General features: G+C 38.5%; 1 protein-coding gene across 6 annotated transcripts; it reads right to left on the reverse strand.

Moving 5' to 3' along the window:
* Positions 1-22,688: 22,688 nt before the first annotated feature.
* UGT8 (UDP glycosyltransferase 8) lies at positions 22,689-117,069 on the reverse strand. 6 transcript variants are annotated; one of them, XM_079920182.1, is made up of 9 exons: positions 116,713-117,069; positions 100,772-100,934; positions 94,631-94,765; positions 85,496-85,524; positions 83,477-84,300; positions 34,570-34,712; positions 32,814-32,890; positions 30,076-30,295; positions 22,689-25,565 (listed from the first exon to the last, which is right to left on the reverse strand). In XM_079920182.1, exons 5-9 carry the CDS (start codon positions 84,296-84,298, stop codon positions 25,202-25,204), a joined length of 1,626 nt encoding a protein of 541 aa, XP_079776308.1. In that variant the 5' UTR covers positions 84,299-84,300; positions 85,496-85,524; positions 94,631-94,765; positions 100,772-100,934; positions 116,713-117,069; the 3' UTR covers positions 22,689-25,201. The 6 variants fall into 6 exon arrangements, with proteins under 6 accessions (XP_079776308.1, XP_079776306.1, XP_079776307.1 ...); XM_079920180.1 differs by lacking the exon at positions 94,631-94,765; XM_079920181.1 differs by lacking the exons at positions 94,631-94,765; positions 116,713-117,069 and adding an exon at positions 101,139-101,240.
* Positions 117,070-144,179: the final 27,110 nt, after the last annotated feature.

Consider the following 144,179-nt stretch of genomic DNA (forward strand, 5'->3'; position numbering starts at 1 on the left):
TTATAGGACATTCCATCCAAAAACAACAAAATACACATTTTTCTCAAGTGCTCATGGAACATTCTCCAGGATAGATCATATCTTGGGTCACAAATCAAGCCTTGATAAATTTAAGAAAATTGAAATTGTATCAAGTATCTTTTCTGACCACAACGCTATGAGACTAGATATCAAGTACAGGAAAAGATCTGTAAAAAATACAAACACATGGAGGCTAAACAATACACTACTTAATAACGAAGTCATCACTGAAGACATCAAAGAGGAAATAAAAATATACCTAGAAACAAATGACAGTGCAGACACGACAACCCAAAACCTATGGGTTGCAGCAAAAGCATTTCTAAGAGGGAAGTTTATAGGAATACAATCCTACCTTAAGAAACAGGAAACATCTCGAATAAACAACCTAACCTCACAGCTAAAGCAATTAGAGAAAGAAAAAGAAAAAAAACCTCAAAGTTAGCAGAAAGAAAGAAGTCATAAAAATCAGATCAGAAATAAATGAAAAAGAAATGAAGGAAACGATAGCAAAGATCAATAAAACTAAAAGCTGGTTCTTTGAGAAGATAAACAAAATTGATAAACCATTAGCCAGACTCATCAATAAAAAAATGAGAGAAGACTCAAATCAATAGAATTAGAAATGAAAAAGGAGAAGTAACAACTGACACTGCAGAAATACAAAAGATCATGAGAGATTACTACAAGCAACTCTATGCCAATAAAATGGACAACCTGGAAGAAATGGACACATTTTTAGAAATGCACAACCTGCCAAGACTGAATCAGGAAGAAATACAAAATATGAACAGACCAATCACAAGCACTGAAATTGAAACTGTGATTAAAAATCTTCCAACAAACAAAAGTCCAGGACCAGATGGCTTCACAGGCGAATTCTATCAAACATTTAGAGAAGAGCTAACACCTATCCTTCTCAAACTCTTCCAAAATATAGCAGAGGGAGGAACACTCCCAACCTCATTCTATGAGGCCACCATCACCCTGATACCAAAACCAGGCAAGGATGTCACAAAGAAAGAAAACTAGAGGCCAATATCACTGATGAACATAGATGCAAAAATCCTCAACAAAATACTAGCAAACAGAATCCAACAGCACATTAAACGGATCATACACCATGATCAAGTGGGGTTTATTCCAGAAATGCAAGGATTCTTCAATATATGCAAATCAATCAACGTGATACACCCTATTAACAAATTGAAGTAGAAAAACCATATGATCATCTCAATAGATGCAGAGAAAGCTTTCAACAAAATTCAACACCCATTTATGATAAAAACCCTGCAGAATGTAGGCATAGAGGGAACTTTCCTCAACATAATAAAGGCCATATATGACAAACCCACAGCCAACATCGTCCTCAATGGTGAAAAACTGAAAGCATTTCCACTAAGATCAGGAAAAAGACAAGGTTGCCCACTCTCACCACTCTTATTCAACATAGTTTTGGAAGTTTTAGCCACAGCAATCAGAGAAGAAAAAGAAATAAAAGGAATCCAAATCGGAAAAGAAGAAGTAAAGCTGTCACTGTTTGCAGATGACATGATACTATACATAGAGAGTCCTAAAGATGCTACCAGAAAACTGCTAGAGCTAATCAATGAATTTGGTAAAGTAGCAGGATAGAAAATTAATGCACAGAAATCTCTGGCATTCCTATACACTAATGATGAAAAATCTGAAAGTGAAATCAAGAAAACACTCTCATTTACCATTGCAACAAAAAGACTAAAATATCTAGGAATAAACGTATCTAAGGAGACAAACTATTTTGATTGAGCCTTTTTTATCTTCCTTTAAACACTCACTAAAAAGACCTGTATGCAGAAAATTATAAGACACTGATGAAAGAAATTAAAGATGATACAAATAGATGGAGAGATATACCATGTTCTTGAATTGGAAGAATCAACATTGTGAAAATGACTCTACTACCCAAGGCAATCTACAGATTCAATGCAATCCCTATCAAACTACCACTGGCATTTTTCACAGAACTAGAACAAAAAATTTCACAATTTGTATGGAAACACAAAAGACCCCGAATAGCCAAAGCAATCTTGAGAAAGAAAAACGGAGCTGGAGGAATCAGGCTCCCTGACTTCAGACTATATTAGAAAGCTACAGTAATCAAGACAGTATGGTACTGGCACCAAAACAGAAACATAGATCAATGGAAAAGGATAGAAAGCCCAGAGATAAACCCATGCACATATGGGCACCTTATCTTAGATAAAGGAGGCAGGAATGTACAGTGGAGAAAGGACAGCCTCTTCAATAAGTGGTGCTGGGAAAAGTGGACAGCTACATGTAAAAGTATGAGATTAGATCACTCCCTAACATCATACACAAAAATAAGCTCAATATGGATTAAAGACCTAAATGTAAGGCTGGAAACTATGAAACTCTTAGAGGAAAATATAGGCAGAACACTCTATGACATAAATCACAGCAAGATCCTTTTTGACCCACCTCCTAGAGAAATGGAAATAAAAACAAAAATAAACAAATGGGACCTAATGAAACTTCAAAGCTTTTGCACAGCAACGGAAACCATAAATAATACCAAAAGACAGCCCTCAGAATGGGAGAAAATATTTGCAAGTGAAGCAACTGACAAAGGAGTAATCTCCAAAATGTATATGCAGCTCATGCAGCTCAATAACAAAAAAAAACCCAATCCAAAAATGGGCAGAAGGCCTAAATAGACATTTCTGCAAAGAAGATATACAGACTGCCAACAAACACATGAAAGAATGCTCAACATCATTAATCATTAGAGAAATGCAAATCAAAACTACAATGAGATATCATCTCACACCAGTCAGAATGACCATCATTAAAAAATCTAGAAACAGTAAATGCTGGAGAGGGTGTGGATAAAAGGGAATCCTCCGGCACTGTCGGTGGGAATGTAAATTGATACAGCCATTGTGGAGAACAGTGTGGAGGTTCCTTAAAAAACTACAAATAGAACTACCATATGACCCAGGAATCCCACTACTGGGCATATACCCTGAGAAAACCATAATTCAAAAAGAGTCATGTACCAAAATGTTCACTGCAGCTCTATTTACAATAGCCCAGAGTTGGAAACAACCTAAGTGTCCATCATCGGATGAATGGATAAAGAAGATGTGGCACATATATACAATGGAATATTACTCAGCCATAAAAAGAAACGAAATTGAGCTATTTGTAATGAGGTGGGTGGACCTAGAGTCTGTCATACAGAGTGAAGTAGGTGAGAAAGAGAAAAACAAATACCGCATGCTAACACATATATATGGAATTTAAGAAAAAAAATGTCATGAAGAACCTAGGGGTAAGACAGGAATAAAGACACAGACCTACTAGAGAATGGACTTGAGGATATGGGGAGGGGGAAGGGTAAGCTGTGACAAAGCGAGAGAGAGGCATGGACATTTATACACTATCAAACGTAAGGTAGATAGCTAGTGGGAAGCAGCTGCATAGCACAGGGAGATCAGCTCGGTGCTTTGTGACCACCTGGAGGGGTGGGATAGGGAGAGTGGGAGGGAGGGAGATGCAAGAGGGAAAAGATATGGGAACATATGTATATGTATAACTGATTCACTTTGTTATAAAGCAGAAACTAACACACCATTGTAAAGCAATTATACTCCAATAAAGATGTAAAAAAAAAATATATATATATATATATATATAGAGAGAGAGAGAGAGAGAGATCATTTTGTACCTTAAAGTCAAATAAAAATCTAACACTTCATTGTTTGGCAAGTTATTTTGCTTAAATAACATATAAATTAGAAACCTAGGTCAACAAAATTTGCTGCCACCAATTATAAGGACATCTTTACCCCATCATCCTAAAAATATAATGGTTATAAAATATGATGAATAAGGGCAGGTTATGGAAAATAGAAAATATATACACAGGTCCCATCTGAATTCTCGTAGAATTCCACATTTTTGTAATTTGCCTAGTCAGAGTAAGTAAGTGTGGTTCTTCTGCTCAGAAGTGGAGCACATCTACATCAGGGAAACATAACTTCAGAAAAAAATATATTTATAATATAAGCTCGTGATCAAATTGTTTTAAATTTTATTCTCCACATAAATTTCTCACAATAAAATGTAAAAATCTTTAGTAAAAGTTGCTTTTTCTCTTTCATGATTCTCCCTTTGTTCTTAACCAGTTTTATGGTATTTTTTCTAAAGAAAATAACTTTGCTAAATTTCTCCATTTTATTCCAATCTCCAAATCTCAGCATCTTAAGATTGTATTCAATACTGACATCTTAGATTAGAAAAAAGTGAATAGATAAATCTACATTTTACCACTAGATGTCACTAAAGGATTGTTTATCATAACACTACCTACCCAGCATTTAGCCTTTGGATCCCCAGCTCCTGTCAGAAAAGTATTTCTTCTATTTCTCAACACAACCAGGAAACTAATTTTAGTAAAATGTTCTTCACTATATTTAATACCTCAACGCTTAAATAATGTGTTTCTACATGCTACACAAAATAACTCAAGTACATATTAATAGAGAGGTCACTGTTTACCATTTTTAATAGACCCAGCTGACAGGCATTGCCATCTTGACAGTTATTTTGTAGTGAATACTTATATATTAACATAGTCATAATAAATATATACAAATATACATATTCATGTATATTTTCTCTCCAGTTTTCTTTAGAAAATAAGTGAAAGTTGGCCTCTTTCACCCATCAGAGACCTCACTGATGTGGGGAATTATAAGACTATTTGTAATTGAAACTGTTCATATCATTATGAGCATTACTATGAGCCCCAGATGGAAATTTGACAATTAATTTTACATGTTTAATTGCCTTAAGTATTTGAATATATATTTTTCATTTATGGGGTTTATTTCCTCAAGAAATAGTAATGGAATTATTTGCTACATAAGGTTTTATGGTAGAATTCCTTCACAAAGCAAACTTCCATGCTACATGTGCAATTTTGTTCCATAAATCTAACCTAACCATCTCTTTTGTTTGTTTCAGGTGAGTAAGGTAAGATTTACCTGATGGGCAAACTTTTAAACCTAAATGGGTCAAGAAGGAAAAATTGATAATAATATAATATAAATAATGAATAAGTTATCTTAAATATGGAAGTTTTTCTTTATAATGTACTATCAGAAACCACCTTTGAGTATTAAGTGTTTTCCCTAGATGTGCTTTGTACAATAGCATCTCTTTTTTTTTCTGGACATAATGCAATGTAATTGAAACTATTTTGATTGAGCATTTTTTATCTTCCTTTAAACACTCACTAATTATAATTTGCTTTCTAGGACATGGATGGTGTTTTTTTGGGCAGCTTTCCCAACTTAAAGACAATCTCTGTGTTATGGAGGGTACATTGAATATCACCAGGATGGAATATTTAAATTTATATACATTACCAGCTCAACCCTTCCAAGAAAAAGAAAAGAAATTTTATACTACAGGACTCTCATATGTAATGTCTAGTTAAAATTATTATATCTCTGGTATGTTGATCATTGGTTATATTGATAATTTGCATTAGTATGATATTGAGAAAAGGGTGGGCACAGTACATGTTTAATAACTCATTGTCTATCCTCAGACGTATTTCCTGGCACATATTAGGCATTCTGTATGTATTTGTTGAAGGAATGAATAAACGCATGAATGATACACGGCAATAATCATGAGAAGAGAGACTTTGGATTTTTCCACACCAATCCCTGTTTCTGTAAATAATCTAAATGCCACATATAATATTAATGGCAGCAACATACTGACAAAGCATTTTACCTGGGAAATATTTTATTTGCATAACTTACACTTGAAAAAAGGCAGAGATTATTACCGATAATGCATGAATGGAGAAAATTAGGAGATTGTCCAACTTGTCACAGCAGCTTGAGATAAATTAATTGAGAAATTGAGTCACTGTATTTAACAGACTTTTCTTTGAAACTTTAGTATGGGTATTCCATATTCTTTGCAACTCAATATTTTTGGTGTTCAAGTCCATGCTGACCAGGGGTAGAGTTTGGAGGGGGTTGTTATGCTCTCAGGAATGTATTGTTTACTTATATTTAAGGAAAGGACATCTATAAGATATAGTGCTACCAACAGAGAGAATATATGGCTTGTCCTTGATTATTCCCACATTTTATTAGAAACATCCCCTCTTGAACCTGCACTTATTCAACACTATTTATTTAAAAAGTAACAGGTGCCAGGCATAGCCCTGCTCACTGAGGACTGAACGTTGGAGAAGATCCCTGCTCTTGTAGAGACTGCATTCTTATTGAGAGAAATAAACATAAACAAGGAAGAAAGAAATGCATAAATAAGGTGATTTTAGATAATGATAAGTGCTATGAAGATATTAAGAAAGAGTGATTAGATAAGAAACCGCCAGAAAAGGGTAGTTTAAATTGAGTGATCAGGAAAGTCTTCTCTGAGTAGAAGGCATTTGGACAGAGGCCTGCATGAAAAGAAAGGGCATCAGATAAAGATCTGAAGGAGGGGCCTTCTAGGGGCGGAACAGCAGTGCAAAGCCCTTAGGGGAGACATGAGAAACACAGAAAGTCCAGTAAGGCTGAAGTTCACTGAGAAAGTGGAAAGTGTAGTATAGCTGGTTGAAAGCACAGGTCATGGCGAGAACAGTAGGATCAGGTGGGCCACAGTAAGATGTTTAGGAAGATATTTAAGTAAGATATTTAGAAGCTTTCAATAGGGTAGTGACATGGCAGGATAGATGTTTTTTAAAGAGGTCTCTGGTTGTTGAGTAGAAACTAGATATTAGAAATCCAAGCATGGAAGATGAGAGACCTTTTAGGAGCCTTGTGCAATAAGCTAGAGGTCATCACGGCTGAGGCGGAGAGAAATGAAAGGTTTCAGAAAACTCCCAGTGGTAGAGCAACAGGACCTCACTGTTTGATTGGCGAATGAGAAAAATATAGCCATCGAGGTGTTTAAGTAACTGGACAAGTATTAGTACTGTATACAGAATGGGAAAATCGCAGGGGAAACTAAAAATTCTGTTTCTGACATTTTAAATTCGAAGTGCTATCAGACTGAAAAGTGAAGATGCCAAGTAGACAGTTAAGTTGAGAATTGTAGGGACAGGTAAGATCTGACGATATACATTTTGGACATCAACGTATGTATGATAATCAAAGGCATGATGTTCTGTGGGATCCTAGAGAGAGTTCTGATAGAGAAAAGGGCCCAGGACTCCAGTTCTGGGGCGCTCCCACATCTGGAGGTCTCACAGCAGAGGAGTAGCAGAAATCAAACCTAGAAAGGGTCACTGAGCTAGGAGGGGAAACAGGATAGCACATCTTAGGAAACAATAGTAGCTTTCATTTATTGAGAAATACCATATGCCAGGCACCATTCTAAATTCTGTTCCTGTGTTAACTCATTTAGCCTCCACAACAACCATGACACAGGTTAAACATAGTACTATGTTCTCCTTTATAGAAAATGAGATGGAGACAGAAAAATTAAGAAAATTAATTATTTCAAGGCAGAGGGAATTATGTCAAATATTCTGAGAGATTGAGTTTGAATAAGATAAAGACAAAAAGTGATCCTTGAGTCTGACGAGATGGAGGTCATTGGAGGTCTTGGAAAAAACAGTTTAATAGAATAATGAGGGAGGAAGTCCAACAAAAGTGGGTTACATAAAGAATAGGGAGACCTTTCTGAGAAGTTCTGCATTGAAAGATAAAGCGGAAAACAAATTAATTGGAGGGAAACACAGTATTAAGATTTTTTTTAAAAGACAGGAGATGCCAAGAAATATTTTTATTCTGCTGGGGATATATATGGAGAGAAATCAATGCACAGGAAACATGATGGGTAATTGCAGTAGTAAAATCCTGAAAAATCAGACTGGGATCCAAACTGCAAGTAGAGAGAAACTGACTTCTGATGGGAACCGGGTGCGTTTTAACAATTACTAAGGCAAAAAGAATGCAGATACAGAGGCAGGGAAGACTGGTAGATTTGATGTAGAGTACGTGAGGAAGTTCATGACTACTTCTATTTCCTGAAAGAAGTATGATGTAAAATCATCACCTGAACCTGAGGGAGAAGAGGGACTGTAGAAGGATTAATAAAAGAGAATGTAAAAATAGCAAATCTACCAAGATAGCATAGAGGGAAGGGTGGGCAGTGTTACCGGCCCATTAAGATTGGGGTCAGGAGGCTGACCAGCTCTGTGGTTTCTCCAGCAATATTCAGCTGTTCTGGAGCAGGTGTGGGGCTGGGAAATGAGTTTTCCCAGGTGAGTAAGTAGACGGGGTTGGTTTTTCCCAGGAGAGTTTGATGAAGATCCACATCTGGAAGTTAGTGCAGTGTAATGTCCATCAATGCGCCTTTGCTGGACTGAAGTGAGAATTTCTGCTGTCTTCACGCCCTGCCTCCCTCTCTGAGTAGGAGAGCTTCCACTTCGTTTGTAAGATGCTCTTGGAGCTATCACTCTCACGAAGTCCAGTGTTGAAGTAGTATTGTGTTTGTTTGAAAAATTGGGGATGTTAACTCATATCATATGAGCATTTATATGGGTTCATATACATTCATTCACAAAGTGAATCTCAGCAAGTTGTCCTTTCCTATTCTCTAGGACCCCCAAAACCCTTGGGGATCTTCCATTCTTGCAGCAGAGTGGAGTCTTTCAAATCATGCCATCTGATGTTTTATCAATATACTTAGTCAAAATTTCTCTTTACAGTTCTCGAATGGGTAGCTGTTGCTTGGTTTCTTGAACTACTTGGAGTTATTCTTTTTATGTCTGTCATTGTCACCATGGCTATCTGTTAAGAGAGTTGGTTGAAACTACATTTAAGAATACTAATTATACTAGAATTCTCAACCTGGGCACCTTCTACAACATCACACTTCGAAAAAACCTCTTTCCGTCAAACTTATCGTTAGACAGTAGAGTCTTTGTGCGAAAGACAATGTCTTATTCAACCTGGTATCCACACACACAGTCCTGTGCCTAGCACAGAGTGGGAGCTCAATAAATGTGTCTTTGAAAAAACAAAGAAGTGGATTATCCTGCTGAGGAGTCTGAATAACACACACAGAAAAGCACGAAGCCAAGAGGGGAGAAGGAAAGGAAACATTAACTTGTGAGAACACGTATAACTGAAAAGAGCGTGGAATTAAACATTCTGTTCCAGATCACTTGGTGAGATGATTATAGCGTGATAAGTTAGACCCACATTTTGTTTGCCTAGATACCCTACACCAAATATGTAACTATTCCGTTTCCCACTTCTCTTAGACCAAGGTCACTGATTGTTTTTCTCTCTTTAAAAAGCTGTTCCAGAACCAGCGTCACGAGATCCTAAAGATGTAGTAGATTCTGAAATATTGGAAGAGAAACACAAGACAGTCGTTTCATTCATAAAGAATCCCAACAGGTAAGTCTTACAATTTGATGTAAGGCTGAGTGCCCATGCGTATCACCTGGAAAAGGTTCAACAAGTAAGAAGTAGTTTGTCTCCAAATCACCTGCCTTATTTTTAGTAATATCTATCCTATAAATATTAAATGTCCAAATTTTAATTATACGTACATATACTTTTTCTTTTGCTGAAACATTCAATATATTTTTGTATATTTAACTCTAAAATAACTCTAAGGCTAGGGATAACTGAAAAGTGTAATTTCTTCATTTTGTCCTGCATCCCTACTCTATATAGTTTATTCTATAAAATGAAAGCAAAAATTACGTGAACTTAAATGATTAGTATCCAAGTTTTAGAAGCATAAAATGAAGCCACACTAAGACTACGAGTGAAACTTGTCCAATTATAAAAACTTTTGATGAATTTATATTATCTGGATATACATGAGTAACCTGTTAATATCAGTTCATCAAAAGATAACAAAGCCTTCCAACATGGGGGAAATAGTGATTAAAGAACTTAAGAAAGTGACTGTAGGTTGCCTGCCTTTGACATGGCTAAAATTGTTATTATTTTAAGCTTTCCATTTGCATTAAAACGATATATTTGCATGGGTTTATTTTTTAATAACATCTTTATTGAGATACAATATATACGCCACATATTATAACACGTAATTATACACACAGTGTATAAAATCGTGGCAAATACAATATATTCGATTCATGTTTTCCACTAAACATGGAAAGCCAGTGTGTTTCTACCTTAATTTGTAACATCTATAAGTTAATCAGGGCAACAAGGGAGAAAGGTAACTACTACACAAACGGAAAGTGTCAAAGAAAAAAAAGTTTATCTTTAGAAAATCAAGAACAATGTGGACTCAAGAAAGAAACAGAGGCTCTCCCACTCTTCCCCTAGACTTTCCCCTGAAGCGAATTAACTAATTAGTTACTTCTACAGCCTCTGTTGAGAACCTATCCTGTGTCAGACACCAACTATACATCAGTGAATAAGACAGATGTAGTTCCTTCGATGGAGGAACTCAAAGCTCAGTAGGAGAGAGGAAAACATATGCTTAGTGCTAGGAGAAAGCTAGGAAGGAGATCTTACTTGAGACAGAGTGCTCGAAAGGTGACAGTTATGTTGTCTCGTCAAACATAAGTTTAGCCCTATCCCCACCCCAAATTCTTATCCCAGCTCCTAGCACACTGATCTGGAGGCAGTAGGACCAAAAAGAATTAGAATGCTCTTTCATTCATTCAATACACACTTTATGTGTGCTTCCTAGGTCTCAGGTCTGTTATGAGTACTGGAAATACAGATATAAAAGTCTCTAATACAATGTCTGTGGTGGAGAAACTAATATGTGAACAATTACGATCAGCAGCCATGAGTACAGAAAACCAGAAGAGAAATTGGGGGCCAGGGGCATAACTCAGACTGAGAAGTCTTTACCTAAAAGGTAATTTCTGAGCTGAGATTTGAAGAGGTTAAGAGTTAGCCAAGGAAAAGGTCAGGACAGAATTGGGAAGAGGGGAAAGAAATACTAACGCTTATATTTACTAGAGAGAGTATAATACATCTGAGAAGTTACAAGTAGTTCCATTTGGCTGAAGAGATGGTATAGTAAGTGGCAAGAAATAAGTTTAGGGATGGTGTCAAGCACCAATCAATGAAAGGTCTAATGTGCCAGTCTAGGTTTTATCTTATTATAAATAGGGAGCTATTGAAAGCCTTCGAGTAATAAGAAGTAACATGATCAACTGTGCATGTTTAGATAGATCATTCTTTAAGTAGGAGAAAGATAGGTTGTAAAGAAAGAAATCTGGAAGCAGGAAGAACAATTAGGGAGGTGTGGCTAATAAATCAGGTAAGAGATAACCCTCCAAAGTAAGACGATGGCGAAAGAGTAAAGACTCAAGAGATGCTAGGGAGGCAGAACTAGCAAGACATTCTTGTTGGAAGGGAGGTGATGAGTAAGGAAGGAATCTAAGATGATCCAGCTTTCATGGCTTGGGTGATTTACTAATGCTAATGTCAATAATTGAGAGAGGCAACAAGGAAGAGAAAGTGATTAGGGGACTAGGGACAAGAAGCAGCTGATATTGAGTGCGTTCTATGTGCCAAGGACTTTTCTTCTGCCATGATTTAATACCACTGTTATTTGTTGCTGAATCCTAAGGAGGTCTCTCCAGCCAGGTTTTCTTTCCCGAGTTTATTCAAATGCCTCCTAGATATTTTCATTCACATATTTTGATGGCATGACAAAACTGAAGAATTCCAAAGTGGAGTCTAGATAATGAAATTAAATTTAGACACTAAGAGGGCATGTGTGTGAGTTTTGTTATTGTTTGTTTTGTTACATTGTTATTTTTTCACTGAAAACTATAGAAAGGAAGAAAAAGGTAGGTATGGATAGAACAAGTTAGGAGAAATGGCAGGATGTGAAGGAACACTTCCTTGTGGACATCTTTTTTCTCAGTAAAGCAAAAGCAAGTTCATCCACTGGAACCAATGTGGGTAAATTGGCAAGTTAAAAGACCTGAGGGGAAAATGATGAAGGTTTGAAATAGCTATGGAGAATCAGAGAGCTGAAATGGAACAAATCAAATGATGAGTAGGTATCATTGGTAGTCCAACTAAAATGAAGAGCTTGATTTTTCAGTAGCATCAACCTATGCGGCTATTTGATTTTTGCCAGCATTGCTTACCAATCCAGGTACAGGAGGGAAGAACACAGGTGGTTGGGTTGATCCAGGATTGGACTTTGCTATATGGATGCAGCAGGATAGTAAAGGCAAGAGTTTGTCAGTATAGACAACAGAATTTTTAAGTTAGGGATCAAAGGCTCAGACTTAGTATCAAAGAAAATACTTCCAGGAAGAAACTTTTAGATTGAGAGGGAAAAAAATGGAACTGTCCAGTTATGGAACTGGACACCAATAAATTGTAGAAATGGGTACTGGAATAACAGGAAGCTAAGCCAAAGAGTGAGATACTGGCGTAGAATATTTCAGAAATGGAGAGTCTCCATGATAAAAAGCCCAGATTTGGCTGGAGGTGATGATTGAAGAGGAGGGAAGAAAACGTCAGTGGCTTTGACAACACCAAGCAAATATGATACTCATTTGTCAGGTGGTCCACCCAATATTTGGAAAAACCTTGAAGGGCACTAATCCAGCTTCCTTAAACAGAAACTTATATTAAGGCATAACCTTCAATAAATCTTGGCCAAGTAGCTATCATCCTAATCATAACGTAGTGGCCCAAAATAGAACATTCTCTAGGAATGATTTGACTCACGTTCTTTAAAGCGAGTGTAAAATAAAATCAGTGATACTTTTTGTTTGTTTGAAATTAATGATGATTTGCATACAGTGGTTTGTATCTTTTATTTTATTTTCAGAAGAAGTCGTTGACATAATGTGGAGAGAGGGAACTTTTGATTCACTCTGGGTCAAAACCACTTAAACAAAACTTCTAGTGGGAGAAGCAGTGAAGAATGTAACTAAGGTTCTCTTCGAGTGGACATTTAAATTACTTTTCGTGCACAGGCATGAAGCCAGCCTCCGTTTTCCCAGCCCAGCTACTCTTGTTCAGCCAGCTCTATTACCTTAAATACCCAGGTTTGGCAACATATCAGAGAGCTAAATCCTATTTTTTTTTAACCTTTATATAAATGCATCCCTGGACTTCATATGGAACCAAACATGATCCAAAACATCAATACCTAACCTTGGAGCTTTGAATCTATCAGAAGGTTCTACCATTATCGGCCTCTATCGAAAGAAAACTTAAAGCTGCTTGCTTCCCCAGCCTCTTTCTTTCACTTTCTCTCCAAAAATGAGTCAAGATCAAGGAAAAAAAGTTTCATTTCCCCTCCTCCCTGAGAAGGAGTGTCGCTCATTGCCAGCTGCAAGACAAGCATAGGCCTGTTGAGCGTGAACAAGTTAATCGAACCCTAGTTAAAAAGCATTAGAAGATACATGCACACGCTTCTTAAAATTTTCCTGAACCTTTAACTTTATAGCCTAACTATCTTCACCCACTGGCAGAGAAAAGTGAATCTGAGAAGAGAGCTAACTATTAAGAGTCAGATGCCACGATTGCTTCATTTACCACACGCAGTTCCTTCAACGGTCCTGCAGTTGAGTTTGCCTATCCTTTCCTTCTGCACTTTCGGGAAGCTCTAGGAGCCACAGCTGATCTGATTCTGGGACCTGAGTTTGGTGTCTGGAATACAAGCTTTTGTGACATGGAGATTAATAAAAATAGTAATAACTGCTAAAACAAAGCCCCGAACAAAACTCCAAAAAACCAAGTGTTAATTGGATAATATGCATGGCTACCTTTAAAAGCTCTAAAAATTGTAATATAGAACATTTAGTTATATTTCTTGTACATTACTGCTGTTGCTATAGTAATTTCTCTTTCGCTGTTGTGGACAACATTAGGTCATAACTGCTGTACTCACATTTAACCCATGACTGCCTAGATAATCGTAAAGCTTACTCTGCCACTGTCTTTCTCGAGCACTCTGTCAGTCAATATTCCTAGACATTTAGTTTTCTTTACCATGTTAAGCAAAACATAAATTATAAACATAATTTATAAATTTATTTGTAACTGTAATTGCAGGATTTTGCTGAATCCTTTCATTACCAGAAAAGAACTCATTTTCCTTCAAACTAGCTAAGAAGTTGGACTTATTACAACTATTTTGCAGATTTCCTAAGTCAAGCGCAAGTAAACTTAAGAGTGTCAGAATCTGGTCTTTTTCTACAATTTAGCAGGATAGAAGGGCCTTTACATCATGTCAAATAATGTGTAACACAAGAAGCTTGACACCAACAGTGGTGAAAGCTGGGCCATAAGACCAGGTGTTCGGCACTCAGGCACAGACGCAGGCCTGGGGTGGGTGGGGGGGAGTTACTGCCTAGCTAATGCAATGCAGGTTACATTTGAGGGTGATTAACTGAAGATCCAAAGGGAAGACAGTTTTCAGAAAATATTTGTCCTCAGTATGGTGGCCATCCCGTCTTCAACACGTACCGTCTTGTCAGAACAAACTACTTGCCGTTTCTGACTGTGCCGCACTGCTGCATAACTCACGATCCACCGTAGGATCATGCCTTCCCCAAATTACCTCTACATCACTTCTCTGCCTGGTGAACTTCTATTCATTCTTTATAATTCAACTAAAACAAGCCCCAGGTGGAACGTTCCCTCATTCTTCTCTATGCCTCAACAGCATATTGTCTATACCTAATTACAATATAAATTCCCCTGTTGACTGAAGCTGCTTACTTGCGGGTTTTGTCTCCTTCAAGTCAGGGACTGTGGCTTCTTCATCCTTGTATTCCCAGTGGCACGTACAGTGAGTGCCTGGCACTTTAGAAACACAGAAAACAATGTTGGATTGTGTTTTAATAAAGGCAGTACTGAGATCAGTGAGATGGAGAGGATAAAAAGAATACTGACAAAGGAATGTTATTTAGTGGTGCTATAAATGAAGAAACAACCTTTGATTATGTGTAAATTAAATGTTATAGATCACATCCAACTTAGCATAGGAGATGTCGGTATGTTCAGAATTGGTAGCAAAAAGAGTAGGCTACTTTTGATGTAACATTAAGAAGCGTTAGAAAAATAGGAGGGAGAAAGTGAATATAAGCAAATGATTCAAGGGCTTGGGATAAAAAGATTACAATGTAGTCAGATGGATATTTTTGGTAACAGTTTGGTAACAGTTTTAGTAGAGAATAAAGATCCAATAGATACATAAAAAACTGTAGTATGCATGAAAAAGAATCATTTCATTAAAATGCTTATATTAATGAATGAAGCAAATAGAAACCAATAAAACCACTGAGTTTATGGTTTAACTATAAAAACACCTTGAGAACACAGATAACAGAAGGATAAGTATTAAAGTAAATGATCAGATAATTCAGAGTAGAATAAAGAGAAGTGATAAGCTGGTGTTAAAAGGAAGGTAAGGAACAATTGACTTGTTAAAGAAATGTACAGCAAAAGCCCAGGTGGGGAGTAAAAATGACCTAGGTATATCTTTGGAACAGAAGCACCAATCCAATGAGGACAAAGCACTGTTCTGATGGGTGGTAGATGCTTGAGTTGACACCAAAAATCAAGTCTTTCATTTCCATAGATCTTCAAATCTTTTTCTACTGTGCTGACAACGATGCCAATGGATGTTTGACTTACAATGAAATAGAAAGTCTACTAGGAGAAGAGACACCAGAACAAGAGTTACTGGAGCTATTTGATGCTGATAACAATAAGATGTTCTCCTATGTTGAACTAATAAGAGCATTTGGACTGACTGTTAAGGGGCTTCAGGGGCTGGGACATGGGTGAAGGCCAGGGGACAGGTAGCCTTGAACAGCATTCTGTATTACAGCCCCAAACTAAGTAACCCAAAACTTATAATTTTTAGTTTAAAATTAAATCCAAAAGTAAAGGTTATAAGAAAACCTCTAAAGTAACAAATAAACATGGCATCCCATGCCAAATGCAATGATAAATAGAGTAACAAATCAGTTTAACTGCATGAGTAGAGGGTTTATGTCTTCTGGAGGTTAAGGAAAGACATAGTAATTAGTGTTCCTCTGTACTTGCTTAAAGGATTTTAGGATGACACTCTTAAGACTGAAACTTTAAAGCTTGACTAGTAGAAAGCAATGAGGTAAAAACAAAACTAGAAGGCTACTTACTATTCATTGATAGAATAAAAAGTTAAAGCAATGTAAGTGAAATGAAATCATACAGAATCTAAAGCACCTTTTAAAATTATACTATTTCCCTCATCTGCTTCTTTTCTATTTAGTTTTCATAGACTCCATGGTGTAAGGAATTTGAAAACACTTACATTAAATATCTAGGGGTAGTTTCTTAACCAGTGATGTGAAGAACAGCAGAAGGAAATATGGTGGCTATGGAAAGGAAGTGTTCAGTCAATTAAATGAGAAAATTCTGATGTGAAAAAAAAGGAGACGTTTTTAGGTCTAAATTTTTTGAAGACATTAGAGCTGACATCCGAAGCTGGGAGATTAATAGAACACACTTGGCCATAAAACAAAATTCCATGTAATCAAATGCTAAATTCAATCTATTTACTTTTAAAACTGGAGAATAATAAATTATTAAATTGCTGTCATTTCCCTCTCATTTGAGAAAATATACAATAGTCAGCAGAGAGTTGTTTTGAACCGTCCCATCTTGGCATGGAAACACATGAGCTGACCCTACCTGCCCGTCCAGTGCTGTAGCTACATTCTCAGGGATCACATCTGCTGCATGGTGAAAACATCTATGACATAGGAGGACCCACATGGCTGTAGACGCCTGGATACCACCAAGGTCTTGCATTTGCCAAATCCCATTGACTTCCCTGGGTCCTGTATTCAAGACTTTAAAGGTCTTTGCTTGATTTTGTCCCGTCCCACCTTTATTTCGGCGAAGAAGAAGAAGAAGAAAAAAAAAAAGATGGGCTAGCATTCCAAAATACAAATTGCATGGCTGGAGGAACCATTCATCCAAAGCATCCTTTCTGAGGTAGTCATGGATCTGAAACTTCTGCCTCCTTCCCAGGACATCCTTGCTTTGTTCCCCACACCTGTTTACTGCTACAGGGAAGATGAACATGCTGCCATCCTAGGCTAAGCTCTTGAATGGCTGCCACCTATCAGGCCTGGGCCTATCTCTGGCTCTACGTGACAACTGACTGCATTCCAGCATCTTCTTTTAATATCAGGGACAATGAGTGATGCTAAATAAATGAGAGTTAGAGAATCAGAGATAAAACGCATCCTGGTGCAGAAGATCCTTTTAGAAGCTCCAGTAAAGATTATGAGGCAGGCTCCCATGGGGGAAAGTTCAGGTCTCTATTTGTACAAATCAGTTATATAAAAACTTTGATTGACCAAGTGGGAGGTAAGAAGGGGTATACATGGCTTGACAGTTTAAAGATCCCTAAGCTACACCCCAAACCAGTTTACAGGGTCCCCCAGCCAGAGGTCTACACAGTGCCCTAGTCAGTGCAGCATTCTTCCCAAACCTATGAAGAAGCACCATCTGTGTATTCATTGTTTTTAATGGAACTTCCATCCTAAATGACATTCAGCTAGTTCAAAATATTTTTTTTGAATTTTATTTTTTTTATACAGCAGGTTATTATTAGTTATCTATTTTATACATATTAGTGTATATATGTCAATCCCAATCTCCCAGTTCATCCCACCATCACTACCCCCCGCCACTTTCCCCGCTTGGTGCCCATACGTTTGTTCTCTATATCTGTGACAGACAAAATATTTTTTAACACAGTTGAACATGTTCTCAGTTTGGCCTTTGGTAATTTGGAATGCTTGAACTTCCAATTGGGTTTCCATACTCTGTTAAAAAACAAAGGCATCATTATATACATAAGCACAATCTATGCACCATAAACCTGGAAATGCTAGGGCAACTTAGAAAACATCGAACAGTAGACAACCCAAGAGAGGAAACTGAAAGCTTGGAAGCAAGAAGATGGTAAGCAAGGAAGGGAAGAAGGCAGCTTATGCAGTAAGTAGTATGAAATCTGGAACCGGAAGCCAACACACTCAACTCAAAAGTTAATTGCGACTGGGCCCGTGAGCCATGGCCACTGAGCCTGCGCATCTGGAGCCTGTGCTCCGCAACGGGAGGGGCCACGGCAGTGAGAGGCCCGCGTACGGGGCGGGGGGGGGGGGGGGGGGGGGGCGGCGGGGGGAGTTAATTGCACTTTCACAAACAGCAACGCTGGCTTATCCATTCTCTTGGATCTGTGAAATAGATTCAGAGGTACATAAGTGAATTTCTTCCTTTTCTAATCTCCTTGAGACCCTAAATGAAAAATTGTGTGTCAGTTGAATTCACTGTAAGAGAAAATATTATTCATAACTAGGATCTAGTTTAAACTTTTAAATCTCAAAATATTTTTTACTCTAGAATAAATAAGAAGATGGAAGTTCCAGAAAGAAGACTATATATTCAGAGCAGTAGCTTGATTTTATTTTATAACAATTTCATCCTGGTTTCCACAATATTTGAGCAAGAAGTGTTACAGAGGTGCATCTGAGTTAGATGCTAAAACTGGCTAGTTCTTTTGAATATCATTCAGTTTCAAAGAAGTTTTTCTTTTGAAACAAACTTTAAGTTTATAATACCACCATTATTTAAAAAATAGGTGAAGAAATTTTGGTTTGAGTTAATTTTTATAATCTAATTCTAAAGAATTGTTTAGTATAATTTAAATGTTAACTACACATACGCATACTTAGTATTAACATTATATATTTATATAATGCATATATATATATATATATATATATATATATACACATTTGTACTTGTTTTTTTTTTCTATTGGCCAAGGTTTTAACCAGTTGTTCACAGTGGCATATTTAAGCACCTAGAAGCACCTTCTTATTCATAAGGTGAACTTGTCATATACAGAGGGCAGAATCAGGATTGGAAGCAGAATTGATGATTTTTATATGTTAGCCTTGGGCTTTTCTAAATGCCTGATCTCTATCAGTTCTTCCGATTTGAGAACAAAATGCCTAGACATCACTCAGAAATATAACACCACACATCATCGTTAACTTGAAATTTAATGTTACATGCTAGTTACCTAATATGTTTATACTCGAAGTTACCATTTTCTGCTAAAAGTAAGGAATACTCATGGACTTCAGCTACAGTTTCATGAGGGTAGCTAAAGCAGAATTAGCATAAATATATAAAAGTCTTCCTAACATATTAGTTTTTTGGTTTTTTTTGTTTTTTTTTTCACTTTATTATTTTTTTTTAACATCTTTATTGGGGTATAATTGCTTTACAATGGTGTGTTAGTTTCTGCCTTACAACAAAGTGAATCAGTCATACATAAACACATGTTCCCATATGTCTTCCCTCTTGTGTCTCCCTCCCTCCCACCCTCCCTATCCCACCCCTCCAGGCTGTCACAAAGCACCGAGCCAATATCCCTGTGCCATGCGGCTGCTTCCCACTAGCTATCTACCTTACTACGTTTGTTAGTGTGTATATGCCCATGACTCTCTCTCGCCCTGTCACAGCTCACCCTTCCCCCCCCCATAACCTCAAGTCCGTTCTCTAGGAGGTCTGCGTCTTTATTCCTGCTTTACCCCTAAGTTCTTCATGACATTTTTTTTCTCATATTAGTTTTTGACATTCTAATGCAGTGCTGTGCTAAGAGTAATAGATCCTTCAACAGCAAAATTGTTTGTAACTAGGCTCTCAATAAGAAACTATTTTTTGTTACATTGTCTTTTACTTATATCTGACCTGGATGGAAAATTGACCTTAATATTAGGACTAAGGATTTAACGGCTTAGTAGAAATTACCTTTTAAAAGTGTAGATCTTATATTAAATTCAAGCTAACTCTGCCTTTGTAATAAGAAACAATCGCTTACTGCATAAAATACATTACTGAAAGAGTCAAAACTAACTGTAGATAGAAACTAACACAGCAATGAAATATTTTTAGTTGTATAAAATTCAGTGAGGGGGCTTCCCTGGTGGTGCAGTGGTTGAGAGTCCGCCTAATGATGCAGGGGACACGGGTTCGTGCCCCGGTCCGGGAAGATCCCACATGTTGCGGAGCGGCTGGGCCCGTGAGCCATGGCCACTGAGCCTGCGCATCCGGAGCCTGTGCTCCGCAATGAGAGAGGCCACAGCAGTGAGAGGCCCGCGTACCGTTAAAAAAAAAAAAAAAAAAAAAAAAAAATTCAGTGAGGACTTCAGGTTTTATTATTTAATAAATGAAAATGCTTTGTAATACCTGAGATATTTAATGTTGGTGTTAGACTTCTTTGAGTAGATTTACACTATAACTGTTTTATTTGAATAACATAGTATAATTTTACATGTAGTTTTGATTTTTCAACGTGACCTTGGATTATATCAATATTTTGCTTGCTGGAAAAAATCTGCTGGTTTTATCACACTAACTAGGCATATTATCAGTAATCTTGTGGGTTATACGAATTAATTCTTTCTTAAATTATGTCTTGTTTACCCAAAAGTAAAGAGTGCAAATTACATAATTATAGTGTGCCTTTTGGTTTCCATATCTTGAAAAATAAGACCATTCATGCCATTCCCCACCCTGGCCCCAAGTCAGAAGCCCAAATACCCAAGTGATTAGGAACTTGTAACATCTTGCAGAATTTGTAGAAAAATAACAATATGTCATTTTGACATATGTCTTAATTGTATAGATTTCTAAGACACCACTAGCTAAAATTTGTTAGAAAAATGTTTTTGCTCTCTGCAAAAACTTTCACTAGCATTTCTGCATGAAACATACGCCTTTAAAAGCTGGCTAAAAATTATACTGTCTCAGAAGTAAGAAGGATAAGATTAACAGCATTCACATAATTCTTAAACTTTGTCATATAAGATTTAAAAGTTTTCTATTTCAAATTGTTTTTGATAACACCAATTGCAAATAAGCGTTCTCTAATGTGATTTTATATTTATAAACCAGCTGAATTACTTAGAAACAAGAATGAAAATAATTATACTTCCAATAATAAAACAGATCACTGTATTATCCCTTGAAGTCGTTTTTGTCACCTTATACTGGTTCTCTCATTTTTAAACCTTTTCAAAGTGGAGTCATTCCATTTTGGCAGCATTTTGGGATCTGGTGAATAGCTGAGCTATGAAGAGAGAGGACAAGTTATAACTGTGAGAGCCAAGTGCACCACTGACACCTAAAATACCACCAGGTGAATAGAAGCCTTAATAAATAGTTGAATAAATGAATAAAACACATTTTTCTAAACAACTTTCAAAAACTGAAAGCACGATGATGTGAAAGAAGTTAGTCTATTCAGTATATCCATGACTAATACCACAGGTTTGAGGGCTCATCCTGTGCGGGCCATTATGCTAAATGCTTTAAACACATGCACGCACACACACAGTGTATTAAACATTCAGTATAATGGCCAGCACAGTGTATGTGTGCGTGTGTGTGTGTGTGTGTGTGTGTGTGTATGTGTGTGTGGTGTGTGTATATGTATTCAAGAAAAGCCCATGAGGTGACCATCATCATACAAATAAGAAATTCAAAAGCTAAAGATTAGTAAATGTTGGGGTAAGCCTTCAAAGTCATGACCCTCAGACAATCAGAGCTTGAATTCAATACCTGATTCAAAAAATAAATTCATGAGGATGTTCCTGAGGAAGCAATTAACGGCATGGACATTGTGTTACAAGACAAGCCAGTAGTGAGTGTGGATTCTCTGGTGCACACAGAGAGGCTTCTATGACATGTATTCTTGCCTCCCAAGTGTTCCCACAGTACCCTGCACATACATCTGCCATGGGCCCCAGCACTTTACATTATAGTTACTTCGGTGTCCATGTCTCCCACTAGATCACAAGCTCCTTGAAGGAGAGACTGTCCTTATCATCTGTAAACTCCCCTGGTATCCAGCATACTGTCTGCAATGGGACAGGCATCCACTGAACGTCAAGTCACTTCCACTCCCCACCCCTCCATGGCAGTTCCTGAGTTCTTATAAATAAATATTCTCTCTTCAATTCACTACAGTTGTGTATTTCAAAGAAGGTTCTTACCGTTTATAAATAACAATGGTCCACAAAATGTTTCACAACAACAAACTGAACTTCTTTCATGTTAATTTCATCACAAGTTTTATGCCCCACAGTGTCCAATTATAATGTCTAATCTGCCTAATTACAAGGCAAAGCTGGGAGCATGACACTGAGACAGGTCATCTGAGCATAAATATTCTTGTAGTTTTGGTGGAAACAGGAAATGGGTGGGAAAAAAACAGGATGCTACGGCTTGTCTCAGCAGTGCCTCACCACTACTGGTTCCTAGAAGGGAAGGAGGGCAGGGGCAGATAGCAGATCACCTGAATAGGTTTTTCTGAATTGGAGTCCTCTGTGGATCTAGCGTGGTGGATTTCAGCAGTTGGAGAGGGGTGTTGTGTATCACAATCTAGCAGGAGATGTGGTCAATAAGTTGTTGGATAGGTAAGGTTCAGAGGCGATTCATTAAGGACAGTACTCCCAAACCTAAGTTGATAACCACCACCAGAGACTTTGCCAGAAGGTATCAATGTTGTATTTGGGAGTCTGAGAATGTCCCCAGATTGTAATACAAAGTGTCTACATCCTCAAGAGAGAATCTCTAGCTTTCTCCAATTTCAATCATAAACCACCACTTTAACCTAAACACCACTCCCCTTCAATCCCGGACATTCAAATTCTGCCTCTACGTCTATGTGGAGGGATATTAAAAGTTATGGCTCTAGAGGAAAAACGATTGATGTCTTAATTCTCATTTGCATTTGATATGATGACCAGCGACAGAAATACTTGCAGAGGTTCTTTTTAAAAAATAAATGAATAAATACCTTCTTGAAAACTTTACTTTATTAGAGAATCTAGCCCAAGCGTGGAAAATTTAAAATCACTCTATTTACCAAAACTGGCTAACAATAAGCTTACTAAAAAAAAACAAAAAACAAAAAAAAACAACAATGATCAGTAAATACCTACACTTAACATTCTTAATTATGGGACAATTTTAAGATCCATGTTGATGTACTTGTAAGGTAAATACCTCTGTTTAATAATAATTTAAAAAAATTCTCACATGTAACACTGTTTTCACACTCATATACACATATAAAGGTTGGGAGACCTGTCTCAGAAACATGTTTATAATGGATTTACATAATATTGTGAAATAAAATCTGAATAAAAATTTTATTCCAACAACATTTCTCTATTTTTAAATAATGTTTATTGTTTAAGTTTTTATCACAGTGGAGATTAATTTATGCTTAATCATCCAGTGAATGCCTACTGTCACCTTTATCCAATTCCAAAAAAGCAAAATCAACTCATTCATACACTCTAAGTCCTGTTGCCATCCCACCATTCATTGCCTGTGTCTTTTTTCCCTTTTAACGGCAATACTATAAGATTGTGAAAAGGTATAACTAATAGGCTTATATGTGTAATACCATTTCTTCAAGTATTCAGACAGCAATATATTTGCCTGCATTGTACACTAGAAAACTACTTGTGACATTATTTCTAAGTACAGGAGAGTGGCTCCTGGTGGGAGTGTGATGAAGTTGTATGTCATAGTGTATGATAAGGATTTAAGCATTCTAGAATTTTCACAACTCTTCCCATGTTAGCGAACGTCATTAGGTAGATGCTGTATTTTTCTACTGTCAGCTGTCAGACATAAGATGTCAAACTACAAATAAATAAAGCATACACTCAACATGTGTAGTGCAAATGCTAAGTAAACAGAATGACAGGGAATAAACTCGTAGTTGCCAGCAAGTGAACGGTTCAGTTGGGAGGTCCTGATTTTGTGATGTCTGTGACTTGTACCCCTATCCTCAAATGAATACTATTCCTGTCCCATGTCAGCCACAATGGATTGAAGTGAGGGTGAAGGCAGTGAGGAGGGGAGTGGGAACTCATTTTCACAAACAAGTAGTACAATTTCTCTGTCACTTCTGTATAACATGTAAAGTTTGACTTGGTAACCAGATCTCAAACCTCTCAGACAAAGCAGGTACCAATATGGAGAAAAGCAAATGTTCCAATGAAAAGAATTAAATGTTGGCACCTATGTAACAGACTGTGTGGCCCAGACAACAAAATAGGATGAAGGAGGTGGTTTTTTAAAGTTAAAACTTTGGAAATACCACACCTGAACATTCAAAAATTACATTACAGAAAAGCCATCAAACAGTTACAAAACATTCAAATAACAACCCTGTTTAAAGATGCCATAGAAGCAGTAATCTTCAGTACTCTGAACAAAAGTCAGAGCTTTGTTGCTTTGTTTTAATTATACATTTAACATACTGTTATTCATTAAAATGAAATAGAAAAAAAACTATAAAATTCTCCCAGAGGCAAATTATTGGTAGGGAGAAAATAGAAGTAAAATGTGACAACCAATTTATACATTTACTTAATTGTATGTTTTTTCCCCCAGAAGTATCCACAGTCTGTAAGAAAAGTAAAACTAAAACAAAACAAAAAACCTAAAATGAATAAACAAAAAAACCCTAAAAGTACAAAAACCGGTGTCATCTACCTTTTCATTTTCTTCCTCTGCATTCAGTTTTGAGGGAAAAGTGTTCTTTCATGGTAGTGTTCTGAGCCCCCATATATGAAATTCTAGAAGAGAAACGTTTGGATCCTAACCGTCCTTCTATTTCATTCTTGAACGTGTTGTACCGTTAACAAATGTAACAAGCAGCTGGCTGAAATAATCTTAATTAGGAAACATACACACACACATACATATACAAACAAATCTTTTTTAAGAGAAAAGAAACCATTCCTTATCTGGGACACACATATATCAAGACTTAAAACTAAAGTCTGACACGGTCACTTAATTGATTTAAATAATTAAGGCTTCTAAAAGGTTCAGTGCCAAAACTCTCTGCATCAGTATTCGCATAAAATACATTTTTGCATTTTAGGTCTGTGCTTTTTACAGCCATCTTAATTCCACAGAATTTCATTAGTAAGATCAGATAAGGGAGTGTTAGAATTGTTTACTGATGTTTTCCTTTTAGTAGTTGTTAGACTAAATTATAGCAATAAAAATTCAATGACTGAACAGATTTGTTACTATCAGGTGGGGCTGTTGGCTCATTTCACCTTCTTTTCATGTTTAATGTGGCCATTTCTTTTATACTTGCCATTGGGGATTCCATTATGGTAATGTCCATTAACTGTGCTATGCTTATTTCTAGACCACAAACTTTTGATTTTACTGTAGATAAATTTTGTGACCCAGGACAAGAGGAAGTAAAACAAGGCAGCACCAAGCAAAAGCACAAAGGCAACATCCAGTAAAAAATACTGACAGAAAGAGATTTGATGGACAGCGGCACGTAGGTGATGGGCTCCATTGTGACGCAGAATGTAATCGATCCAATAGACAGTCCGATTGACAGGGTGCCCAGGTTGATCCTTGTGGATTTCTGAAAGCTTCTGAGCCCTCTGACGGTAGCTATGAGGTGGAGGTAAGACACAGAATGATCATGTAGCTACAAGGCTCAGGATCATAACTCCCTAAAGTTAAAAATGGGGAAAATAATAAAAATAGCTATCCTGTATTAGGTACCTAGTATGTGCCAGGCACTGTGATAAGTGCTTTCAACACATTACCTTATACTAACACAGTAAAATAAATTTTACACAGATAAGGAAAATGAAAATCAGAGAGACCAAGTGACCTGACCATGATTACAAATTTGAGATTCAAATTCAAGTTTTTCTGACTCCAAATCCCATGCTCCTTCTACACTAGACCATGCCTCTTATATACACGTAATCCTTCTCTTCATATGCTTTTAAATACTATTAATCAATGAGTCTCAACCAGGAAGAGGAGTGAATTTATTAGATTCTAAAACAGAGGGACGGTGGGAAAAAATGCAGAATTTTGTCCCAACACCATTTCCTTTTAGTAGTGACATTTAATTCTGTTCTGATTTAAAATAGCACTAGCTGACAGAGTGAGATTATTATATTTAGTAAACAGATGAAAAGGAATTGACAAACACTATGAAGCCATATGTGAGTGACATTATATGCAGTAGAGATACATACATGTATATGTATGTACATACATATAAAGAGAACACTCTTAAATGATTGATAAAAATCAGCTAAAGAGGATCAAAAATATTTAACTGTACATTTCTATGCCAATCTTTGGCACAAAGCCCCTTTGAGCATGGATCTCTGGTTAGAGTTTGCATTGTTCAAACGTAAGAAATAATTTCCACATGGAAGGATTACAAAACACATCATGGAGGGTGTGGCCCTCGAGCTGTGCCTTATACAGGAACAAAAGTTTGGACATGTGAAAACTTGCTAGGCCAAGAGAAGAGTGTGAACTAAGTAATAAAGGTGGGAGGGCAAGAGTATGCCCAGAACAAACTTATTTGGAAAGAGTATGTAGCACAGGGGTGTTTGGCTGGAAATTAGACTGGAACGTGAGTCTCCTTCACGTGTGTTCAGAATGACAAGATATGCAGCCCTGTTCTTAGAATCAAAGACCATTAAATCAGAGAGACTGGCTTTAAACCAGAGCTTCAGGGATAGGATTAAAGAAAGGAAGAGACTGATGGTGGGAAGATCATCCAAAAGACTGCCCTCGGGCTTCCCTGGTGGCGCAGTGGTTAAGAGTCCGCCTGCCGATCCAGGGGACACGGGTTCGTGCCCCGGTCCGGGAAGATCCCACATGCCGCGGAGCGGCTGGGCCCATGAGCCATGGCCGCTGAGCCTGTGTGTCCGGAGCCTGTGCTCCGCAACGGGAGAGGCCACAGCAGTGAGAGGCCCGCGTACCACAAAAAAACAAATACAAAAACAAAAGACTGCCCTCATGGCCATAATTTCCTGCCTCCCAGGGTCCATGATCTTTCTCCTAAGCCATACTGTCTACCCTGTGTTGAAAAGTTTGTGAAAAAACTATAGAACACTGTAAACTGTTGTTAATTGTTTTCTTGTATTTTGAATACTTATATAAGTAAATTTTTTTAAAGAAAAAGCCCATTTTCTGTGTCATCCTAGCCTTACAACAAAATTACTGTTATATAATAAACCCAGTTGGTTTAAAAGTGTAAAACCTCACCCAAATATTAAGAGGCCATCCCTGTAATATTCCTTGTACTACTAAGAGGCCTTGCTTTGTAATCTATCATCATTTCTAATCAATGGCAAAAGGTAAATTAGAAACTTTTGATTACTCTGTTTTGTGAGAAAATTCTTACAGGACAAAAGGGCATCTTTAAAATACGGAAGTGAAACATGGTATCTTAGAAAATGAAATTCAACCTTCTATTTTAACATAGAAGGAGGATTAAAAACAATCTTGGTCCTCAGGTACCTTAATGTCATGAGACTATGGCCCATTCTCTAGAGATAATTAAACAGACTGCATGTGACAAAGATCCTTCTGCAGGGACTCTGGCTTCATTGCCACCTATGAAATTCCAATAGGCTCACTGGTCCAGAACCAGTCCTTACCTGCCTCAGCTTACGTGAGTATGGAGTAGGGCCTCATCGCTCAGACCTTTACTTCTCCCCAAGAGCAGACTCATAAAGTCACTGCCCGGCCCCATTTTCCAAGATTCCCCCTTTCAGAGGTAGCAAGTGGCATTGTCCTTTCAGCATAGTTTGCTTGACAACCCAAAATTTCTACCAGTAGGAATATAAAGTTTGTGGGAAAAAAAAAAAAGAACAGTGTGATTAAAATGGTCACTTAAGGCCACTTCTAAACTCTCCTTTCGAATGTCTTGGATAAAATTACTTTTAATAAAACAAATTACCTTGTAAGGGGCTCATGTGACTTGCACATTTTATTTTACAAAAGGGAAAGTGTCTCCTATCAAAAGTAATAACTGGGCTTTCCCTGCTGGCGCAGTGGTTGAGAGTCCGCCTGCCGATGCAGGGGATGCGGGTTCGTGCCCTGGTCCGGGAAGATCCCACATGCCACGGAGCGGCTGGGCCCGTGAGCCATGGCCGCTGAGCCTGCACGTCTGGAGCCTGTGCTCCGCAACGGGAGAGGCCACAACAGTGAGAGGCCCGCGTACCACAAAAAAAAAAAAAAAAAAAAAAAGTAATAACCAAGGGCTGGATATGTGTTAAGTTCATAAGGATTAACTACCCATCTTTCTCTACAACTTGCTTTAATAAAATCTCCAGATTCAAAAGAACTCCTTCCAAAGAACAAAAGCAATAGCTTTCAGTAAATAAACCCAAACAACTAGTATGGGAAGAAGGAAGACATGGTTCAAGTTGAGTAAAAAAGAAATAAGTGATACTTCTTTAGCACTATTGGTTTAAACTAGACTATCTTAGACACAATATTAGTGAATCAAATCAGCCTTTTCAAGACTTATGGCATGTTAAATATGGAACATTATCATGTATTTGAAACAAAAAAGATAAATGCCTTAAGTTTACATATAATTACTTTTAGCAAAGAACATACTACCTGAATCATTGTCATTTTTACAATGAATAAAGACATCTTCCTACCCTGAATGTGCAAAAGGCTTTAGTTAAATATTTAAACTTTTCAAGGGTTATATGCAAATAACTAATTATTTATCTTATATGGATACTTTGTGGAAGAATATAAATTTATTCACTAAACAAAATAAAACCTAGTTTGAAATCAAGCACATATGTATACTTGAAGATGGCATAGCTGGGATTTAATCGCAGTGTGAACTAAGACTCTGATTTGGTCTCTGATTTGGCCCCTTTTACACCTCACAGAACACAGCCAGACTGATTTTGTGTGGATGATCCAGACTTTTGCTTTTTCTGCATAACCGACCCAATCTTGGCAGCTCTGCCACTATCTCTCTACAAACTCTACTTGAGGGCTGCATTGTACAAATCTTCCTTTAAAAGCCTGTATGATACATATCATCTTCCATAAGAACATCACATTTTGAAAAACACTAGACTTTTAAAAGAAAGGCTACAGAACACAGATGAAGGGATCTCACAGTCAGGTACCTCAGATCAGCAAACATACTGATCCAAGTGCCAAGAGCTGTGACCGAGACACTGGATCCTCTAAGGGGTCAGCACACGAAGGCCACCTCCAAGCCCACATAAGACAGCATAATGAACTGCAGTGCACTTGAACCCAGCCTTTTACCTAAAAGCTACATCGCTTTATAGGAAAGAATTGTTCTTATTGTTGGTTGTTTCTTAGAATATGGCAGTGTTTCTCAGTCTACTGTTATGCCATCTACCCTGGGTATAAACAGAAGAAGCTCACACTCTTCAGACATTAATGCCATTTGAAAGGCAAGATCAATTAAATGTCACGTAAAAATGGGAAATAGTGTTGCTTTGTTTTAAAACTACACAGGCCAACTCTCTACTCTTTCAGGCTCAGTTGTGAACTGGGTTAACTCAAGACACATCAAGAATTTAAGAAAAAAAATAAAATAAAGATTCTGACTAGTCATTCACCTGAGTAAAAAAATCTCGGCATTTCATTGACGCCCCGCACTAGGGAAACCCAGCACCAGGCAGTATCAAGAGCACCAGCTTTGGAATCAGACAGTCCTGGTTCAAATTCCTACTCTAATAGCTTTGTAACTATGGGCAAATTACATAAGCTCTCTGAGTTTCAAGTGCCTCATCTCTATAATATGAATAAGGAGAACGGTGATATATAGTTTTATGAGCATCAAAATGAGATAAAGGACACAAAAATGGACACACAGTAGGGATCCAATGGTTCCCATGGTAGTTTTTCCTTAGTTTGTCGAACCTTGGTAGAATATTATTCAAGGTCATACAAGGCTGGCCAAATGATTGCTATTTCTATTTTCCAAATGACAGAAACAGGCACAAGGCATTATACACAGGAATCTAAAGGATATTTCTATAATTGGTTTATTGACAACCTACTGGCAATAATCAGCTATTGACAATGTGCTGTGGTATATATATTTCATCTGCTTTAATATTAATTGAAACCTTACCTGGGATTATTGATAACTTTCACTAGTGCTTCATACAGCTCTCCTTCAGTAACTGTCTTCCATTCTAGCAGTATCCCCATACCTTTTGCCTGTACCCGGGTCATAGTATCATAATGGTCTCCAAAGAGTGGGATTCCCACTACAGGAACACCATGATACATAGTTTCAAAAATACTATTCAAACCACCATGGCTCAGGAAGGCTTTAATATTTGAATGCCCTAAAGAAGGATTAAAAAAGAAAACAACTTAGAATATTGTGTATTGTTCTAGGAAGAGATTTTCCAGAAATTTCTTAAAAGCTGATATTATAATAAACATACATTTCAGATATAGGATTTTTAAAGGCACAGTTTCACAGATTACTGCTCTATACCAATTACGATGCTTGTTATATACATAATTATCTGATTTACATATATCAGTTAAAAGCCATTTTTAAGCTAATATTTATAACTTTAAGAATTATATCATAATATCTTCTCCCAAAACACAAATATCAACTGCATTCAAACGGCCAATAATTAACAGGATATCAATGAAAGCAAGAAATGACAAAAAGTACCAGGGGGCAATCACATTCTAGTAAACACACTCACTTTCTGGCTACTCAAGCATTTATCTATATTAAAAAAAAATATGTAAAAATGTGGGGCTGGATTCCAGATGTCCATGAAGAGTTTCTGTGCTTACCCAAAGAGGAACATTGTATGGTGCTTAGCATTTACAACATTCAAGTCATATCAGCACCTGTGCTACACAATCTTAGGGTCTGATTTTACATTTTAGGTATAAAAACATGTAGGGACAGACAGTTACAAAAGTTAGTTGTAAGAGATGGGACATCACGTAACATCTAGCTGTCATGGAGATAAAAGAGATAATTCATCAAAATTAATGAGGTATTTAAAAATCCAGATCTCCTTCTGAGCAGAAAGTTTTGCATAAAAAGTGTAAGACAAAGAAACACTGCACTCAGGATAGGTGCTCTATGGCCAGAAAGGAATTATAGCTTGCAAAAACACAAACATTTAAGATAAACATACATCAAGTAAAAAAACGAACTCTGTGTGTGAACCTGGGTCTCAATGGGGCTCCAGGACTCTCCCACCTCAACATCTAGCAGGCTGGTCACTCAGTGTCTCTTGCTCTGACCCACAAGCGGCTTCTCAACTCAGCCCAACTAAGGGATCTACCCTCGCAGTGGATTTCAAACTTTCTTTTCAGTAGTAGAACCAACCCTTTTTCTTTAAACAAAACTTTATTATCACCAAGCCCAGCAGTGAAAAATAATGCAGAGCTGGTGTATGGAGAGCAGGGGGGAGTGTCATGAGAGGAGGGGAGGGGAGAGACACTGACTTGGTTCCTGCTTTTCATCCTGGAGGAATCTTCTGAGCATAGTTAGAAACGAACAGAGGACCCACAAAGGTCATGGCTAGAGTTAAAAAGGATGCTAATGTCAGAAAACGCAGAGAGCTGAGATTCTGAGGAACCCAGAAGAGATGTGAACTTGAGGAGGGCCTCTGGGTGTAGCTACACCTCGCTGTAGAGCCTCGCAGAAAAAAACCCATAAGACCAATTTAGATGCTCCCAGACGGCTGTGCCCCTGCTGAAATGAGATGGCTGATGGTCAAGATATCTTATTTAAATTTACTGCTTCCTTCCTACCTTCTATGGAATCTGAAGTCATAATAGTAAAGACATAAAAAAGAAAAAAAATACAAACATCAAAAAAGGTAAACTGTCTTGTTATTTTTTTCTCAGTTTTACCATTTACAGAATAACATAATAAACTAAACAAAAGGAATTATTTATCTATATACTTACTGTTTTTTAGTTACAAAATTCAATTTGCAGGTTTTTAGGGGGTCAATTTAGCTTCTAAAAGATATTCTTTAAAAGTCTATTTTTAAGAATATAACTTAAAGCTACTTTTACATAATCTGTTAGATTAGTATTATTGAACAAATGATGGTCGATACTGCCAAAATCAGTAACATTTTTATAATTTCCTTAATAAGTAATATCTTAAAGAATAATATGGCCTTATATTTTCCTAGAGATTTAATGAATAAAACAATTTACATTTTACTATCTGTGCTTATTAAACAGAATTAGATTCAGATTCAGATATCTTAAAAGATATGCATATAATTGGTATTTTAATTTTGAGTTGAGGATCAGAACCCCAAGAAATAAATAAATCAAAAGAAATAATGTGTTCAAAAGTGCCCAGTGATTTAGGGTAAAATCTAGGCAGATAATCCAAGTAAAGTTAAAGTAAGTTGACTGTTATTTTGGCTTTCTGCTTCTCTGTGGTTTCAAACAAATGAATAATTTCAAATTTCTCTGGGTTCTTGGATACATCTGTAGTAAAACTATAACATAAATCTAAGTTTTCACTGTTTTAATTTTACTACTTTTAGCTGATCGACATAACTAGGTATAACTTTACTCACCACTAGCTTATATAGTATTAAGTATATTTTTCAGAAAATTAAAATTTGTGACTGGTCTAAAAATTTTAATTTATAGGCCTACATGATTATACTTTAAAATTATTTGCCAATAACTAAAGGTTTGACTTGTTGGTCTGAAATCCAGGACTTAACGCACTAGATAACATAATGATTCTATCATACACCATACATGTATTGTATAAGCCACTCGAGTGTAAAACTCACATTTACACAATTAAAATCTAAAAGCCAAGTAAGCACCCACATGTCACTGACTTACCAAGCAGGTCATTTTGTGGTAACCATTCTATGAGCTTGGTGTTGTTTCCCAGATTCTTTGGTTTGGTTCCAGAAAACCTGAAATTTACAACAGACTGTGAATCTTCCAAAAAATCACACTTTACTCCTTGTGTGAACTCTCTGGTTAAATTTTTGGATTTAAAATAAATGTTACATGATCTTTCGTTGACATTCTTAAGAGGGAAGAAATGTTTTAGTAACAACAAAAATTTCAGTTTCTTTTTCACATTTTCATTGACTGAGGGATAAATAAGAAACACTCTGATTATACTGAGATCTATTTTCCTTCAGCTCTCCTCCCCTATCCACAGAGATGGGGGACATAGCAACCAAATGACCCTATGCTAGAAAGTGATTTTCTACCAGCTAGAAGGTGAAACAGGAACGACCAGCAAGGGCCACCACTGGGCAGTCAATAGCTCCCATCTGGACACCCCGAAACTGAGGGAAGGCTTGAGAATTGGAAGAAAGCAGGAAGTACTCTTCTCTAGCTGGGCCCCAGAGACAGTTCTGTGGGGCAAAGGACATAATTAGGCTGTTTCCTGCCTTGATCTTTGAAAGATAAACCATACAGTGCTTATCAACTGAGAGAATGGCAAGAGTTTGAAATAAGCAGATACAAAACTGTTCCAAATAAAGTAGAAGGGGCACTTTCTGGATTAAGCCTAATAGAAGAAATCCAATAGGACTGGAATCCAAAGGGAGAAGACTTAAACCATTGGAATAAAATATGTATCCATTTCATAGCTTAGCCAGGATAAGGAGGAGCTAATCCTCCCACAGTTGTTACAAAGGAAAAACCCCTATTACTCAGAGCCTACTTGTAATGGCTTGACACTGGGGCTGACCTTGATCACTGCTGTATCCCTAGAGCCCAATGGTGGGGACAGGTACTAAGTAAATACACAATAAGTGTCCAGATCCAAGTTTAGACACTGCGTTAGAAACTCCAGAGACAGACACATGTTGGCAGTGCCTCCAGGAAGAAGTGGGGTCTGTTTTGACTAGCATTAACTGGCAAGTTACTGTATTTATTTATTTATTTATTTTTTTTTTTTGCGGTACGCAGGGCTCTCAATTCTGTGGCCTCTTCCGTTGCGGAGCACAGGCTCCGGACGCACAGGCTCAGCGGCCATGGCTCACGGGCCCGGCCGCTCCGCAGCATGTGGGATCTTCCCGGACCGGGGCACGAACCCGTGTCCCCTGCATCAGCAGGTGGACTCTCAATCACTGCGCCACCAGGGAAGCCCAAGTTACTGTATTTTTAAAGGCCTGGTCTCTTGGATAAAGGAAATCGGAAGTATTTATAGACAAAGTGGGAGCCCAAAAGGTTCCATGAAATATTTTACCAATTTAATCATTCATCCATCATTTTTTCCTCATTCCAACACTGACTTGAAGGAGTATACAGAAATGCATGCAATTACACATTTTTAAGTGATAATAAATAATAGAAGGGTAAATGAGGGTAACATAAAAATGCACCCATCACAAGAATACATCATTGTGCATCAGATCTTCTTTTTATGCTATGGGCTAGATGTCTTTTTAACCATCACAGAGTATTATATAAGTTAATCCCTAGATTTCGATACACTAAGAAACAAAATGAAAAGTCAAAGGCATCCTGCTAATATTGCCAGGGAATCAATGGGCTGTGCTTTACTCAGACCTGCGGGCTAAGTAAGAGGATATGGAAATCAAGAGTGAAGAAACAACCTATATTATTACCTTACCTCCAAATCACTTTTTGGGGCAGTCTCCCCAGAGCTCCTGCCAGTTTGTTAGCAATGTCTTCTGACAGATACTTGACACCAGCTCCGAAAGATACCAGGACAAAGCCATGTTGATTAGCACCATTGACCCACCTTTGGAGATCCTGCAAATCAAAATGTGGCAGTTAATTTTATGAAGGAGTAACACAGCTCAGAATCAGTGTCATCACAGCTCAGTTTTTAAAAAGCCTTCAGATAATTTTCTTAAACAATTAAATAGTGAAGATAATATAATATTTTCCTTTAGATAACTGCTTTTTTAAAAAAATATTTCACTGAATAATGCTAACTAAAATAAGGAGGGCAGGTAGTTAATTTGGTTAAGATCAAAAAACAACAACAAAAAATCAGTAATTAATGACCTAAGAGCTCAGACAGAAGTAAAAAACAAAAAATTGAAACTCATGTTTAAAATACGGTCAGAGATAAATTTGTATGAGGACATAAGTGAAAGATTAGACACATGACAAAGACATTAACTACCACCCCCCCACACCCACCCAGGGAGACTTTTATTTTAGGAGTGGGCTGATTTTATCTTGGTCTAAGTTTGATAATTTTCATTTCTGAAGAGCATACTGTATTAATGACTGAGAAAGAGAAGGAATTAGCTAATAATTCCAAACATCCATAGGCCTAACAAGTTTTACTATTTCTCTAATTATCTCTTCAACTCACACAGAATAGAAATCATGCATATTTCTATGAGGCATCTAGAATTTGCTCAACTTATAGTGAAGACTTTGGAACCAGAACTTCACAAAAAGTGTGCTTAGGTCTCCAAAGGGCTGGAAGGCCAGGTGGCATCTCAACTCTATATATATGTACCGTATTTTCTAGTGAGGCATCCAGGGGTTCTGGAAATCTCTGAGCAGAAGCTTTCTCTCATTTTGTGGGAAAATGCTAAATTCTCAAACATGTCCATCTACAGCTAATAGATAAGGGGCCATGGCATATCTGATGTTAAATAGGGACAACTGTCAAATTTCAGGAATACTCATTTCAGAGGAAGACACATTAACACATTTCTACCAGTATTATTGATTTAACTGAAGGTGAAAGAAGTTCGTTTTAAGGGATGCCACCCTTGCTTTATTTTATTCTGTAGGCACCAGCTTTTTTTATGGTAAGTTATCCCTTTGAATAAGTCTTTGTCAAAGACACTGAGCTTCAGTTTCCCATATAAAAATGAATAAAGCCACAGCACTTTGAAGAATACATAATTCTGTTGTAAGGAAAACAAACATGCTGTCTACTGGCAACACCTATGCCATAATATAGTCATGGAAACGGGACAAACGCACTGTGTATTCATAATGTGCAGAGTGAGCTGTCACTGTTATATCTCGCAGACCCGGTAGGTCTCTTGTTCAGGATGAAGTTACCAAGATGACTGTGTCGCCCGTGCTCTTTGCATTTCACACCACTTTCTGGCATAATCTGATTTGCAGCTGGGAGGTAAGAAGTACAGTAAGGGGCTTCCCTGGTGGTGCAATAGTTGAGAGTCCGCCTGCCAATGCAGGGGACACGGGTTCATGCCCCGGTCCGGGAAGATCCCACATGTTGCGGAGCGGCTGGGCCCGTGAGCCATGGCCGCTGAGCCTGCGCGTCCGGAGCCTGTGCTCCGCAACGGGAGAGGCCACAACAGTGAGAGGCCCACGTACCGCAAAAAAAAAAAAAAAAAAAAAAAAAAAAAGCAGTACAGTAAGTAGTATCATCGCAATAGCATCACCACATAGCTCAATACTAAGTATTTATATGGAATGTTAGCCCTCTTTATGTCTTTATTTTCTTTGCTTTCTTTCCCTTTTCTTTTCCTTTTCTCACTTAATGAGATCTGTGTTAACTGGCTCTATCACACTTATATTCTTAGCAGGAAAGAGGGGACCACATTTTATGCCTCAAATGAATTAGTGAATAGTGTCATTATATGACCAAGAGTGATGATGGAAAGGAGGTACATCCTTCCAGCTACTGAGTGAGTAAAATAGGCTATAATTATTTGGGAGGGAAGAAAACCTTATCAAAACACCTCATTTTCCAGGAAACTCTATTTGTTTATGAACATATAAAAGAAATCGAGAATATATCAACTGTGGATTAAAGCTTTTAACTTATATTCTACCACATTTACCAAGACTATCACGTGCTGAAAATTTAACAGCGTAACTTGTAGATTCAAAGTAAGAAACAAAACAAAACAATTTAGAATTTTCAATTTATGTATAGTCTTAAGCCAGATATACTTAGAACAAATATAAATGCTGCACAGTAGAATAATCTGAATTCATATGGTGTTTTCTCCCTATGGTTTGTCTTCAAATAATTTATCACCTACTATCCAATTCTCTAAAGAGAAAAATTTCAGGGTCGATGGCATTTGCAAAATGTTTACATTCAGAAATACTAAGCGTTATGGGAATAACATTTAAATTTTGTTTCCCGAGGACTTAAAAGGTCTTTGAGTTTCAACTGACTCTTTGTATACATGTTTGTTCTTTGTTTTGCATGATATAAAATGAAATCCATAAACCTATTTTTCCAGCTTTTTTCCTACCATAGTCATTAGCCGTAACAAGAATACATTCAAGTATATAATCTTTATTTGTATGGAAGGGAATAGAGAAAATTTTATTCATCATGGTTCCCTCCAGGGAAAGTACTCAACATTTTTAGAAGATAACACTGCACTTGGCTTAGAGGGGAGAGTGAGGCCCCAAGGTGATATCCCCACTGCCATGTCCTTAGCTGGAGATGGAACAGGGGAGTGAGAGGTCGGAGTAGAGAGAGTGAGGGGCAGGGGCCACTGGGCTGCTTGGGGATGTAACCCCTCCCCGTGATCTGTGATCGCCAATCTGCAGCCTCAACTCAGAAAATGTCTGGTGTGACTCATGTTTTATGAGAACGTAGAAGGGGCTGGGTTTGGGGTTTGGCTGATACAGTGACCTTCTGGTAGCATAGAGCCAGAGGCCGAAGGGATCTAGAATTTGCTCAACTTATAGTGAAGACTTTGGAACCAGAACTTCACAAAAAGTGTGCTTAGGTCTCCAAAGGGCTGGAAGGCCAGGTGGCATCTCAACTCTATATATATGTACTGTATTTTCTGGAATTTAAGACCCCATCAGTTATAAAATATAAACTGATTTAATAACAACTCTTCACTAAACCGCCCCCTTCATAATAAATGTAATTAATGTTAAAAAAAAAATCCCAATTCCAGAAACTTACCACTGTTAAAAATATAGGTACTTTAGAAACCCCCTGTCCTGGGGCAAATACCAACTTAAAAAATTGGACTGAAAAAAAAAAACCCTCACAATATCAACAAAAATAATACATATTTAAGACTAGAGTAAACCTAAGGATGCACATAAAGAAAACAAGACAATTTTACCGAAGGACAAAAAAGAAAATCTATTCAAATGGAGAGATGTAACGTGGGCTGGGAAGGAAACATCAAAGTTATGAAGATGCTGATTTTTTATAAAATTAAGTTCAATGCAACCTCAGCCTACATTCCAAAAGGATTGTTATGGAACTTGAAAAGCTGAGCCTAAAATTCATTTAGAAAAGAAAATGTACAAGAGAGGCCAAGAAATTTTTGAAAAAGAACAGAGTTTACCCTTCAAGATATTAAAATGTACTCTAGAATCTAGAACCATCACAATGCATGTCTTCATTATTAGGAGAAGGAAGATAGGAAGTCAGCATTTTCATCAGCGGAGAAAGGAGGCCTCCAGCTACTGATTCAGAAAAAATAGTGAGTTAGATCCCTCCACTAACACAAATTACAGAAGGATTAAAAAGTTAAATTGAATTAAAATATATGAAGTACTTGAAGAAAACCCCCAAAGATAATGTTCGTGTATTTGGGTGGGGAAGGTCTTCCTGGGCCAGTCACAGACTCCAGAAGTCATAAGGAAAAGACTGACAGATCTGACTGTAGAACAACAAAAATCTTCTAGAGTATGAAAGACATTTTACAAAGCAAAAGAATAATAAATAGATGCAGAAGTATTTGTAACACACAAAACAAAGAATTACTACCTAAAACAAAATAATGAGGGAAAAAAACCCCGCAAACAACATGAGAAAACACCTCTTTCACAGAAGGAGAGCATACGGCATAAAACATGGAAAGATGCTTAGCCTCAGACGGATAATCAGAGAAACGTAAATTCAAATTGTTTTCATCTCTTGTTCTCTCGGTCGTCTGTATAGTACTCTATTAGATGCTGTCAATATACTATTACTTAATTGATTTTAACTTAAGAATTGACTGTAGTATTTCCCTTTAAGTATTACTGTTTTATAATTTTCTGTCAACTATTTTGTTTTGCTAGAAGGATAAAATGCCTTTTCCTAAGTGAACTCTGGGTTTATTTTCCAATTATTTAGCAAACTTTTCCCACTTTAAGATTATCTTTTAAATAGCTCTACCTTTTTTTTTTTAGTAATTTTACATAGTTTCATTTCTTTAAGTTTTAACCTTTCCTCACCAGACTTTTTTTGGAGTAAAGAATGAAACTGGGATCCATCTTTATTTTTAACCAAACAGCCAGCCTTCTCAACACTACAGAGTATTATTTCATCTTGTCCTCATTTATTTGAAATGCCACCCTCTCAGTCAATTTCTAAATTCTATTCTCTTCCACTGATCTATCCATCCATTCCTGTGTCCGTGTCAAAGAGTTTTACTTACTGCTCTTTTATAATACATTTTAATATTTGCAGTGATAGATTTCTCAATACTTTTCATTTAAGGACTTTGTTTTTTAAAACACATCAACTGCCATTTGTTAGTAGTACCACTTTTTCTTATGGATACTCGTGCATATATGTACAGAATACACACCTCACATCATGTACCGCACGAGTTTAGTAATTGCGTTCAGTCCTTTATACTTAATTGGCCAGCACTGCACGCTCGCTGCTCCACTAGATGGCAGGGCAGGAACAGAGCATGGAGGTCCGGGCTCTGCTGAGTTTCCCAGGCTCTCAGCCATCATCACAGGCCCAAACCCAGAGCCTGTCTGTACGGTTTTTCCTGCTCATTCTCCAGGGGAAAAACTCTGTCATTTCCACAATGTAAGTAAAAGCAAAATCGTCACAGGAATAGAACAAATACTGAGCAGGAAAGCAGCAATAGTCATAGGTGCTTCTCTCACTTTATTACCATGACTACTTCCATTTCTATGCAATTAAAGTAACCAATTTAGATACTTACCTACACTTTGCTATAATTTTATATACATAGCTTTTGAAAAGACAACCTTGCAATAAGAATAATCATTTTATCTTCTTGTAGAGTTAAATAGGGAAGGCGTCTTATGCCGTTTGTGGAAAAAAGTAGCATAATAAGGAAATATGGATAACATATTTATCATAAGCAAATACTATACATTAACATATTTGCTTTTTTTTTTTTAACAATTGTAACCTGGTCCACATGATGCGTTTCCTGGTATGGCCAGATTCCTTTCCCTATAGTAATTATACACCAAATGCCTTGACTTGGTTGTTGGAAGAATAAGGCAATGAAAAGTACATCATCTTCCCCCTCCCCACTTCCCTCCCTGGAGCGCGGTTCAGGATGAGCGGGTAATGTAACCTGGCCCTGTGAGACAGCAGATGGGGGTGGAACAGGACCCAAGAGATGTACCAGAGCTAGACTGGGGCAGCAAACGCCCCCAGAGTTTAAAACTTCCAATAACTTCAGGTAATATTTTGACATGGTGAATGTCGAGACACGGAGGATAGTGAAAAAATATTCTAAGAAGGAGAAGAGAGCAGATTCTGAGACTTTCAGAGAAGACAATCATTGGGCGACTCCTTTCTCCTTTTTTATACACTTAAGCCTCCTATCCAAAAACAAAACTTCCTCTTAATTGTACAAATGTAAAACACATCCCAATTCCAGAAATGTAAACGTAGACTTTTAAAAGATCATCACTTCAGAATCAATGAAAGAATATCTAATGAAAACGTGGATGGTACAGGCCCCCCTCTATCCTGTCTAGGCTTAATTCTGAGGACATCAGGATGTGGACAGACCCCTAAGGATATCTTTAACAGCTCAGAGCCTGGGGACAGACTGCGCTGCGGAGGTTAGCACCAGATCTGTCCTGACGGCAGCCTGTGACCCAAACCTACTCCTTTCTCCCCACAAAATAGAGCCTTGAGAGGGGGCCAGTGCAGTGGAGACACCAATAACACTGCATCCTTTGTCAGCCCCATCCATTCTGAGGCAAAGAATGCCTGGACTGTGAGAGAATCCTACACAGAGATGGTGATGGGAGAAGGGGGGTGGGTGTTGGGACCTCTGTTCTTGTTCCCAACACCAATATCAATAGGCCTCTTTTCCCATTTTAAAGGGCCTGATACAAAGAATGCTCCAATTTGGTCAGGTGGGCTGCACAGAGCTGAAATATTCATTCTGCAAAATCTAGTAGATAAGATAATAATGAACATTTTTGATATAAAATGTTTTAAAAACACCACGGGACATCAAACGTGATCTTTTGACTACTGCTAAGATAGTTAACCAAGACTTGGTAAACAAACAATAATTAAAAATACCATTGAAAATATAAAAGTTACCATTCAAAACGAAAACGGACCAACTATTGTTTTGACTGAGTTAATTGGCAAAGAATTTGGTTTAAACCCCAATTCTACAGATTGCTGTGCAATCCCCATCAAGTGCCTATTCTCTCTGAGGCCCAGCTTTCTCTTCTTAAAAGATGCTGATAATACTTCACAGGGGCACTGTGAAGATTAAATGGGATCAAATATATAAAAGTGCTTTGAAACATAAAAATTATGGTGCTATTTTCCCAGGGCAGGAAGTCTGAGAAGCAGCACACAGATGATGGACTGAAATGATAGCCACACTGAGAAAAGGAAAAAAATAAAGTTATTCTGCACCAAGACATTTTCTCTGAATTATACATACTCTCTTCGCCATGTTTTTGATCCTTCAGAATAAAGCCAGTTAAAACAAATACATAAATGAGAAAAAGTATAAAAAATGTTTTATATGCAGTATCAAATATAGTTGTCAGTTTTTCAGAACAGTCAAGTAATTTCTAAGATTATCCAAAGGAGTTAAGCCACAACTAACCTGAAGAAGCAATAGAGTGATCAATGTCAAGGTGATGGTTCTTTTAAAAAAAAAAATCTCAGAAGATGCCTTCATTAACACAGCGAACATTTTCAGGAGGATGTAATAAGTACCTAGAAGGGTGTATTCATTTCCACTGAGATTCTGCAGTATCTTTTTTCTTTCTCATAAGGCTTTTAATTGTTGCCATTACAGTTACAATTAAAAGAAGTAAGCAAAATTTGAAACCCTGATTTGACTTTGAAGACAGTTAAATTTTCAAGGCTCTTAAGACCTTCAAGAAACTGCACACAGTCAGGATGTCCCAAGGATATGATCATGGCAAGGTACCCAGGCACTATGGAAAGTAACCACTGGGTGTAAAAAGATGAAAATCTCACCAGGAAAAAAAAAAATCAATGCAAACAGTGACAGCTAAATCTTTCTTATGTTACAAAAGGAAATTAAGAATCCAGAGGTTTGGGGAGGATGAGAGAGATCTGAGCATGAGGATTTGTAACAGACAAGGAGGACAGGGGTATGAAAGGGAGGGATAAAGATGCAGAAACAGTAGGCGTATGTTGTCTTGGCACATGTGAGTGTAGTATACAGATCTGTGATCCTGGAACATTCCAAAACAATCTGCTGTCAACTCTAAACGTTCACATTCCTGCAGGAAAAAAAAAGACCATGGGGCTTCCCTGGTGGCGCAGTGGTTGAGAGTCCGCCTGCCGATGCAGGGGACACGGGTTTGTGCCCCGGTCCGGGAAGATCCCACATGCCGCAGAGCGGCTGGGCCCGTGAGCCGTGGCCGCTGAGCCTGCGCTTCCGGAGCCTGTGCCCCGCAACGGGAGAGGCCACAACAGTGAGAGGCCCGCATACTGCAAAAGAAAAAAAAAGACCATGGCTAACAAATACTTCTTTATCAAATAGTGCCTCGGCAAGTGAGGAGTCCATTCATTAATTCAGCAAATACTATTGACTACCTGCCGTGTACCATACCTGGCATTCTTCTAAGCACTTGAGACATACCAAAGAAGAAATTTATCACCAAAAATTCCTGTCCCCAGAGAGTTTACATTCTTAACAATGTAGCCACAACCTAACTTTCTACCCCCACCTCCCATCAGGTTTCCACCCCTCATCTACTCTTCCTTCTTCAAATATAGCCTGCCCCTCGGTGCCTGGCATATCCTCTTCACCTCATAGTTATTTATCAAAGTTCTCACAAAGGATACTAACTCTCTGTGAGATGTGCTCTCTCAGAGGACACACATCACATACCTTGTGGTGTGTGAGTTTAGGCACAGGATTTTCTCTCTTCCTGGGTTGTGAGAAATCGTAGGTGCTCACTACTTATTTCTTTTCATAAATCAAGAAAGGCAGTAGTAATCTACATCCTTAAAAAATAAACAATAAATGCATTGTTTTATTTTTTCCATCCAGTTTCTTAGATAAGTAACACCGTCTCTTCCCTAGAATTTGAACTAACGAAGAGAACGTTGGGCATTTTAAAATTAGAGTTTAACTACATGGCCTGCCTGGAGAAAATAAAGGTAGGTTTGCCAGCCAGTCCACCCGTCTGCCTTCTTTCCTTCCAGGAAAAGCAAAATGAAAGTTTCTTTGTGATAATCACAATATTATGCCAGAAAGACACGATGAAGGAGGCAAAATTCATGTCTAGTGTGAAGGTGGACAAGGGAAATGGCTGTAGTAGAGTGAGACGGGTGCAGGAGGAGACCAGGGGAGATAAGGTGAGGCTCTAAGGCTGAGAAGAGGAAGGAGTGGGTGCAGGTGGGTGTTTGTTAGAACCAAAGACAGTGAGGGGTTGGGAGAGGATGGGGCTACCATGATTTTCAGGTTTCTGGCTTGGAATAATTCTGTAATTAACCAAGAGAAGAACCCTATAAGGAGAAGCACGTCTGAGGAGGGGGAAGAAGAAGAGTTTATATTTGAACGTAATGAATTGAGATTTCTGTGTAATATCCAAGTGGAACTACTTAGAAAGCAGTGGGAACCAGAAAACTTGGGAGGGAAAATTGGGCTGCAGATACAGGTTTTTAGAGCTCTCAAATACATCAAGGGGAAACACATGAGTGTTATGGACAACCGGCGACACAGTGGACTCTTTAAGGAGAAGTGAGAAAAAGAGATTCTGGGTCTAGAATACCTAACAGAATAAATTAGTTACATTTCTGCTCAGAGCACTAGTTAGAACGTGGTCCCCTAGTTCAGTAAGTAGGAGTGCAGAGGACCCATGGCACCCGCCTGCAGCTGTAGCCCAGTTGAGTGGGCCCTATACTCAATCCAGTTCCTTCAGGGAGGACCCCAAAGCAAATCAAAACCACGAAATGACCATCAGTTACTCTGATTCCAGAAAGACTCCTACTTAATCTGATGGCTTTAATTCCGTGGAGTCCCCTGCTGGGCTCTCCAGACACCCTTCAAGCTGAGAGAAGCTGAGCTTTTCTCTGGAGTCTAACTCGCTGAATTCAGTGCTATTCAGGCAGAAAAGACAATGACTTCCTGACCAGCAAAACTAGCACCTGGCCGAAAAGAAGGTGATATAAAACACAATAAGCAAGTTTGAGAAAGGGAGTCCATACCAATTTTTATTTTTCTTAGAACTATTTTCCACTGAGAAATTCCTGTATAAGATATCTGTATAACTCCCTGTCCTATCACAAAATATAGCTTAGTAACATAAAGAATGGACATGGTAGTTCACTGACAAGTACGTCTTTGCTATATGTCTGAATTAAGATGCCTTTGATTAAAATTAAAGGCAAGAGAAGAGCGAAAGAGCACACAGCAAAAAGAAACTGGAAAAAATTACCGAGAAGGTGAGTATTCATTATTTACTTGTGCAAAAGAAGGATGAAGTCATTTTATTCCTTTTACAATCTAATTGGATTATAAATCCTAACTATTTGCTCTCCAAAGTATTAACAAACCTATAATTGCCTCACTGGGAAATACAAATCAAAAATTCTAGATAATCTATTAATTTTTATTTTTTAATTTAAACTTCCCTCCATCAATTTCAGCATGTGATCAACACATTTAACAGCAAGTTATTAAAAAAACAAACAAACAAACAACTAGATACAGGGAATCGGTAAGTAGGCTGTTAGGTAAAAACAACCTCGAAAGATGCAAATTATTAATCATATGTGAAAATTACAGCAAAAGACGTGGGAAGTATATTGTGTGGCAGGCTGTATTTTCCCAGCAATAATTCAAGCATTAGTTCCAGTCTTGCACATGCTTTCAGAACCTTGCTGCTCCCTCCCACAATGGGGCTGTGTCCACACCCCTTGAACCTGGGAAAGCCTGTGACTTTCCTGATCAATTGATATAGTAGAAGTAACGTTACGTGACATTCAAGGCGAGGTCATAAAAAAGGCTACAGATGCCAACTGCTTCTCTCTCTTGGAACATGCACTGTTGATGCCCAATCACCATACTATGTGCAAATCCAAACCACACGTGGAGAGGCCACAAGTAGGTGTTCTAACTAACAGCCAAAACCAAAGTCTCAGCCACCAGCCAATATCAACAGCCAAACATGTGACTGAATGAACCTACAGATGATTCCAGCTTCTAGTTCTCAAGTTGTCCAGCTAAGGCTGCAGATAAATGGGAAACACGAGAAAGCCCTTCCCACTGAGTCCTGCCTGAATTCCTCAGCTACAGACTCTGAGGGCCAGAGAAATGGTTGTTTAAATGCCACTGAAGTTGTCCTTACACCTCTAGTAACTGGAATATCTCAATAGATCTTCATTTGGTTAGTTTCTCAAGAGTCACAGCTGGACTCTAAAAACAGGGCTAAGAGATCCACATGAAGTCCCTAGCATAGCATTTTTTTTCTCAGAAAAGACTGGGAGAATAGGAAGTAACTGACAGTCACTGAATACCTATTCTGTGATTTTCAACCTATCTAAATTATTTCTTCTAAGAAAATAAGATGATGAATAAAGGTGAGGCCCAATAATACAAAATAACCTAATTCTGAGCCATGGACCTGTGGCCCTCATCAATACTTCAATAGAGAAAAATGTAATATTTACCTGGTATTTTTCCAAAATAATTCTTATAGCCACATTCCCTTTTGATGTGTACTGATATTAGCAACAGGGACTGGGTACAGTGCCCTTAATTAATCTGCAGTCATATTCATGTCACCAATAATTCAGCAACAGTTAAACTGTACTGGTCACTTTCTTTGCTCCAGGTAACAGGGGCCAGGAATACAAAAGAGCAAGACATGGTTCCCTGCCCAGAATGTCACAGTCCAGGTCAGATGCACAAGTTTCACTATCAGCATCGCATAAATACTGCCTTTGCCCCATTTCTTCCCTCTATGCTGGGGAAATGGGAGACTCTAGGAATAAATAATTTCAAAATACGCATTTACATTAAATTTCTGTAAATTCATTCTTTGTTTGTTTGTTTTGTTTTTGCGGTATGCGGGCCTCTCACCACTGTGGCCTCTCCTGTTGCGGAGCACAGGCTCCGGAGGCGCAGGCTCAGCAGCCATGGCTCACGGGCCCAGCCGCTCCGCGGCATGTGGGATCTTCCCGGACCGGGGCACGAACCCGTGTCCCCTGCATCGGCAGGCGGACTCTCAACCACTGCGCCACCAGGGAAGCCCTGTAAATTCATTCTTGATTTCAGAGTTGAATTTCCAATGGAAGAGTGTGGCAACAAGCAATGAAAATTTGTATGCTAACAGTTCCAAAACCAATTGGAAACACATTGATAGTTCAATTAAATAAAATGTCAAAAAAAATTTCCTTGGCAACTAAAGAATCCCTTCATAAATCAAAGAAAATCTCCCTTTTTCTGATATTATAATACAGATATTGCTCTTTCTAGATTCTAAACCTATAAAAAAAATAGTAAATGCAAAAACTGGCAAAAACTAGTCTAGTTCATATCACTTCCGGGGTAAATCATTCAATTAGATCCTTGCAGGTCAATGACAGCATCAAAGTGCACCTGAGTCAGCTTCTCCCAAATGCCGAAATACATACATAAGAAGCTAGACAAATACCAAAATATGCAATGAGACTGAATCCTAGGACCTAATGGATATTTCCATTAAGTCTTGTGTCTTTCCATGTTGAACATGAGTGGTGCACATGGCTGTGAAGAAGGCAGAAGTCTTTGGTTTCCTCTGGCTGTCAGCTTGGGGTAAAAGGCTATACAGACTAGAAAACTAGGAACTGACCCACCTCTTCCCCTCCATCTCACTCCGCCTTTACATAATCTATTTCTACAACTCTTCAGGAAGTACGACTCCTCCTATGCAACAAAGCCAATGACCCAGGGCTTCCCTGGTGGCGCAGTGGTTGAGAGTCCGCCTGCCGATGCAGGGGACATGGGTTCGTGCCCCGGTCTGGGAAGATCCCACATGCTGCGGGGCGGCTGGGCCCGTGAGCCATGGCCGCTGAGCCTGCGCGTCCTGAGCCTGCGCATCCGGAGCCTGTGCTCTGCAACGGGAGAGGCCACAACAGTGAGAGGCCCACGTATGGCAAAAAAAGAAAGAAAAAAAAAAAGCCAATGACCCAGAAGGGTCTGGGCAATGGCTCATTGATCCTGGGATGAGTAGGTGAGTCATCTCAGGGAAAGCATTTCTCCCTGGGGCAGAAACATGCAGAGCCACGGTAACAGTGCCAGCTAGACTGTGTAACCTTCCATGCACTCACCCTACGTATTACGAAACAAATCTCACTCTCTGCTTGGATAGAGAAAGGGAAGCTCAGAATAAGATGAAAATCCTAGCTGGGCCCAGCAAAGGCTATACCAATGGAGGATAATCATCAGAAGACTGTGTGGGTTGTTACACTTCCTGGTCTCTCTCCAGGCATGCTCTGCCAGGAGCACTCCCTCAGCATCTTCATACTCTCAAGTCAATTCTGTGGAACTACAACTTGGATTGATCTGTTCTCCTAGTTCACCATTATCATGACTTCCTTCCATCAACACAATTAACCACTGTGCTCCTAGAGAAGCTTGCAGTAGAAGTCTATCTTTGAACAAGAAACCCCAAATTTCCTTTCTCACCTATCTGCTTTTTGTCCTAATGCCTGGGCCCTCTCAAAAGTTTACTGCCCAACCTGAACCAGTGTATTTTAAAAGTCTTATTCAAGTACTCTCCACTCAGTGCTTGAGTACCCAATTTCTCTTAACTTTATCCATGAGAAAAATCTTAAAATTGTCATTGACAGTGCAAGGTCAGTCTGTTTCTCACTTCTGACCCTGAACCACACCAGATCATTCCACATTCTCTTAGCCTATCCCATCCTGCTCTCACTGGTAACTGGGTTCTCTGCTTCCCCTGCATCATGGTACTCCTAGCTACCCAAATTCAACAGGCCCCTCAAGGTCAGAACAAACACCACCTTCTACATCAATCTCTGCTCTTGCCAAGTTTAAGAATCTATTCTATATTTCTCTTGATAGTACTTTACATCTCCATTAGGTACTGTCCACATCTGAACTTGTTATAAAATTATTTGCATACATATATCATCTCCTTTAGCAGACTATAACTTCCTTGAATACCATAGCACCTAAAGGAGTGTACGGCCCATGACTCATCTACACTCAATAAATATTCATTGGATATATATCTATCCGATGGGTTACATTAAGTTTTCATTATTGTTTTACTAAACCAAACCCATGCAAACAGCCATCAACCTATAAACAGGTTTATTCTTAAGGTTCATTTGTAAATCTTTTTCTGAAATCTATGTGCATTTTCACAAAATGTTATTGTTATACGTGGTAACTCAGGATAACTGATGTTGACTTCAGTACTTCAAAGATATTATGGATAAATAATTAACTTAAAGGTCATGTAGGAGATGCCGTAAGAACCTAGCTGTGATGGATAACATTGTACCAATGGGAACTTTGGGACAACAAATTCACCTTCTCTACTCCTATTCCTGGGCATTAGTGATGGATGGACTTGCTGCATCTGTTAAAAATAAAACATCTCTCTGCATATCTTTAAATGTAAGCAACTTAAAGAGTTTATGAATCTGAAATATGTTTGTAAAAGAGGAGACATGAAGGAAGCCCCTAACAGAGCATTACAGCAAGAGAGCAGAAGTGATGTATGTATGGAAAACCAGCCAGTATTTGTTTGTAGTCTTGAAATTGTCTTAAATTTCACATAAAATTAAAAGATGTGAGAATTTTATCTTATAAAAGAGAAACATGGCTAAAGAAAAGGGCTTAAGTAATACTTCTCTTAGAAGAGGAGTCTTCAAGTATTCTCAATTGAGGAAAAATGGAAAGAATAAAGACTTGCCAAATCTTAAGTCCAATTGTTCACATATTTTCCTGATATACGTGATTTATTTCACTATGTGGCTCCAAAGGAAAATTTCTATGATGATCATCCACTAAAATGAAAATTGGAAAAATGGGGAAACCAATTTTCCCTCTGAATTAACAGCTACGAGGAAGTTTGCGGGCAAAAATCTCAACTATCTCACCTAGTTCTAAAAATATGTCTGAGACTAGGCAAACTGAGAACAAAAGTACAGAAGAAATACTGCGAAGAACAGAGATCAGATGTTTCAAGGATCGATCAAGTAAAGAGTTTTTGAAGAGAGGTGAGTTTGCACATCTACAGCAGAAAAAGCCTTTCTATGGAAAAGCAAGAAATGAACATGGTCAGTTAAAGAACATGTGCCAGAGGGCTCAAAGGTTAAAAAAACAAACAAACCGCCCCCCCACCCCAATTTTGTGAGTTCATCTTGGATTCCTGTTACCTGACAGTTGATTCTGACAAACTGAATAATCCTCAAAGTAGATGAAAAACCAACAACCAAAAGTCAAAAACAACACCAAGAAAGAAATTATTTTCATGGAATTAGAAATCATAGTCACAATATTAGACTAAGTATTGCAAAAAAATGTAAGAATGTACATATATTTAAAGTAAAAATGGACAAATTAGCTTTAATATATTTGTAAGTAATAGCTGTACACAGATGGCTTCTAAGCATACAATCCTTAAAAAAAATAGCTCATACATAAGAGAAATGTGAATGTGGGAAAATTACTCTACAAGTGCTATTTGTAATACTGTAATCTGCTCCAAGAGGAGAACGTGCAGATAAAGTGATATGAAAAAGGGTTCCAAGGCTGGTCAATTGCCAGTCATTTTGAAATAATGCAACTCAAAAGGCAACGAATGTGACCACACAGCTGGAATCACAGTAAAGAATTTAGCACCTGGGAAAAGAGGAACCAGTGATCCCTACGCACAACTGGTCCTCAGGGCAAATGCAGAATCTCCAGCTCAGCTTGGGAAAAACCTCTGCATACCAATCCAGCGTGGTAAAAACAACAACAACAACACAAAACTCAAAATCCACTGGTCCAAAACACTGCTGCTTTTAATTAACAGTTCACATACCATTTTAGTCAGTGTTTACTGAATTTAAACAATCACATATAAATCTGTACTTCTCAAAGTGAGGAAACACCCAGGTGTAGGAGGGAATGCCCACACCACAAAGCCATAAAATAAATACATCCTGGAATGTTAATTTTAATCTACAAATAATGTTAAAGTCCTTTTTTTTAAAATAATAAAACGAAGGTATAAGATTGTAGGAGAGAGTGCTAGTTGCCTAGCAATATCTATTTTCTCTACTTCCTTAGTAACAACTCCCAGCTTTTAGCTAGGCTCATTGCAGCCCAGGCAAAGAGGACATTTTCCTGCCTTAGCTGAAGCTGAGCATGAAAAGGTGAGCAGCCAATGTTCTGGACAATGAGATGTTAAGAGGAAGTAATTGGGCCTGCCAATGGCTGGAACACAGCAGCCATCTTGGCTATGAGGACCAGAGCTGCACTCCAGGATGGCAGAACAGAGAGCTGGTTCCCTGCTGACGTCTCAAAGTTGCCATACCACCCTGGACTGCCAACCTTAGAAATTCCTTTTTTTTTTTTTTGCGGTACGCGGGCCTCTCACTGTTGTGGCCTCTCCCGTTGCGGAGCACAGGCTCCGGACGTGCAGGCTCAGCAGCCATGGCTCACGGGCCCAGCCGCTCCGCGGCATGTGGGATCTTCCCGGACCGGGGAACGAACCCGTGTCCCCTGCATCGGCAGGCGGACTCTCAACCACTGCGCCACCAGGGAAGCCCAGAAATTCCTTTTTGTGACACAAAAATACACTTCCATTGTGCACAACTATTTATTTGTTTTCTGTTTTTTGTGTTAAACATAATTCCTAAGTAATGCAATTATGAAGAAGAATGCAAAATAGGAGACTTCAAATAAGTGTCCATGTTTATGGCTGACTGCATATGGTTTTCCCGGTATCACCCAGGTGAACAAATTCATTACTCTGTGGTGTAGGTTTAAGAAGTACCGCATTGCAAATTATTAATAAGAATGCTAATTTCTGGATCATTTGGGTTGATTTAAAGCTAGAATACTCTACCCATACTATATCATCAATCTCTAATACCCTGGTGACTAGGAGTTGCACCTGAAAATCCAACCTCACGCCAGCATCACAAAGTCTGAAGAGCTAAAACTCATGACAGTCCTACTAATTTATTTTACAATTGAAGAAACTGAAGAAAGACATAAACTGAAACCAGGAAATCAGAAGTGGAGCTAGAACTGAGTTCCAGTCCTAAGTTCTAGTGCCCTCTATTATGAAATGGTGGTATGGCCATATAGTCTATGAGACAGTTCAGACTATTTTAAATTCCTCAGAAGAATAATGTTATGTAAATTGAAGATATTAATCCAAGTAATCCACAAAGAATTTTTTTTACTTCATCAATGAAAAGATACTATGTTGCGTTATATCCTCCAAGCCTACATTTTACCTTCCCCTTTGCAGTGCACTGGAAGGCAGTGAAAAACAGTGATATTCATGGGAAAAAAAACTTAACTTATTTTGTTACTGGTAAACACTGTGTTTCTTATTTTCTCTTTTTTTTTTTTTTGCTTTAGTGCATATGTATTAATCCACCTGAAGCACAGCCAATGGAGTTTTTAAAAATGTGCCAACTGCTTCTTCTTCATAAATGTATTTTTATTTCATTATGATACATGACAAAATTGGACTAAAAGTACACCTATGTCAAATCTCATTCTTGTGTCATAATGGAAGGATTTTTTTAAAAGGCCTTTCTCCAAAACCGTGACATACAGCCTAAATAGTACCCTGGATTTGATTTGACTGAAAAAATATAAAGAATACAAAATAGGTCATCTGTGTGTCTGAAGACACATATAAGTGATGCTACTGAGCATACATGTTCATGACACAATCCTCCTTCCTCACCACAGGTAAGAAGTGCATACTCTTCATATGCTTCCGAATGTTAGTAAAGCACATAAGCGTCACCACGTACTGATCTGCTGAGAGTGAGCTCAATACGCTGGAGTGACATTCCATCTTACATAATGAAGATAAATAAAGGGAATCAAACCAAGAAGTGTTCTGTTCTATATGCCCAGGTACTGAATAGGCAAAGGACTTTGGAAGAAAAGCTAAATTCATTACAGTTTAGATTCTTTATGGTAGAAAACTTCCCCAGTTGGCAAACAAATGACACTGAATTGACATAACTATAATAATAAGCAAGAATACTATGCTATACATGAGCTGGGATATCTGCTTGTGTTCACAGGTCTTCCACAGATTTGTCCTGTAATAAGCAGGAGGATGAAATGAAACGGTGCCTGTAAATCACTCAACGTCATGCCTCTTCATGGTGAGCCCACACCAAAGGACATCCACCAGTATTATTTTCAACGACCCTTGGTAGTGAAATTCTTGATGCTTATTCCCATTCAAGGAATTCTACAATGGCTTTCCTAACAATTCTGACCAATTCTTAGACTTGTTAATTGCTCATTAAATTTTTTCTTCTATAAATACAGTCTGAATTCCTTCCACAAAGCATCCTTATTTACTTTCAGTTCTTGATGATGGTTAGGAAGTCTGTATCTCTGAGCCTTGTATGTAGTAGGTGTTTTATGAATAGTTAATTATAGTAGAAGCTGACGTGACTTTAATGAGCTAAGAGCACGTTAGCAATATTAAGACCCAAATAAATAACTAGCGATGTGATGAGCCCCAGTAAAGGGGCACATCAAATTGTTAATGGAAGAGGCAAGCACACTGCTTTCAGCTATAGAGGGACCAGGCAGAGAGGCATGTTCACCACTGCATACTCAGTACCCAGTAGAGTATCTTGCAGATACTTAACACTCAGTAAGCTTTAACTGAACAAAGGAAAGAAGGAGATAGGGGATTTTAATAGGCATAAAGCAAGGACAGGACATCTTAGGCAGGGAAAGATTTAAAAATGCATAGACCACAAATTATAAGTTGCATTAACTCGTTCTTTTGGTGCATGTTTATGAAAGGCCTATAATATTCCAACTCCAAGGACACCAAAATGATGAAACAAGATGTCTACCTCAGGACACTCGTAGTCCAGTGAGGGAAAGATGAGTAAATAATTCCTTGCAAATTCAATATGATGTGCTAACACAGACTATGGAATTCTGATAAAAGTATCTAAGGGTTCAGGAAGTCTTTCAAATGAAGTGATGTTAAAAATGGGGACCAGATCAGTTGTGAGTGAATTGTGAGAAATAAAATTAGAAAGGTAAGCAGGTAGTCCTGACTCCAAGTATCAGGTTTTTGAACTTAATCATTTATGTATGGGAACCACACAGAATTTATCAAGAGAGAAATACCAGTGCTGTACTGTTTGAAGATTAATTAGTCATTGTTTTTAGGGTAGATTAGGTTCAGGGAAGAAGGACACTGTGACTGAAGGGTGAGTCTGGGAAAAAGGTGAGCAGCCTTTGTAATTGTCACACATGAGGTCATTACAATTTGCAGAAAATGGGAATGGAAAAATAAAATGGAACAGAAAGGGACAGAAAACATATCCAAGGAAGAACCACCAGTATTTGCTGAAACCAGGAAGAAAGATGCATTGAAGTAGTTTAAGAAATATGTTATTTCACTTTTGATGTGTCATGGCTTTCAACAGAATATTAAAAAGGAATGCATGTGGTTGGTTGGCTATTGTGCAAGATTTAGTTTGGTGTATATTTCTAATACAACATCTGGTTGAAAACCAAAAAAAAGAAAAAAAAAAACAAAGAAAAAGAATGCCTAAGTTAGCCAAAGTGATTCCCTTTCTATAACTCCATATGTACTATACTTAAAGTCTTTGTTTCCACCTAAGCAACTAACATAAAAGTTACAAGTGCGTTCATGCATCCAACAGAGATCCACTGAGGACCTACTGTGTATATGCCAAACACCGAGCTCAGCACTGTCAGAAGGAAATAAATTTGAATGATTTATCTGTGAAATAGTACCTTACTCTACAGTAATGGCAGGAAGAAGCTATTTAAAAGTCAAGTAATACTAACCTCACTCGGGAATACGTGATAACGTTTATTCTAAGCCCCACAAGGGCCTTTTTATCAGTACCAAATGGAATACCACAAAATACATAACTACTTCTACGTGTTATTTTATGGTTCAGGACTTTTTTTGCCCCCAAGGATTTTCCCAACTAATTGTCTCAACTGTAGTTAGGTGTCATCCACCATATTTAGGTGCTTTATCATTCACCAATACTGTGTAATTATTAAAATTTAAACTTAACGGTTATAGTATTTCTTTCCATCCTTCTGAACGTAAGTGCCTAATGGCCTAGAAGCTGCTTTCAATGCCACTGCCATCATCTTGCATCCAGAATTGGTTTTATAACTTAATGTTTAAACAAAAAAGTCAGAGAGAATGTGACTGTGCATCTTAAGTACTGGGCCCCGCCATTTCACAGCTTTTACCTTGGACCTTAAGCCACAATTTCACAAACTAAAACACCATTAAAATAACAAGAACAAAAAGCAAGCTTCTTTGTTTTTCTTTTAGGCCCCCCAAAAATGATTTCCCATTTTGGAGAACAACAACCTTTTAAAGGGTCAGCTCTTTCTAATTTTGTTCTGATTAAAGTGTGATACATATCAGAGATCCCATCTTATCTCAGAGGGCCACCGGTAATATACACAAAAGACAACACCATATTCTGCATTAAAAAGAATTTTTTGGACTTCCCTGGTGGCGCAGAGGTTAAGAATCCGCCTGCCAATGCAGGGGACACGGGTTTGATCCCTGGTCCGGGAAGATCCCACGTGCCATGGAGCAATTAAGCCCGTGCACCACAACTACGGAGCCTGCGCTCTAGAGCCCGCCGTGCCACAACCACTGAAGCCCGTGCACCACAACTACTGAAGCCCACGCGCTTAGAGCCTGTGTTCCGCAACAAGAGAAGCCACCACAATGAGAAACCCATGCACCACAACGAAGAATAGCCCCCGCTTGCCGCAACTAGAGAAAGCCCATGCGCAGCAACAACGACCCAACGCAGCCAAAAATAAATTAATTAAAAAAATTTTTTAAAGAAAAGGAATTTCTCTAAATGCAAGAGGAAAATAGTGTCTTTAGACAATTCCACCCTATTAAGTTTTCTATAAGTTATCTTTTTATGGGACTTTAAAACAACATTTTTAAAATAAATACATTTTTCTCTTATACCAACAGAAAGTCAAACAGCAAACTTAAATCCTGTTGCTTACAAACTAAAGCAGATGAGAGAGAAAAGAGAAAAAAAATAAAATGATGTTTTATTTACTGAATTGTTGAGTGCTAGTTTATTCAGCTGTCCATACTGGGTGATTCATTACAGCTGCTCATTCAAGTGAAAATGGAGAAGTGAATTCAGGAAGCAAAATATTCATAGCCCAATAAGTTGGTAAAAAGAACAGGTTTAGCTAAAGAATCTCATATTGAAAAGTATACATCAATAAAATTTGAACTAAAATATTATAACAGTATGTTTTTCTTGCTTTAAGCTAATTGCTATTGATTACTGCATGCCTAGTATATGCTGGGCATAGCATGAAACAATGTGCTTTACTTACTCTACTATCCTATTTAAACTGCAAAATACCACTATAAGGTAGCTAGTTTCCCCTTAATACAGATGAAAAACCTGCAGGCTCCAAGTGCCAGTATCTCAAAGATATAAATGGCTTAAAAAAGTTCCACCAAGGGCTTCCCTGGTGGCCCAGTGGTTGAGAGTCCTCCTGCCGATGCAGGGGACACGGGTTCGTGCCCCGGTCCGGGAAGATCCCACATGCCTTGGAGCGGCTGGGCCCGTGAGCCATGGCCGCTGAGCCTGCACATCTGGAGCCTGTGCTCCGCAACGGGAGAGGCCACAACAGTGAGAGGCCCGCGTACTGCAAAAAAAAAAAAAAGTTCCACCAAGGTTAATGTAAGTTGGAAAAGCTCGTGAGCTTTCTGCCAGCCATTAGTGCATCTGACCTCACAATTCTGTTAAATACCTGGGGGTCAAGTTACCAATTTTGACAAGAGGAGGCTGTTACTCAGCTTGATGGTAGCACTAACTCCCATGTATACTCCCTTATAAAACATAATGAGCCCATTTCCTCCTCTTATTGATGTTTATCTCTTTCCCTTTAAAAGAAATTTCCACATGCTTAAAAACTATTAAATTTCATCTTGTAACATTTCAAATTAACTTTTTAAACTATCCATCATGTTGTAATATGCACAGATGGATGGAAAAATAATGACTGTCAATTTTTCCTTTTTCTGTCAAATTGCAAATGAAGATGAGAAGATTAATTCAGGCAATGGAGAAATCTAGACCCTGTAATTTCTTCAAGTTTAATTGCATCTAGTTTAGGTTCTAAAAATCTAATAAAATCCCAGCCATGCCAGGCTGGTTTAACATTCAAAAATAAATTAATCTATCACATCAACAGGCTAAAACAGCAAAAAATCACATGATCATAACAATATATACAGTAAAAGCATTTGACAAAATCTAACACCCATTCATGATAAGAACTGCTAGTAAATTAGAAATAGAGAAGTACCTTCTCAACTGGATAAAGAACATCTACAAAAAACTGTAGAGCTAACACCATACTTAAATGAAATAAACTAGAAGCGTTCCAACTAAGATCAGGAACAAAGGAAGGATGTCCCCTCTCACCACTCCTTTTTGACACTGTATGGGGATGCAATACATTAAGATAAGAAAAGGAAATAAAAATTATATCGATTGGGAAGGAAGAAATAAAACTGTCTTTGTTCACAGATGACATGATGATTAGAAAGGCCAAAAGAATCTCCTGGAACTAATAAGTGACTATATCAAGGTTTCAGGATACAAGGTTAATATACAAAAGTCAATCACTTTCCCATACACATACCAGCAATGAACAAACGGAATTTGAAATTAAACAATATTATTTAAATTAGCATCTCCAAAAATGAAATGTTTTGGTATAAATTTAACAAAATATGTATGAAGTCTATGTGAGAAAAAGTATACAACTCTGATGAATGAAATCAAAGAACTAAATAAATAGGAGATATTGCATGTTCACAGACAGGAAGACTCAATATTGCCAAGATGTTAGCTCTTCCCAACTTAATCTATAGATTCAATGCAATTCCATCAAAATTCCAGCAAGTTATCTTGTGGATATCAACTGATTCTAAAGTTTATATAAAGAGGTAAGAGACCCAGAATAGCCAACATAATATTAAGAAGAGGAACAAAATTGGAAACCTGATGCTTCCCAACTTCAAGACTTACTTTACAGCTATAGTAATCAAGACACTATGGCATTATCAAAAGAATAGACCAATAGGTCAATGTGACAGAACAGACAACCCAGAAATAGACACACAAACTGCTCTTTGACAAAGGAGCAAAGGCATACAATGCAGCAAAGACAGTCTCTTCAACAAATGGTGCTGGAGCAGCTGGATATCCACATACAAAAAAAAAGAATCTAGACACAGACCTCACACCATTCACAAAAATTAATTCAAAATGGATCACAAATGTAAACGTAAAAGACAAAAATATAAAACCCCTAGAAGATTACATAGGAGAAAACCTAGATGACCTTGGGTATATCAATGACTGTTTATAGATAAAATGACAAAGGTATGATCCATGAAAGAAAGAACTGATAAGCTGGACTTGATTAAAATTAATATCTTACTGCTCTATAAAAAATAATTTCAAGAGAATGAGAAGACAAGCTGCAAACTAAGAGAAAATGCAAAAGACACATCTGATAAAGGACTGTTATCCAAAATATACAAAGAACTCTTAAAACTCAATAATAAAATGAACCTGATTTTAAAATGGGACAAAGACCTGAACAGATACCTCACTAAAGAAGATATATAGATGGCAAAGAAGCATATGAAAAGATGCTCCACATTCTATATTGTCAAGGAAACACAAATTAAAACAATGTGATACCACCACACACCTATCAGAATGGCCAAAATCCAAACACTTGACAATACCAAGTACTGACGAGGATGTGGAACAATAGGAACTCTCATTCATCGCTGGTGAGAATGCAAATATAATACAGCCACTTTCGAAGACAGTTTGGCAGTTTCTTACAAAACTAAAAATATTCTTACTATCTGATCCAGCAATTACTCTTGGTATTTACCCAAAAGAGTCGAAAACTTATAACCATACAAAAACCTACATATAAGTACTTATAGCTTAATCATAATTCCCAAACTTGGAAGCAGCCAAGTTGTCCTTCAGTAGGTAAGTGGATAAACAAACTGTGGTCCATCCAGACATTGGAACATTATTCAGTACTAAAAAGAAACGAGCTGTCAAGCCATGAAAAGACATAAAGGAACCTTAAATGCATATTCTCAAGTGAAAGAAGCCAATCTGAAAAGGCTACATACTACATGATTCCAACTATATGCCATTCTGGAAAAGGCAAAATTATAGAGACAGCAAAAAAAAAATCAGTGGTGGCTAGGAGTTGGGGGGGGGGGATGAATAGGTGGAGTTCATAGCACTTTAGGGCAGTGAAACTATTCTGTATGACACTATAATGATGAATACATGTCGTTATACGTCTGTCAAAACCCACAGAATGTGCAACACCAAGAGTAAACCCTAATGTAGACTATGAACTTTGTGGGGTTATGATGTAATGATGTGACACAAGGTTCATCAATTGTTATAAACGTACTACTCTGGAGGCGGGTGTTGAAAATGGGAAAGCAAGGGTATATGGGAAATCTCAATTTTGCTGTGAACCTAAAACTGCTCTTAAAAATTAAGTCTGAAAAATTTAACAATTTTTTTCTCCACCCTCCTCTCTCATTTTCCTATCAATTTACTTCAATGGTTAATCTCTCATTTTATGAATCAGTAAATATTGTCAAAACACTCGGGGTCTTAATCTCGTAACACCAGTCATATAAATGTATATGAATAAAGCTGTAGCTAACATCCACTGAGGTTTAGAGACATCAAATATTCTTTTTTTCTTTTCTTCTTTTTAACTAACATTATGAAAAATTTCTAGACCAAATATTTTACGTAAGACATAGCTTTCTCATCACTCATATGAATTGGAATCTATGACTGGCTCATTGAGAACTGTCACCAGACCAAAATTTAATATAATCCAAAGTCAAGTACTGCTTTGTTTATAGTAATGGAAACAAAATGAGGTTGAGCAAAGAGGGACAGATTTCTTACACGGCTGGAAGAAAAGGAAGGAATAAACTAAAACTGATGCTGTATTTTAAAGTAACATTATTACTTATGAAGATAACAATGCTACCAACAGTAGGGCTTTTGTGATCCCTTTTTTAGCAACTGATTATTAGTTGACAAAGATTCACTGCAAATTTTTAGTTCAAACTTCATCCTTAGCCCTCCTAAAGGCTATTAATTTAGCTTTTAAATTTAGATTTTTGCCTGTCGTGTTTGAACACAGTGACAATCAAAAGTTTACCAGAATTTCTCGACAGAAATTACTCTAAGATTAACAGTAATGATTAAAGTGCCAGAAAAATTAGGGCTTCACTTTTAAGGTGAGACTATCCTGTCTTTTTGGTGGTATTTTCTAGGCTACATCTTCAAATTAAATATAATCCAGCAATATATGGCTCTAGAACATTATGTATATATATATATTTTTTACTTTAACACTATTTTTTTAAACACCTTCTTATTTATTTTAGATGGCAGTGAGCAGCTACTGGAGTCAACAGCTATAAATGTATTCATTCTAAAGAATATTATAGATGTAGGAACCTGAGGAATGTTTCTCTTCTAAGGAAAATTCTTAAAAACTTTTCTAATATCTCTATACATGAAAACGATCAATCTATGAGATCAAAACAGTGAAAACCAAAGTGGAGTAAGTGCCACACGAAAGTAAAGTCAACAATGAATCCAATAAAGCATCTGTCATCTCCGTTCCAGTTCAGTGCTTACCTGTGATCCCCTTTTCCTCCTATCAGCTCTATTTCTGGGAGACAACGCTAGGCAGCCAAGGAAAAATAAGTCTACATGTGCCAGGCACTTACAACTTATCATGTTTATCTTTACAATGGGATTATTTTTCTTATTTCATGGATTAAAAAAGTTGAGGTTCAGAGAAATTAAATAACTTGCCCAATAACCTAAAACTAATAACAGGGAAACCATGATTAAAACATAGTGCCTGGCCTGAAAGCCTGAGTCCATTCTAGTAGCAGGAGCCCTCCTTACATCAGTTCCAACAAAGATGGTTTCCAAATGGAATGGTACTTGGATCTTACGGGAAAAGTCAAGGGACAATAAAAGAAAAAAAGGCAAAGCAAACAGATGGTAAAGATTATAGGGCAGAGATTCTTCATTCCATATTAACAGGAGGCTGCCTTTCCTGGCATCACTTTCTGAGTGCATAAACCCAATCCTACTCTTTGCCTTAACTGTGTGCCTAGGCATAATGGGGATATGAAAATCCTTGTTCAGCAAGAGAGCTGGGACATCAGAATGTCCATAAGGTCAGGTCTGGGGATGGCAGCCTCTTCCAGTTCCTTTAATGGAGGGCATGGTTCATATACTACTTGGCCATGGCATTCAGAATAACGTCTAACCCTCAATAAGTATTTGCTAACAGAACTGATGAACGAATGATATAAGTGAATGGAGTCTATAAAGAAGGTGACAGAGAGCTAGAGATTGCTGTCCTTCACTTCCACTCGGGGTTTTCTTTCACAAGTGGAACCAGCGTGGAAATCCCAATGGGCTATAAAACTAACAGACTACACGTAAGACCCTCTGGAGGTGTAGAGACTATGATGTTTTACTCTGAATCCTCAGCATCTAATGGAGTACCCTGCACAAGGAAGGGGCTCAACAAATACTGCTCAATAAGTGAGTGAGTGAATAAACAAGGATATAGGTATGAAGGACTGGGCATTTTCTTTTATAAGGATGAATAATGTCCTCAGGTGAGATCCCCATCAGAGTAGGAAAGTCTATGAGCCTTAGAGATCCTCAGTGAGCTTGGGATGGAAGCTCAGGAAGACCTTCTGCAGTAAGAGATGTCTAAAAATGATGCTGGACCTAAGCATGGCTGGTGACAGCCAACCTGTTAAACTTAGTGAAATTGAAAAATGACAAACAAGCAGCTAGTGGGAAGGAGTAACTTTCCAATAAGTAGAGAACATTCAGCATGAATCAAACGTCAGAGCGACCTAAAATGTCAGCCACGGTGGTGGCAGAAGGAGGACCTTGCTCCTGTCAAAGGAGATGAGTTTTAAAATGTGCCTCACACATGGTGACCTTCAATAAATTATTATGGAAAGAATGGCAGAGAAGGAAAAGAGGGACAGAAGGAAGGAGGGAGGGAGGGAAGGAGAAATGAATGCCCCCAAATCTGCCCAGCCTGACGTTTTCCTTATTACTCCTTTGAAGGAGCTTTAGTTCTGCATTCCCCAGAGGGTCTTATTATAAGGCAGTGGTCTTATCCTGTAAGCATTTCATAGCACAGATCCAGAACCCAGGGACAGAAAAACTGCAGTGGACTTGGGACTCCCAGCTAAAAGCTCCTAATGGACACTATTTGTTATTCCTAGGTTCTAATGCCACATTCTCTAGGTACCTATGTTTTCCTTCAGAGCATTTCCAAATATCACTTAATGTGATTAGAAGTTTAATATCTGTCTCTTCCACCACACTTAAGTTCTTTTATTCCCAGGAGCTAACACAGTCTATGGATTTAAGAAAGTGCTTCATGTATAGTTGTTAAATAAATGAATAAATAACTTAAAAATGTCTAAGTGTTATTTTATGGTCTGATCTTAAAGATGAAAGGCTTTTTTTGTGTTTTTAAGTGAAAAGCAAGTACTGCATGCTATTCCGTCTTTATCATATATATATATATATATATATATATATATATAGTTTATGTAAGAATTGATTTCAAGAAATGTGGCTGAGTTTTAAAGTATACAATATTATTCTGGTAGAAGAGATAGATGAGGTTACATATTTAGCTTGTAATTCTAAAGGTTAGTTTAGCCCAAGCTCTTCATTTTGCAAATGAATAAATTGGGCCTATCTTGATGAAGTAGTTCTGGATCCCTTAACCTAAGTACAAATACAAGCTATCTGAAGCCTGTTGTGAATTTGCATCTTTCTGGGTACTTTAGTTTACATGATAGCTAGAGCCTATTATTGGTGGATGGACTAATAATGGTGCTATGCACACTTCATTCTTTGATTATGCAGGGAATATATAACATATGAACTTAATTTTGTTTTTGTGTCACTGTAACAGAGCGATGTCCTTAGCGTCTGTAACACTAAATGGCCCAAGAGGGCTATGTTCTTTCAGTTACTTCTATTCTTCTTCTAGTTGTTTCGGAAGGGGTCTCCTTTTTCTGCCAGATTATTCAATTGTTATTTTTCACTATTTTCAGCATGCCAACATGAAAAATTTATTTGCTTTTTTAATCTTCCATAGTCTTAGAAATAAAATAACCCAGCTGTTTTACAGGTATGTAATTAGAGTGAATTAACTCTGGGGGAAGAAGGTCTAAGGGTATCTACTGTGAGTCGAGTGTATGAATTTTAGTTCCCGGACATTTTGGCTTCCCAAATGTCTTTTCGATTTAGATTTTAGCTCTTCGTTTTCATCCAGATAAGCAAAACTGCCAGAAAAAGCCTGTTTGTTATTGAAGTTAGTGGGGGACATGGCACTAAAACTCAGACCTTTGGTTCTCCACTAAATGTTCTCTTAAAAAGGCAGCTCATCTTAATATATATCTTTTAAAATCCATAATGTATAGTTCCCATGAAATGGCTCAATAATTCTCTACTTTTATATAATGCTCTGCAATTTATAGATACAAATACCATTTCATTCTTCAATGAACATTTCTGACATAGACAAAAATGTTATTATCCCCCTCCTTTTACAAATAACTGGACGTGGAAAGCTCAGGTGACAAAGCTAGCAAGTGGCGGTCATGGGACACTTCAGTCTCTCGAATTCCAGAACTCTTCTGCCACTTACAAGGACATAGGTTTAATAATACGAATTAGTGGAGCAGAGCTAGTCTACAAAGGCTAAAAACAAACAACAACAGAAAAAACTAAGAAGTATGTATTTGTTGAATTTCAGACAATCATAACTTCAGTACTTCCCCGAATGCATCCTTCTAACAGGAAATATTTTCAACAAAATCTGTGCCATTTAAACATTTTCAATGCATTTAAATATTTTCTGCACATCTTTGCTTCTCAACATAGTATTTGTCTGGCTTATTTAATCTGTGAAATCTACAAGAGTGTTAAGCACCCATTGTATTAGCACCACATCAGGCCCCGTAACCCTCCTATGACCACTTAAACTCACGAGGACTGTGAGATCCGGTGCTGTAAAGAGCTAAAATGGCTGCGTTCCCAGAATAAGTTAGAACTTTTAAGCGTATAACGTGAGTGGGTAAAAAGAACTGATATTAGGGACACCCAGCAAGTGCCCCTCATTCTCTGGAGCCATTATCTTTCCCTTTTCCTAACCAGACTAGTTATGCTGCTGGTATTGATTCATCTGACTTGATGTCTTACTGACACGAGACCTCCGATTTCAGTATAAAATATTCACTACTCCTAGAAAGGTAATACGTTAACATTGCTATCAGCCATTAACACAGCACTGAATAAACTTCTTAGTTCTCATCTACACTACAGCTAGCTAACTGCATCTCAGGTTTGGAAACAAGGTGTTTTTTTTAACAAAAAGAAAAGGAGAAGGGGATTGATTTGGGAGCACTGGGCAGCCTGAGCCACAGTAAGGCTGACTGAAGGGGCTACAGCGGGGTTCAAATCAGAGGTAAAACACAGCAGAGGAGAGGAGAGCAGTAGAAAGTCTGTGTGTGTTTAGTGGTGGGTGGCTGTCAGGTTGGGGGGTGTTACTGAAAGGGAACAGAATAAGGAAAGTGAAGAATAGAAAGAGAAGTCGATAAGCCACATGTAAACTTGACAGTTCTGACTAAGGCTGGCCACATTTTAGAGGGATTATAGATTTCTGTGAAAGGATGATATTGATAAAGTATTCCCAGCGGGTTAAAACATTTTGCTAAAGATTGCCTACTTTCCATACTCGGCACAAAAGCTTATTAATGAAACCACTACTGCGTAAAGATTATTTATTTATGTTTCTCAAACAAAAATGGCATTGTCTCGACTCCACTGGGTATGCTTTGTCCAGTTTGATGTTCTAATTAGCAATTCTTAGCATGATTAAATGCTAAATACACAGCTGTGTGAGGCTTCAGCTGGTAGTAACCAGTAGTGCCTAATACTGACTTTTTAAAGAGAAAAACAAAAGTACTCAAATACTGGATATAAAACTTTAGAGGCCCTATTCAGCTGAAAGAAGTAAAGTTATCAATATAAGCACAGATTATGTACAATGTGTGCATAAAGCTAACAGCTATGTCGTATTTTTCATCTCTGTTGAAAAATTATTTGGACTAGGAACAAAATTAGCCTAATCTAAGTAGCTGGTTTCGTTTAACTCACATAAATAACATATTACATATGATTGCCATTAAATCATCATAGTTTTAAAAAGACAATTACTAAGCAAGTCTAGAGGGATAACCTATATTCAAACATTATTATAGGAAACCTATATACTTTTTTGAATAAAATGAATTTTTCTACATTCAACTGAAAATAAGTTGTACATAATAAACTAGTAGATAAATAACTCCACTTTTTATCTCTACCTTACTTTAGTCCTTATAACACCTAACACTTCTAAATAGTTTAAAACAATGGCGACTTTTCTATCTTCATAATAGAAAAGTGATCCAAATTACGTGTCAGCATAAATTTCTACCCTTTAAATCTGTAAAGATCCAGTAAATAAACCTCGTTTGAAGTTTTATTTACGAAGCAAGTTACTTAAAACTCAATTGAAATAAGTTGTAAAGAGAAAAAAAATACCTTATCTGGTAAGGCTTTGTTAACAGAAAGCAGGTTTCTGTTTCGTGCCTCAGATGTATGATAGTTCTCAATCTTATACGTATTTCTATGTATATTTTCTATGTATAACTAACACAAGTTTTCACGCATCTAAGCTTTGGCAACGTAGTGGGCAAATTCCTTCCTTTTTTTACTGCTCTACATATTGTTCAACTAAGTATGAACTTTACCAAAATGAAATCAAATTTGCAAAGGCTTTAAGCATTTTCCTATCATTTCAATTTTTGCCTTTGAGAAGAATATTTTACAAAATCCATTCACAAATTTTCATTAAAAACTAAAAGATATAATCTTTCAGGTGAGAAGAAACCACATTATGTGTATGACTTGATGTGTTTTAAAATTCTCTTTAAGATTACACTTCAGGAAAATATCCTTCAATAAAAGTGGTAATTCAATTATATTCCCTGAAAAAGATGTATTTTGTGTATTGTGCAAAATAAAACCAAACGATGAACGGAATGTTAATCAGCTTTTTAAAAAGCAAAAATTATTTCTTTTAATACTATTTCTAATTATGATTTACCAGACAAGAAAAGCTTCACCATATGTAAATTGCAAAATCAATCCTCTTTCATACCTATCCCTTGTCCACTCTCTGCAAGCCTCCACTTCTATGAACTAGGACTTAAAACACACCTACAGAGAGGTCTGCTTGACTTTGATTCTGTCAACATTAATTGCACCAAAAGTAAAAATGTTTTAATTTAAGAATATAAGTCTGGATTTTAAAGTATGTATGGTGCTCAATATGTTCGATTTCACACCATCACTGAAGTGGAAAAACCTTTAAAAACCAGTTTAATCCCCATCCACTCACCCACCCACGGCTTAGTGACAAAGAAACAGGAGCCCACAAAGAGAAATCGATCTCTCCAGGACCTAGCCAGAGACTCTGAATACGCAGCTGACCCTTGAACAACTTGGGGGATAGGGGTGCCAACCCTCCCCGCAGTCAATAAGCCCAGTATAATTTACAGTCGGCCCTCTGTATCTATGGTTCCTCTGTATCGGCGCATAAGTGGACCCACGCAGTTCAAACCCCTGTTGTTCAAGGGTCAACTGTATATATTTGTCCGGTTCCCAGTGGGTGCTCTTTCAACTTTACCAACGGACTGATGCAGCAGATGCAAGGCTGATTTTTAAAGGTGAGCATGACTTTAAAGTCCTTTGCTGCTATTATCTACTTGGCAACAATTAAAGTTGTCTGGTGACATACAACCACATGTATATGTCCCCAACTAACACATGGAAACACCTGATTTGGTGGCAATGATAACTGATGGACCGTCCCTTCCTGAAACACCCACTCCTTGGATTCTAAAACACCACTTGACTTCTCAGAGTTCCTGGAGGCTCCTCTGAGTTTACCCAGCTGTTACATGATAGAGTATCAGGGGCTCAAACCTAAGTCCTCCTCTTTCTCTACACTTCTCCGTAAGTAATTTCATTTATTCCCACCACTTTAGTACTGTCTTCTGGAAGATCACCCCCACCTTTGAATACACAGCCCTGGCCTTTCCTATCAACTACATGCTCACATGTTCTAAGGTCAACTGAACATCTGCACTCAGACATCCACAGGTTTCTCAAATTCAGTATGTCCCGACCTGAACAATGCATTTTCCCTCAAAAATCTGTTCATCCCCCACTCTTTCCCATCCAGGAAATGACACCTACTGGTTATTTAAGCAGGAAACCTGCCTGTTTTTGAAGTATCCCCACTCCCCAAATTTGATCCCAGTTAATTCTACCTCCCGGTATACTTGGAATCATCCCTCTGCTCACCACCTCCGCATCCATCAACCCACCTCTTTCCTGAGCTAAAAAAAGCAACATGCACTCATTCGGTCCTCCTGTCTTCTCTCTTCCTCTCTTATAATACTTTCTCCACAAAGCAACCAGAGGGAGTCTTTCTAAACACAAATCCAATCACATTTAAACTCATCTAGTGAAATCCAAACCCCTTTTAGTGGCAGGATCTTTGCTCACCTCTCCAAACCCAGCTGAGCCACCTGCCCTAGCCTCACGCCTTCAGCCTCACTGATTTTTCTGGGGTCTTCAAAGTGCAAGTGCCTTCCACCCTGAGGATGGGTGTGTCCTTTGTCTGGAAAGCTTTCCTCCCCTTGGCTCCATCTTCTCCTAAGGCCCTACCCTGTCTCCTTGTTCTCTATCATTGCACCCTGTTGGTTTCCTTCCCAGCACTTCAGCATCGAAATTATACATCTTATTAATCTGTCTACATCTTTACTAGTCATTTCTCCCATTAGACTATAAGCAGCACAAAGAAACTAACTTGCACTTAACATTACTAGCCCGGTGCCAGGCACATACTAGGAACTCAATAAACATGCACTGAATATATAACTAAATAGCTATCTATCCTTTTTATGAGTGGCCATCCCTTTGTGTTTTGCAAAACCTTTTCCCTGCCACACACAGGGAAAAGTTCTCAAAGGACTTTGCAGTGAAAAAGAAAACATCAAGTTGGTTTAGCTGTTCCTCACACTGGGCTGACAAGGGTAGGCAGGGAACGTAGTTATTAGCCTCAAGGTTTTAATAATATTTATCAAGACATTTGAGCTGCTTTTCACCGATAAAAACTCTGGCAATTTACAATATAAAAACAATTTTATCCCACTTTTGCAAAATAAATTGGGCAAATGCATCAGCTTTTACAACTCGAAATTATATTAATTCAAAATGTATGTACGAGGGCCTATACTTCGCAAAGTGCTGCAATACTAGGTATGAAAGTGGGTGGGATATAAAAGATGACTGAGCTGATAGCACTGCTGTCAAAGAGTTTCTTCCATTACTCTTTCTGAAAGGTCTTCAGTTTTTCAGAGCCTAGTGACTTTCTTAAAGATCTATGCAGATGAAATCTTTTCAGTTACTATCAAAAGGACTTTTCTCTAGATCTAATTGAGCATAAAACAATTCAAAGCAACAGACAATTATTAAGTAGTTGCTATATTCAAAGATGTATAAAATGAGGTCAGCTTACTTTGACAGGTTTATTTTTACTATTATCATATATCTAGGGGAAAAGAAGAGAAGCAAATCGAGGGAAAATAAATAATATCCTGAACATGGCATTAAGTTTTCCCTTCTTGCATTTGAGCACCAATTTTCCCAAAGGCCACCCTGACAAAAAGCCACCCATGTGAAATAATCTAAGTATTAACTTTAACAGACACTCTTCTCAGAAGTAGACGAACTTTTTTAGGAAAAAAGAAGACGTGCCTCCCTCTCACAGTACTTTCTAGAATGAATGCTCTGTTAAGAGACTGACTAACTGACTACATTTATACTGATAGAATCAGAATTCTTAAATCTCCTACTAAAAGTGATTCCTAAAACAGCAATAAATGTTGCTTTACAAAAATATACCTTGATATAAAGCCAAAAGAAAATGGTGGAGGTATGTGTATCCCACAGTTGCTTTGTGATCAGGGTTTAAGGAACAGGTCTTCCACCACAAATACTCAGGGTTCTGGTCTGCATACTTTTATCATTTTCATTTTGGTGCCAATTCCTATTACTGAGTACAGGCATTGTGAGTGTCCTGCCACCCTCTACACTGTGTGAGGAGGAATTTTCTGTACTCCATGATTTCAGATGGAATTAGAATACATTCTGGATTAAGAAGTACCTGAAAAATTCCATCCCACTACTTCAATGCCTATTTCTCTCTGGCTATCTGTCCTGTTTTCTTGCTACAAAAATACCCTTTACAAAGCAACTCTCAGCTCCAGGACAATACTGGGTTTATCAGGCAGGGCCTTATGTGCATGCTCAGGGTTTGTTAACTTGCAAGAGAGATGCCTTCAAAGTAAAAACATAGAAGTGGTTGTCGCAGTGTAAAAATACACGTGACCCTTGAACAACATGGGTCTGAACTACATGGATCCACAAACACATGGATTTTTTTCAATAGTACATACTACAGTACTACACGATCCGTGGTTGCTTGAATCCGTGAATGAGGAACTACAAATAAAGAGGAACTGTGTATACAGAGCCAACTGTAAATTACACGTGGATTTTTTCTTTGTTTTCTGTTTTTGCGGTACACGGGCCTCTCACTGTTGTGGCCTCTCCCGTTGCGGAGCACAGGCTCCGGACGCGCAGGCTCAGCGGCCATGGCTCACGGGCCCAGCCGCTCTGTGGCATGTGGGATCTTCCCGGACCGGGGCACGAACCCGCGTCCCCTGCATTGGCAGGTGGACTCTTAACCACTGTGCCACCAGGGAGGCCCTACACGTGGATTTTTGAGAGGAAGGAGGGTCAATGTCCCTAACCCCTGTGTTGTTCAAGGGTCAACTGTATTTTCTGAGTAAGCAAGCTAATGTAAAGATTGGACACTAAAAAACAAACCCTTTCTCATTTTGTTATATTTATAATATTGATATATTATAAATACAAAGAAATGTTAATGGGTAGTGAGCATTTACAAAATGCTACATAAAGTAAATGACATTCTGCTTGCTACTAGATTTTGGATATAAGATTGTACATAAGAACAAAAACAATTTCAGCATATAACTTCTTAGGATTTTAGAAACAGGCATTTCTGTAATATTACATTAAAATCATAGCCTGTTTTGATCCAGTGCTGTATATTAACCTAAGATAAAATATTTTTAGAACGTTGTAAAAAAAAAAAAGTGATAGTTTCATCTTCTCCAGAAGGATAGTCCCCCAAATTTGGCAATACCTAAATCTTGCCATTTCTTCAGCATACTTAAGGTCCTGTGCGGGTCTTCCCTTCATGAGCAAAAAGATTGGAAGATTAAAAAATAAAAACCATAATAACAAATGTTACAGTCCCTAGAGGATCGACTTTCAAGATGGTGGAGGAGTAAGATGTGGCGATCACCTTCCTCTCCACAAATACATCAGAAATACATCTACACGTGGAACAACTCCTACAGAACACCTACTGAACGCTGTCAGAGGACCTTAGACTTCCCAAAAGGAAAGAAACTCCCCACGTACCTGCTCATGTGGCTGACAGGGTCTTGGTGCTCCAGCCGGGTGTCAGGCATGAGCCTCTGAGGTGGGAGAGCCAAGGTGAGGACACTGGACCATGAGAGACCTCCCCACTCCATGTATTATCAATCGGCGAGAGCTCTCCCAGAGATCTCCATCTCAACACTAAGACCCAGCTCCCCTCAGCGACCTGCAAGCTCCAGTGCTGGACAACCTGTGCCAAACAACTAGGAAGTTAGGAACACAACCCCACCCATTAGCAGAGAGGCTGGCTAATAAGTTCAGAGACACCCAAAAACATACCACCGGACACAGTCCTGCCCACCAGAAAGACAAGATCCAGCCTCATCCACCAGAACACAGGCACTAGTCCCCTCCACCAGGAAGCCTACACACCTTCCTGAACCAACCTTACCCACTGGGGGCAGACACCAAAAACAATGGGAACTACGAACCTGCAGCCTGCAAAAAGGAGACACCAAACACAGTTAAGGAAAATGAGAAGACAGAGAAATATGCAGCAGATGACGGAGCAAAGTAAAAACCCACCAGACCAAACAAATGAAGAGGAAATAGGCAGTCCACCTGATAAAGAATTCAGGGTAATGATAGTAAAGATGATCCAAAATCTTGGAAATAGTAGGAAGAAAATACAAGAAATGTTTAACAAGGCCCAAGAAGAACTAAAGAGCAAACAAACAATGATGAACAACACAACAAATGAAATTAAAAATTCTACAGAAGGAATCAATAGCAGAATAACTGAGGCAAAAGAACAGATAAGTGACCTGGAAGATAAAATAGTGGAAATAATTACGACAGAGCAGAATAAAGAAAAAAGAATGAAAAGAATTGAGGACAGTCTCAGAGAACACTGGGACAAAATTAAATGCACCAACATTCGAATTATAGGGGTCCCAGAAGAAGAGAAAAAGACAGGGACTGAGAAACTATTTGAAGAGATTATAGTTGAAAACTTCCCTAATACGGGAAAGGAAATAGTCAATCAAGTCCAGGAACCACAGTGAGTCCCATATAGGATAAATCCAAGGAGAAACATGCCAAGATATGGATTAACCAATCAAAAATTAAGTACAAAGAAAAAAATATTAAAAGCAGCAAGGGGAAAGCAACAAATAACACACAAGGGAATCCCCATAAGGTTAACAGCTGATTTTTCAGCAGAAACTCTGCAAGCCAGAAAGGAGTGGCAAGACATATTTTAAGTGATTAAAGGGAAAAAACTACAACCAAGGTTACTCTACCCAGCAAGGATCTCATTCAGATTCAACAGAGAAATTAAAACTTTTACAGACAAGCAAAAGCTAAGAAAATTCAGCACCAGCAAACCAGCTTCACAACAAATGCTAAAGGAACTTCTCTAGGCAGGAAACATAAGTAAAGGAAAAGACCTACAAAAACAAACCCAAAACAATTAAGCAAATGGTAAAGGAAACATACATATTGATAATTACCTTAAATGTAAATGGGTTAAATGCTCCAACCAAAAGACACAGACTGGCTGAATGGATACAAAAATAAGACCTGTATATATGCTGTCTACAAGAGACCAACTTCAGACCTAACGACACATACAGACTGAAAGTGAGAGGATAGAAAAAGACAGTCCATGCAAATGGAAATCAAGAGAAAGCTGGAGTAGCAGTTCTCATATCAGACAAAATAAACTTTAAAATACAGACTGTTACAAGACACAAAGAAGGACACTACATAATGATCAAGGGATCAATCCAAGAAGAAGATATAACAATTGTAAATATTTATGCACCCAACATAGGAGCACCTCAATACATAAGGCAAATACTAATAGCCATAAAAGAGGAAATCGACAGTAACACAATCATAGTAGGGGACTTTAACACCCCACTTTCACCAATGGACAGATCATCCAAAATGAAAATAAATAAGGAAGCACAAGCTTTAAATGATACATTAAATAAGATGGACATAATTGATATTTATAGGACATGCCATCCAAAAAGTACAGAATACACTTTCTTCTCAAGTGCTCATGGAACACTGTCCAGGATAGATCATATTTTGGGTCACGAATCAAGCCTTGGTAAATTTAATAAAACTGAAATTGCATTAAGCATCTTTTGCAACCACAGAGCTATGAGATTAGAAATAAACTACAGGGGAAAAAATGTAAAAAACACAAACACATGGAGGCTAAACCATGCACTACTAAATAATCAAGAGATCACTGAAGAAATCAAAGAGGAAATCAAAAAATACCTAGAGACATATGACAACGAAAATACGATGATCCAAAACGTATGGGATGCAGCAAAAGCAGTTCTAAGAGGGAAGTTTATAGCAATACCATCCTACCTCAAGAAACAAGAAACATCTCAAATAAACAGCCTAACCTCACAGCTAAAGCAATTAGAGAAAGAACAAAAACACCCAAAAGTTAGCAGAAGGAAAGAAATCATAAAGATCAGATTAGAAATAAACGAAAAAGAAATGAAGGAAATGATAGCAAAGATCTATAAAATTAAAAGCAGGTTCTTTGAGAAAATAAAATTGATAAACCATTAGCCCGACTCATCACGAAAAAAAGGGAGAAGACTCAAATCAATGGAATTAGAAATGAAAAAGGAGAAGTAACAACTGACACTGCAGAAATACAAAGGATCATGAGAGAATAAAAGCAACTATATGCTAATTAAATGGACAACCACGAAGAAATGGACAAATTCTTAGAAAAAGCACAACCTTCCAAGACTGAACCAAGAAGAAACAGAAAGTATAAACAGACCAATCACAAGCACTGAAATTGAGACTGTGATTAACAATCTTCCAGCAAACAAAAGCCCTGAACCAGACGGCTTCACAGACGAATTCTATCAAACATTAAGAGAAGAGTTAACACCTATCCTTCTCAAACTCTTCCAAAATAGAGTAGAGGGTGGAATACTCCCAAACTCATTCTATGAGGCCACCATCATCCTGATTCCAAATCCAAAGATGCCAAAAGAAAGAAAACTACAGGCCATTATCACTGATGAACATACATGCGAAAATCCTCAACAAAATACTAGCAAACAGAATCCAACAGCACATTAAAAGCATCATACACCATGATCAAGTGGGGTTTATCCCAGGAATACAAAGATTCTTGAATATGCAAATCAATCAATGTGATACACCATATTAACAAATTGAGGAGAAAAACCATATGATCATCTCAATACATGCAGAAAAAGCTTTCGACAAAATTCAACACCCATTTATGGTAAAAACCCTGCAGAACGTAGGCCTAGAGGGAACTTTCCTCAACATAATAGAGGCCATATATGACAAACCCACAGCCAACATTATTCTCAATGGTGAAAAACTAAAACCATTTCCTCTAAGATCAAGAACAAGACAAGGTTATCCACTCTCATGACTATTATTCAACATAGTTTTGGAAGTTTTAGCCACATCAGAGAAGAAAAAGAAATAAAAGGAATCCAAATCAGAAAAGAAGAAGTAAAGCTGTCACTGTTTGCAGATGCCACGATACTATACATAGAGAATCCTGAAGATGCTACCAGAAAACTACTAGAGCTAATCAATGAATTTGGTAAAGTAGTAGGATACAAAATTAATGCACAGAAACCTCTTGCATTCCTATACACTAATGATGAAAAATCTGAAAGAGAAATTAAGGAAACACTCCTATTTACCACTGCAACAAAAAGAATAAAATACATAGGAATAAACCTACCTAAGGAGGCAAAAGACCTGTATGCAGAAAATTATAAGACACTGATGAAGAAATTAAAGATGATACAAACAGATGGAGAGATATACCATTTCCTTGGAATGGAAGAATCATTATTGTGAAAATGACTCTACTACCCAAAACAATCGACACATTCAATGCAATCTCTATCAAACTACCACTGGCATTTTTCACAAAAATAGAACAAAAAATTTCACAATTTGTATGGAAACATAAAAGACCCCAAATAGCCAAAGCAACCTTGAGAAAGAAAAAAGGAGCTGGAGGAATCAGGCTCCCTGACTTCAGACTATACTACAAAGCTACAGTAATGAAGACAGCATGGTACTGGCACAAAATAAGAAATCATGATCAATGGAACAGGATAGAAAGCCCAGAGATAAACCCACACACATATGTCAACTTCTCTTTGATTAAGGAGGAAAGAATATACAATGGAGAAAAGACAGCCTCTTCAATAAGTGGTGCTGGGAAAACCGGACAGCTACATGGAAAAGAATGAAATTAGAACACTCCCTAACACCATACACAAAAATAAACTCAAAATGGATTAAAGACCTAAATGTAAGGCCAGACACTATCAAACTCTTAGAGGAAAACATAGGCAGAACGCTCTATGACATAAATCACAGCAAGATGCTTTTTGACCCACCCTCTAGAGAAATAGAAATAAAAAAATAAATAAATGGGACCTAATGAAACTTCAAAGCTGTTGCACAGCAAAGGAAACCATAAACAAGATGAAAAGACAGCCCTCAGAATGGGAGAACATATTTGCAAACGACGCAACTGACAGAGGATTAATCTCCAAAATTTACAAGGAGCTCATGCAGCTCAATACCAAAAAAACAAACAACCCAATCAAAAAATGGGCAGAAGACCTAAATAGACATTTCTCCAAAGAAGATATATAGATTGCCAACAAACACATGAAAGAATGCTCAACATCATTAATCATTAGAGAAATGCAAATCAAAACTACAATGAGGTATCACCTCTCACCAGTCAGAATGCCATCATCAAAAAATCTACAAACAATAAATGCTGGAGAGGATGTGGAGAAAAGGGAACCCTCTTGCACTGTTGGTGGGAATGTAAATTGATACAGCCACTATGGAGAACAGTATGGAGGTTCCTCAAAAAACTAAAAATAGGGCTTCCCTGGCGGCGCAGTGGTTGAGAGTCCGCCCGCCGATGCAGGGAACACGGGTTCATGCCCCGGTCCAGGAAGATCCCACATGCCGCGGAGCGGCTGGGCCCGTGAGCCATGGCCGCTGAGCCTGCGCGTCTGGAGCCTGTGCTCCACAATGGGAGAGGCCACAACAGTGAGTGGCCCGCGTACCAGAAAAAAAAAAAAGACCTACAAATAGAACTACCATACGACCCAGCAATCACACTACTGGGAATATACCCTGAGAAAACCATAATTCAAAGAGTCATGTACAACAATGTTCACTGCAGCACTATTTACAATAGCCCGGACATGGAAGCAACCTAAGTGTCCATTGACAGATGAATGGATAAAGACGATGTGGCACATATATACGATGGAATATTACTCAGCCATAAAAAGGAATGAAATTGAGTTATTTGTAGGGAGGTGGATGGACCTAGAGTCTGTCATACAGAGTGAAGTAAGTCAGAATGAGGAAAACAAATACCGTATGCTAACACATATATATGCAATCTAAAAAAAAAAAAAAGGTTCTGAAGAACCTAGCGCAGGACAGGAATAAAGACGCAGACATAGAGAATGTACTTGACACAGGGAGGGGGAAGGGTAAACTGGGATGAAGTGAGAGAGTGCCATGGACACATATACACTACCAAATGTAAAACAGATAGCTAGTGGGAAGCAGCCTCACAGCACAGGGAGATCAGCTCGGTGCTCTGTGACCACCTGGAGGGGTGGGCTAGGGAGGGTGGGAGGGAGACACAAGAGGGAGGGGATATGGGGATATATGTATATGTATAGCTGATTCACTTTGTTATACAGCAGCAACTCAGACAACAATGTAAAGCAATTATACTGCAATAAAGATGTTAAAAAAAGTGATAGAGATAAAGGAAAATAGGGAGAAAAGTTAAAGGACTTTAGTACTGAAGACCTTACCTATTATTAACATGGCTGCACATGGATGTTCTATGTAGATCTGCTTCCTAAAGCAAGGGAAATCTAGATATGTATATACATTTCTGGTGGTACAATTTATACTGAAAATAATTTTCTAGAAGAGAAAAAATCTATAATGATCAGGAAAAAAATGATTCTCATACAAAATATATTACATAATGTAATTAAAATGTACAGTTCACACTTATTGTCTGAATGTAAATGTGGTTAGTCCTTAAACCAGCAGCATCAACATCACCTAGGAACTTGTTACAGATTAGTACACCCATCCCAGATCTCCTAACTGGCCCTACAATCCATGTTTTAACAAGAACGTGATGAGATTCTGATCTAAACAATACTGCGGAGAGTGAAGGAATTACAGTACACAAAAGCTACAACTTGGGCAGGCTATAGAGATATAGGAAGAAGTAAGGATAAACACCGAGGCTGACTGCAGTCTGCACTCTAGACCTTAGAAGAAAATCTCAAACTTTTTTTTTTTTTTTTGAGGGTTATGGGTTACCTCATCTAATAATCTAATTCAGCAGGGCCTGAGTGTGGAGGAGAATCTGGGTAGAATCTCTGTCTAGAAGGCAGGTATTTATTCGTCTGGAGCTTCCCCCAAGGTCCCTCAGGAATGGGAAGCCCAGAAGGAGAAGGAACAAGCCTGGAGGCGGCAGAACAGGAGCAGAATCCCTGCTCCTCCACTTAAAGGACTGAAAAACCACAGATAGGATCACTGAACCTGAAGAAGCCAGCATTCGAAAGTACCAGAGGGCTACTTCCTTAATTCTCCTGCCCTTACAACACATACCTGTCAGCTTCTGCTCATTTCTTAAGACACTCAGACGGTCTAAGGGGCACCTATCTCACTTGTCATTTTCATTCTACTTCAGTGAGAAAGACAATGAAAGAAAGGGAAATAAACATCCCCAAGATGGAAGTAGAAGTACCAAGTGCCAACCCCTAAAATGAGTAGACGTGACACCATAGACACTTCCTCCACGTACTCCCTACGCCTCTGAAACCATTCTTCTATCTGCCAGGTGGACGACGGCAAGTGATAGTGATTCAGTAACTACAGCATCTTAAATAACGAGTTATCACAACAATAATAAGAGCAACAACTACCACCACTAGTTATTGCCATTGCGCTCATTTATGGAAACCCTCGGAGGTAAGCACTGCTGTCCTCATTTTAACGAGGCTGACTCCCTCCCTTGTCCGAAAGAGTCTTATGAAGGCCAGGACTAAAAGCCAGGACCATTTGGCTGAAAAGGCCCATGTTTTTCCACTTTGCTACTTTGCCGCAGCCCCTGGAAAGTTGGTATAAAAAATTCCGTAAACAAACTATGAAATAGGTAGCTTGTCTCCAGTGCCACTGCTTCTTCAGAAGCTCGTGCTCACTCCATCCTCTCTGTCAAAATCTGCACTCAGGAATAGATCTGACAAACTCATTGACAGTAGCAATTTAACTGTTTGGCTTGGAATGAGATTATTTGTGAAGAATATCATTCTAAAAACTGGTGCCAAAGCAATTTAATTATGAGAACTATCATTTGTAGAAAATGATCAGTTAAAAAATATTTCCTTTGACATCGCCAGCATTTGAATTAATATCTAAACAAACAATTCTGCAGGGCATCTTAAAGCTTAAACACTTAACAGCAGAGGGAGGAAGGTGTTTAAAAATCATGTCAGACTCTGCAATTTCAATTATATTCGGGTCTCCTAATGTATCAGGAAACCCTTTTAAGCCTATGATGCTTACAGAAGCAACTGATAAGCTATTTAAAACTACAGTGCTTCTTAGAAAATTACCACTATCAGTGAACTAAACAGTAACTTATTGATGTTTGCAACAGTGCCTGATTTACTTCTTGGATAGATTCACTTAGCCAGGTAATCTGGTTTCTTACTACAATAAAGACAAAAATATATAATCAACCTACAAAACCTTTGCAAGAAATATCTGCAACATTTACATTACTGAGTTCCCACAGGGAATCTATTATTTATGCCCAACTATCATGTTGTGGTGAATATTTAAGCTAAGAATCAGTAATTGGAATTAAATCATTCATCTCTTCCAAATATTAGAGTTCTCAATTTTCCGATTCCTGCACAGCTACTGCATGGATGAAGACATCCTAAAAAATTACTTGTGAGTGATGGTATCCAACATAAGGAACTTACTATAAAAGACATATATTTTGATTAAATGATACTTATTTAAAAGGGGACATTTTAATCAATATGATACAATGGTTATAATTTTATCTCTAGCTTTATATTTCAAGAGATAACTTATATGCAACATACTATTAAAATGGCCTTAATTTTCCACATCTGCCGTGCAACCCTGGATCAAACTGTTAGCCCCAAGGACTCTGGTCCCATAACTCAGCTTAGATATCCATTCACTCTTGGGGAGCCAGCTTTCCATTTCCATATGTAATAATAAGTAATGGCTTCTAGGTGACTCAATGAAAACTAAATAAAAAAGCCACTGTCTCGCTTCTTGGTTTTATTCTTCTTCTCATGACCTGATCTTCTCACAAGTGGGTTAATCTAATGAATCCATTGCACAATGTCCCTTTTTTGCCCCCAAACCTTTCTCTGTGAGGGAGTTCAGGCAAACTACAAAATGACAAACAGTGAGTATCTCATGACACTGTCCTTGGCCTCTTGCTCTTTCTTATCTGTTTATCTCTTATCTGTATCTTTCCCCAGGACTGTGTTTCCCTAAATTAAGAATGTCTCTACAAATGGTGAAATGAAAATGCCTTTCATACTCCTAGCCTGGCCATAAAGCACCTCTGAGGTCCACCAAATGAGTGCCATACCACCCCAAATCATCTTTGACACAGCAACAGCTGGCCTGACTTGCATTACTAGCCCTGTTCACATGTATGTTTGGAACATAGTAGAGACCATTTAGCTCACCAGTTGGGTAACGTATGATGATCTCCTTTTCTCAATATCAGTATCATTAAGTGGCTATTCTAATTTATTAAAATAACTTAACCTGGAAAGTTTGGTTACTTAATGGCTGCAATGGCATCTGGACATAACTTGGAATAAACAAATAATGGTTATAATATTAACAACACTGTTGTACTAGTTCAATCACCTATTTTTTGGCAACTATTTCTCTTTGATGCAATTCATTTAAACATTCATTGAGTGGCTACCATTTTCCAGGCACTCAGGGTACAGAGGTTACCCACCTTGGTGTCCACCCTTTATGGCATCCACACCCTAGCTAGGGAGAAAGCCGTGTGAAAAACCAATAATTAAGGTACAATCCATTAGGTGCAATTACGGTTCAGGGCTATAGAAGCTGAAAAGTGGCTGAGGTCAACTGCTTGACAGGGCTAGACCACTTCCCACCAATGGGAAATCACCTAAAAATTATCACCTGAAACGTGAATTTTAATCATCAAAAGACTCCCTAAGTAAATGTACTATTCTTTGGTAGTATTATTGTTATTACCCCCTAATCAAACCACTAAAAGCTACAGTCACCCTCTATAAGATGTTATTATTTCATTCACATTTAATACTTGAAGGACCTAATCAAATAGGGATCTATTTACAGACCTCCTTCCTGACCTAAGTAAAGCTTTTTATTTTTTTAATTTGTTTCCATGTTCTCTACCACCCTGTAAAGATAGAGATAAGCCACTATATGGATATAATCCAGCCTAAACCTCTTCCCCTTAAGGACATTTTAAGGCCTCCTACTGTAGGCAGCCCGGTAGTAAATAGTATGATAAGTTAGGCATATGCATTTAGAAATGATTCTATTATCAAGGCAGACAATTTCTTCACTCTACACCAATGCAACATTTTGTAATCAAAAGCATTTGGATTCTGCCTGATTTCTATCATTACATCTGTAAAGCACAAGGAAGAGTCCAAATGGTGTAATGTGACTCTCATATTAAGTCCTCACAATCTCTGAGATAGCAAATAAAGATCAGCAAAATTGTCTCTGCATAGTTTTGTATACACTCTAAATGTGTAAATGAGTAAAATGAGTGACAAGAGATGCAGGCAGCTTGACAAAATATCTAACTAATAGCAAAACAATCCACTTGGCTTTGTTTAATAGCAAAACAATTCACTTGGCTGTGCCACAGACTCTGGCCTGGACGAGACACTCCAATTCTTTTCATCTCCTGTGTGACAAACGAATTTTTGTATTTTGAGGAGGAAAAATAGAGCTGAACTAGATGCTCTCTAGAGTTTCTTTGGGCTCAAACATTATGAAAGCTCCTGGAAAATGTCTTTTAGACATTTTCTCTATCTTTTCATCCCAGGTTGTGAAATGAAATCCCACTGTCAAATCATTTCCAGACATCTGGAAAATTTAATCCATTGCCAGTGTAAGATACCAAGGCAGTTAACAATTAAGCTGTTATTAGTGAATCATGTGTTCTAGGAGGCCACTTGCTGGGCTCTATTATTTTAGTGTCACAACCATGACCTGTAAGTAATACCGGCATTTGAGAAACTCATTAACTTTCAGAAACCTGAGGTACAGTTTACTGTATCAGACAAATCTACTAGAGAAATCGCAATAGGAACACACGTGTTCCTACACTTATAAAGCCTCACTAGTGTGAGGAATATATGAAAGGATAAGACACATCATTCTTCAAAATACTCCCTATTGAAGAACTTTGTAAATGGCACACTGAAGTGAAAAAGGCCCTTCACACTTACAACCTAACAGATTTTCCATGATAATAATATACGTATCCGGTCCACATACGTAACACATGCACATGCCAGATGTGTATGTATCTGAGCGTGGCACCTAACTAACTGTCAGAGCTAAAGCAATAATTGTAAATAAAGAGCACGTTTTCAAAAGAATCATTACAAAAAGCCCAAAGAGGAAAAAAGAACAGGAAAGCCCACAAAGTAGGTCAAGCCAGTGTCAAACTAGAAATCATGGCAAATCAGAAAACATTTTGGGTAATAACCTTATATGAGGCTCCAAAAAGCACACAAAAGATGCTTTTAAAGTAAAACAAGGTAGAGTAGCCCCCCCTTTATCCACAGAGTATATGTTCCAAACCTCCAGTGAGTGCTTGAAATCTTGAATAGTACTGAACCCTATACATACCTTTTCTTTCCTATACATCCATACCTACGATGAAGTTTAACTTATAAATTAGGCACAGTAGGAGATTAACAACAATAACTAATATAAAATAGATCATAATATACTGTAATAGAAATTATGTGAATGTGGTTTCTCTCTCTCTCAATATCTTATTGTACTCTACTCACCCTTCTTGTGATGACACGAGATGATAAAATGCCTATGTGATCAGATGAAGTGAGGTGAATGACGCAGGCATGATAAAATGCCTACATGATCAGATGAAGTGAGGTGAATGACGCAGGCACCGTGACACAGAGTTAGGCTACTGTTGACCTTCTGATGATACATCAGAAGGAGGATCATCTGCTCCAAGCGATGCTGGATCATGGAGCCATTACGATGGCAACGGCTGGATGTCAGGAGCAGACCATGTGGATGGCTGGGTATTCTGGGCGGGACAGAGCTAGGCTATGTGACATTTCATCAAGCTACTCAAAATTATGTGCAATTTAAAACTTATGAACTGCTTATTTATGGAATTTTAATATTTTCAGACCGTGGGTGACCGAGGATGACTGAAGCTGCAGATAAGGGGGGACTACCACAGTGAAACTAACAGGCATAAGGACCCATGCTACTTGACTAAGCATACAATAGTATTCTGTACTTATATAGTTCAAGCCGCTACAACTCAAGAAAAATGTACAGGGATGGAAGAAAAAAAAAGGCAATCAGAAGATTCCTTATCATTGGTTCCTTCTTCAACCTGAAGAAGGGAGATAGCATTCGAACAAAAACTCAAAGGAGCAAGCAGAAGGGCAGTACCCTGTTTGGGAAAAGATGAAGATTTGAGGGAGTACGGCTGATCTGCCTGACATTACGAACGACTCAGTTAAAGCAGAGACAGACTTGCTTCCAGGTCTCTTGGAAGCTGCTTCTGAAGTTTGATTTTAGTTACCTTTAGGAAAGGGATAAAACATCACACAGTGACTCTGGCAGAGACTATGTGGGATTCGAAGTGGGCTTAAGTAAATTCACAAATGGCTGAGACATGCTGAGACTAACCCCTATCCTTCACAGCTGGTGTCAGAGAGAAGGCCTGAGCTCACTCTCACAGCCTCTACTGTGCCCAGCGGCATCTAGGGCTTATGGGCCAAAGATCTGGCAAGTTCTATTTCTCCATGTTACATGAAATATATCAAAGTATTATTTATTAAATATACTTCTAATGGAGGTGTTAAAGAAGTCTACAGGCTGTATATTCCAATCACCTTATGTCTCCACGAGAAAATTCTGCCTAGTGATTGTGCTTACCTGATACCTATAGGAGAAAAACTAGATTTACTCTTCATCAAGGCCCTGGCAGGTTTTTTCTTAAATGTAGTGACCAGAGTTAGGGATGAACAATTTAACAGTTGTCGTGAGTGGCTACTTTAAGAATTTTAAGAGTAGAAATGGTTGCAATAGCAAAAATCATAGAACAGGCCCTACACTTCTGGTAAATGCCATTAGATGTTGAGATTAAATCCAGCGTCAACCTGAGGTTAGAAAATCCCCTACAACAACCGATATGCAATACGGCTCCTGCCAGTTTGAGATACCTAATAAAAAAACAAACCAGGATGGAGAACAGAACACAAGGGTACGTGCTGACAGCTCAGCCAGCAAAAAGAATTCAGGTTTGACTCAGAGTAGAAGGGTTTTGTTAAGACATAATTAATTCCATCTTTGAAATGAAATCACAATGGGGCATGATTTCTTTAAACAGTTACATTTGCTTACTAACTTAAAATTAGTTAGCTTCCTAGGCGAATGGAAGTTACTACCTCATTTTCAATGTTGGACATAAACTTTCTAGTGGTCAGGACTGCTGAAAGAAGAACCACTACTCACGTCATCCTACTTATTTGAGTTCACGGGACCTAACCTAGATGCAGACAACTGTGTTTGTGCTTTCTGGGGGAGATAGAAGGATCTCTGTGTTTAATTAAAAGCAAAATCACTCACACTCATTAAAACGAACTATCTAACTACATTCTCTGTTATACTACAGTGATAACTTAATCAAAAATCTACTTTCCAGTCTACTGACCATATGGCAGAGTGGCCTCTCGGGATTACCGAAATGCTCCTCTGACGTAGGAATGCGTTCCAGGGGAGTGAGGCACCCACAGGTAAAGGGACCTTGGTAGGCTCTGTGTCTTAACCACTTTTTAGAATAGCATTTGTTACCCGACAATGCCCAGCTCTATCTCTTCAAAACTCAAAGCTGACAAACTGACATTTATATTTAGAAAAGATTCCCAAGGAGCTCAGCAAACCTTACTTCTGGTAGTGGGCTGGCTGGTTTGGTGAGGATCCCTCCTACATAAACAACATTAGGCAGAGTGGGTCTCGGAAACTCCAGTGCTACATCTGTACACAGCATCCACAGGCTGGACCCATGGACCAAGTCATACATGGACTTCTCCGGCAGCAGGTTGTACTTCTGCATTATCCTCTCATATTTGGGAAGAACCAGAAAGCTGACCCCTAATCTGGAAATGAGGTAAACGCCGGTGTTTTTCATCCTTTGCAGCAGGTTCATGTGGTCTGTGAGGAGTGAGTTAAACTCCGGGACGTAAGCTAATGGGGCAGGAGCGCCCACTTCGGCAGGATACCAAAGGCCAGTTGAAAATACAGCATATTTAACCCCTAAAAGATGAGCTATCACAAATCCACACATGTCATTAGGGTCCACCAGCAGCAGGTCAAACTTTTCCTTTTTTAGACCCTGAATCAGGGCACGGTTGCCAACCATCATATCACAGTTCTTGGTATAGTGATCCAGTATGTCAAACAGTTCGATTGCTGTCAATCTCCCAGAGAAAATATTCCTCATTTTGGACTGCAGGAAAGCATCCGAGGTGGTACTGTTAAAGATCCCTGGGTAGCGCTGGAGGCTGTAATGATTAGATGGCGTGATGTCTCTACCTTCAGAGAGGAGGAACACTGTGTGGTGCCCACTCTCGTGCAAGGCAGAGGCTAGTGTCTTGAAAATGTACATATGGCTTTCGAACATAATTGGCGGCACGATGATGATTTTGGCGGCCTTCGCTATCCCAACAGCACTCCACAGGAGCATGAAATACGGAGTGTAAGACTTCATAGCTGAAATGACAACCAGAAAACTACTGAAACCAGAATGCAACCCTTATCATTCAAAACAACCACAAAGACACTTTTTCAAAGTATTTGATGATCCAGTACTTTGCCTAAGGATCACTTTTAAAAATTATCCCAATGTTTGTTCTAGTTGCCTCTTTATTTTTGAAAGGTATTTTTCAAAGTATAGAATTGACAGCAAAACTGGCATAGACTGAAATATATTTAAAATGTATCAGTTTTGGAACACACAATTGCATCAATAATGGAGAACTAATTTTTTTTTAAATTTGAAACGAAACCTATAAGATTGAATGACAAAAGATCTCTCTTCTTTGAATAATAGCTATGAGGTATCTATGAAACATCTGTTTATCTTTTAATTGAACATCAATGTTAATCCCAGGAATTAGAGCCAAGACTTATTATTTCCAGGTATATCAGCATGTATGTCTCTTTTTAAAGCTTTTTATCACAGCAGTAACCTTCCCAGTTATGACTAAAGCATATCAAAAAAAGATTATGTTTTAGAAAATAATTATTTCAAGTAGTAATTCTATAGAAAATACACTTTTCCACAGGAAAAAAATGACCTTGAATGTGACTTTCTCCTTTATCTAAATACCCTTAAGCATTCTGGCAGACTCTGTTTATGTAATTTATATCAATTTGCTGATTCATTTCAGGACATTATCTAGAAGAGAAACTTTTAATAGAAAAGTTCAAGAAAGTTAACTGCATCTCAGTAAATGTTTGTGAAAGAAGTGACTGATGAGTGACTATGTCCTTGACTACACTTCCTGTGTTGTACCTGTAACTCAGGTGCAAAAGGCAAGTCAGATGATGGCTGTATCCTTGATGGCTAATGCTTCTTCTATGCTTTTGTGTTAATAGAGTATATACAATAGTTAGATTCATCCTCTATCATTTTTTAGAAATAATACCTATGGGGGCCATAGAGTATGCAAACTCCCCCTACCTATCCAAAATATTTTTTTCTTAGACTCTAAATTAGTCTCCAAATAGGGAAAGATATGAACAATAGTCACCCATGAGAATTGGACACTTTTACTTCAAGAAACAACTCAAAATACATTTATATGCAATCACCAAATCAATATCTATTTTTACTCATTATCATATATTAATCATCCTACTTGTACAAATTCCCACCACATAAATGCAGTTTAAACAACTATACCTTCTCAACATTCAAACACTGCAAGCAACCTAAAAAAAAAAAAAAGAAGAAATCAATAGCAGGCAATGATAGATTCTTCCAATACCAAGATTAAACTATAAATATTTCCAGGTGCTTTTTCCCTCTCTCATTACAAGGAAATTTTCAAACCATTTCTAAATGATACTACATCATTAAGAGTAAACAGAAGTAATATGCTTTATAAACATATAAAAGTCTATGCTAAATGTTGCCTGAATTAACGTGAGGGCTTTAAAAAATAAATTTGGAGAAAACACTGTTTATGTAGCAATAAAGTAAGTTTATTCTATAATTACAAGGTCACTGAAGGAAGAAAATTAAGCAACCAATCTTGGAGAAAACTTTCCAGGTCTTTATTCTCCTGTGTTGTCTCTCCAATGTGTCTCTCTGGTGTAGCCTCCTTCCCATGCCAAGGAGGAAAAATTAGGAATTTTAAGTAGACATGTTATTAATTTTAGGAGTGAGATTTATGTAGAAACAGCTATTACAGCAGAACTGTCCACTGCTGTGGTTAATAGTGCCTGTTAACTACATGCATGTCCAAGAAGACACACAGGATGATGGACCAATGGTAGGCAACTGCTCTGCTGACTGTGTTTTGCATTTAGCTGAGCAGACTCAGTTCCTTCAGCTGCAGTTAAAACTATTACTTTATCATAAATCGCTAAGAAACAAAACAAAAAAATAATAGTAGGGAAACAAATCCTTTTACCATGTTTCTTATTTTTTTCCCTTTTTTATTTTATTTTAGTACCTACTGCAAAGTAAAAAGAAATTGCACAAAATGACGATTTAATGCACAATTGCTTACATTCTAGAACAGTACTATCTAATAGAATGATCTGTGATGATGAAAATGTTCTATCTCCTTACTGTCCAATATGGTAGCCTCTAGGGAGCAGCTAAAATATGATTAGTGTGACTGAGGAACTGACTTTAAATTACTACTAGTGGCTACTGTACCAAAATAAGGTTAGAAAAAGGACATAGATTCTGTACATAAAAATTCTAAAAGTAACTATTCAGAAATACCAATATTCATGTGATAAAATATCTTCTAAAAATAATGTCTACTAGGCCTGCATATGTCTTCATGAAAAAAGACATCACCAACAAAGAAGCATCATTTGCACAAGCGTGTTATTCGCTGTTCAAATACAAAGTTCATTATGAAGGATTACAACAGCACTTTAACCTCAGAACTATCTCTTTCATGGATAACAGAATGACTAACGCAACTACCAACAAACGGTGAGATACTTGCTAGTCCAGAAGTATCAGAATGTGTCTATTGATAAGCTGGACTTCATTAATATTAAAATTTCTCCTCTGAGAAAGATAAGGTCAAGAGAATGAGAAGATAAGCAATAGACTGGGAGAAATATTTGCAAAAGACATATTTGATAAAAGGACTGTTATCCAAGATACGTAAGGAAGGAACTCTTAAAACTCAACAATAAGAAAACAAGCAACCTGACTTAAAAAGGGGCCAAAGACCTCAATAGACACCTCACCAAAGAAAATACATATGGCAAATAAACGTAAGAGAAGATGTTCCATATCATATGTCATTAGGAAAATGCAAATTAAAACATAATGGGAAACCACTACACATCTATTAAAATGGTCAAAATCCACTGACAACACCAAATACTGGAGAGGATGTGGAACAACAGGAACTTTCATACATTGCTGGTGGGGATGCAAAACAGTCTTTGGAAGACAAATTGGCGGTTTCTTACAAAACTAAACATACTCTTACCATACGATCCAGCAATTGTGCTCCTTGGTATTTACACAAAGGAGATGAAAACAGATGTCTGCACAAAAACCTACACAGGAACGTTTATAACAGCTTTATTTACAATTGCCAGAACTTGGGAGTAACCAAGTACACCACCTTAGGTTAAGTGAATAAATAAACTGTGGTTCACCTATATAATGGAATATTACTCAACACTAAAAAGAAATAAGCTACCAAGCCATGGAAAGGCAGGGAGGAAATTAAAATATATATTTATTAAATGAAAGAAGCCAATCTGAAAAGCCTACATACTGTATGATTCCAATTACATAAGCTTCTGGCAAAGGCAAATTTCTGTGGAGATTTAGGCAATCTCTAAAGAGATTGGTGGTTGCCAAGGGCTGCAAGGAAGGGAGGGATGAACACGTGGAGGCACAGAGGATTTTTAGAGTAGTGAAACTGTTCTGTGAGATGTTACAATGGTGGATACATGTCATTATACATTTACCCAAACCCACAGACTACACAACACCAAGAATGAACCCTGTAAAGTATGGACTTCGAGAGATAACGATGTGGCAACATTCACTGATCAAAACAAATGTACCTGTGGTGCAAGATGTTGATAGCGGAGGGAGGCGTGCATGTGCAGGGGGAGGGAGGATATGGAAACTCTATGTATTTTCTGCTCAATTTTGCTGTGAACTTAGAACTGCTCTAAAAAGTAAAGTTTACTAGTTTAAGAAAAAATTTTAAAGCAACCTGAAATAAAATAATGAAAAGAAAATAAACTAGATGATAAAAAAAAGGATGTGGATGTATTAAATGCACTATAAACAAAATTAAATGAAACATGATATCCTAGAAAAACAGCCTGCAATATACATAATAGACATTTAACTTCTATAAGCATTTTCATGAAGCCATTATTTAGGGCAGGAGAAGACTGTTACTAATTGCAAACATTTTGAGATATGTTAGATTCCCAACAACTGGAGACTGGTTAAATAAATTGTTGTTCATGCATACAATGCAGCCCCGAAACAACCCTGTGAAAGAACATTTAATGGCATGGAAAGATATTCAAGATTAGGTTACTAAACATGCTTATAGCATGTAGCACTCTGTAAAAGATATATACGTATATATACATAGGAATGCTAAACACCAAAGGGCAGTGGTTTTTTTCTGGATAGTATGAATTGTAAGGGATTGTAATTTAACTTTTTCTACGTTGGACACGTGTTACTCTTTTCTTAATAAAAATAATGATAAGTATTTTTTTAAATAATATGTGATGAAAAAAGATCTCATTCACAGTAACAATAAAGTATATAAAATACCTTTAAAATTAATTTAAAAGGATATATGTATTTTGGCTATACTAAGTATGGCAAGTCTTTCCCTGAAGATATACATGGAAATAATACTAAGTGTATAGAAATACTATAATGGAATACGATATTCTAAAAAAGCTAATCCTTCCCATATTATAAATGCACTGAATAAATTCCTCTCAAAATTCCACTGGATGGCTTTGTTTTGTTAAGAATTTGTCCAAACTATAGCCATGTTTCTTGGTTAGAATAGGCAAGAAGAGAGAATACACTTTTGAAAAAGAAACAGTAATGACTTGGGACAGAAAGGTAAACATTAAAATACATTTTGTAATTAAAACACTCTATGTATATGTGTGGTGCATATATACAATGGAATACTAGTCAGCCATAAAAAAGAATGAAATAATGCCATTTGCAGAAACATGGATGCAACTAGAGATCATCACACTAAGTGAAGTAAATCAAAAAGAGAAAGACAAATACCATATGATATCACTTATATGTGGAATCTAAAATACGACACAAATGAACCTATTTACAAAACAGAAACAAATTCACAGACATAGAGAACAGACTTGCAGCTACCAAGGAGGAGGGGGAGTGGGGGAAGGATGGAGTGGGAGGGTGGAGTTAGCAGATGCGAGCTATTATATATGGAATGCATAAACAAGAAGGTCCTACTGTATAGCACAGAGAATTATATTCAATATTCTGAGATAAATCATAATGGAAAAGAATATGAAAAAGGATGTGCATATATATATATATATATATATATATATATATATAGAAAGAGAGAACTAAATCACTTTGCTGTACAGCAGAAATTAACACATTGTAAATCAACTATACTTCAATTAAAAAAACAAAATAAAAACACTACGGAAGTAGCCCAAGAATCCTGAGTCAAATCAATGGATCACAGTAGGCAGCCTGTAAGAATTTCCTGATATGAACATAATATGAGATGAAGGAAGTACAAGTAAACGAAGAAAGAACAACTCACTCAATATGAAATGTGAAAAACTGGCTTTATATTTGCAAAACAAAATCACTACATTTTTTACCTTAGAGTTTCCCCAAAGTAAATCAGACAGAATAATGTCAAAATTTTTTTTTCTAATAAAGCCGTTAAGAGTGTTGAGCTTTAAATGATCTCTGGAAAGTGAAAGATAATTCTGAGCATAAAGCAAAGGAAAAAAATCACTATTATTCGATTCTATTACATAATCATTCAATATTTTTAGAATGTTTAAAACATCTAGTGCAAAGGTTTCCAGTCCAGGAGGGCTGACCGAACCCAAGTGTTTCTACTCCTTTCCTCCCAAAGCTCCTTTGGAGTTAAGTAAAGAACATAAAAGGGAATAAATACCTAATACCTCTGAGAATTGACATGAGCAGGTGAGGTATGGGCAAAACTACAGTCATCAGCGGAATGGAGTTGTGACACCGTTTGTGTCAAAAATTTGACAAATAGCTTGTTGAGAGAAAAGAATGCAGGAAGTCATGGCCCAGAACACACAGAGGGAAAGCCTGCAGCAAGGATGAAAACTGCTTCCAGAATGGCTGAGAGCTTGAGAGGACACTGGAAGAGCAAGCGCAGGGGGGGAAGAGCAAGAAATGAAGGGGAGGCGCTCTCTCAAGAGGGACTGAACGCGCTTCCCATCCATCACATCTCCCCTTCACTCCCGAAGAGGCAAAGCAGGGGCTGCTGCATTTACCCCCAGAAGTAAAAATGAAGATCCGTTCTCTAGAAAAAGTGGATAACCTGCCTAACGAGCAGTGAGAGCTGATAACTCGGGCTAAAACCCTCCTAATGTTGGCGTATGGGAGGTGGCAGATGGCTCCTCACCCGTGCACCCTACAGGTGGCACTGGGCACGTCACCCCTCCACACGCAGTCCGAACTCAACCTCCCAGTTAGTCCAAGGAGCTTAAAACTTGCTGAATGACTGAACAAATGAACAAACGAGATTTCTTCTTTCATGAAATCAGCAAGGATGTGATTTTTAGTGATAAGGCTCAGTCCTTGCCAAGGCTATAGCAGTCTTACGCAGTTGGTGAAAATGTAAATCGGCACGAGTGTTCTGAAAAACAACTGGCACATTATTTTACATTTATGAAGCTATCCCGAATCAGAATTACCAACATGTATGTACGAAGACATTCCCTGCATTCACTTCCGACAGCAAACAGGCAGAAACTCCTAAGAATCCAGCAGTAAAGGATTAATCAAAGTATGGTATATCTTACAATGGAAAACCATAGAACCATCAAAAACCATGATTTGTAAAACAGTTTTACTGTGAGAAAATGCCTATAACATAATAAGGAAGCAAGAAAACAAAATTTTACATACATATACTCGATATATGCATACATAAAATGATTATAATGACAACAAAGTAAATATCAAACAGTTATCAATAGTAAATTTCGATTGTCAGATTGAGTGATATTGTTTTAGTTTCCTATTTATATATTTCCAGATCTCTGAAGTTTTCTACCAAAAATATATAATATTTATGACACATTCCTTCAACTTACACGCCCCTTGAGCATGCCTTACACTCACTCTCCCTTTGGAGTCGAGTGTCGGAAAACATCAGTCTCTGCTTGCTGGGCCCTACTTATGCTCCAAATGATTACAGCCTGCTATTGGCTGCTCCGCAACTCGGCCTGCACACTCATTGCCGAGGGCACTAAATATCTCCTAACTTTCACACAAATGCCCTTTTTTTCCCGGCACTTATCTGATTGGACATCTCTCCCACCCTAAATACTACTGATCCCCTACCTGCTCCAAATTCTCTCTTGGCTTCTGAGATGCTACTGCTCCTTGACGGTACCTCACTGCCAGAATACTGAAGAAAATCCACATGCAAAGACTCTAAACAAATTTCATTTTGCACATCAGTCGCCCTTTCTTCTTTACATAAAAATTATTCCTAGGCCTGCATTCAAGACAAGAAACCATGCCAAGTTTAGTAAGTGTGCCCACCCCTCACCATATGGAAGCCATTCAACATTGAAGAGTGAATTAATTGGGGCAAAACAACACGGATATCGGGGTGTACCTAAATGTTGCATGTGCAAAACACTCATTTGCAAAAGTTATCCCTCCAAGGCCCCCCAGAATTGTTGTAAACCCTTAAGAGCACCAGAAACAAATCAGATTAGCTATATATTGTTCCTGCTCCTAAGCAACAATGGTTCACATACGCTAACATTTAACACAGGAACACCCCAACATACCACTGAGATTTTTAAAGATGAGAAATAGACTTCATGAATCCATATTGCTCCCATTTTCGCAAACACCAGAGCCTAACACCATACTAGACCTCTGGCAACCTTACTATTTCCATCTACTTATTTTTTTAAAAAAAGTGGGGGCATCACCTTTGGCCACCATTTGAAAGAATCATTTCTCTGTTTTTTTCTATTTGAAGTTGGATCGTTAATAACCCTGAATTGAGCATACATGAGGATGAACTATATAGGAAGAAAAAATGACAAGCACATAAACCAAAGGAAAGAACTTAGGTTTTGACAGCCTACCATCCCAGCAGCTCAGCGATTCACAGTCTATCATTTTAAACAAGAAGTAATCAAAGTGTTTTCACATTAAAGGAAAAACAAGAGCTAATGGGAAATTTAAGATCATGTCTGTACGTGGTGAATTGGGCTATTTAGAAAAATGAAGTGAGTGACTTAGCCCTCAAAGCGGATTATGTAGTCTAGCAAGCTGAACAACGGAATTTCTTTGTGCTTTTAAGTTTCCTTGGCATTTAGTATTATGTGGACTGCAATAAGAGAAAATGTATCAGTCACAACTGCCACCACAGGTTGACCTTGGTACTATATGAAATATTGTTGAGTAATTTCATCTCTCTTCAAAGCACCTTCTACAAGTAAAGCCTTGGAAAATGCCATCTAGTAAAATAAAAATAAATCCAGCAAAGTAAAAACTAATTGGGCACCATTACTAGTATTTTTAAATAAATGTAAATTTTATTTTAAAAATCTATTTTTCTCAGCAAAATTTAAGCTCCGAAAGGGTAGAAACTGTAGTAAAAGTTGATGACTGTTTTATTCCCATTGCCTAACCACATAGTGCTCAATAAAGATTTACTGAATGAATGACTGCGATTGTGATTCTGAAGCAGGATACGTAGCTGGACCCCAGGCACCTCCACTAATGGCCTCATTTTTGTCCTTTAATTTTAAATGAATGAATTTATAATTATATCTATTGCTTTACTTCTGAATAAAATTCTAAATCAAAAGCTTTGGTTGGCTTGAGGCATTGGAGTTAGTTACACATCTCAATCATGGAGAAAATGTCTGGGGTAATGGATACTGCAGTTGGAGAAAGTTATCAAGTTAAAGCACAGATTCATTACAGCTTTTCCTTAAGTCTACGGGTCTTTTTTCATCTTATTTGTTAACTTCCTACACATTCACAGCAATGTTGTGAATGGCCAAGAAAATTACCACTTATTAAATAACAATAGAATATGAAAGGAAACTGGAATTCGTTGGATGCCATGTATGGGCATGTAAGAGACAGCTGTGGCATATATTTTCCTTCTCTTTTCTAGTAATGGAATCCTCTACTTTAGCTTGGCTCATAGCCAAAAAGACTAAGGACATTTCCCAACCTCTCTAGGGGCTAGTTTTAGCCACAATGAGTAAGTTCTAGTAAATGGGCATGGGATGGAAGCATAGTGATATGTGCAATTCTAATTTATACACCTAGAGATTTCCCTTTTCACCTTCCTGCTGGCTGGAATGAGGACGTAATAATGATTAACATCCTGGACCACGAGACAGAAGTACAAACCAGGAAAGGTGTAACAACAAAGACACCTGACACTGTGGAACCAGAGTATCAGCTCTGCCTGCTTCTGCCCATTGTAACCATCATCTGCGAGACAACCCAACTACCTTCTTAGAGTCACTGTTATTTTGACAGTTTCCAGCACTAGGGTGATCAACCATCCTAGAACTGACAGCATTTCCAGGATGCAGAGTTTCAGCACTAAAACTGGGAACGTCTTGGGCAAACCAGAAGGAGCTGGTCACCCCATAGCTTGAAATCTATATCCTAACATAAAACTACCAATAAACAGCAGCTTGTAAAAAGAGCTGTACAATGTACCTTCCCTGCGTCACAGACTTTATGAGTATTATCTCATTTTATACTGAGATAAAGACAAAAATAGTTGTTCCCATTTATAGATGAGAATATGATTGAGAGTAAGACTGAGATAAGAAATTATCTAGTATATTGCAGAGCTTCATATCCATTTTTAATCCACTTTCATCCCACCATGCAAAGAGAGGAAGAAAACAAAGCTGAAAAAACATATTGTAACTGTGGTCAAACTGGGGGAAAACTCAGCTTTATTGCTACAGAATTGTTAAACGGCCCAGGTTTAAACATTCATCTTTCATAAGTAAACAATATCTTGTGTTCTGAAGTTAATTATGACCATCTATTTGCAATTAAACTATGAAAGCAAGGAGTCCCCTAAAATCACACTGTGAAGTGGGAACACCTTGACTTGGGGTGGGTGATGGGGAGAGATAATTCAGGAAATTAAGGCCACCTGCTGTCGGCTAATGATTCCCACCAAAAAAAAAAAGCTGTGGTCTGGCACCTTTAATTAATCAAGAGGGCAATCTGGGTAAAAACCCTACATTCGGTTGGCTATTGGCAGTTAATAAAAAGAGAGAACAGATTTTCAAAATTTGCCACTTTATTAAATTAATGGTTTTGATTCATTCAGAAAAATTCAAGACGTTTATTTGTTTGGAAGTGCACAGCTTAAGAGAAATGCAAACTACTGAAGGAAATAAACCATTAGCAATAAAGTTCAAAAAATTCATTTCTGCACTTGGTCCTCTGATGAGTGCCAAGGCGTACAGGAAAAGCCTCCTTTTGAAGGAGAAGTTGTAGGGAATGTTTTTGTTGTCATTTACTGTTGCTGTTGCTGTTGTAACACTCCAGGTTAGCTGTACTTACCACTTGTCTACACTGCCAGTATCTGCAATTACCTCTTCCCAGACATCTATAGTACAGGCAGTGAAGCTGTAATGAGAAACTCGATGCTATTCGCTTAACAGTGATAGCTGGCCCAGGCCCACTTGGGATCCTTCTCTGAAATCATCAGGTGGGAAGGTAAGATAAAAAACAAGAAAATAAGAGAGAAAAGAAAAATAGGATCATATGGATACCAACCGACATTGCACTCAGTACTCAGTAAATTATATGTATCCAATTAATGCTCAATGATGGCGATTAAATTTAACTATATTAAACACAAATTTAATCGCCTAATGAAACGATTCTGAAATGTTCACATCCAAAAGAAACACCCACGGTGCTAACTAAAAATGCAGATTCCAGGGTCTTTTCAACACACAGGCTATTATGAAGTCTGGGGACAAATCCCCAAACCTGCAATTGTAAGAAGCAGCTGGAGATCTTGATGCAATTCAACCACCAGATTGAGAGACAGGGATCTCATACTTAATCCTTATGTGCAATAAGAGAAATACAAGTGATGCAGTGGACGTGTGGATCTGAAATTTAAAGACCTGATAAAGCTCAACTGTCCTGGGGCTTCAGAAAATGACAATGCCCAACCACAGATCCCGAGGAACCCAAAATAAACAAATAAACACTCCCCAAGTATTTTTAAATGTCCTGTGACAAAGTGCCTGCAATCTCTCAGGAGCGTGTGAATACAGTTTTAGTAATTTATAAAGACATGCGGTACCTTTCAATTTTCATTCAGTTTAATATCACATATTCTACTTTATCATTATCACTAAATTATACAAATTATAAGAGAATTTGAAATATTAGTGTATTAGTAAAGTATTAGCAATGTCCCTTTGGATAATTTAAATCAATGTCAACGTGTATTTAAAATTTTGGTGTTTTGGATCTGTGTCATATTTAGGTAACCTAAGACTGTCTTTTCAGGTAGCTCACATCTCAAGTTGTTTATATTATGATAATAAAATCATTTTAAGTGACCCTATCATGAAGTCCCTATAATTAAAGGAAAAAAATAAATATATATATGGCATGCATCTATGGACGCCCAAATCCACAGCCTTTGTAATTTAGGCCAAGTTATTTAATTTCTCTGCACCTAATTCGCTTCACCTGCCAGGTGAAGATATTAAATTAGATGGTCTGGAACATCGCTTACAATTCTAAAGCTTACTGAAAAATGGGATTAAGAATAAGTTTAATGAGACTGATATGATTTGGCTCACAAAAGTAGTTAAGACCAGATCAATGGATGCTGAGGAAAAAAAATGAAGAAAAATGAAATTCACCCTGATTTTAAACTTTATGTTCTAGAGAATCTTTACTGTGAAGACACATTTCATAGGGATGCTTTTAAAATGCAATTCTGATTCAGTATGTCTGGTATGGGGCCCCAAATGATTTCTTTCTGACGAGCTCTCTGGTGACACGAGACGCTGTAGGTGTGCACACCGCACTGTGAGTAAGCAAAGATTTAGAGTCAAGCCGAGAGGTAGAACGAAGAGTAATAAAACATGATCGATAATGAGGTCAACCAGTCAACAATACCAATAACCTACTGGAAAACAAATTGTTTTTCAATCACACATAAACAAAAGACAATTTGCTTAAAATAACGAAAGGACTTAATGGACTTAATATGCAATTTTTTTAAGGAACTGATATCTGGTAGGTGAGCCAATCTTCCAACAAACAGCTCCACTCCAGTGGCTCTCAACTCTGACTGCTCATTATAATCATCTGGGGAGCCCGTGAAAACTAGAGACGCCTGAAAACCTGCCGCTCCCAACCTAGATCAATTAAAAATCAGAATTTCTGGAGGTGAGGCCTACCTAGGTCTTAGAGTTTTTTGTTTTCTTTTTGATGCTCCCCAAGGGATTATGATATTGAGAACCAGTGAGCTACACTTTCACAAAGTCATAGCAAAATACACAAAAGTAAACTAATCCAACCCACTTTTTTTGTTGTCTTTTAATAAATTGAGGAGCTTGTGTGTGTGTGTGTGTGTGTTGGCAAAACTAAGAATACTTGAATACCCCTAAACAACCAATTAGTAAATAAAATACAGTATCATGAATTTAGGTTATAAAAACTAACCAGGAAAAGTGTTAACCAGGAAAACATTTTGAAATTTATACTAGATTTTTCTTTTATCCCTAAAATGATTAGAAATTTTTTCATCACATGAGAAAACTGGAACTCGTTATATTTAGTATCATAGATCAGTGGTTCTCAAACTTTAGTATGCATCAGAATCACCTGAAGAGTTTGTTATAACAGACTTTTAGGCCTGTCCTCAGTTTCTGATTCTGTAGATCTGGGAGGGGTCCAAGAATCTGCATATCTAACAAATTCCCAAGGGATGTTGATGCTGCTGGTCCAGGGACCATTTTGAGAATCACTGATAGAGAAAAAAGTTTGCAATTTTAAAAACCACAATTTTATAGATACCCATATCCACAGATACAGTGTGGATTTCTTTTTCTGCACCTCCTTAAGACCAGCTTGGTACCAGTTATCTCCATGCTTCTGCATCATGTGATCAACATTCAGCAAACAATAAGGAAATTCTTTGTTTTGATTCTGATCTCATCCTTAAACAAATGAGAAAATTTTCATAAATCGTACAACTGAGTTTGTATGAGGCTTTAGGTTCTCATAGGTATATGCTTTCTTAAAAAAAAACTGATGTTTGATTAATGTTTTAAAATGTTTCATTAGGACTTTTTATAACTCTTTCATTGGGATTTAATTAGCAGAATACCACAATGAATGTGGAGGAAATGCAGATCAAATTATCTTCTCCCACAATGGGACAAAATCACATGTGTGGGAAACAGCTTTTCAATACACCATTTCTTAGAGAATCTTAAGGCTTCGAAAATGTACTAGGATCACAAAAGATCATGGGATTGTTTCTTTTATTATTAATAATATCCTTTGTTTAATATCACTAGTTTAAGCAAATTTTTAACATTATCTACATTAACATTATAAGAGTCACAAAATAAATCCCCATGTGATAACTTAAACATGTTTTGGGACCCAAAATGTCTGGCCAAATATAACCAAAAAACAAACTTAAAATAATTCTGGATATTTCCCTATTCAGTTCCTTGCAAGTCCTGTAGAGTGAACAAATAGCAAACTTCCCCACTGCTGTCTCATAAAACGCTAGTCAAATCACAAAGAGAAGGTTGTTATGGAGGATCAGATAAAACAGCAACCTTATATTGTTCTCCAGAAGAGGAAGATTTTGGCAGGCTGAGAATGCATTTCTCTGATACTCCCTTACAAACAAGTAAAAATGTAGTTTTGTGGCTTCTAAGCCTCTAGGATTAGACTTGATAGTCAACACAATGAGGCAAGTCTAAGGAAGTATTTTGTATATCACTGCCATTGTTAACGGTCTTGCACACATAATATGCTTGTTATGAAATGATGCCAACTATATGTTAAAATATGTATTTTCATATTTTATGCAATAAATCAGTCCCAATTTAAAAGCTAAAGATAACTGAGTCCAAGCCCTCTCATTCGTAGAGAAAGGGACAAGGTCTCCAGCGGGTGGTTGCCAAGCATCATTTGGCTAGCTCATAGTTACTCATTGGCAGAGTCGGAACTAGCACTCAGGTTTCCTGGGTCCTAATCCAGTATCTCTTATCTATACCACATAAAGACTCTCCCAAGTTGCCACTGCCACATGCCAGATAACAGGCTTTTTCTTGAATTCTGGGATCCACAAAGCAAATCAGCAGTCTTTGAAAAGCCTTACTAATGACCTTCTTACACTTTTATACATAAAAACCTTTCAATTTTATACTAGATTTGAAAAGCCACCGTGTATTTTGGCTCTATGGCAGAAGACTTCTATCATATAATAGGCTGCCTGTGAACGAATGGTTGGATTAATTCTTTCATTTTTTTTTTTTTGGCTGTGTTGGGTCTTTGCTGCTGCACACAGGCTTTCTCTAGTTGTGGCGAGTGGGGGCTACTCTTTGTTGCGGTGTGCGGGCTTCTCATTGCAGTGGCTTCTCTCGTTGCGGAGCATGTGCTCTAGGCTCGCGGGCTTCAGTAGTTTTGGCACATGGGCTCAGTAGTTGTGGCCTGCGGGCTCTAGAGCACAGTCTCAGTAGTTGTGGCTCACGGGCTCTAGAGAGCAGGCTCAGTAGTTATAGTGCACGGGCTTAGATACTCCGTGGCATGTGGGATCTTCCCAGATCAGGGATCCAACCCATGTCCCCTGCATTAGCAGGCGGATTCTTAACCGCTGTGCCACCAGGGAAGTCCCTGGATTAATCCTTATATGTTACAGATGCTCACTAGACAAACCTCCAGGAATTCAACATGTCTGGTTCAAAGTGTCTCCCCTTCCATGCCTTGTGAGCAGAGTAGGAATAAGAGTAGTACTGCATTTATGTAGTATCAAAATGATAAGCTAAATTACTTTTACTGGTAAAAATAATGATGAGAAAGCATAAAGCAGTTGGGCTCGTATAGAGGCTGGACAACGACTATACAGGACGATCTGAATAAAATGACTAGATCCTACTCTACTGATGGGCAGACTCTACCACCCTCCCCCAGCCCCCCAAACACACCTCTACCCACATTCCTACTGACAATTTGCAAGCCATTCACTGGGATTTCTCTTCTGAACTCCCCGCCAAAGGCAAGGACATTATCTCCAGAAAGGCAGACAAATGAAACAGTGAGAGAGCAAAAAGAGGGAGCAGGACAGCCAGAGGCCCTTGTTTCTGCATATTTAGCATTGTTTAGAAACGTGAACAAAAAGTATACTCTAAAGCATATGCTAGTCAAAATAACAATCACCTCTCAATGCTCTCAAGAATTATTTAAAACTGGCAAATAAGAGTCAGGCATCACTTCTTATTAATAATATTCTTTCCTAACCCATTGATTTCCTTTCTTTGAAGAGATTTCTTGAAATCTCTTCTTATTCCTATTCCTACTCCTACTGCCCTGCCCAGAAGAGATGGAAGAGGAGACATTCTGAACCAGAGAGCTTTGGTAAGAGGGAAAAGAACTCAGCCTGTGCTTCTGGCTAATCGCTATAAAACGTCTTAACTGGGGGGTGGGGGGAGAAGGGAGCATTTAAATGCTTCTGAAGTCACAGCTTCCTAATATGTGTAATCATTCTCTTTTCCAACTACTATTCCTTGACATCAGCCATATTTATATTCAAATATAAATCCAAATTAAAAACTAAATAGGGCTTCCCTGGTGGCGCAGTGGTTGAGAGTCCGCCTGCCGATGCAGAGGACATGGGTTCGTGCCCCGGTCCGGGAGGATCCCACATGCCGTGGAGCGGCTAGGCCCGTAAGCCATGGCCGCTGAGCCTGTGCGTCCGGAGCCTGTGCTCCGCAACAGGAAAGGCCACAACAGTGAGAGGCCCACGTACCACAAAAAAAAAAAAAAAAACCCGAAACTAAATGGCAATTATCTCTGTCATTATTTCCTCTTATTAGCCTTTCTTAGAATTAGCTGTGAATACACTTCCATCCATTAGAAGCCCCAGGTAAATTTTAAAAGAAAAATCTACTAAACAATTATTAATTTTATAATGATGAGTTCAAAGAACTATATATAACCTTTCTACAGACCAACTTTTTTCTTCTGTTTTAACTAAATGATACAGCAGTTTATACAGAACATTTCATTTAAAAACAAAGGAAGGGTGAGAGGGGTAAGATGGCGGAAGAGTCAGACGCGCAGATCACCTTCCTCCCCACAGATACACCAGAAATACATCTACACGTGGAACCACTCCTACAGAACACCTACTGAACACTGGCAGAAGACCTCAGACCTCTCAAAAGGCAAGAAACTCCCCACGTACCTGGGTAGGGCAAAAGAAAAAAGAATAAACAGAGACAAAAGAATAGGGACAGGACCTGCACCAGTGGGAGGGAGCCGTGAAGGACGAAAAGTTTCCACACACTAGGAGCCCCTTCGCGGGTGGAGACTGCGGGGGGCGGAGGGCGGAAGCTTCGGAGCCACGGAGGAGAGCGCAGCAACAGGGGTGCGGAGGGCAAAGCGGAGAGATTCCCGCACAGAGGATCAGGGCCGACCAGCACTCACCAGTCCCAGAGGCTTGTCTGCTCACCCGCCGGGGCGGGCGGGGCTGGGAGCTGAGGCTCGGGCTTCCAGTGGAGCGCAGGGAGAGGACTGGCGGCGTGAACACAGCCTGCAGGGCTTAGTGCGCCACGGCTGGCCGGGAGGGAGTCCGGGAAAAAGTCTGGACCTGCCGAAGAGACAAGAGACTTTTTCTTCCCTCTTTGTTTCCAGGTGCGCGAGGAGAGGGGATTCAGAGCGCTGCTTAAAGGAGCTCCACAGACAGGCGCGAGCCGCGGCTAACAGCGTGGACCGCAGCGAAGGGAATGAGACGCTAAGGCTGCCGCTGCCACCACCAGGAAGCCTGTGTGCGAGCACAGGTCACTATCCACACCTCCCTTCCGGGGAGCCTGTGCAGCCCGCCACTGCCAGGGTTCCGGGATCCAGGGACAACTTCCCCGGGAGAATGCACGGTGTGCCTCAGGCTGGTGCAACGTCACGCCGGCCTCTGCCGCCGAAGTCTCGCCCCGCATCCGTGCTCCTCCCTCCCCCTGGCCTGAGTGAGCCAGAGTCCCTGAATCAGTGGCTCCTTTAACCCTGTTCTGTCCGAGCAAAGAACAGACGCCCCCCAGCGGCCTACACGCAGAGGCGGGGCCAAATCCAAAGCCGAAACCCGGGAGCTGGGCGAACAAAGAAGAGAAAAGGAAATCTCTCCCAGCAGCCTCAAGAGCAGCAGATTAAATCTCCACAATCAACTTGATGTACCCTGCATCTGTGGCATACCTGAAAAGACAACGAATCATCCCAAATTGAGGAGGTTCAAAGCAAGATTTATTATTTTTTCCTTTTCCTCTTTTTGTGAGTATGTATGTGTATGCTTCTGTGTGAAATTTTGTCTGTATAGCTTTGCTTTCACCATTTGTACTAGGGTTCTATCCGTCTGATGTTTTTTTTTTTTAACTTAAAAAAATTTTTTTTTCTTAATAAATTTTTTTTATTTTAATTATTTTATTTTACCATACTTTATTTTATTTCATCCTCTTTCTTCCTTTCTTTCTTTTCCTTCCTTCCTCATTCTTTCCTCCCTCCCTCTCTCTCTCTCTCTTTCTTTCTACTTTTTCCTCCCTTTTATTCTGAGCCGTGTGGATGAAAGGCTCTTGTTGCTGCAGCCAGGACTCACTGCTCTGCCTCTGAGGTGGGAGACACAACTTCAGGACACTGGTCCACAAGAGACCTCCCAGCTCCACATAGTATCAAACGGTGAAAATCTCGCAGAGAGCTCCATCTCAACACCAACACCCAGCTTCACTCAACGACCAGCAAGCTACAGTGCTGGACACCCTATGCCAAACAACTAGCAAGACAGGAACACAACCCCACCCATTAAAAGAGAGGCTCCTGAAAATCATAATAAGTCCACAGACACCCCAAAACACACCACCAGACGTGGACCTGCCCACCAGAAAGACAAGATCCAGCCTCATCCACAAGAACACAGGCACCAGTCCCCTCCACCAGGAAGCATACACAACCCACTGAACCAACCTTAGCCACTGGGGACAGACACCAAAAACAACGGGAACTACGAACCTGCAGCCTGCAAAAAGGAGACCCCAAACACAGAAAGATAAGCAAAATGAGAAGACAGAAAAACACACAGCAGATGCAGGAACAAGATAAAAACCCACCAGACCTAACAAATGAAGAGGAAATAGGCAGTCTACCTGAAAAAGAATTCAGAATAATGATAGTAAAGATGATCCAAAATCTTGGAAATAGAATAGAGGAAATGCAGGAAACATTTAGCAAGGACCTAGAAGAACTAAAGATGAAACAAGCAATAACGAACAACACAATAAATGAAATACAAAATACTCTAAAAGGGAGCAATAGCAGAATAACTGAGGCAAAGGAATGGATAAGTGACCTGGGAGATAAAATAGTGGAAATAACAACTGCATTCTTTTTCTAAAGAAAAAAGAATGAAAAAAAACTGAGGACAGTCTCAGAGACCTCTAGGACAACATTAAATGCACCAACATTTCAATTATAGGGGTTCCAGAAGAAGAAGAGAAAAAGAAAGGGACTGAGAAAATATTTGAAGAGATTATAGTTGAAAACTTCCCTAATATGGGAAAGGAAATAGTTAACCAAGTCCAAGAAGCACAGAGAGTCCCATACAGGATATATCCAAGGAAAAACATGCCAAGACAAATATTAATCAAACTGTCAAAAATTAAATACAAAGAAAACATATTTAAAGCAGCAAGGGAAAAAACAACAAATAACACACAAGGAAATCCTCATAAGGTTAACAGCTGATCTTTCAGCAGAAAGTCTGCAAGGCAGAAGGGACTGGCAGGACATATTTAAAGTGATGAAGGAGAAAAATCTACAACCAAGATTACTCTACCCAGCAAGGATCTCATTCAGATTTGATGGAGAAATTAAAACCTTTACAGACAAGCAAAAGCTGAGAGAGTTCAGCACCACCAAACCAGCTTTACAACAAATGCTTGAGGATCTTCTCGAGGCAAGAAACACAAGAGAAGGAAAAGACCTATAACAACAAACCCAAAACAATTAAGAAAATGGGAATAAGAACATACATATCGATAATTACCTTAAATGTAAATGGACTAAATGCTCCCACCAAAAGACACAGACTGGCTGAATGGATACAAACACAAGACCCATATATATGCTGTCTACAAGAGACCCACTTCAGACCTAGAGACACATACAGACTGACAGTGAGGGGATGGAAAAAGATATTCCATGCAAATGGAAATCAAAAGAAAGCTGGAGTAGCAATTCTCATATCAGACAAAATAGACTTTCAAATAAAGACTATTACAAGAGACAAAGAAGGACACTACATAATGATCAAGGGATCGATCCAAGAAAAAGATATAACAATTGTAAATATTTATGCACCCAACATAGGAGCACCTCAATACATAAGGCAAATACTAACAGCCATAAAAGGGGAAATCGACAGTAACACATTCATAGTAGGGGACTTTAACACCCCACTTTCACCAATGGACAGATCATCCAAAATGAAAATAAATAAGAAACTACAAGCTTTACATTATACATTAAACAAGATGGACTTAATTGATATTCATAGGACATTCCATCCAAAAACAACAGAATATGAATTTTTCTCAAGTGCTCATGGAACATTCTCCAGGATAGATCATATCTTGGGTCACAAATCAAGCCCTGGTAAATTTAAGAAAACTGAAATTGTATCAAGTATCTTTTCTGACCACAACGTTATGAGACTAGATATCAATTACAGGAAAAGATCTGTAAAAAATACAAACACATGGAGGTGAAACAATACACTGCTTAATAATGAAGTGATCACTGAAGAAATCAAAGAGGAAATCAAAAAATACCTAGAAACAAATGACAATGGAGACATGACGACCCAAAACCTATGGGATGCAGCAAAAGCACTTCTAAGAGCGAAGTTTATAGCAATACAATCCTACCTTAAGAAACAGGAAACATCTCGAATAAACAACCTAACCTTGCACCTAAAGCAATTAGAGAAAGAAGAACAAAAAAACCCTAAAGTTAGCAGAAGGAAAGAAATCATAAAGATCAGATCAGAAATAAATGAAAAAGAAATGAAGGAAACGATAGCAAAGATCAATAAAACTAAAAGTTGGTTCTTTGAGAAGATAAACAAAATTGATAAACCATTAGCCAGACTCATCAAGAAAAAAAGGGAGAAGACTCAAATCAATAGAATTAGAAAGGAAAAAGGAGAAGTAACAACTGACACTGCAGAAATAAAAAAGATCATGAGAGATTACTACAAGCAAGTCTATGCCAATAAAATGGACAACCTGGAAGAAATGGACAAATTCTTAGAAATGCACAACCTGCTAAGACTGAATCAGGAAGAAATAGAAAATATGAACAGACCAGTCACAAGCACTGAAATTGAAACTGTGATTAAAAATCTTCCAACAAAGAAAAGCCCAGGACCAGATGGCTTCACAGGCAAATTCTATCAAACATTTAGAGAAGAGCTAACACCTATCCTTCTCAAACTCTTCCAAAATATAGCAGAGGGAGGAACACTCCCGAATTCCTTCTACGAGGCCACCATCACCTTGATACCAAAACCAGACAAGGATGTCACAAAGAAAGAAAAATAGAGGCCAACATCACTGATGAAAATAGATGCAAAAATCCTCAACAAAATACTAGCAAACAGAATCCAACAGCACATTAAAAGGATCATACACCTTGATCAAGTGGGGTTTATTCCAGGAATGCAAGGATTCTTCAATATAAACAAATCAATCAATGAGATACACCATATTAACAAATTGAAGGAGAAAAACCATATGGTCATCTCAATAGATGCAGAGAAAGCTTTCGACAAAATTCAACACCCATTTATGGTAAAAACCCTGCAGAACGTAGGCCTAGAGGGAACTTTCCTCAACATAATAAAGGCCATATATGACAAACCCACAGCCAACATCGTCCTCAATGGTGAAAAACTGAAAGCATTTCCACTAAGATCAGGAACAAGACAAGGTTGCCCACTCTCACCACTCTTATTCAACATAGTTTTGGAAGTTTTAGCCACAGCAATCAGAGAAGAAAAAGAAATAAAAGGAATCCAAATCGGAAAAGAAGAAGTAAAGCTGTCACTGTTTGCAGATGACATGATACTATACATAGAGAGTCCTAAAGATGCTACCAGAAAACTACTAGAGCTAATCAATGAATTTGGTAAAGTAGCAGGATAGAAAATTAATGCACAGAAATCTCTGGCATTCCTATACACTAATGATGAAAAACCTGATAGTGAAATCAAGAAAACACTCCCATTTACCACTGCAACAAAAAGACTAAAATATCTAGGAATAAACCTACCTAAGGAAACAAAAGACCTGTGTGCAGAAAATTATAAGACACTGATGAAAGAAATTAAGATGATACAAATAGATGGAGAGATATACCATGTTCTTGGATTGGAAGAATCAACACTGTGAAAATGACTCTACTACCCAAAGCAATCTACAGATTCAATGCAATCCTTGTCAAACTACCACTGGCATTTTTCACAGAACTAGCACAAAAAATTTCACAATTTCTATGGAAACACAAAAGACCCTGAATAGCCAAAGCAATCTTGAGAACGAAAAACGGAGCTGGAGGAATCAGGCTCCCTGACTTCAGACTATACTACAAGGTTACAGTAATCAAGACATTATGGTACTGGCACAAAAACAGAAAAATAGATCAATGGAACAGGACAGAAATTCCAGAGATAAACCCACGCATATATGATCACTTTATCTTTGATAAAGGAGGCAGGAATGTGCAGTGAAGAAAGGAGAGCCTCTTAAATAAGTGGTGCTGGGAAAACTGGACAGGTACATGTAAAAGTATGAGATTAGATCACTCCCTAACACCATACACAAAAATAAGCTCAAAATGGATTAAAGACCTAAATGTAAGGCCAGAAACTATCAAACTCTTAGAGGAAAACATAGGCAGAACACTCTATGACACAAATCACAGCAAGATTCTTTTTGACCCACCTCCTAGAGAAATGGAAATAAAAACAAAAATAAACAAATGGGACCTAATGAAACTTCAAACCTTTTGCACAGCAAAGGAAACCATAATCAAGACCAAAAGACAACCCTCAGAATGGGAGAAAATATTTGCAAGTGAAGCAACTGACAAAGGATTAATCTCCAAAATTTACAAGCAGCTCATGCAGCTCAATAACAAAAAAATAAACAACCCAATCCAAAAATGGGCAGAAGACATAAATAGACATTTCTCCAAAGAAGATATACAGATTGCCAACAAACACATGAAAGAATGCTCAATATCATTAATCATTAGCGAAATGCAAATCAAAACTACAATGAGATATCATCTCACACCGGTCAGATTGGCCATCATCAAAAAATCTAGAAACAATAAATGCTGGAGAGGGTGTGGAGAAAATGGAACACTCTTGCACTGGTCGTGGGAATGTGAATTGGTACAGCCACTATGGAGAACAGTATGGAGGTTCCTTAAAAACCTACAAATAGAACTACCATATGACCCAGCAATCCCACTCCTGGGCATATACCCTGAGAAAACCATAATTCAAAAAGAGTCATGTACCAAAATGTTCATCGCAGCTCTATTTACAATAGCGAGGAGATGGAAACAACCTAAGTGTCCATCATCCGATGAATGGATAAAGAAGATGTGGCACATATATACAATGGAATATTACTCAGCCATAAAACGAAACGAAATTGAGCCATTTGTAATGAGGTGGATGGACCTAGAGTCTGTCATACAGAGTGAAGTAAGTCAGAAAGAGAAAGACAATACCGTATGCTAACACATATATATGGAATTTAAGAAAAAAAAAATATCATGAAGAACCTAGGGGTAAGACAGGAATAAAGACACAGACCTACTAGAGAATGGACTTGAGGATATGGGGAGGGGGAAGGGTATAAGCTGTGACAAAGTGAGAGAGTGGCATGGACATATATACGCTACCAAACGTAAAATAGATAGCTAGAGGGAAGCAGCTGCATAGCACAGCGAGATCAGCTTGGTGCTTTGTGACCACCTAGAGGGGTGGGATAGGGAGGGTGGAAGGGAGGGAGACGCAAGAGGCAAGAGATATGGGAACATGTGTATATGTATAACTGATTTACTTTGTTATAAAGCAGAAACTAACACACCATTGTAAACCAATTATACTCCAATAAAGATGCAAAATAAAAGTAAAGTAATTTTTAAAAAAGAGTTAATACTCCATACTTGAAAAAAAAAAGGGAACATTTCAAGTTTGAATATGTGGTTTTGAAAATAAACAAAAGGAAAAAAGCATCAATATACATACAGCATTTTAGAGAATTTACCTCCTTGCCTGCTTTATGAGTCACTGAAGGTATCATTCAATTACGTTTAAATATGTTACCTCTGATTAGTATGTTTGTCCAAGGTCTTATGGGGAAACTAAGAGTGAAAGTCCACACTCTAACTGCGCATACTCTTCTTAGAGGGAGAATGAATGTAACTAAGTGTTCAAATATCATGGACAAATGTAGACAGGAAAGTCAAAAGCAAAAGAAACTGGGAAGCAACAGTCTGAGGTGGGACTGAGTGTAGAAACCACGAAGGATGAGAATTTGAAAGCCCAGACGAAAAAAAAGGACAGTTCAGGTGTGGGGTATCCTAAAGCAAATGCTTAAAGAGAGAAATGAACCCAATAAATGGAACGTGCTGGGCACAGCAGGAAGTAAACAAGGGTGATCAGAAGGCAGCCGGACGAGAGAGAGCCCTGAAAGCCAGGATTCCCATGGGAAAATGAGTAGCCAGGAGCCTGGGTTCCAACATCAAATCCCCTGCAGACTGTCCTGGTGATTTCAGAGCTCTGCACCCCCAGGTCATGGTTTGTAAGATGTGACTACCTACCGGACAACGCTCAGGGGCAGAATGAGGATAAAATGACAGAATGTATGAGTCAGCAATTTGCAAAGTGCAAAAAAGCTGTATGAATGTAACATCTGACTGTTGTTCAAAGGAACTGAGAATTTCCCACATAAAGGTAGTGTCTGAGATGGTAACTACATTTTCCCACCAACGTTCCTAGTAAACCTCAGCCCTAAGCCAGTAGGCTGTTCCTTCTTTGGGATATTGAGGATCACAGCTATTGGTTTTAATTAAACTCATGCTCAGATCAATACTATGGTTTCCTGTTATGATGCTCCAGGTTCACACAAAGCCCACATATGCCACCGAGACACTTGTCCTTTTCCTCTTTTTTTTTCCTTCCCCTCCACCACTGTCTTTCCTTGTCTACTCTCCATCTTGCTCTAATTCCCTGTTTCTTATTTATTTCTCCTTCCAGTTTCCCTTACTCTCGCTTTAGGCTCCATTAAGATATATTCTCACAAATGCCCCTGAAGTATTTTCAAAACCAGGAAAAAACAGAGTCAGTGATTAGCATTAATATTCCTTAAAATAGTTTCACCCTTGACCTTATCCACAAATTTCACTGCTCCCTCCCCCCCCCTTCTAAGTAGACAGGCAAACCTGTTTGACTAGTTTTCCTCTAAGCCCCACTCTCCTGATTGGCTGACGAGTACAGGTGAACCACAGGTACAGCAGCACACATGCAAAGTCTATGTAAAGCACATGGCCTTCCTCAGAAGGAGAAGCCACAGCCAAGGGACTGCAGGGCCTGTGTCATCCGCCCAGTCTCAGGGCAGCTCTCTCAAAGCAGGAAGGCAACACCAGTGGATGGCTTATTCCATTGCTAGTTAAAAAAAAAAAAAAAATTCTTCCTGTCAATGCCTTCTCTTCTGAATAAGGGATATTAAGGTGAGGATGAGGTCTAGAATCAGATTAAGCCTGTATGTTACAAGCTTAAGATGGTGTATGTGAGTATATTTACAATGTGGTACAGAGGTGTCCCTAAGTTTTGTTGTTGTTGTTGTGTAAGTCCATTAGGAAAGTTTGAATTTGCAAAACAGATTAACCAAAATGGGATTCCTTTTATAGAGAGGTGTACTTTGAGATTGCTTTAAATAAGCAAAGTCTCTGGGTACCTTTAAAATAGGATATGCTTTAAAATCACTGTTCATATATTTTGGACTGTCGACTATTTCAAACCTATGGAAAAGTATAAAGATTAATATAGAAAACATCTGTATACCCGTCACCTATATTTTAAGAGTTAAAATTTTGCCTTACTTTCAAGTGTTTTGAAAATTTTAAATTCTATAAATATTCAATTTATAAAAACCAAATTTTATACTACTTTTCAGGAACATATTATAAAAATATACAGCATATTCGTACACTTGATTCTACTTTTTAAAAAGTTTTTAAATCCATGGGAACATTTTGTTTACACTAAAACATCCCACTTGAAGGAAAATCAGCCCCATGGTTATTATTAAAGCAAGTTATAGCCAATGTAATAGCTAAAATAGTATAACTCTTGAAAATGTGTCAAGTATCAAATTTCTTCGAAATGGAATTGAAAAGTGCAAAATAATTGTACACATGTTTGTATTCATAATATTCCCAAATCAAGCAAATATTTACCAAATCAGTTACAATGTAAATTTATTTAGTGGACTAGAATCCCAAAAGGTTCATTTCTGTTCTCTAAATCAAGTCAAGGGAAATTACACCTCCAATATAGTGACTGTTTCCATTATTAATAATTCAGACAAATAGCACAAACCTATTAGCAAAATACACAGTATCTCTGAAATGTTCCTAACTACACATTCTTTCTATCTAATCCAAATGTTTTAATACTTACATAAATTTCCAACCAGAGTAGGAACTGACCTAGGCTGTCCTACATACCATGCCATTCACAAACCCAAAGGTTCCGTCTTTGTTGGGGCTCTGCACTCCTAAATGCTGACCTCACGTCTAAGTTAATTTCAATGTGGCACTTGTCATCTCTGTAAGGGAGTCCTGAGCAGGACAGTATAGAGTCCAAAACTGAGTTGGTGAATATGTAACATGGAACTGTCAGAAGTCCTAAACTGAAAATCACCGGCACAGCCCACTACGTTTTGCAAGAGTGGGACCATACACTGTGAGGGAGTTAGCACAACAGACGGAAACTCAACTCCAAAACAGAGAGGTCCTGATAACAAAAAATGTAGCTAGAGAATTTCAGGGAAAGAACGTCATCAAAGGTTAAAAACCACATACATAATGGACTTCAGTTCACCTTAAAAATACTGAACATCTAATTTCATTTTACTCAGAAAACATTTATTGGACGTCCTAAAAACTATGTACTATGCTACACGTTATATAAACAAATGAGGGACTTCCCTGGCAGTCCAGTGGTTAAGACTCCACACTTCCACTGCAGGGGGCACGGGTTTGATCCCTGGTCAGGGAACTAAGATACCGCATGCCACACTGCACAGCCAAAAAAAAAAAAAAATTATATATATATATATGTATGTGTGTATATATATATATATTATATATATATACATATATATAAAAACAAATGATAAGTAGTGAATATTAATAAGCATGTATTGAAACAGACTTACTAATTTGAACTAAAATGGAATATTTATAACCAGTTAATCACGAAAAACCAACTAGTAAACATCATGCACCATGTTCAATTGTTGAGTGGTTCCCAAACCAATTCACATATGTAAATTTTTTTCAAAATACCCATTAATTACAGGGTAAAAAATATATACATATTAAAATAGAAATCTAATTTTAGATGTTTATCTCTAATATAAAGCATCACTTCATCCAACTAGAGAAAATCCTAAGGAAAAAAGTAGATTTTATTTTATTTTACTTTATTTTTATTTTTGTGTGCCTTGGGTCTTCATTGCTGCGCGTGGGCTTTTCTCTAGTTGCGGGGGGCTACTCTTCATTGTGGTGCGCAGGCTTCTCATTGCGGTGGCTTCTCTTGCTGCGGAGCACAGGCCCTAGGCGCACGGGCTTCAGTAGTTGCAGCACATGGGCTCAGTAGTTGTGGCTCGCGGGCTCTAGAGCGCAGGCTCAGTAGTTGTGGTGCACAGGCTTAGTTGCTCCGTGGCATGTGGGATCTTCCTGGACCAGGGCTCGAACCCATGTCCCCTGCATTGGCAGGCGGATTCTTAATCACTGCACCACCAGGGAAGCCCCAAAAGTAGATATTTTTAAATATTACTATGGTCAGCTCAATTTTTTAAGAAATCTACAAATCAGTCCTTCCCCTATTACACAGGTTAATACCTGATTTCCATGGTGTTGATTTTTAAGACCCTATGGAAATGCCTTCCATGCCTTAGACATGGAAATGCCTTCTGAATTAAACATTAAATTACACTGTGTTCAGTTTTAATATCACCTATCTTGTTTTTGTTTTCAGAGTCTTTTAAAATGAATAATCTTTGTCCTTATTATATTATCTGAGAAACTAGAACTCACTTAAACTCACTTAAATACCAAGAAACCTTAAATAAGATGTTAAAAATGTCTATGATTTGATTACCAGATGCTTTTAAAAAGCAACAAAGATGCTGTGGACCCTCCAGGCTGGTGGAAGCATGGCTTGTCCTGAGGAAGCTAACATCTCCCAGAGCTCTTGAGCCAACCCTGCCCCCTAGCCAAGGAACATGTTCCAATGGCTCTCTTTTCCCTTCAAAATTTTCAAGTGCCCCTATTGTACTGGCTTCCTCCTCAAAGGCTATAAATATGATCAAGTTTCCATCTGAAACATATCTTTTAATCACCCTCCCTAAACCCTGAGAGCGAGTACTGCTGAAAGCAGCAGTCTCTACAGACCTCCCTATCACCAAATCCAAGTCCTATTTCCATAAAAACAGCTAGCACTTATTGAACACAAACCAGATAACTTCCAGTCACTGAGCTTGATGACTTTATCTCATTTGATCCTCACAGTGGCCCTGGGAGGTCACACTTTGATCTTCGTTATGTAAATGAGGAAAGGGAACTAAATTCTGAGTTCAAGGTCACATAGCTAGTCAGGGGCAGAACCAGGACTGTCTGATACCCCTCATTTTAGTACTTAGCCCCTCATTTCTTGAAATTCTTTCCTCCTTCAGCTACTAAAAGTTACTCTCCCCTAATTTTCCTCCCGACTTTCACTCTGTACCTTTTTCTTCTTTACTGCTCCCTATATCTCTAGCCAACAATTTGATTTTAGAATCTCCCCAGGCCTCTTTTTTCATCTTACTCTCTGAACCTGCCCTAGAAGATCTACTGACTTCCGTTTTTTTTTTTTTTTGCAACCACCTATATGTTGAAAATGGTTAAAGCAGTCAGTCTATCCACCCATCCATTAATCTATCCATTTATCTACCTACCTAACTAGCCCAGACCTCTCTGCTCAGACGTTCTGTGCAATGATCCATCGGACACTCATCTCCAGCTGGGTTTTCTATAAGCACTTCATATTCTACATGTCCAAAGCTGAACTCTATCATCCTTGGTCCTCAGATCGGCTTCTCCTTTAAAGTCCCTATCCCATCCTCCCATACCACCCACCATCTAACCAGTCACCTAATCTGAGAGCTTCTACCACCTTAACATCTGCGTGACCAAAGTCTCTTCTTCATCTCACTGCCACAACTTTGATGTAAGTTCCTCAACTTCTCTTAGCAAGATCACCCCAATACCTTCTAACCTGTTATTCCTGTCTCACACCTCAGATCCATCCTTCTAGACTGCTGTGAGAGCTGTGTTTTCACCACTCCTTTGTTTAAAACAACCTTGAAGAGAAAATGGTCCACACACCGTAGGATGGCAAACAGTCCTCCATGATCTTGCCCTTGTCTACACTGACTCCTCTGTTGTCACCTTCTCTATGAAGCCTCTTTAGTCTCTGTTCCCATGTAGAACTGGCCACTTCCAAATGCCTGTTCAGGGCACTCTGCATTTCTCTATCAAAGCACTCAAGAACATATAGCATTATTTTGTACTTATTGAAGCCAACTTGTTTTCTATCTATCTAATCCTCTTAAACCCAGAGTCCTCCCATGGTCTTATGTGTCTGCATATCCCCAGTGTACAGGACCATAGTGCCCAATGCATAGTATGCTTTTCGTAAGTATTTGTTGAAAAAAAGAAGGATGTTTGTGAAATGCTTTAGATTAGGAAGATATAATTATCACCGCTTTCAACACTAAATTAAACAACTTTATTCAAACTCATCTGATTATGTAACCCCATGTGTGGGTATGCAAAGTAATACTGAAATGATTCACCTAGCTTCAAGTATGGGCACCAGGCTTATCAAATCACACTTCTTATTCCTAGCTTCCAGAGTAGAGACATAGTGCCAACATTACATACAGCTAGTCAATTTCAATGGCCGAAAGCAGGATGTAAAGTATCATCGGACACGTATTCCTAAACAAAGACAATCTGGGCCTACCATAAGAAAAGGAAACTTTTTTTAAAGCCTGCTTCAATTTCTTGGAAAAGCAAAGATCTTCCAGAAGACTGAATGTCTGAAATCAAGACACCCTTCTAAAGATCTCATATACAAAATTTTCTATTAAAAAAACACGTTAAAACCATTTATATAGAAGTTACCCTTCTAGGAACCTCAGCCATTGAGCTCACTATCTAGCCCAGAAACAAAGGATGAGAACAGCAAGTACCTGTCACAAATTACGCAGGCTTTATACTCGAGCAATAGCCCACATCATTTCAGGAAAAAAAAAGAAAAAAAAAAAAGACAACAGATAATAGAGCAGCAGGGCCCGCTCACAGCCTGACAGCAGCAGAAAGTGATAGCTGATAACAGAAAGAGGACCCAGAAAAACCATAAAAAAAAAAGAATAGTACTTCTGTCCCCAATCTAGTATTTCAACCAGGCAGGCTGAGGCCATTTACTATAAACAAAAACAGCTCTATACACCTCAAGGAATAGCACTATTCAATTCTTTATGAATTCATGTTCATAAAGACAGTCCAACAAAAAAAAAATAACTTACATCCTGGGGAGCAAGTAAGAGTGTAATATTTAGAAATTACTTGTTTTAATAGCTAACTTTTTAAAGTGTCAGTAATTAACGGTGTGAGGGGTCAGCTATTTTGAAAATGTGCTTATGTAAATAAGTAATAACCCAGATAATGTCAAATAAATGAGATATTATGACATATTGCAAAAACAATCAAAAGTTCTTACTCTCCTGGTGTACTTTGGAAATCTAATGTGAATTAAACAGCATCAAGTCAATATTATCTTATAAACAAGCACATAAATAACTTCGAAAAGGAGTCTGACAATTGAGAGTGTGGTTATTTTCTTCCTTTGCCATCAATATTTACATGGTAATTAAGCTGATAGTTATTCATAAGGTACCATGAAATGTTTTAAGTAATTCAAATCAAATGTGAACTTTCAAACTCTTTACACACAAAAAGATTTTACAAAAAATAAATTTTTTTACAAATATTTTTTACTCCATTGGTTTACTTATTCTAATATGCACACCAGGCATTAGTACAACAAGCATAAAGCTCTGGAACTTTTAGACTTAAAAAGAGTTTGAATCTCTACAGTAGTATTATCACGAGAAAGTCACAAGTACAGTTTTTACTCAGTTATGCCCGAGCTACTAATATACTATCAAGCTATTACTAAATGTCACGGAAGTATGCTTCATTGTAGTTTTTAAACACTGCTATAGCTCTAAATCACACAAGATGTCAACCTTACCTTGTGGGTGACAGGCAAATCAAATAGCACTTGAGTGTTTCCCTCTAGAATTATCTAGAATAGTTGCCGAACAGAAACAGTCCAAAAGCAATTATCTCAAACTGCCTGGAGATAGTTTCCATAAGAGAAAGCTAGTCCACTGTTTCTCTCTGAGACAGAAAAAATAGTCTGGTTTATGATCTAATTCAATTAATGCAAAGTTCGGATTCCCTCACTATACAATATTGATGTGCATGACTCTTCCATTAATTTAAAACTCTCCAGGGAATAAAATGTGATTACTCCTAACACTATTAACATACCAATTAAAAAGCACTTCCTAGCCTTCCTTCAAGTGGCATTTTTTTCTGGGAGTAAGTGGAAATAAAGCACACCAATTACACCAATTCTGAGTGCAGACTTATTTTTTCTTTGAACATGAAATTATCATAAATAGAAACAACAGCACACTTGGCATCTAGCCAAACAACCACACCTTCATGTCATTAATCTTAAAAAACTCATTGTACGAGATGACAGCCCAAGGGAAATCGAAGGTTTTTAGAGTAGTGTTTTTCCTATCGTTTATGGGTGGAACCCACTTGAAATAAAAGGCTGCCTCTATTGCTAACACTGGTTCATAATGCAGGTGACTCGAATGCTACCCACTCCTCCCCCTTGCGATACGCCCTCTCCCCCGTGATAATGACTAGTTAACACAATCTAGTATTCCGAGTTCCAGTACTTTCAGAAGTTCTTTCACTTTCTCCCCTCCTCACCACCCCCCACCCCACCCCTTGGGGTTGCTTTTCGGCGATGGGAACCAGAGGTACAGGTACAGAGGTGGTACTTTCCCTACGGAAGTGCTGCAGAGCGGCACGTTCCCCGTACTCAACTTCATAAACCCTCCATTAAACCAGCGAATTTACACATACCGATTGAGTAACCCCCTCGCCACGCGTGACTGTCCTTTTGCCCTGTCGCACTCCGATGCGGTTTGCCTCGTACAACTCCAAACCACGCATCCCAGGCCCCCTCGCCACTCCTCTAGCCCGTGGAAGGCGCCCTACTTCCTGCAGCGCGTCCTTCTCTCGCCTCCTAACCCGCACATGCTTCTCTAAAGCAAGGGCACGCCATATGGCTCCCGCATCCGCGCGGAGACCCTGCGACCACTGTCCATTTCCGGGGGTCGCACAGGCTTGCGGGCACTGAAAGGTCCCTGTTTCTGTGCGTCTGTGTGTGTAGCCCCAAGACACGCGCTACCCCCAATGCACCCAGGTCTAGTTCCCCCTCAGGGAGAGGACGAAGTAGAGGAGAGTTGCAGAGTTTCCCAAGCACCTCCCGGGCCCCCATCCCTGGCTGGCGGCGGGGGCTCCGCGGTGCCGATAGCTCCGGGGTCAAGTGCAAGGTCCTTGGCCAGATCCACGCCGGGTGATCCCCTCTCTCAGCCTGCACGCACGAAACGCGAGAGGACCCTCAAACGGGCGCCATACGGCCGGGAAAGGAGCACGGGCGCGAGCGAGGCAGCAAGGAAAGATCTCCTTTACACACCTCCGCCCCACACCCTACCCACCCCCAACCCCCTACCCCCTCAGTCCAACCCCGTCTGCACTTTCGGATCCCTATCCCCCACCCCTGGGTCGCAGCCATCCGCCCGGCACTCACCTCAGGGAGCAAACAACGCCCCTCTCCTCTTGCCGCCCCGCCCCCCTTCCGCCCGCTGGAGCGGCGTGGTCCGTCCGCTTACCTCCGCTCTTGGCTGCTGCGCGTGAGTTTGAGTGCGTCTCCGCCGCGAAATTGTATCCGGGGACAGAAGGGACCCGTTTGTGTGCTGGATCAGGTGTCGCCGCCTTCGGTGGCTTGGGGTCGTGAGGAAGGTTGCAGAGTTAGTGTGTTAGCTTAGGACTGGCTCTCGGGACTCACAGTTGACTGCAAAGCTTGAACCGTGTCCTCCCTCACGGCCGCGGCGCGCCTGCTCTTCCGCGGCTCTCCGCGGGCGGCCGCGCCCCCCCGGCCACGCCCCGCCCCGCCCCGCCTCGCCTAGCGCGCGGCTAGCAGAGCTGGAGCGCGCCCCTCTCCTGTCGCGCCTGGCTCAGCGGGGCACGACGCGGGCAGCCACGTGCTCAGCCTCGCATCAGACGCCTGGGGCTGCGAGCACCTCCTGCTCCTTCGGCTGGGGCATGGATGCGGACGCGCCTTCGTGCCACGCGCTCGCGGGCTGAGCGAGGGCTTAGGAGTCCTGGGACTGGGATGCTCGCGGGCGGAGCGGCGGTCGGCGGACAGGCTGGGACGCTTGCGAGCCCTCCGGTGCTCGAGCTCGGAACCCTGGAACTGGCACGTGGCCCCGCCCCCTGTTCCCCCAGCGAGGCGTGCCCTGTGCCCTCTCTTAAACCTCCCGTCTGGTCCCCGTGCCCGCCTTTTTTCATCGCACCAGCACCGCGCGAATCCGCGTGGTGTGGTGGTAGTGCGCTTTCTCTCCCTTCCCAGCCTCCTAGTCTGCCTCAGTCCTCCCGAATCCATTAAAAAGTCAAACTTGGGCTAGGAGGTGGAGGAAATACGCGAAGGAAAGGGGGTGAGGGGCACTTAGGTGATCAAGCCACCTGCCTCGTGAATCGGAAAGCGTTCGAAAACACGAGTTTGGGGATCCCGGAGAAAAGAAATTGGGTTGCTGCGCTCGGTAACATCCCTCCTCGCAGGCTTGTGCTGAAAGGGCCATTTATGCTTTGCTTGGTTGAGTCTGTGGCGACTTTATCCTGACTAATCTGTGTTTGCCAACAGCAGATCCTCGCCAAGTTGGCGTCCCAGCCAGGAAGCACCTTTGCGTACCCAGGCCTGCTGCAGCGGCCCTTCCCGTGGCGCCTCGGACCCGAGAGCCCAAGCGCCTTGAAGAGTCCGACCCTAGGGTGCGAGCTTCCTGGAAACCAGGAAAATCGAATAGTGTTGTTGGTTTTTCCTTTGAGCATGATTGGTAATGTATTCGATAAATATATATACGACATAACTTTAAGAAAAGCAAAAATCATGTCGGGTGTAAGCTCCAGAAGCTAAGATGCTGCCACTGCACGTGAACGTTATACGTTTAATCATTGGAATTGGGAAAAATGCCGTCAGGCCATCCTTTTCTTGCTCCAAACCGAATTTCAAAAGTAGATTGGGACTTTGTACTCTTAGAAAAGGAAACGGAAATTATGTTTTATTGTGTATAGTATTACTTAATGTTAAATGGGGGAAAAATCTAACATACACTGTTATTCTCATTTTACTTATGACTCTGTGTTTAATAAGTGCTGGGTCCGAAGTCCATATACTAAAGAATGTTCACCGATAGACTTCCAGATGTGGATTTCAGAAAAGAATGTGCTTACTTTCTTTGCAGATCAGAAATTTGAAATATTGTGAAAAGCACAGGGGATATTTTTTCAGCCTTTGTACCTAATCCAAGGAAATTACTGTCCTCTATTTTTTAATTTCATTAGAAAAACCTAAAATGTGAACATAGGTAACAATCTGACATAAGAGAATTTAAGCATTTACTTTGAAAGCTCTGTTCTCTCAAGTGTCAAGCTTCAAGCACTTGTTCAAGCAATTGCAAGCTGTTTGTTGCATAATGCATTTGTAAATTCATGGTCAAAAAAGATTACTAGAAATTAAGTGAAAACGTTAAATTTTATTGTGTGAAAAATTTTTAAAAATCTGTGTCACATTTCTTTGCTTATAAAGCCATGTAAACTGACCATTGTATAAGATTTTGGCAGACTTTTGGGAAGAAAATGCATTGCTCTATTATGTGTGGATATGTCCATGTCTGTTGTTTCTTTGGTTTCTCTGTTGCCTCCCACTTTCTTTATATAATGATTATCGAGTTCTCACAGCTCTGCACACAGAGGACACCCCATAATTTAAAACAAGTTAAGTCAGTTATTGTATAAATAGTTGAATTGCATTTTGGGAGCTTGAAACTATAAAGAAAATTGGTGAGTGTCTCTCTCTTTTTTAAAAAATCTACCAGCACTTAGCACTTCATATTATTGACTGAATGGCTGGATAAAGTAAATAATGAAAGCATTTCCTCCTTCTCTTGAAGGTAGAGTGTGTATTTTTCATATTTAATCCATCTTCCAAGCTCCCATCCAGATTCACACAAAATTCTGCCTATCAGCTTTAGTTTATAGAATGTTGAATTGAACAGCATATCTGTAGTAAGGAAGTTCCTAGCCAATGTGAAATGTGATATTAAAATTCCCTCATTATTTCGGTAGACCAAGTGTATCAGTATACTGATAATTTTTAAATTTTTAATTTAAAAAAATTAATTTAAAAATGTTTAATTAAAAAAAATGCTTTTGGTTCTTTAGTCAGTTTGGGCCCATATGATTTTATCGGGAGATAACAATGACTTATGAGAAATACTAGCTCAGCCTGGTGATTATTAACCATGGACTCTGGGACTTTAATCAGTTATAAATGGTACAGTTTTATATCATTTGCCTTGTAATATAGACCATATAGTATAGAATACAGCAGAATGAATTTAAGTTTAATCATGGGGAGAAATATGGGTGGCTGTACATTCCAATACCCTTTTGCTAATAGTCCCAAATATCTGAATATATTGCAGTGCGGTACGTTATGACTGGAAACATCACTGGCTTCACAAACTAGGCCTTTGAGCTCTGCTTAGTTCCCAAGAAATGTGATTATCTACTTTGGACCTCTGAGGAGCATAGAGAGTCTAAATGCTCACAAAAAGTCTTTAGGCCTAATTTGATGCTGCTCTCCATAATAATAATAATGATTATTACGGCTCCTACTTGAGTTTTCAAAGTGTAATTCCAGGCACAATGCTAAGTTAATGAGTGATCTCATTTAATCTTCCTAAACATCCTGGAGGTAGGTACTATTATTTTTTTCCTGTTGAAGACAGAGTAGCAGAAGTTCGGGGAGTCAAACTGGAAAGTGGCAAAACTGGGAACTGAATTGAATTCTGAGTCAAAGATCACACCCTGAGCCACTAGTCTATTCAGACTAGATCCACTAGTCCACCCAGACTAGTGGAGTTCAAGTCTTGGTCAGAGAAAATGTTGAAGTACATAAATCCAACCTATTTGGGGAATCCTTGGAATTCAAAAAGCACATAAACCCAGTCTGCCTTGCTGTGTCTCCTCTTTTACCCCCCAGAACAGCTGCTAAATAGGCAAGTCACAGTGATGAGAGGGGCTTAATTTTCTGTGTATCCAGTTTAAAATTGTTGCAATTATTTTGTTTAATTCCTGTTTCCTATAGACTCTGACTTACTGTAAGAACACCAAACCTGAGGGCAAACAGAATGAAAATCATACACAAAGTCCGTAAGATAAAAACAGGCAGATTATCTTCACCTTCACCTTCACTTCCTCTTCACCTTCTCCTTTTGGCTCTTTTTCCTTTTCCATCATCTCTTATTTTCTTGCAGACATCAGCTTCTTGCTTTCGGTTTCAACTATACACTCTACTTAGTGCCATATCCTGTTTTTTTTTTTTTTTTCCGGTACGCGGGCCTCTCACTGTTGTGGCCTCTCCCGTTGCGGAACAATGGCTCCGGACGCGCAGGCTCAGCGGCCATGGCTCACGGGCCCAGCCGCTCCGCGGCATGTGGGATCTTCCCGGACCGGGGCACGAACCCGTATCGCCTGCATCGGCAGGCGGACTCTCAACCACTGCGCCACCAGGGAAGCCCCCGTTTTTTTAATACGTGCAAATATTTTCATTTTTATAAGTTTTAATATATGCAGTTTTTTTCATTTTTCATCTTAATTCTGTTTTATTATGCATTATAGGTTTCTTTAGAAAATGTTGATCTATGGATCAAATTGTAACAGAAGGATTGGAGAAACAAAGAGGGATTTCTAGAATTGTGGAAGTGATGGATAACTACTCGATTCTCATCAAAAGATACATTTTTTGAATTGTCTAAAGGAATACCTGATATAAAGGGCAAGCCAAAAAAAAAAAAAACACTTGTACTTTTAATAATTTTGGTTACATGATTATAGACATCACTAGCTTAGACATCACTAGCTTATTCTATATGTCCTTCTAAAGCAATATTTCTTTTCATGATTAGAAAATGTCATCAATAAAACTTTACTCTCTAATCTAGTACCCAGTAAGTTAAATCTTTTAAAATAATTTCTAAAACTTCATGATGAACCCTGTTCAGAGTTAGTTGTGGGCAACTATGGAGATAGAATATCTGTCTTAAGGCCTTTGGCCTTTCAGAACTGGAAAGTTTGCTATCCTGGATTCTTATGTAGCCCTATGTTGAGTCTCTGTCAGTGATACCAGCCAAGATTTTAAAAGAGAACAAGTGGTACTACATGACATCATACATAACTAAGCCTGGGTCCGCAACAGCTTCCTTTCCCACCATTTCGTGGGTGTTACATAGTACAGCCTTTCTATGTTCAGCCTGTGGTGCTTCCTGAGAATAAAGAGCTTCATAATATATTACAATTATAGCATCATAATTTATTTGCCCTTAATACCCTGCAAACTCAAGGCAATACCAACTAATTCTAATATTCCAGCACTAGGTGAATGAGGTCATGTTTACCATATCTGCTTTATACTTTCATAGATACTAATCTTCATCCATTTTTTTAATTAATCGCCCTTGTACAGTGGCTCTAAGATCCACTGAACATAATTCTAAAATATCAAGATGTTATGACCTAGATTACATCCCCCTGGTATCATAGTCTGTGTGCTTCCCTAAGTAATTGTTAATTTATCTGCCTAGTCAACTTGCATTTATTGGGAAAGTTAAAGAAGACCCCCAGAATCCACATTTTTTTTTAGAATTATACACTCTGCCTTTTAACATAAAGAACTAATTGTATTATTTTCAGAAAAGAAATAAAGGACTTGCCCTGGCAGATTGGTATTAGCAATATTTTGTGACTCATTTCATATGGTTATCTTAAAATCATGGTGCTTAAATAGTCACGTTCTCAGGTCAGGCTTTAACTCCCAGATGAAACTATTAAGTATACTTTTGTTCATAAGTGTCAGGCCTAAGCCTGACCCTCCCAAGGTATGCAAAGAAAGTAGGTTTCTGTATCAATGAAAAACAATAAACACTAAGGACTTTGACCCTAGTGTTCACATCATTATGTTACCTGTGTGTATTTGATTTTATGGTTGGAATCCTGTTTTGAGTATCTCTTTTCTTGCCTTGTTTTTCATTCACTGGCTCCCTTACTTTTGTGTAATAAAGAACTGTCTGATGGAATATCCCATACAAAGGGCAAGCCAGGTAGGAAAAAACCTAGTCAGTGACAGCACTATTTCTGTAGTGTGAGGACATCAAGATTGAGTGGGTCTTTCCAGGGTATAATTAGAAGTTGAGGTTCTTGCTGTAAAGCAGATGTAGACTACTTTTACAATTGTTTTTTAAAATGTGACGGCTAATTTTTAAGTGCCTCAGTTATATTGACCAATTCCCTATCCTTTCACACCAAAAATAATCCTCTCTACCAATCCATCTTCCCCAAACCATTTGGATAAATACTTCTTTACCATTAAAACATATCCAGGGTTTCAGAAACTTGTCCTAACCCTGATAAGGTAGAAATTTTTTGATGGAGTAAGATGGCTTCATATGTTCATGCTTTTACAAAACCTTTCTGTTTCAAACACAAATTTATGCCTGATAAAATATAAAAGGCTAAAACACACCAATTAGATAGACATAGAGGAAGTGAGAAACAAGGTAAACATCTTCCTGAACTAGTAATAGAACAGAAATGCAAAGCAGGAGGCCAAGCTGGGGCCAAGAGTTGTGTCTTCTGGGACTAGATACTGATGCATTGATGGTGGTTTGGGGACTAAAGGTGCTTGTAGCAGACAGACCCCAGGGTAACCCCATGATTCTCACCTCCTGACATCGTGCTCTCTGTAATTCCCTCCCTTTGTGTGTGGGTGGGACCTTGACTTGCTTCTGGCCACTAGAATATGGCCTTTATGTAGTTAAGGCCCCAAATCAGGTAATGTAGAATTAATCAAAAGGTAGATTATTCTGTGTGGGTAGGACTTTAAGGGTATCAGGTGAAAGCCCTTAAAAGAAGAGGGTCCTTCTTGAGAAGGGAGACTCTCCTTGCAGGCTTGAGGAAATAAGCGGCCATATGGGGTGAGTCCTCGTGGCAAAGAACTGAGAGCAGCTTCTAGGCCCTAAGAGTGGCTTCCAAGCAACAGCCAGCAAGAAGTTGGGGTCCTGAGTCATACGGCTGCAGGGGAATGAATTCTGCAAACAACTGAATGAGCTTTAAAGTATATTCTTCCCCAGTCAAAAGGCAACCTGGCCAACACCTGGCATGTAGCCTTGAGAATCCCTGGTTATAAGACCCAGGTAACCGATGCTCATATTCCTGACCCATGACTGTGAGATGATAAATGTGTCTTGTTTCAGTCTGCTGGGTTTGTGGTAATGTGTGATATAGCAATAGATAACTAATTCAGTACTCCATACAGGAAGAGGAACTAAGGGCTGGACCAGAACTCCCACAAATGTGAATGGAGTCTGAATAAAAAGGCTAGAAACCTAGCCACATAGAAAACAGTGGTTACAGGGAGTGTGAGGACCGAAAACTAGGAATCAAATCAAGTTGCTAGCCGACTCCAGTTGCATGGACCTTTGGTGTCTTCAATATCTCCCCAGAGCAGTTATAAAACTTGGTTCTAAATTGGTGGCTCAGGAGTGCAAGGTGAAGGCAATCACAGGCACCTGAAAACTATTAGATGAGAAAGGCCAGACCAGGAGAAAAAAGTTGTCCCTCTCCAGTCAGGATAAAATATATACTAAAATCCAAAGACAAACGAAGAACTCTAAGGTTAAAAAAAGGCAAACAAAAACTGCTTTGCTACAAGCATGAATTCTTTGTAAATTATATTAATTTATGGAATCATTTGACAACGACTTTAAAATACACTTAGTAAAGAAATAGCATCTATTAAAAACCAAAATGAAAAATTCATTCTGAATTTATAAGGCAAAAACATCTCAAGAAAAGTTTGGACATGCAAAAGGAAATAGAAATCTTAAAAATTCATTGTAAGGAATAAATTCTATACATCTGTGAAGAGAAATTAGTAGATCTGAAGATTGTTCTGAGAAATTCATTCAGGATGGAGGAGAGAAAAACATACACATATACGTGCGCACCAACATTGAGAGACCTAGAGAATGCATTACCTCAATTATACATGTAACTGGAGTTTCAGAAGAAAAGAAAGGATGAAATATCAAAAGAAATTTTGATAGCTGAGAATTTTTCAGAACTGAAGAAAGATTAGATGCTCAGATCTTAATCATTAACTCTCTGGTTGTTACTAGACAGAGCAAATAGCACCCACCAGAAGTAATGATTGAACCCTGGGGAGACTTTGAAAAATTTTAAATTCTCAGGCCCCATCCTAGATCCACACAATTAGAAATACAGAAATGTATATTTTTAAAAATCTCCAGTATTCTTCTTCAAAGCTTATAACCCTAGTCTAATCATGAAAAAAGCATCAGGTAACCTCCAATAGAGGGACCGTCTACAAAATACTTGGTATTTCTCAAAAGCGTAAAGGTCTTGGAAAAATAAAGTCTAAGAAACTACTACAGCAGACAGGAGCCTACGGAGACATAATGACTAAATGTAATGTATGTTGGATGGGGTCCTGAAACAGAAAAAGGACATTAGATAAAAAATAAGAAAATCTGAATAAAGCATGGACTTTAGTTAATAATCATGTATTAGTATTGGTTCATTATTTGTAACAAATGTACCATATTAATATGAGACGTTAATACTATGGAAAAATGGATGTGCGGTGTACGAAACCTCGATGTACTATTTTAGCAAGTTTTTTGTAAGTCTAAAATTATTCAAAAATTTTAAAAATCATTAAAAATAAAAGCTCCCAATTTTATTTTGATCAGCCAGATTTCAGAATTAATCAATTGTTTTACTCTTTTATATTATAGGTGAGAAAACTGAGGCAATTTGATTGTAAGCATTTGTGTAGTTCTAATAATTTTTAGAGATAATAGAAGTGTTAAAATTATGATTGGTGTAAATTATGATTACAGGTTTCTTTGAAATATCTTAGAATTAACCCTGATTTGGATTCTGTAGTTATAACTGAAAAATAGCCATATAATAATTGTAGCTAATTACAACAAATGCTTATATTTTTTTAGGACTGTTGGCACTCAAGAAAATTATTTTAAAGTCCATCAGAAAGAGTGGACATAGGAGAATATCCAATAACCTGTAAGTGTATTGTACAGAGTTGTGCCGATGTTCAATCTAATCATATGTATAAAGCTGTATTTATGTCCTAGAACATATAAAACATGAAAAAATGTTCAATTTCAAAAATGCACCGTAAATAATATTCAACTTTAAACAACTCATTCAATAAATATGTATTAAGCATCTACTACTGTAATATAATTAAAATTATATTTAAAATTTTTAAAGCATAGCCTTGACCCAGTTTGGAGGTCCTGGCTAGAGTCTGGTCAGTTTTCATTCCTGAGCAGCTGATTAAGGACAAATTATGCCCACTTCTGTTATCAGGCTCCCACATTCCCTTGTCACTATGCACCAGGCCTACTCTCCCCAGGGTAACAAGTAGGGACAGGTCCTTTGCCCCAGAGCCTTCAGAATTATTCAAATGAAACAAATGCTTATTTTTAAAACCATTAAAATGGTAATGAAAAATGGAATGGACTGCAGAATCAGCTCCCATTAATAGTATTAAAGTTTGTTCCGGAAATATTTTTTCCTGCACCATGCTAGCATTCATGCAGTGTACATAAAGTTAATGAGAAGCATGCATTCTTAAAACAATAAGAAATTCTTTCTTGCGTCCTCTTTTCTCTTTTAGTCTCCTCCCCTTAAGTATTTCCTTAAAGTATTCCACCTTTCTTCACACCCACTTTCTGGTCGTTTCATAGAAGAGAGGGATTCTGTTAATAAAGGCATAAGACCATTAACTAACTCTTGCAAAGGAAACCATTAGTGTCTGTAATATCACACAAGATCATTAAGACATAGGTACGAGATATTTGTTAGCCTTGGTTTTCATTAATTAATAAAAATACCTGAAAATCCTTTAATGCTTCATTATTGAGTTTCAAATGATCCCTTCAAAGCTGGAGTGAAGTGGCAATAAGAGCTGTGTTAGTTTATAAGATCTGTAAATAACCATAAATAGCAGAGAAAATCATTAACTCACAATGCCTAATCAAGTAACATAAATTAATGAAACAGGTTGTTTAAACAAAAATACCAGAACTTAGACATCCAAATAAATCATTTCCTACCAAGCCCTTACCTTGGGAAACTGTCTACAGTAGCCATTAGTCAAGGAAAGCTAGAACTAATCTTGAAAAGTTGCCATCAGGGCCTGTGGCACAATTCTCAGGAGCATTTTCAATGATGAGAAATCTTTGTCTTTTGTGAATGAATTTGCTTGTTGGAAATAAATGCTATTCTGAGCCAAGCAAACCTGGTGAACTGGGTCAAGTCAAGATGGTAAAGTCATATTTCGGTAAAAAATAAAAAATAACATGACTACTAAGAAACTTCTTATGTAAAGGGAAAATCAAAATGAAGTTGGTATTGCTAGGAGAGTTCTCTTAAAATGGAGTCGGGAGGCCACTGAGAAAGGGTGACTTGCGCACATCTCAGAATCTGACTTTTGACCACTTATTTTCCTAATGAAGGCATCCAGAACATCTGCCAGAAACTCGAGATACTTTCAGATCCTTATCCTAAAATTCCTCATGATGCCTTAAGGAGAAATATTTCCTGACTCGTGGTCAGAGTCGATCACAATTCTTGCCAGACAACCTTAATCGTGTGGCTTTTGTCTGTATAAGACCCTGACTTTTTCTCTTCTCCTGAACACTCTTTCAATTTTAGCCAAATCTGTGTTTCTCACGTTGCAATACTTAAGACCCCACATAAAGCTCTTTTGTTCTTTGCAGCCTCGATACTGATTACTGTTTGACACTTACATGTTTACTGTGGCTTGTTAACCTGCTCTAAAAACAGTTCCAAATGGGAACTTTCAAATCTACTTTGAGAAATAGAAACAGAGTTGAAGGGCATCCCAAAGCATAGCTGAAGGACAACTGTGTTTTTAGGTAGTTACATTTGAAAGTATTTTTAAAATCAGTTTGTATATGTATAGCCACTTTCAAATCAAATCAATTTTTAATAATATTAGCCTCAAACCTATGAGTCAATATAATTTTTTTGGAAAATATATCTTTGAAGCGAGATTCGCAATTATTAAATACATTTGTCCTACTGCTTAGAACATAATAGGCAGTTGATAAATGCTATTGGATACTTGAGTTTCAGTCAATTTAAATAAATAATAGGTTGAAGAACACTTGCTTGGAAATGGTAGTTTTTTAAATTATGATTTTGTGATTATTATCTGGTAGTAAACGTAGTCTTACTATTGACACAGAGTATTTAGAAAGTGAGCTTATAGAAGAATAGCTTACTTAACTGTATCATAATAGAGCCTATATTTTTCATTCTGCCTACTACTTTCATATTTAAAAACACATTCCTGTGAGAGAAGCTTCGTAATATAGAATAAGTGCCTAGGGTTTTAGAAGCAATACAGATTACATAGATCAGGATTGCAAATCTGACCGTGGATTTGGCCTGTAATAGAGATCGCAACCATTAAAACATTACAAAATAAGTGAGTAAAGTAGTTGACACAGCCCTAATGGTTTAAAGGCTTTGCTCTCCCCTGTAGATGTCTTAAGCACTAAGATAAGCAATTAGACCACTAAGTCATTTAGAACTTTAGGTATCGAATTATGTCTTACCAGTACTTTATGGAAATTACCCGGAAGTAGCAGTAACTAGTTTATCTAACAAAATGACTGGGCTTAATTTTAACTACACCTGTGAAAAGGGACATTTAGTCCACAAAGAAAGGGATATAATAGTATAGGTGAGTGTGCCCTCTAGATGCAGAGCTACTCCTATCTTTAACTTAGTACATTGTAAAAGCAGACAAATATGGAATAGTGAAAGATGGTCAGGTTTTTTGAAAGTGTAACTGACATGGTATCTTGGTGTACTGTGCTTGTATTAATTTGATGAATATTTATTCTTAGTGCAAAAATTCTTCACAACAGATTTTGTTCACCTTTAACCTGTTGCATTTCCCTACTTTGTTCTCCCAAAAGAGTTAACTTTCCAATTTATATAGGAATATTATATATTATATACATAATATATATAATATGTATATAAATATATAAAACACATCACTCTGGATGTCTCAAAATGATGTATTTTTATCACAAGGACCCCCAGTTCATTCATGCCTTTCTTCAAATTGCTTCTCTTAATACAATATAAATGTATGAAGAGCTGGAAACCATACTAAACTGTATATTCCTGAGGAACTGTACCTCACTCCTACATTTCCCGAAAAGGATGCTTGGCACGTGCTTATTATTTACTGATTTAATGTGGAAGGGGAGCAAAGTATCCTCTCTTGGCCATCTCTCTATTTGTGTGACTTTGGAAAAATAACTTTCCCTTTCTGAGTCTTTTTCCTCATTTGATTACCGAACAATTTATGGTTATTCTGTGTATCCTATGATTAGTCCCACTTTGCATGTGTGTACTGTCTCTACAGAAATTAAGGCGTCAAGAATCTCTGTGTTTTCCAATTATTCTCCCCCAAGCTAGTTTCTGCTCAAAACATATATACACACATATGTAGACACATTTCTATTTCATCATTTTTTCCCTCTTGATAGAGAACATTATAAAAATAGTCTGTTGACTTCTTAATAAGGTTTAAGAGTACATAAAAGGTAAAGGATTATCATTATTTCTCATTTGTATACCGATGCACTCTTCTATTTAATGCTAATTTCATGCAATGTATTTTCCCCAGAGAACACCAGACAGCTTTGAAATTATTGTCTCACTAATCATTTGTAGAATTCTTGGAGGTAGGCTGGTGATAAATATCACATGTATTTTATAAAGGAATAATGGTCTAACGCAAGGTATGACTTATTAGCTCAGAGAATAAGAGATCATTAAAGGCAGATCTGCAGTTGAACTGAGACATCTAGGTTTTCTGGCCAGTGATATTGTACAACAAATAACGTCATATATGAAAACTGAATACAAAAAATTATCTTGTATAGTCAAGTTGTTATTTCAACGATAAAAAGAAGTCAGGAACATCTAGAGTCATTTCACACTGAAACAATAACTCCACCAAGATGTTCGCAGCAATAATTCTTTGATCTCTATAACACATGGATGTACAATCAAAACCAGGGACAAAGAGGGAAAAAAATGTGATGCAACAGCCTTGGAAACATCACCCCACTACTGTTGTGTGTTAAGAGTTCAGAGCTATTCATATATATATATATATATATATATATATATATATATATATATATATATATATATAAAATTCTGAAATTATGTATATATGGTATATAAACTGGATTATTATTAAATGGATTAATAGAACACAATTCACTTCCTTCCCCACTTTGTAATCTCTGTTCTAAAATGTCAGGGCACTCAGCTGATAACCCCAGTGTATGATGGATACCAATCTCACCAGACAGACCCTGAGCCATAACAGTACAAAACTATAGACCTGTACTTTCCAACAAATATATATTGAGCTTTATCTACTCAGCACTCCACTGAATTCTCTAGAAGGATTGAAGATATTATATGACATTGTCTTAAACCTTTCAAGAAATAGGATTAAACATTCTCACTGTACAATCTGAAGATCTTAATATGTTCCTTGAATGCTAGCTTTTCCATTGTCACTAGTGGTGCAAAACCTTTTGCTTATAAATTCTTTATTTTTAATTTTATAAAGTATGTGGAGTGCCTGTGTTCTCTGCAAACTTTGCCTGGCTAGGCTACTCGGGTCTCAAGCTTCTCTTCCTTGGAAAATATCCTATGAGCCCTTGTTGAGGTTGGTTGCCCATCTCTGTTATACCCCTATACTTTCCCTATCCTGGCCTTTATACTACTTTATTGTAATTGTTCCGTTGTCTCTATCCTCTGCTAAACTGTAAATTCTACAATGACAGGGACACAGAACATAATGGGAAGATTACGAATTAATGAATGACTGTAGTTATACTTTCAGAATCTTACTGCTTGAAATATACATATTAATTTCCAGGAATGTTACTATAAATCCAAGCCTTCCCAGGTACTGAAGACTCATAAGTTGAAAACCACTGATCTGTTATGTAAGTCAGCAGTTTTAACTCAAAATATATCAAGGTACTATCTTGCTATATAATGCAAATAAAATTTATAATAGCTCACATTTGCCACACACTCATCTGTGCCTGTATGATAAGCAGTTTGCCTCATTATTGAATTCACTTCTCACAACAACTCCAAGATGTTAACACTCTTCCTATTTTATATCTAGGGCAAATTAATTTTATCAAGTATAAGTAACCAAAGATCACATAGCTATTAAGTGATGAGGTCCGGAACTAAATTAGGGTAACCTACCAGTCTCCTCTTATCTACCATGCAACACTTATCACTATGCTTCTTGCATCAGTTGCAGGGGACACGGGTTTGTGCCCCGGTCCGGGAAGATCCCACATGCTGCGAAGCGGCTGGGCCCATGAGCCATGGCCGCTGAGCCTGCGCGTCCGGAGCCTGTGCTCCGCAACGGGAGAGGCCACAACAGTGAGAGGCCCACGTACCGCAAAAAACAAAAACAAAAAACTAATATTAATTACATAGCTAATATAAAGCTAAAAATAGCAACTAGTCCAACTCCTAATTTGGGCTTTGAGATGTTTACTGAGGGAGTTAAGAATCATCACTTTTCCCGTCTAAAATAGATAATTAGAATGTCTGTACTTCCTATCCAGAATATATCCCATAAGGAAATCTGTGAGTTTACTTTGTATTTCCAAGTTTAAAGTTACTAGATTGTCACTGCTGCTGCTGTTATTGTTTTCCACACCATTCTAGTTATAAGTTTAAGTGAAAATTTTTTATAAACTTGTCTTATTTGGAGAATTTTCAACAAGTGATATATATAGCCTTCATTTGCTCTTCAAATAATCAAATCTTTCAATCACGTATACACTAGGTAGAGCGCCAAGGGCTAGTTACACAATGGCAAACAAGACAGAATATACAGTTCCTGCACTGCCCCACATTCTACGGGGGTAGACATGTTAAACAAGTGGGTATTTTATAAAAAGTATTTAACTTTAGGTCACTTATTCCTGAGGGGTTTTCTTTTGGCGGGGGGCATCTTTGGTGAACATAAGAAAATACCTCAATATACAACCGGATGATGATAATCAAAATTTTAAGATTTTTTTCTAGAAAATGAATTTATCATCTCAAGTCTGCGCTACACAGAAACCTCGCAAGAACAAGGAGCTACAAAGTGAGTGTGTATTGATAACCCTACTTTCCCTAATTTTAGGCCTTGTTCCCACTTAAGTGTCTACACAGAGTTAAGTATGTTTGTGGAGTAACAAGGTGCGATTTCATTGACTTGTGAGTCATATTTACCTTTCATATGTACAGTGCTCATGGTCCACAAGCCAAACACTTTCAAAAGCTTCCTTTAGTGTTACCACAGAGTGGCTTAGTTTGCCTCTATGAAAGGTGCCCTGCCTGGAGGAAGTGAGAGCAGGATATTAGTATCTGCCTCCTGTGCTCGCACCATTCATTGTCTTCTCTGGCTCTCGCAGTCTGTAACTTTTGCTGTACCCAGGTACCACCCAGGAGGTTTAGAAATACAAATTTCTGAAGGGTTAGAAATGCACATTTTTGAACACCACCTTCAGAGATTCCCACTCAAAGGTCTAGGGTGTGGCTCACTGCATTTTCAAGAACAACTGCCAGTTGGGAAGCTCTGATGTAACAGAATCATTGCTTAGAATATTAATTAGGTGCACCAGAGTGAGAGTGAACCAGAAGACAGGTGTGATATGGGGTCAGGATCCGGAACATAATGTCAATTAAACCCCACGTGGGTTCTGAAAACATCTCTTATCCCAAATAAGAGAAACTTTATATTATATATATTACGAACTATATATTTTAAAGTTAGTCAAATGTAGTTATTTCTTTAAATAACTTGAAATATATCCTTGTATATCAAATTTAATAACTTCCAAACTTTGTGTTCATAAGAATTACCTGTAAGCTACTGCTAAAAATACTGATTCTTGGTCAGGACTTTGACCCTTGATTTCTGGGATCATTCTCTAATCACTCCAACCTTGGCTACACGTTGAAATCACTGGGGAGCTTTAAAAAATACTCATGCCCTTGAAATAAGTCAGACAGAAAAAGGCAAATGCCATATGATCTCACTTATATGTGGAATCTAAACGACAAACAAACACAAAAGAGCTCATAGATATAAAGAACAGATTGGTGGTTGCCTGAGGTCAGAGGCGAGGGTAGGGGGTGAGGCGAAATAGGTGAAGCATGTCAAAAGGTACAAACTTCCAGTTATAAAATAAGTCATGGGAATGTAACGTAGAGCATGGTGTCTATAGTTACTAGTACTCTATTGTATGTTTGAAAGCTGCTGAGAGAGTAGATCTTACAAGTTCTCCTCACAAGAAAAACATCATTTGTTAACCATGCATGGTGATGGTTGTTAACTAGACCTATTGCGGTTATCAAGTCACAGTATATACAAATACCGAATCATTACATTGTACACCTGAAACTAATATAATGTTATATGTCAATTATATTTCAGAAATAAGTGCAAAAAAATACTCACACCCAGGCCAAGCCCTAGAGATTTTATCACGTGGCCTGGATATCTGGAGCTTTAAAGGTTCCCCAGGTGCTTCTACAGAGCATGAGAAGTTGGGAAAGACTGCCCTAGGAGACAAAGCCAGGAATGATCTGCTTCACAAAGTTCCCCAAAGTTCCCTGATCATCAGGCAGGTTTGTAGAACTTCAGATGAGCGTCTTGAATGACAGTAATTTGGGATTGATGATTCTGACATTTCCTGGGTCAAAATGCCTACTTTTAGTTTTCACTGACAACTGCATTAAACACACACACACACACACACACACACACACACACACACACACACACACACACACTGTAGCATTTTTACCCTTATATTGTGAAATAAGGACTAAACACACAGATGACAAGTTATTATCTTAATAAGATTTGCTTTTTGACTAACGTGATGAAACATTACCTCCCTGAAAGATGATTTTTGTTTTTTTAGGGTGTGGTGTTAAAATTGCTTTTCCTGATTTAAACTTAACATTCATTTCCACGAAGCCCTTTAGAAGTCAAAGTGGAACAACTTGCTCCCAAGAAGAAAAGATTCCACCCACCTTCCAAAAACTTAAACTGGAACACAATGTATGTCCCACTGAGTACAGCAGACCAGAGGGTATGTCTTAAACTCTACCCAAGAGGGCAGAAGGTTACTTATTAAAATACCTCAATGATATCCTACAACTCAGACATCAGGGTAGCACTGTGGCTTGAGTCGATGAAATCTTTTTTTTTTTAATAAATTTATTTTATTTATTTATTTATTTTTGGCTGCGTTGGGTCTTCGTTGCTGCGTGCGGGCTTTCTCTAGTTGTGGCGAGCGGGGGCTACTCTTTGTTGCGGTGCATGGGCTTCTCATTGTGGTGGCTTCTCTTGTTGTGGAGCATGGGCTCTAGGCACGTGGGCTTCAGTAGTTGTGGTATGCAGGCTCTAGAGCACAGGCTCAGTAGTTGTGGTGCACGGGCTTAGTTGCTCTGCAGCATGTGGGATCTTCCTGGACCAGGGCTCGAACCCGTGTCCCCTGCATTGGCAGGCAGATTCTTAACCACTGCACCACCAGGGACGTCCCGTGAAATCCTGACTGTGATTTCCTCCATCATGTTCTGCAGCCATCTCACAGAATCATAAGACCTCAAATCTGAACTAGACAACAGAGACTTCTGGTCTAGTCCAACTGCCAAGTTTGAAAGAAAAGGAAAATGATGAACAAAGAAATGAAATAATTTGCCTCCAGTCAACACCAGGAGTTAATGCCTGGTTTCCATGCCTCCCGAATTGAAGCCCAGGGCTCTTAACTGCCCCCCACATTGTCTGTTTCCTAACTCACCTTTAGACAAGCAGTCTAAACTCTAGCAATTTAGGGGGGATCTAACACTCCTTCTCCTTCACCTCTGAGGAGTAAAAAGGCAAACACTAGTCTGCTAGGAGGATGGAGCTTTGGCTGTGATTCAGAAGGCTTTAAAAGCCTTTGTGTTGTGCCCTTTCAATAGGTTTTCTATCTTTCCATTCCCTTGAGTCTTTTAGGGGTAAGAGCAAGGCCTGAGTCAGGAAGATAAATACATGAGCAATTTATTAAGCTGTGCTCTAGTCTTTAAGGAGATTTCACTTTCTTTTGACCCTTATTTCTGCTCATCTTCTACTGTAGCCTCTGTGATGGTAAGATCTCATGAACAGGGTATGTGTTCCTGGAAATGGCCTGTTTTTCATTTAGGCCAGAATTTCTCCAACTGGTATGTATTCTTTGGCATCCCAGAATTCTTTGTGAGAAATTAAAATTAACTTGAGTGCATTCTGTAGCTTTTGGAAGCTTTTATCCTAGTGCTCACATTTCTGTTGTGTTCAGAGGTGTGTTCTCATCAAATAAAGCCCAAATAACAGCACAGGATGCTATAGGAAGGAAAGTTTTGCAGTACAGTAAGTTCCCTACATACAAATGGGTTCTGTTCCAAGAGCACGTTCATAAGTCCAATTTGTTTGTAAGTACAACAAAGTTAGCCTAGGTACCCAACTAACATAATTGGCTATATAGTACTGTACTGTAATAGGTTTATAATATTTTTCACACAAATAATACATAAAAAACAAACACGAAAAATAAAGAGAACATGTTTAATCTTACAGTACAGTACCTTGAAAAGTATAGTAGGACAGTACAACAGCTGGCATACAGGGGCTGGCACTGAGTGAACAGGAAAGAAGAGTTACTGACTGGAGGAGGGAGAAGACGTGGGAGATGGTAGAGCTGAAGGATCGTCAGCAACAGGAGACGGAGGGCAAGCTGCAATTTCACTCACACCTGACGTGGATGGCACAGGTTCTGGTTCCTTGCTGGATTCAATTCTATCTACCCTCTTGGAAAAACGATCCAGTGATGTCTGTGTAGTAGCTCTTTTTTCTCATCATAGATGACATGGTAGCACTGGATTGCCTTCTGAATGGCTGCTGCAACCCTCGTGTACGGTTCTACCTTCAGGTCCTTTGCCTCAAAAACTAACAGTGTCTCCTCAAATAAAGAAAATCCCCTTGTCATTTCCTGCGTCATGAATCTCTTCAGTTACTTCTTCTTCCTCTTCATCCTGTCTCTGGGCCTCCAATTCTATCAGGTCTTCATTAGTCAGCTCCTCGTGTTGCACAGCAAGAAGTTCAATGAAGTCGTCTTCTTGCAGGTCTAGCTTCAGCTTCTCGCTGAGGGTCACTAAGTTGCTGAAGACCTCTTTGGACTCCTCATCCACCTTCTCAAATCCATGAAAATCGTGAACAAACTGCGGGCAAAAGTTCTTCCAAACCCTATCCATGACGATGGCCGTAACTTCACGCCAAGCAAAATCAATGTTTTTTATGGCCTTGTAGATGTTATAGTGCTTCCAAAATTGTCACAAGGTTGTTCCAGATTCGTCACTCACCTTTACTGCCTGATGAAAAGTGTGACATAAATAATATTTCTTGAAAATCACTATAACTCCCTGGTCCATAGGTTGGATGAGCGACATTAGTATTCGGTGGTAGATGCAGTACTTTGACGTTGGGATGAAAGTTGTCCATGAATGGAGGGTGGCCCAGAGCACTGTCGAGGAGCAAAAGAATGTTGAATGGGACATCCTTCTCTAAGCAGTATTTCTGTACCTCCGGGATAAAGTGGTGGAAAAACCAGTCCTGGAAAATGGCCTGTGTAACCCAGGCTTTGGGGTTACTCTTCCACACAACAGGAAGAGCCCTTGGTTACATTTATAAGGGCTCTTGGGTTCTCTGGATGATAAACTAAGAGAGGCTTCAGCTCCATATCGCTGGAAGCATTGCCACAAAACAACAGAGTTAGCCTATCATTTGTTGCTTTATAGCCTGGCATCAACTTTTCCTCTTTACTGATATAACTTCAGTCTGGCATCCTCTTCCATACAATCCTGTCTCATCCACATTAAAACCCTGCTAGGGTAAATAGGCACCTACATCAATAATTTCTCAATGCATTTCAGGAAATTCCCAGGCAGCTACCTTATTTGTACTCACTGCCTCACCACTTACTTTTACATTGTGAAGGTTGGCTCTAGCCTTGATCTGATGAAACCAGCCATGGCTGGCATTAAAAGATGCGCCCTCTGATTCTTCACCGTGTTTCTACTTCAGGTCTTCATAAAGGCTTTTACCTTTCTCTTGAATCAGCATTAAGTTGAGCAGAACCTGATGCTTATGCTGATCTTGCATCCACACACTGAGAAGTTTCTCCATCTCCTTCATCACTTTTCCATGCTTCTTCAGTTTTATTGTCGACATCATTGGCACAGCAGACTTCACATGTTCCATGATCTTGTCCTTGTTCTTTAGAACTATGCCGATGGTTGAATGATTCATGTTATATGAACGAGTGACATCTACCTCTTTTTCACCTCGTTCTACCCTCCCAATTATCTTCGCTTTTGTTTCCGTTGTTGTTGCTTGGCACTCCTTAGCAGTACCAAATACATCACCGCTGCTTTTATGCTTGCTTCCGGACATCCTGGGCTCGAAATAAAGATATTGTACTCTATGCAGTACTGCACAGTAAAGTACACAAAAGTACAACCACTTGTAGAGGATGCACGAACGTGACAATGTATGCCAGACACGTGAACTAACTTACGTGATTGGACATGTGAACTCACGTTCGCATCTTTGAAAGTTTGCACCTTGAAGGTCCGTATGTAGGGAACTTACTGTAGTTCAAGTAAAGAAAAGTGGGAGGATAACTAAGTCATTACAGAACACATGGCAGGACAGACTCCGTGGCAATCAGACTCTATTTTTATTGTAATTGGTAGTTTGTTGGTTTGTAGCCACTTCTTTGTGCAAAACAACTCATTTCAGGAAAACATCTATATTTTTCCTCCATCATGCTCTGTAAACATCTTGCAGAATTACTTCACCTATAAGTAATGTGGCAAAAAATAATATTTATGTTCTGTATCCCAGCAATCATCAGATAAGATACTATATTTCAATGCATTTCATATTCGCCATAATACTGATCTTTAAGTGAATAAGACAGTCCTGTCTTACAGTTATCACATGACATCTCATTAAATTAACATTTTATATTGCTTGAGGGCAGTTTGATTATGTATGAAATTTGATTATACAGACTGAGCAAATGGTGATGGAATAAATCTTCCTGGTCAAAAACTCAGGCTCTAGAATTAGGATGTCTGGATCCAAATCTTAGTTTTCTAGAGCCTAGATCATTTTACTACACAAGTTATTGAGCATCTGTCTCTTAATTTCCTGATCTGTAAAATGATAATAATTTCTACTTCATAGAGTTTTTTTGAAGATGAAATTAGTGACACATGAAAAACAGTTATAATAGTGTTTGGTGTTACACTAATTGTTCAAAAAAATTGTTGTTGTTCAACAGTAGTGTTGAAGTTGAAATGTAGAAACAGTTTAATTCTGATTTTACATCTTTCTACCATTTCTACCTTTAAATCCAGCGCTGGTGATTTAGGTTCAGTAAAACAGCATTATCTGTCACAGCAAAAATATTCATTTTAAATTTCATTTAATGGGTAAAGAAGGTACTGCCTTTGGAGTTAGGCAAGCAAGTCTCAGGGTGGGGGAGGGGGTCAGTATGTTCCGGGATGAATTTGGGACAGTATTAAGAAACAAATGTTAATGCTAGTTTGATTTGAATGGAACACAGGATTATATGGTACAAGATAGAACTGAAAAGGTAGCTTGTTTTAATTTATTCATTCATTAGATATTTAGTAAATATTAAATAAGTACCTGGAACTAGGAATATAAAAACCAGGGGACTGCCTGTCTACTAAACCTATAAACATGTCATTACAATTATTTCCAGTGTTTTGGGAACCCAAGAGGAGATAAGCCATGGAAGGGCCAAGTAAGGCTTCTTCAAAAGGGTTTGTCAGCTTGGTCTTATAGGTTAGCAAGAGTTTCTTTTTCATGTGGAAACAGAGGTGGGAAAAGCATGTCAGGTCAAAGGAAAGCAGACAGTATGAAAGATGACAGTGAATTCCTTGGTTTGAGATAGAAATGGTGGAAGGTGCCAATTGGAGTCTGACTTGAGACTTTATCTGGTAGGGAGTGGAGAGTAGTGATCAGAACTGAGGGAAATGAACCCAAGTGGGGAGAGGTCAACATTTCAATAGGTTATAAAACAAGACAAAAACAGTAAGAGTAGAAGATCTTTCTTTATGACAGAGCCAGTGAGGAAGGTGAATGTATTTTGAAGACTATTCTTTCTGTGTGTGTGTGCAGCTCAGATAAATGTTTATTTTACTGAAAATATTTGCAAAATTACAATATAAATACATGATTATATTAAGATAGGATCACTAATTCTTTTAGTATCCTGAATATTATAGAAAGAAGGGAATCGACAAGTAACTTGAGAGGTTAAAAAGAGGGAGAGATTCTTTTTCTTTTCTCTTTTTTATTCTTTTTTTTTTTTTTTGAGAATGAGTTCAAAGGGAGAGAGAGAGAGGGCCCAGGGATCAAGGAGAAGGGAGTACTACCAAAAAAGAGGGAGTTGTGCATGGAGGAGTGAGAGAGAGAGAGAGGAGAAGGAAGACAGATGGAGGGAAGGAGATTAAATATAGGAAAGAGAGAGAGAGAAAGAGAAGTACTAAAAGGAAGAGTGAACCTTGTAATATCTTATCCTCTCCACCCAGGCTCAGCTTCATGAGGACAAGAACCAAATTTCTCTTGCTGTGCACTTAGTAGGAATTAAATAGATGCTTGTCTCAGAGGAGATAAGAGGGGCCTGGGTCATAAATAAGGAAAGGATGGTCTACGAGACTGCTCAGGTTGCCATAACAGAGTAGCAAAGACTGGAGGCCTTAGACAGCAGAAATTTACTTTCTCACAGTTCTGGAGGCTGGAAGTCTGAGCTCAGGGCGCCAGTATGGTCAGGTTCTGGTAAGAGCTCTTTTTCAGGCTTGTAGGCAGTTGCCATCTTGCTGTGTGCTCACTTGGCCTTTCTTTGGAAAGAGACAGAAGCCAGGGTCGGGGTGAGGGGAGTCTCTCAGAGATTCAGAGATCCCTCTCTGATGTCTCTTCTTAGGAAAACATTAATTTTAACAGATCAGGGCCTCAGCCTTATGACCTCATTTAACCTTAATTACATTTATAAACGTCGTGTCTCCAAATACAGTCACATTGGTAGCTAGGGCTTCAACATATGGATTGGGGGATGGGACGTGGGGGGAGGAACACAAACGTTCAGTTTATAACAGATGGGTTAGGCTGTGAAATAAGAGGGACAGGAAGGGTAAAGAATCCTTGCAAGAGAATAAAGAATAATTAAGTCGTTTCATTCTTTCGGCATTAAATTTAGGCAAATTAGGGAGGAGAGCTGAGCTGCAGCTTTAAGGCTCTGGAATAAATTCAGAGGAGTTGCTATTGGGGAATTATGGACTTATCTATGCATTGTTTTCTAAACTTACCAGATTAAAAGAATCAACTAGAATATTATTTTAAAAGCCAGTTTTCATTGGAGATTGTTTCTCTGGGCCTGGGTTGAGGTTCTAAACTTTTTAACAGGTCTCTAGAGAGATTTTTCTAGCTTCCAGCTGTGGGAAACTAGAAACAACAGAGAGAGGAAGTTAACTAAGAGTGAGTAAGAGGATTGGAAGATAAAGGTTGGGCTCAGGTCGAGGGGCGAAAGGAATCAGAAGTGTTGGTGAGAGTGCAGACCAAAACGTTGATCCCTACATTGCAGGCTGAATAGGGATAGGAGTGAAGCCAAGAAGGGAGAATAGGCTTGGACAAGGAAGAAAGATTAAGGGGCTATTAGTCCTAAAAAATAATGAGGGTGTGTTTACTGGGAGACTTAAAGAGCAGGCAGTTATAGTAAATGATTTCAGAGATCAAGGTTTCACTAGTAGCGTGGATTTCGAATTTGTGTCGACATGAATGCCATGGAAAATGACCTAATAGTTCTTCTGGCTTTACTTCCTTCAAATCCATGATCTATAATGCTGCCAAGGAGCTCTTTTTAAAAGGAATGATCATTTTCTTTTGTGGCATCAAATACTTTCCTCACTCCCTTCTGTCTAAGGAAATCCCAAAACCCTTACCATGGCATTCAGGATGCTTCTTTACTGCCTGCAAACATTTTATACCATGAACACCTTACTACCTATACATCCTTGAAAATGCTTCATTCGTTCATGTTATGCCTTTTATGGTGTACTTTCCTCTGTCAGGTCTACCTGGAAAAATGGCAAATTCATTTTTGTTCTGCAAAATGTAGGGAGGTTTTGATAAACTATTCCTCCTTCCCATGCCCACCACGCGTTAGCTCATCTTTTCCTCTGTTAGCCTACTTTTGTATTACGTATGTGCTTTTGTTGTTGATCTTAACACTTTAGGGTAAGGGTCACAAACCAAATATCTGCAGAAGGTGTGCATTTAAAATAAATGCCAGAGATAGGTAGGATGAAAGAACTTCATGGTACTTGTATTGTACCTAAGTATAACACCTACAAGTTAAACTGCTCTTTTAAACATTGTTGGTATAACAAATCAAACAAAACACATCCAAGGCACATGGAGTCTTTCGCTACACAGGTCACAGCAGTTATGAAATGAGAGGTCCACGTTGAGAAGTAGCAAATAAGAAAAGCAATTTCAATTTCTGGTCAAAGGGAATTACATGTGTAAATAGAATGACATGATTAATTCAGCGTGGCATTGTAGGCTAACAGTGCCCCGACAGATTTCCTGATGTATGTGTCTCTTACTCAAAGAGGCTCAAAGAAAACTAGTGACACAGGATCACTACTTAGCAAGGAGATGAAAGGATGGACTTTGAACTGCGATGTAGAGACCTATAGAGTCCAGCTGTCACTTTGTTGGCTCTGCCATCATAATGGCCTCTACAGTGTCTGAGAAAGACCCTGTGATTTTTCCCAAAGTTCTTCTGTGATTTATTTCTCTGTGCGTGGACTGGCTGGAGTCAGCCTAGAAGAGGACCCTTAAGAGAGTGTCCATGGAAGCAGGACTTGCAAGAATCCTTTCAGCTGCATCAGCAAAGGACAACTTTCATGTTTTTATCTTCTGATGGCTCACAAATATCTAACCCCGGCCAAAATTTCTCTCATGAGCTTCAGAGACCGATATCCATCCAACTCCCTCCTGAACATCTCTTAGATGACGTTACAGGCATTTTAAACTTAATATGCTCACAACTGAATCTCATTTCTCCATCACCGAAAACAAAAACAAAACACGGCTTTACTTCATGATTCACTTAGCTGCCCCATCCAGAAACCTATGAGTCATTTTGGAGAACTCCATTCTTCTCCCTTTCCTTATCTAACCAATCACAAAACCTCTTCAATTTCTTATCCTAACTCTCTTTTAAGTTCACTCCCAGTGATATAATTTCAGCTGGCTCAGGTAACTGACAGACTGAGTCCTGGCTCTTTTCCAATCTGTTTTTTTACATTGCAGTCAAAGTGATCTTTCTGAAATGCAAAGAGTAGCTCAAAGCTCTTTATCTCTTACTTCTCTTAGAATGAAGGTTCAGGACTCCTTAATACGGTCAAGAAAGCCCTGCTTAATTTGTCTCCTGGTTGTCTCTCGAGCATCTTTTCTGCTATTCCCTCCCTCACCTCTCAGCTACTTGTTGATTCAACAAATGAGTGCCTTACTACGTGCCCAAAAGTGGGGTAACAAAACAAGCAGAGGAATGATAGACATTTTTTAAAATTATATAAATATAGAATTGCACGTCATGTTAAGTATTATGTAGGAAAAGTAGAGGGCACATTGAGAGAGTATGAGAGAGTAACGTAATTTATATTACGTGACGTTACCCCAATCCTGACATTCCAGCCGTAGCTTTCCTGAAAGAGCTATGTCTTCACACCTCTGCGTCCCTCTTGTCCATCAACCCACTAACACCTGCTCATCTATGTCAGCCTATATGGTACTTCTTCCAAGGAGACAGCCCTGAGACTCAAAGCCTAGGTTTGCTACTTCTCTGTCCTCTGAAGTTTCCTCATCAGTTGTATTGTCCTTTTAGTTTCCTTTTCTGTAATTCTGCGATGCAGGGACTCTCTTTTGTCACATTGGATCTTTACCTTCTAGCACAGTGACTGTCGCAGAGTAAGCCCTCAATAAACATTCCCTGAATCAATACATGGAAGTACTGCTGACACTGACAGAGCTGAAGAAATTCTAGGGAATTCATGTTCATGAAAACTCTGCCTTTTACCACTGACCCCTAGAATTAAATCTTAAAATCTTTCTCTTGTCCAATTTGCCCAAACATCAACCCTATTTGTATTAATTGTTTGATATATGTCAGGTGCCTGACAACTGCAAGAGGGGAGAAGATTGCAAGTTGTATAAATGGATAGGTGTAAAGGAGTTACTACTTAGGACCTAAGACCTGTGTCTTTATTATAAATATAATCTTGTTCTATCGCCAACTATTTTATCTACTGGTAGCCATCTTCAGCCCTACCTGTCCATGAGGCATCAACAGTTTAAGCCCTTATTTATTTGTTCTTACATTAATCAACCTGAAATGTGGCAATAAAACCCCTGCAAACCTGACATCTGAGAAGCATCAGTACTTGTGAAATAACATTTGTGAAGAGTTGAGGAGGCATTATGGAGATAGTGGTAAGCTTTAGGAAGACTACACAAAAGGGCTAATGGGTGAGGTCAATTTTTCTGAAAAGGAAACAATGAGTTCATAACCAAATGACTGCCTTTCTGAATCCAGGTGTCATAAACATATCACCTGATGTAAATCATGTTATTGGTTGAGAACGGATTAAACAAATTCATACAAATCAGCCAGCTTCCACTTCTTTAACATCACTTCTTGGTTTACCAGGCCTGGTGGGCACTGGGCTAGCCAGTGACTCATAGCCTTGGTGATCGCCAGACCTTGTGGAATTCTGTAGTTGATGACCCTCACACTTTGGGCCTTTCCTCCTGCACTTCACTGTTTAGCAGAAGACCCAGCATGACTATATTTTAAAGTTAGGAGGAAAGGCCTATCCATCTCATCTCATTCTACTGCTCAATGCATGTAGAACACCTGTGATGTAGCTCACAGGATTCTGATTGACACACACACATAATTTCTTGCAAAGGAAAGTGGGAGACAGAAATGTGAAAAGGTCAAGTTTAGGTTTCACAATGATCTGTTGAATTTTAAAACTCAAAGATGTTTTATAAGAGGAATTTCAAACAGCATGCTATTATTACCTAAACAACTTATCTCTATGCTTTTACTCATGTTGTTTCCTAGAATGCCTTCTTGTGTCCCTCAGCATCATTGTATTTTATGTTTAAATCCTACCCACCTACCCTAGCTCGAATGCCAACTCAACCACAAAATCTCAGATTTGCCCAGCAAGAAGTGATCTCTCCCTGTCTGTATGAGACCTTAACTTCTGACACAAAGTGTATACACCTGAGCTTTCCTATGGGTTAAATTTCTCGAAGGTTTTGTATTTGGTAGGTGTTTACAAATATTTCTTTTAAAAAAAAATAAATTTATGGGCTTCCCTGGTGGCACAGTGGTTGAGAGTCTGCCTGCCGATGCAGGGGACGTGGGTTCGTGCCCCGGTCCGGGAAGATCCCACATGCCACGGAGCGGCTGGGCCCGTGAGCCATGGCCGCTGAGCCTGCGCGCCTGGAGCCTGTGCTCCGCAACGGGAGAGGCCACAACAGTGAGAGGCCCATGTACCGCAAAAATATAAATAAATAAATTTATTTATTTATGGCTGCATTGGGTCTTCGTTGCTGCCTGCGGGCTTTCTCTGTTGCCGCAAGTGGGGGCTACTCTTCCTTGCAGTGCGCAGGCTTCTGATTGCG

Source organism: Stenella coeruleoalba, assembly GCF_951394435.1.
Source record: "Stenella coeruleoalba genome assembly, chromosome: 4".
NCBI lineage: Eukaryota > Metazoa > Chordata > Mammalia > Artiodactyla > Delphinidae > Stenella > Stenella coeruleoalba.

Excerpts from the sequence above, each read along its gene's own strand:
- UGT8 (XM_079920183.1), bottom strand. The coding sequence starts at position 84,298 with ATGAAGTCTTACACTCCGTATTTCATGCTCCTGTGGAGTGCTGTTGGG. Across the intron at positions 34,713-83,476 it reads CAGCCAGCCCACTACCAGAA|GATCTCCAAAGGTGGGTCAA; the intron begins GTAAGGTTTGCT and ends TTTGATTTGCAG. Across the intron at positions 32,891-34,569 it reads CCCCAAAAAGTGATTTGGAG|GTTTTCTGGAACCAAACCAA; the intron begins GTAAGGTAATAA and ends TGTAAATTTCAG.